This window comes from Diceros bicornis, chromosome 13 (genome assembly GCF_020826845.1).
Source record: "Diceros bicornis minor isolate mBicDic1 chromosome 13, mDicBic1.mat.cur, whole genome shotgun sequence".
Classification (NCBI taxonomy): Eukaryota; Metazoa; Chordata; class Mammalia; order Perissodactyla; family Rhinocerotidae; genus Diceros; species Diceros bicornis.
In genome coordinates this window covers 41337484-41480304 of record NC_080752.1, presented here as the reverse complement: position 1 = coordinate 41480304, position 142821 = coordinate 41337484, and the positions used below count along the sequence as shown (strand labels likewise).

Genomic DNA, 142821 nt, shown 5'->3' with positions numbered 1-142821 from the left:
AAGTGTGATTTGGCAGATGGAGGCACCAGTTCCTGAGATGAGAGGCGCAGATTGCGGGGTAAATGAACAACGATGTGTTCATTTTGGGCTTGGGGTTGAGGTGCCTGCGAGATGCTCAGGGGAAGCAGAGCGTATCGGTTATCTATTGCTGCATAACAAACCACCCCCAAACTTAGTGGATTAAAATCACAACCATTTAATTTGCTCATGATCATGATTCTGTGGCTCAGCAATTTGGGCTGGGCTCAGAGCTGTGGTTCTTCTGTTGGTTTCACCTAGGGTCACCTAGGGTCATGCATTTCCAGCCTGGAGGTTTGACTGGGACAGGATGGCCACAGATGGCCTCATTCGCGTGTTTGGCAGTCGGTGCTGACTGGCAGCTAGCCCATGTGGCTCCAGCAGACTAGCCCAGACTTCTTCCCATGGCGGCAGAAGAGTTACTGCAGTAAGAGAGGGCAAACCCCACTGCACAGGTGCTTTTCAAGCCTCTGCTTCTATCGTGTTTACTAATGTCCCATTGGCCAACCAGATCACAAGGACCACCCCAAGTGGGAGGTGTCTCTACTGGAAGGGATGATCCATCTGGGGCCATTCCTGTAACAATCTATCTCACAGAGCCTACTCTAGGGCTGCCACATTGGGGGACCATCCTGCTCCCACACTGTGGCTACCATCCAGTTCCCTCCATACTCTTTAGAAACAGGGAGGAGAGCTACTAAAACACAAGAGGGGCTTTGCCAGTGACATGTAAATACCTGCAAATCCCGGTACCTTCCATCTTAGCCTTGGCTGCCCCTTTGATTGGGAAAATTCTTTTTCTCTTCCCAGGCTGCTGCGGGGGTGAGTGTGGGGTGGGACTAGAAGCTGTGGGGAGGGGAAGGCAGCATGGGGCTCCATGGATGGTCCCAGCCTGGGGCTACAGAGGTCTTCCCAGTCAGCAGTGGGGAGCATGGTGTGGAGATCAAGCCCAGAGCCTGGGGGACAAAAGCTGGGACTGGCTTCAGAGCTGTTGGTGCCGAAGTGTCTGCAGGCCAGAGGGAGGGGTAATGGTGGGTGGGGACACAGAGCTAGAATCGGAGCTAGGCTGGAGGAAGGGGGGAACAGTCCTGCCCAAAGTCGCACAGCTAATAAATGGCAGGCATGGGAGTACAGTTCCTGACACTTACTGTGCACCCAGTGCTCAGTGATCTGCATGAGCCATTGAGCTTACTACTCACAGCACTCACTGTGCTCAGCAATCCTCTGAGCAGGTGTCGTTGTTTCATACCCATTTTACAGGTTAGGAAGCTGGGACACACAGGTAGAGCCAGGCTCTGAACCCTGACTCCCTGACTCAGAGGCCCACACTCTTCACCTTTATACTGTCTATGCTGTAAGGAGAGGCAGGATGGCATAGTGGTTAAAGCCAGTTGGTCAGGATTCAGATCTCCCACCACTATTTGCTAGCTGTGTGACCTAGGCTAGTTATAGCACCTCTCTGTGCCTCCCTTTCCTCATTTGTAAAATGGGGATAATGAATAGTACCTACTGCATGAGGTTGTTGTAGGTTTAGGCTGTAAGGCACCTAGAACCGTGCCTGGTGTGTGGAGGGCACTGTATGTGTGCCAGCTGCTACAATAAGGGTAATTATTGCCCCATCTCCCACTGCTGGACTCCCAGGTTAGACTTTCTTTCTCCAAGTCCTGGGGCTTTCGTAAACTTCTCCTGAAGGCCTGCCTTAGACGGTGAAGTTCTCTTCTGGGGCCCAGTCATTGGGGCCCCAGTAGCACATCCACTCCTTATCACCCCTGAACACATTAGAGTCCATTCGCTTATCAGACCAGAAGCTGAGGTGGGTGCAGCGCAGGCTCTGAGAGGTGGAGGCTGACACCAGTGGGAATGCCCCAAGCTGGGACCCAGCCCTGAAGTGGGGGTCCAGATAGTGAGACGGGGAGGAGCGAGTGTGGGCCCAGAGCCCTGGGAGCCTGGGAGAGAAAGTGGGAGAATGCAGGGGTGAGAGAAGAGGGGCCTGAGATCAAATGTTGTTACTGATCAGTTTGGGGTGATTGAGCTCTGTCAACAGCTCCCAGAAACTGCAACTCTAAGTTCATCCCGCTGGCTGAAGCCCAACTCCTCCCTCAGGGACCGTGTGAGGCCTTGGGGAAGAAGGCCCTGAGCCCCTATACCTGGCAGCTGGGACAGCAGCTGTGCCTGACAAAGCTCCCCACCCAAGATCCTCTGATTTTGTAATCTTTAGGGCCCCACCTGTGCCCTAATCCTGGTGACCCTCCTCTCCCCACTCACTGATCTCCTCCTTGGAATATGCCAGAGCAGTGAGGTCCTTAGAGAGTATCAAGTCCAACTCCCATGTGTTACAGATAGGGAAACTGAGGCCTAAAGAGGGCAAGGGACTTGCCTAAGGTCCCTTACTGAGATGAGAGCAAATGAGAGCAAGAGGCAGCTTAGGCTGGTAGAAGGGCACCGTACCAGGAGTTCAGAGCTTGGCTCTGCTGCTGGCATGCTGTGTGGCCTTGAGGAAGTCACAGGCTCTCTCTGGTCCCCTTCTATAAAATGGGAGGAAAATGGAAGGGTCTCCCTACTCGTGGAATCTTCAAAAAGTCCCTATGCATATAACGTTGCTGCAAAATGGCAGAGGTGGGTTTTTTTTTTTTTTAACAGCAGTGTTTAATAAAAGACTGAATTTGAATATTTGAAGTGGAGTGTGCAGTCTCAATTGGCCAGAGGCCTCATCACTCCCCAAAATGCATTGCAGCCTTCATACACATAGTTTCCTGCTTGGCTCCTAAAGAAATCTGAGCAATCCCAAGAGGAACCCCCTATACAAAATATGCCCCCATTCCTAAGAGGACGCAAGCAGGAGACTGAGGCATTGCCTGCACCTCCCCCTCCTCCGTGTCAGAGGAGAAGTTACAAGAAGTTGAATCTTCCCGACTGCCCACTTCTCACCCACTCCTCAAGACCCCAGATCCCATGGGAGGTCCTCGGGGGTCTCCTACATCCCAGTTTTGTCAGGTTGATCTGAAACATCAACACCCATCCGAGCCCTGTATGCAAGACCCTAGGCGTGCGTATTTTTCGATGAAAATGAATTTAAATGTAACTTGAAAGGGCTTTCTGAGACTTCGGAGAGTTCTGGAAATGAGAGCCTCCTCACTGTTATCAGAGCCAGGGCTGGAGACCAGTGGAGACCAGGTGAGTTCTTACTGCTGTGATGGTGATGAGGTTGGGGGGCGGGGGCACGTGAAGAACCACTACTCACTGAGCATCCTCCACATGCCAGGCACTATGCACTTGAACGAAACGTTGCTCCTTCAGATCCCCCAGCTGCCTCTGAGGAGGGTATAACTGCTCTTGTGTAGCTGATGAGGAAAGTAAGCAGACTACAAGGCCATGCAGCTGTGTGGTTAAAACATATAAATGGCCATTTTTATTGGTCAAAAAAATCAAATATTGGCAATTTAATATGGTTTAACCTAATAGGGAATGACAGAGCTAGAATCAAACAGAACTTTCTGAACTCGAAGCCCATGCTTTTTTCCTTTAAAAAAATTGTTTACTGTCTCATGCTGGTTGTAGCAAATTTAAACACTGAAAATGATTAAAAAAAAAAGTAAAATTCTCCCAAACTTGGAGATATTATCCATGGGAAAAAATTTCTTCAAGATCTCTCGCCAGGCATCTAGACACACGTGAAAATAGTTGATGTTTATTGATAAAATAGTCTTTACTATTCTGAGCGATTGTGCGCATTATACCATTTGATCCTGGCAACCTGAGGAAGGAGGTATGCTTATTTTTCCCATTGAACAGATGGGAAAACTGAGAGGGCAGATAGTGTGGTCATTAAAAGCACAGGCTCCAGAGCAGACAGTCGAGGTTTAAATCCCGGCTCTACCAGCTAGGGGATGTTCCCTAACTCCTCCGTGCCTTGGTTTTCATATCTGTAAAATGGTGATGATAACAGCACCCACCTCGAAGGGTGGTTGTGGGGACTAAACAGGACAGTCTATGTACAGTGATTAAAACAGTGTTGGCACAAAGTTAACGCTTAACAAATGTAGGCTGTTACTAAAGCTCAGAGACATTAAATACCTAGAAGCCACATAGGTGGAAAGTGCCAGAGCCCTGATTTGAACCCAGGCTTGTCTAGTTCCAGAGCCCAAGCTGCTAACCATCTTTCAAACCTGGTCAAAGCGTCCCCCCTTTGCCTTTTGCTGGACCTCTCCCTACCATTAGGTAAGTCTCTTACGCTCCCGTGTCACAGCAGATCCTGCATAGGGTCTGAGGCTGGGAAAGGTGAGCGTCACCCAGATGGCCCTAGTGCTTTCTGCTGGCCCACCAGGTCCCTCTCGGCAGGTGGCAAAGGGAGAGAGCTGTTTTCTGCGAAGATAATTTGGTTCTTGCCAAGAGAAACTCTGGACCTGTTTCCGCCCCCTCTTTTCTGGGTGACCTGGGCCAAGTCACTGGCTCCTGTGGCCTTATTTTGTCTTGTGCATGATCAGGAGGTTGAACCTGATCCTTAAGAGCAGCAGTAATTAGCTTTACTGAGTATCAACCACATACCAAGGACTGGTCCTGAGGCTCTACGCTTGTTCATATCATTATGTTTAATACAATAGTTGCTACATTTACTGAGTGCTCACTATGGGCCAGGCCCTGCCTTCGTGCTTAACCAGGATTAGCACATCCAACCTCAACCCTGTGTGGTACATATCTGTTATCCTCATTACTCAGATGAGAAAACTGAAGTAACTTGACCAAGCACTCTTAAATGACCTTTTTTTTTTAAGATTTTATTTATTTATTTTTTTCCCCTAAAGCCCCAGTAGATAGTTGTATGTCATAGCTGCACATCCTTCTAGTTGCTGCATGTGGGACGCGGCCTCAGCATGGCTGGAGAAGTGGTGCGTCAGTGCGCGCCCGGGATCCGAACCCAGGCCGCCAGCAGCGGAGCGCGCGCACTTAACCGCTAAGCCACGGGGCGGCCCTTAAATGGCCTTTAATGTCCCTTCCAGCTGCCGTTCTGTAAAACTCTAATGTCACACCTCCTCCACCTTGTCTGCCTCTCTTCCTCCTTCTCAACATCTCCTCCCTGAACAGCCCTCCAGGATGTTACTGTCATGGCGGTCCTTGGCTTGGGCTTCCTCATCTCGTCTTTGCGGAGACACGGCTGGAGCAGTGTGGCCTTCAACCTCTTCACGCTGGCCTTCGGGGTACAGTGGGCTGTCCTGGTGGACGGCTTCCTAAACCCAGCCTCCTTGAACGAAATAGTCATCGAACCATCCAGGTAACTGGATGGCCGCTGGATTGCTTTTGGGTCCTTGAGGGCCTGGCGCCCTAGAAGACGGGTTCTAGAAGAGCTGGGGTGTCCCCTTCTTTTTCTAGCATCAATACCATGCAATAGGTAGGACTTATTTATACCAACAAATTATTCATTGTTTATGTAAAATTCAAATTTAACTAGGCATCCTCTATTTTATCTGACAACCCTACTCTGTGGCATCGCAAGGGGCCCAGATCTACAGCCGTCCTGGAGTCCTTTCTTTCTTTATTATTGATTATGATTTTGTAAAGTTACACAGTAAATATAGGTTTGAGGAAAAGTTAATAGGGATTAGACAAAAAGAAATAGATATGTCACACTCAGAGAGTGAGGCTCTTGAAAAGAAAGAAGTACTCTCAGTCCTCAAATGCTGGTGGACAAGAACTAGCCATGCCTTTAGTTTCTTTAAATTAACTTTGATCTATTTAGCTACATGTATAAGAAATTCCAAGAACTAGCATAATTAACCAGTGTTGCTAGGAGTCAGGATAATGGTTACCTGGGGAAGGCGGTGGTTATTGATTGGGAAGGGGCACAAAAAAACCTTATGGGGTGCAGTAAATGTTCTCGATGTTATCCCAGGTGATGGTTACACAAGGGTAGATATATCTGAATCCACTGAGCTGTACACACCCCAAAAAAAGGCATTAGCACTCGATAGGAGAAACTAGGTAAAATTTTTCCTTAAAAATTGTTTTTAGGTTTTATCCAGCTCTAACTCTATGTCCTGCCCAGATGATGGTAAATCCCATCTTAGGCATCTTGGTGACCCTGTCACCTCTCAAGGCCGTTCCACCCTCCCCCCTGAGACCCTGCAAAACCTCAGATGCTGCTACTGAACATCTGTCCGTGAGCCAGGCTCTGTGCCGGGTGCTTCACAAACATTATTTGTTTAACCCTCCCAGGTAGGGGTCCCACGTATAAAGGCAAGGAAATAGACGCCCGAAGAGCATAACACACTTGCCTAGGATCACACAGCTAAGTGGTGGAAATGGCTTCAGTTTTGACGATCTGTTACCCTTCCTGTACACTCCAGACTGGTCATGACATGAAACACCGTCAAGCCGGCTCTCCACCGGCCCTAAAAAAAAACTCTCCACATTTTTTCTTTTTCTCCCCAAAGCCCCGGTACATAGTTGTATATCCTAGTTGTAGATCCTTCTAGTTCTTCTGTGTGGGACACTGCCTCAGCATGGCTTGATGAGCGGTATGTAGATCCCCGCCCAGGATCCGAACCAAGGAACCCTGGGCCACCAAAGCAGAACGAGCATGAACTTAACCACTATGCAACCAGGCCAGCCCCACATTTTTTCTTTTGAAACACGTTAGAGCTAATCCCCATGGGGATTCGATAACCAGGAACCATCTGGGAAGTGACAAAGGGCGCTCTGGGGAAACTCTGACAGCGGTGGTCCTGGTCTGGCGTGACCTTGGCTTCAGGTCACACAAGCCTTCAGCCTCCTGCACGTTAGTCCCCAGGCATCTCTGGCTGCTCCCTTCTTCTGACGGCCCGCCCACAGGGACCAGTTTGTTCTTGACTCAATCCGGGAAAACAAGAAGAGGCCATTTGCAGCCTGAGTGAACTCCCCTGCCCCACCCGACCCCTGGACCCTCCCAGCTGTGACCGCCATTGGAATTGGCTTCACAGATTTGAACAATGGGCTCCTTCCTGACCTTTCCTGCCCAGGCGGGGCTGTGGGCGGTGCCCAGGCCGCCTCCCAGACAGGGCACTCTCCCCCTCCGCCGCACCCACACAGTGCAGCCTGACTTGGCACTGAATTGGTTCTGCCTTGAGTCACCGATGACCAGTTTCTTCAGGGCAGGGGCCTGTATTATTCGGTTCGGCTTTGTCCGCCTTTGTTTTCCTCCCACAGCAAGGACTTAGTAAATGGTTATTGGAACAAAAATGAAAATAAAAGGACCCCTAAAATGTGTGATTTTTTTTTTTTCTTTGTGAGGAGATCAGCCCTGTGCTAACATCTGCCAATCCTCCTCTTTTTTTGCTGAGGGAGACTGGCCCTGGGCTAACATCCGTGCCCATCTTCCTCCACTTTATATGGGAGGCCGCCACAGCATGGCTTGACAAGCAGTGCGTCGGTGCGCGCCCGGGATCCAAACTGGCGAACCCCGGGCTGCCGCAGCGGAGTGCGTGCACTTAACCGCTTGCGCCACCGGGCTGGCCCCCTGTGATATTTTTAATGCTGTATTTGGAGAGGTCTAGGAGGGCCTGTCACAGCAATAACCAACCGCCTTATTGGGCTTGACATATATTAGCTGACTTTGCCCTCACAACAGCTCCATAGACCTTACCTTCACCTTCTGGATGAGGACACTGAGGCACAGGGTAGTTAAGTAATTTGCCCAACGCCACACAGCCAGGAAGTGGCTGAGTCAGGATTCCAGCCTAGGCAGCCTGGATGGAGACTGCACTTCTAACCACTGTACTTCACTGTCTCAACACCTCCCCAGCCCCAACTGGCCCCTGAGATCTGAAATCCCACCACTGGCTCACATCCTCTTGAATTAGGCCTTTGCCAATTAAATGAGCACTCACGCAAAAGACATAACATGGCCAGCCGCAGTGAGACATTGAGTGACCCCTTATTCTAAACAGTTCCTGGTCCCTGTGAGACTCCTGCCCCCGGCCCTGGGCCCTCCTCTGGCCTGCCCTCTGAAGTCCTTGAGCCTTAAGCAGGACACTACATCAGCAGCAAACACTGGGGAGGCTGTGTCCCGACTTCAGAGCACAGGCTTTGGATCCAGGCCACCTGGGTTTGAACCTCTCGTTTGTCATTAACTAGCTGTGTGGCCATTGCCAAAAGAGTCACCTCCACTGGTCTCAGGGTCCTCTTCTGTAAAATGGAGGTACCGAATGGTACCCAAGCACCATTTACAGAAGGTTACTTGGAAGATTAAAATTTAAATGAAGTGATGTAGTTGCAAGCCTGTTATACATAATGCTCAATAAATTATTATTATTATTATTGTAGTGGTGGTGGTGGTGGTGATGATCATCATCAACTCCTAGAGGGAGGAGGGGGTCTCAGAGCAAGGTGCCCAGAGGAGGGTTGGTTGGTTTAACCAATTGTCCTGCTCAGTGCCACCTCCCCCAGGAAGCCCACCCTGATGATATGAGTGATGTCACTACGTGTGAAGTCACAGGTGGTCTTAATCAACAGGCTTGTGATGCCAGCCCTGCCCCTCCAGCTGAATCATAAGTGCCTTGAAATAAAAAATTGCTTTCTCTTTCTGAATCCCCACAATGAGCTTGCTCATTTGTCAAGGGAAGGAAGGGATCAGTAACAGTGCTAATAACGCCGGCTTCTGCTCCTGAGTTAGTTTTTTGTGCCACTCATGGTGCTAGATGCAAGAATATTCCTTCTCATCCCTGATAGCACAGTCATGAGATAAATATTATTATCATCTTATTTAACAGATGGAGAAACGGGCTCCGTGAGCTTAAATAGCTGCTCAAGTGGAAAAGCTGGGACGGGAAGCCAGGCTTGTCCTACTTCCAAACCCAGTCTCTTCACTACCACGGAGAAGGAGAGATGAGGGTAGAGGGTGACTGAATGGCGGGCGGGCCGGCAGGTCAAGAGCGCCCTCTACCGAGCATCTGTGAGTGATGACGGCAGAAGAGAAGAAGTCGTGGGCAGAATCACAGTTGTCAGATGCAGGAAAGGGGCCCTGAGGAAACAGTCAGCCTCTGTAACTCACCGTGACATTCCTGTGAGAACCCAGAGCATCCTCAGCATGGATGAGTGTGTGCAGATCATTCTCTCAGAAGGTAGATGTCACTCTTATGGGGGAAACGGACGCAGGAGACCCCAGGCTGGGCAGCATCCATCCCCACGTGGGCAGAAATCTTGTCTTCTTGTTCTCCTACTGTGCCTCCAGTTTCTTGAACGGTGCCAGGCAGAGTATAGGCCCTCAACAAGTGTTTGTTGAATGAGTAAATAAATGAATGAATAAATGGGAGGCATCCTTCCATCTTAATCATCCCTGTCTCACCCTCTCTCCCCAGTATTCAGCTGGCCACCGTGAGTGCCATCTCTGTGCTGATCTCCGTGGGCACCGTCCTGGGGAAGGTCAACCTGGTGCAGCTGGTGTTGATGGCGCTGTTGGAAGTGACAGCCTTTGTCATCTTGAGGGTATTCGGCAAGAAGTGGTTGGACGTGAGTCATGGTGCCGTGAGGAGGGACCTTGGGGAAGAGCGGCGAGAAGGCTGAAGGAGAGGGCACCGCCTCCATTTGACGAGGCTTCTAGGATTTTAAAAAATAAAGACAGGCCCAAATGGGGTGACAAAAGTGTAGTCTATGCTAAATGTTTAAACATAGCAGACAAATGCCTTTCATTTCCAAAATATGGTACTGTAGGATCATGCTATTCACAAGATAATTATGGGATGTATAAAAAGAGAATTAACTCCCAGGGCCCCACCTGCAGTGGTCCAACAAGCTTCATGGCCAGCATCTTCTTTCAAACCAGTCAGCGTGTGTCAGTAACTGTACATGTGATCTCACTGGGGGAAACTGTCAAAAGTCTAAGGCTGAGGCCAGCTGTGAAGGTAAGGCCGGTCCAGATGGCTCTCCCAGCTCCTCTGCCATAGTCCTGACCCTGAGGTCAGGCATGGTCAAGTAAGATGAGAGCTGATCACAGATGAGAAAGCTGATGCCCAGAGATGGGAAGTGATTGCCCAAGATCACACAATGAGATAGCTGCAGAGCACAGGTGAGAACCCAGAACCCAGCATGGTTTAGGAGAAAGAACACTGGACTTGGAGTCAAAGATCAGGTTTGGACCCCAGCTCTGCCATAAATCCCCCACATGACTCTGGGATAAACAGCTTCAGTTTCTTCAACTTTAATATGAAGATAACGTAACTACCGCATAGGGTTTGGGGAGAAATTGAATTAATTAAATTAGATGATGCATTCTTTTTTTAATAAAAGCATGGGGCCTCTTTGCTATGCCTCAATATCCCAGAATAAAGACTTTGGATTTTACTCTGAGAAATACAGCGAACACTGGGGAGTTTTGAGCAAAGGAGAGAGATGGTCTGACTTATGTTCTTTTTTTTTTTTTTTTGCTGAGGAAGATTCACCCTGAGCTAACATCTGTTGCAATCTTCCTCTTTTTTTTTTTTTTTTGCTTGAGGAAGATTAGCCATGAGCTAATATCTGTTGCCAATCTTCCTCTATTTTGTGTGTAGGTCGCCGCCACAGCATGGCTGACAAGCGGTGTATGTCAGCGCCTGGGATCCCAACCTGTGAACCTGTGCCTCTGAAGTGGAGCATGCTGAACTTAACCACTATGCCACAGGGCCGGCCCCTGACTTATGTTTTAAGAGAACCACTCTGGCTTCTGGGTTCAGAAAAGACCAAAGAGGGCAAAAGAGGAGCAGGTGCAGACCAGAGAGGAAGCTATTGCCGTTACCCAGGCTTGCATAGGATGATGGCCATGAAGGTGGGGGGAAGGCTGGATTCTGGCTGCACTTTGAAGGCAGAACTGACAGGATTTGGCGATGGGCGGCACGTGGAGTGTGAGAAAAAAAAAGGGTCAAAAACGACTCCAAGGTTTTAATCCGGAGCAACTGGGTAGATGATGGTGCCATTTACTGAGATGAGGAGTATTGGGGTGGTGTAGATCTGGGAGGGAAAATCCAGTTCAGTTCTGAATGTGCTGGGGTTAAGGTGAGGGCTAGAGATGTGCATTGGGCATCCCAGGGGAGACATTGAATGGAAATGTACAAGACTGGAGCTTAGAAGAAAGGTTGAGGCTAGGGATATGAATTTTAGCATTAAGATATAGGTGGTGGTTAAAGCCAAGGAGATCATCAGCCAAGGAGGTGAGTGTAAATAGAGATGAGAAGAAGACTGAGGATTGAGCCTTTAGAGCACTGACCACTGGATTTGACAAGTGGACCTTGATAAGTCTGGCTTTGGAGAAGGTTAGGGGCAAAAGCCTGAGTTGATTGTTTTAAGATGTGGGAGGTGAGGAAGTAGAGGCAGTGTGCAGAGGCAACCCTTCCAGGGAGTTTTGCTACAAAGGGGATCAGAGAAATGGAGTAGAAGCTGGAGGGTCGAATGGGATCAAGGGAGATTTTGTTTATTTGCGTGTTTATTTCCAAGATAGATGATATTTATATGCCAGTTAGAATAATCCAGTAGAGAGAGAGAGAAAACTGATGAGGCACAAGACAGCTGAACTGTGGGAGTCAAGTCTTTGAGTTGGAAAGAGGGAGTGGGACTCTGGGCACCAGTGGGGGGAAGCTTTAGAGAGGTGCGTGGACAGCTCATCTTAATGATGGGAGAGAAGGCTGGGACTGTGGGAAGGCTGGTAGATTTGGTGCTAGGTTCCACAGGTCCAGTCTCCTGCAGGGAGAAAATTCTCTACTTATTGCTTGTATTTTCTCAGAGAAACAAGAGGCAAAGTCATCAGCTGAGTGTGAGGGGAGCAGGGAGCGATGGGGTTGAGGAGAGGGAAGGTGTGATATGGACCTCTCTGAGAGTGGAAGACTGAGAGGACCAGAGAGAGGCAGGAGGACTGCAGGGCAGAACCAGGACCCCCTTGGGGTCGTGGTCAGATGGAAAATGCACACGTGACCGGGGCTGTGTGCAGTTCTCCAGGCCCTTCACTGCTCCAGGGCAGGTGTGGAAGAATCAGAGAGCTGGACTTGACCAGCCTGGGGTTCTGCCCAGAGAGACCCATGGAGACCAAGAGAGGCCAGAGATGGGGCTATTTGCAAGGGAGGGAATATAATGGTAGGTCATGGAATCTAAACTGGTTAAGGAAGGAGTGAGAACATGACAGGGACAATGAACAGCAAAAACGGGAAGCCTAGTGGTTAAGAGCACTCTGCACTGATTCTGCAGCCAGTCCGCCTGGGTTCAAATCTCAGTTCAACCCACACTCGCTGAGTAAGTTCAGACAACTTAGTTAACCTCTCTGTGCCTCAGTTTTCCTATCTGTAGAATGGGAATAATAAGAACACCTATTTCTTAGGGCTGTTGAGAGGATTCAACAAGTTAACATATATAAAGTGTTTAGAACAGTGCCGGGCGCAGGGTAAGTGCTCTGGCAGTTCTTTTTTTTTTTTTGTGAGGGAGATCAGCCCTGAGCTAACATCCATGCTAATCCTCCTCTTTTTTTGCTGAGGAAGACCGGCTCTGAGCTAACATCTATTGCCAATCCTCCTCCTTTTTTTCCCCAAAGCCCCAGTAGATAGTTGTATGTCATAGCTGCACATCCTTCTAGTTGCTGTATGTGGGACGTGGCCTCAGCATGGCCGGAGAAGGGGTGCGTCGGTGCGCACCCAGGATCCGAACCTGGGCCGCCAGTAGCGGAGCGCGCGCACTTAACCGCTAAGCCAGGGGGCCGGCCCCAGGCAGTTCTAACTGTTATTTTCATCATTGTTATTATCAGGATCAACTGATTGGAATTGTTGGCATGAGGACACCTAAGGAGGTGAGCAGGACAGATAGGAGGTGGTGATTGTTGTAAGGTGGGAGGCTTGAAATTGAGATTTTGGAGGTTGCACAGTTACTGATAATGACAAGGTCTAAGGTTTGACAGTGGATGCGGGTGGTGGAAATGTAACATAGGAAAAGATATTAGAAGAGAGGGTGAAGGAACAGAGAGAGGAAGTTGTTGGACTAAGATGATGACTTGGAGGAGTGATAGAGAGAAAGATTGTAAGGTAGGAGCTGAAATCCTCAGTGACTAAGAGGCAGGCAGATTACCGCAGCAAGGAGGGGAGAGTCTACTGGCATGTTCTTCAAGGGAGCTGCAGATATTTGGGGAGGAAAAAGGAACAATGGTCTGGAAGGTAATACTGTGAGTTCTTATTATTTATTAATTTTTGGTTTTCTTCATCTGTATATATGACTTTATTTTAACCCCTAAATACTTCAGTGTATATTTCCTATAAACAAGGGCATTCTCTTACATAACCATGTTCAGTTAACAAAATTGGGAAATTAACATTGATACAATATTATTATCTTATTCACATTTCACTAGTTGTCCCAATAATAACCTGTCATAGAAAAAGAAAAAAATCTTTCTGGTCCAGGATCATACCTTGCATTTAGTTCTCATGTCTCTTTAAACTCCTTCAATCTGGAACAGTTTCTTGGTCTTTCTTTATCTTTCACGAACTCGACATATTTTGAAGTTACAAGCCAGTTATTTTGTAGCATGTCAGTTTGTCTACTGTTTCCTCATCATTAGATGGAGGGTATGCATTTTTGGCAGGAAGTGATGGTGTGTCCTCGTCAGTACATCATATGAAGAGACACACGCTGTCAATTTGTCCCATTACTGAGAATGTTGCATTTCATCACTTGGTTAAGATGGTGTCTGCCAAGATCTCCACTGTAAAGTTACTATTTTCCCCTTTGTAGTTAATAAACATCTTGTGGGGAGATAATATCTGGTAAATATCCTGTCTCTTATCAAACTTTCACTCACTGGTTTGAGCATCCATTGAATTTTTTTTTGCCTGAATCAATTCAGGCAAAATTCAGTAAGCACCATGATGATTGCCAATATTGGTTTTCTGCATTCTTCTGTGAGAAAGAGCTTTCCATTCTCCTCCCTTCATTCTGTCACATATTTATTTATTTATATCACTAGGGGCTCATGGATTCCCGTAGGCACACTTTCATTTTCTGCCTTTTCTCTCTGCTTACTGTAAGGATTAATTACAACTCCTTGGTTCCAAGGAAGAAAATTCCACTGGAACTTTCTTAGGCAGAATGAGAGGAATTTAGTATAAGGACCACCAAGGGCAGGAAATGCAGCCAGACTCAGGAAGAGACGGGAACTGGATATGAGAAGCCTTTTAAGATCCTATGTAGTTCATTCTCTCCATCTTTGGTTCTGTTCCTCTCCATACATCTAATTTCTCTGCACACTAGCTTTCGCTTTAATGGAAAAGATATCCTCTCCCCACCCCCACCCCCCAATTTGTCCCTGCATTTCAATGCCCCACATCCTGCAAAAAACTGCACTCCTCTCTCAGCTAGTCTCAATTCTATAGTCCAGGAAGAGCAAATCTGATTGGTCTGCTGAGTCATATATCTGCTCTGGTCCAATCAGCTGCAGCCGCCAAGGAAGATGGTGCACACAGTAATAAGCATGGCTGTCAGGAAAAGAGATACATTCCCAGAGATGGAACACTCACTGGGGGCAGCGCATTATAAACCTTTTCCTGCTTTGTTACGGTCTTCATAATGATTGTCTTAAAAGGCTGCACTAATTCAACGCCATCTCTTGTCTGCAGCTTCAATTTGCTAGTTTAGCTGCTCCAGGGGAGGGCTTACAGAGCCGTTTTCAGTGGAGGCAACTCAAGCACTGAGTATTCCAAGCCAACGATCCCCAAATGTGGTTCTTGGATTCCTGGGGGACCTCAAAAGAGATTTAAAATGCAAGCCCTCTTTTCAGTTCTTCAAGGAAATTCCACAGACTTTCATTTATCTATACGACTGAGGGTTCTGTACCGTTCATTCATTTCACAAATATTTCTTCCGTGCCTATTATGTCCTGCACTCTTCCAGGCAGTGGAAAAATATAACTGTCATGGTACTTCCATTCGAGAGGGAAAGACTGCCAATAAACAATAAAATAGGCAAAGATAGAGCATGTTACCGATAAAGACATACTAAGGAGAAAAAATAAAATGGGGAAAGGAGACACAAAGAGTTAGGGAGGGGGAGAAAATGTTAGATAGAGTGGCCAGGGAAGGCTTCACTGAGTAAATAATTTTTGAGAAAAGACATAAAGGCAGCAAGTGTGCAAGCCATGTGTGTATCTGAGCACAGCAGCAGATCAAGGGCAGGCGGTGGGAGTGGTCTGCCTCTTCCGGGAAGGGTATTTTATCACTGACACTGTTTAGAACTGTTGGCACATGGTGATAATAAAAAGCAGACAGACTTTTAGTTGCTTTTATTATTGTTTTAAATTCTCTACAGGCAATGGACCCCCTTATTGCCTGCACCCAAGTAGACCACTCCCTCTACCCTGCATTCCAGGCAGTGGAACAGCCAGTGGGAAGTGGGACTGATGAGGGAGCATCAAACCCCCAAAACCTGGGGGGTTGAGGAAGAGCAAGGACGGTGTGTTAGGCGGAGGTCTGGGGGACAGCAGATCACACAGGGTCCTATAAGTCATAGCAAGAAGGCTGACTTTGACATTAAATGAGACAGGAGCCACTGGATGATTCTGAGCAGAGATGTGCCAAGAGCTGACTTGGATTTTAACAGGGTCCCTCTGGCCACTGCGTGGAGAATAGTCAGTAGAGGACAAGGTTGGAAATGCGGAGACCAGTTAGAAGGTTATTGCAATAATTTGAGGTACCTGTGATGGTGACCTAAACCGAGGTGAGGTCAGTGAGGTGTGGTGGTAAAAATTCTGCCAATTCTGGATATTTTTTGAAGGCACAGTTGACAGGACTTACCAGTAGTCCACTAAGTCAGTTATTAAGGATTTCTAAATTTGGTATTCATAAAGCAAGATTAGGATCGGCTTTAGCTCAAGCAGTTACTTCACGGTCTCAGAAATTGCTTCCATAAAGCAAAATTATATATCCAGAATTTAGTTCTGGGGGGCTGGCCCCATGGTGTAGTGCTTAAGTTCGTGCGTTCCGCTTTGGCGGCCCGGGGTTCTCTGCTTCGGATCCTGGGCTCGGACCTACTCACTGCTCATCAAGCCATGCTGAGGTGGCGTCCCACATAGAAGAGCTACAACTCTACAACTATGATATACAACTATGTACTGGGGCTTTGGGTAGAAAAAAGAAAAAGAGGAAGATTGGCAACAGATGTTAGCTCGGGGCCAATCGTCCTCAAAAAAAAAAAAAAAGACTTTAGCTCAGTATTATAAGAAGTCTGGCTACTTCATGTTGCAAAGTTTATATTACTCATCACTCCGTGAAATTCCACCCAAAAGTAGGGCGTGTGTCCATGTGGCCTTTGCCCCACCTAAGTGGAACTTGGCCAAAGGCATTTAAGAACCACTGATAAGGCCACCCAGCAACGTCCCTGGAGTAAACACATGGGGCTCCTCTGAAAGGGGAACTGCTGGGCTGGATAAGCCCCGAACACCAGTCTCCTGACTTTAAGTCACACTTCCTACGTGAAGCTCAGAACTTTCTCCATGGGGTTTGCCCGTGGGCAGAGGATGCTGACATTCACTGTGCCTGTGCGATTTTGTTGCAGATGGACAACCACCTAAGCCTGATGTATGTCCATGTGTTTGCAGCCTATTTTGGGCTGATAGTGGACTGGTGCCTCTCAAAGCCTCTGCTCGAGGAAGCAAAGGAGAAAGATCAGACAGCAACGAGCACCAGTTTGTTTGCCATGCTGGGTAAGGACAAGATGGGGTGGGTGGTCTGTGGAAAAATCTCGCTCCTTTAGCAACCTGCTCTGGGTGTCTGAAGCCCCTCCATAATGACTCATTTCCTCAGGGAGTGTTGGATGAATTCACACCTCTGAATGAAGCATTGCCCTCTAGAGGAGCTCTCTGAATTAATATCCAAAATAGAGGAGAGACTCGTTACACTGGAGTTTAGATAAGTTTACCCAATCCTTTTGTTCTCAAGTTAAGGGGGGGGCACTGGACAAGTGAAGAAAGTAGGGCCCAGGAGTGGAGGAAGGAACAGGATGGGAAGAGAAGTGTAATAAAGTTGTATTTTGCAAAACTGCAGTGAAAACGATGAACTCAGACTATTGGGAGAGCATAGAGGAAATTGGGCGCTGAGCTCAACAGCAGGTGACTGAATATCAGGCCATGTGCTAAATGAAAGCAGCATGATAATTTTTTAAAATAAGTATTTGGCCATCACAGGCTGGGGTCAGGAGGCCTGGGGTGTGGTGATTTCAACTCTCTGGGCCTTAGTTTCCCTGCATGTAAAGTCAGCTGGGCCCTACCAACTTGAGAATTCAGAGAGGAGACATGACTGGCCCAAAGTCACATAACTAGGAAGTGACAAAACTGGGACTTGCCAGCTCCGGGATGCTCCTGTCTGAAGGCCCCAGAGCCTCAGGCTCTGGAGCAGGAGTGCCCGTTCCCGCCATCAACCCTCTCTGGCCCCCAGGTACCCTCTTCTTGTGGATGTTCTGGCCAAGTTTCAACTCTGCTCTGCTGGACTTGACAAACGAAAGGAAGAATGCCATGTTCAACACTCACTATGCTCTTGCGGTCAGCACAGTGACAGCCATCTCGGTGTCGGCCTTATCTAACCCCCGAGGGAAGATCAACATGGTGAGGAAAGGTCTGCCCCTTGGGCAGCACTTGGGTCTTCTAGGCTGGACACACATATTCATGCCCTGTCCCACCCGGCACCAGCCCATGGGTTGGGAAAGAGCATGTGGGGTGATGGAGCCCTGCAGCCCTCCTGCAGTGTCATGGAGCATAAGAGCACTGGGTTCTCACAATGGGCACTGGAACATAGGAGGCTGAAATGATCAAAGGCTCTCTGCGGGGAGTGCTTTAGTCCATTGGCATTGACATCACATAGACCCAAGTTTGCACCTCATTTCTGCTGGTTATGAAAGCCAGCTCCCACGAGCAAGAGTCAGCAGAGAAACTAGAATAGAATTAGGCAGCCTCTCCCCTTCCCCCAAGAGATCTCAAGAATGGAATGATCAGAAGTAAAGAAGTATGTTACCCTAGCCATGTGACCTTGGTCAAGCCACTTCAACTTTTGAGCCTCAACTGCCTCCTATGTAAAGTGCTCCGTGTGGAGTAAATGCCAGGCAGACATTAGCTGCTGTTGTCAGTGTAGCTGGGGGACCATGTGTGAGTTCCGGGGGGAGAGATGGTGAGAGGGTAGAGCTAAAGACGAAATAAGTCCCCGTGATGAACAGGGTGTGGGCTCAGCCAGCCAGAGGTGGTGGGAAAAGTCTAGACAGACAGCGAGGCCTGGAGTGGAGAGAATGTGGCCATGGATGACAGGTTAAAGGCACTAAGGGGAGGTGGGTGTCCCCACAGGTGAGTTCCATGGTGACAAGGAGTCTGGGATCAGACAAGGTGGGACAGCCAGGGAGGCAGCTGTGGTCATCAGGTCAGGGAAGCCCAGAAGCTGGTCCCAGGGCCCAGAGCTCCAAGACCTGGTTAGAGTTGAGCGGGGCAGGGGATAGTAGCCTAAGACCAAGGAAGGCTCAGTTCTAGAGGAAAGAAGGACAGCATAGACACGACCTAGCAACAAGGGCCGGTCATACAGGGCGGCCTAGGGCCCAAGTAGCCAATAATAATAAAAATAATAAAAACAACAATAATGGCTTCTATTTATTGGGCATTTACTCATATTCTGTACCAGGCACTGGGCTAAGGCTTTTACATGTGTTAATTCACTTAATTCTTACAATAACTTGTATTAAGTAGGTATAATCAAAACCCCATTCTTCTGGTAGAGAAGTCGGAGCACTGAGTGGTTACGTGCCCAAGGACGCATCACTTATCATTGTGAAGGTGGCTAGGATGCCGAGTAACTGCACTTTCAAGCTGATTCCCTAAATGCCTCCCAATCAGGGTGACTGGTCCCTGAGCCTGGGAAGCAGGGTGAGATAAGACCAGTGATAAAGGCCACGTAGTCTCAACGGTGGGGGGGACGGCTTCCGGATCAGTGAAGCAGGAAGGACATTGCAGCATTGCCTTGCTCCAGTTGGCTGAGTAACTTTGGGCAAGATGCTGTCCTCTCTGTGCCTCCCCTCATTTACCCACAAGTTATTTCTTTGCAGACTCATATCCACAATGCAGTGCTGGCAGGAGGTGTGGCTGTGGGTGCCTCGTGTCACCTGATCTCTTCTCCTTGGATCTCCATGGTGCTGGGCCTTGTAGCTGGGCTAATCTCCATCGGGGGAGCCAAATGCCTGCCGGTAAGGAGCTGGGCAACGAATACGCTCTGCTTTGCCTCAGACCAGCAGGACCCTGGGACTGCAGTGGGCCATGGTGTGGTGCCATGGGCTGCATTAGGCAGGTGTTGGCACTTTCTCAGGTTGGCTTCAAAGCTTGGGTGAGAGACCCGCCCATGTGGGATGGTTCATTTGTTAGGATCTGGAGAGCTAGTAACAGAACCCATTCAAGCTTGCTCAGGTGTAAGGGGGAATTTAGTGTAAGGCTACTGGGATGTCAGAGAACCCAAGGACAGGGAGGCTGCTGGGAACCCAGAGATGGCTAGCGTCAGGGATGGGAGCATTGTGGGAGCCCAAGACGTCCCCGCTCTTCTTCTTCCTTTGCTTTTCCCGAATATCTGCTTTATTCTCACTCTGTAGACTTCCTTCCTCTTTTCCTGCTCCTACTCCTCACGGTGGAATGCAGTCTCTCTTCAAGAAAGCAGCCAGCTAGAATCTCTTGGCCTCAATTCCAAGTTCTCTGGAGAAGGTGCTCATTAGTCTAACTTGGATAATGTGCCCATCTTCGGCTGGGGTGGGAGGTGGGGCATGTCCATACGTGGCTGCTGCCCATGAACCGTGTGAATGGGGTGGGAAGGGCAGCATCCAGAAGAAGGATGCTGCACTGAGAATCCAGGTCATGTCCAATTCTAATCATTTAGTTATTCTTCTAAGTGGATGGATTTTTCTTCCTTCAACATTCAACAGGTACCAATAATACCATAATACCACATTATAGCCAATTTGTTATAACACACTTCTAAGAGAAATATTTAGGAACAACAAATCCTCGCGGGTTTGAGGGCTTGATGGAGGAAAAAGGAATAGACTTTTGGATGGCTCAAGAGGCTGAATTTGGGTGAACAGTGGAATTCAGAGAGGCAGCTTCAACCCAAAATAAGGAAGAACTTACCAACAGTTTGATTTGACCAAAGATGGGGCAGTCTACTTTTCATCTTTGGAATGGGAACCAATGTCTTTTATTTCCTCTGGCTCAGAGGCCCTATGATGAAAGGTGGAAGGGGCACAGCAAAAAATGCATAACAAGTTATCATCAGGCTCAGTGTCCATTACTTTCTCTGTGCCTCAATTTCTTTGATTCTATCACTGGGGGAATGATTCAAAGATGATTCATTCATTCATTCAGCACATATGTTTTGACACTTATCCTGCTTCCCAAGCTATAGTGTAGCGAGAGAAATGGACAAATTAACACATCTCGGTGTGATAACAGCTACAGAAGCCCATCTAAGCTAGCCTGAGATGGGTCAGGAAATGCTTCCCGAAGCAGAGGATGTCTCAGCCAAGTGTTGACAGATAACGAACATTAGCCAGGCAAAGAGATGGGCAATGTATTCCAGGCAGAAGGAACAGTGTGTTCAACTGTGAGAAAAAGCATATGGCCCAGCAGGGAAGTAGAAACATTTCTGTGGCTGAAGCAAAGGATTCACTTGGGAGTGAGGTAGGACCAAAACCTTGAGAGATGGGAGATGCTCAGCTATATCTCTTGGGCTGGTTGAGGAGTCTGGGTTTTTATTCTGAAGACAATGGGGATTCTAAGGAGGGAACTAACCTGATTGAATATGCATTTGTATCCACATCTGTTGGCTCAAGGCCAGCTGGGAGGCTAAGAGGTGAGGTAGCAGCAGCGCTGAATGGGAGTCTGGAGATGTGGCCAGATTCTTTTCTTCTGACTTTTCTTCTAATCAGCCATGTTGTCTTTGAGATGGCATGAGTTGAGTTTGGGCTAGACCAGTGGGTCTCAATCACCCCCCCCGAGACATTTGACAATATCTGGAGATATTTTTTATTGACACAAGGTGGGGGGGTGCCGCTGGCACCTAGAGGGTACAGGCCAAGGATGCTGCTACGCATCCTACAATGCTGAGGACGGCCCCCCTCACAACACAGAATTATCTAGCCCAAAAGGGGCCAGACTTTTGCTATTCAAAGTTTGGTCCATGGACCAGCAGCATTGGCATCACCTGGGACTTTGTTAGAAATGCAGAGTCTCAGGCCCCAGACCCCCCCCCCCCCCCCACTCCGACTCTGCATTTTAACAAGCTCCCCAGGTGACGTGAGTGCACACTCAGGTCTGAGAAGCTCTTCTTTAGGTGAGCCTAATGCCCATCCCCCTTTAGCAGACCTGGATGCCAAGGACCTGTGAAAAGCGTGGGTAGGGACTATCAGTCTCATGTGTAGATCTACTTATCATGACGCGTTTGTCCCCAGGTGTGTTTAAACCGCAAGGTGGTGATCCACGACAGCTGCGGCGTGCACTACACCTTCGGCTTACCGGGTCTGCTCGGAGGGATCGCCTACATCGTGCAGATGGTGCTACATGCCAGCTGGGCCGGGGATCCCATGTGGGTCACTTGACTTACCCTCTGAACACCCCCATCCAATTCAGGAAGAAATGTGCCTGGAGCCCTGAGCCGGGGTGCATGCTTTCAGGCACAGGGATTCAGCAGGCCTCAGGGAATATTTGTTGGCCGACTTATTCAGAAGTTCTGCCCAGCCCCTACCTTGTGTGGAGTCATCACCTCTCCAGGCCACTTCTTTTCAAAAAGGGAAGCTTAGGGGCAGGGCAGAAGCAGACAGTCCTGAGGTCCCCCAAATGTAGACAGAGCGGGTCAATCAGGCCCACGCCGGATGAATCCGTTTTTCAATCCCTGATGGTTTAGGTCATGGTGAAGAGGGTGCCGTGGAGCCAGACTGGTCTTCACCTCTTACCAGCTGGGCACGCTGCCTAACCTCTCTGAGCCTCGGTCGCCTGATTGTAAATGAAGATAATGATAGTAGCTCCCCTCATAGGGCTGTTGGAAGCTACTTGAGGCCGGGCGCTGTATGATACGTTCAGGTAGGAAAATGCTAAGCACAGTCCATCCCTGAGGCCCAGAGAGGTAAGGGGCTTGGCCAAGGTCTCACTGTGAGGTGGGAGCATGAGCCTCTGGACCAGAGACAGATCCTGTGCCCTCCAGACAATGGACAGCAGTGATTGGTTTGACACACTAGAACCCTGGGTGTCACCTCCTGGAGGTTGTGCTAGTATCTTCCGGGTGTGGCTCACAGAAAATGAAGGCAACTTGGGCACGATACAGGGATAGATTTTTCTGGATGAACTAATATAGTGATAATAATATTACTGATGATAATCACTACTGTTTATTGACTGCTTTCTAAGTGTTAGGCATTATGCTAAAATCATTACATGCAACATCTCATTTAATCCTCACAACCACGCTGTGGGGTATTATTATCATACTCTAAGAAATGATACTTAGGGGGAGTTATCTGCCCAAGGTCGCTTGGCTGGAATCTGGCTGTAAGGGTGGTGAGCACCTGAAGTCGGTGATGAGGAGCTCGTCGTGTTTGGAGGCATCTCAGAGAATCATGGAGGGCTGGATCCCTTATAGCTCTGACCACAGAGAAGACCATAGCCCCAAATGATAGCAATCATATATGGGCAGGTGAGACATCCCTCCTCGAGCTGCTTGGAGTGAGGAGGATCCCACTTGGGGGTGGGGAGGGGATGGTCTGTGTGAAGCAAAGCATCTCAGTCATGGGCTCCAGTGCCGTGCCTACCACTGCTTTAATAGCTGTGCGACTCTTAGCAACTCCTTTCCTCTCTCTGGGCCTCTGAGTCCCCCTCCAAAAATGAGGGTTGTTCTAGCAGGGTCCCAAACCCAGATGCCTGTAGGGGCCAGGCAGGTAAGGTAAAAAATGGGACTAGAGAGGGGAGGCTGAGAAACGGTGGGCAGTTGCTCTCCAGCGCCAGGTAACTGTTACTGTGCAGGGACCCAGGCTGTGTCACCAGATCTAACGACTTTTCAAGAGAAGCCAGGAATCCAGAGTTATGCATGCACTTTCCCAAGCACTGGCAAAAGATTCAAAATTGTTAGTGTGGGCCAAATTCTGCTCATGGGCTGCCAACCTGTTACTTCTGGACCAGTGACAATTCTAGCTCACCAGTTCTGTGATTCTGTGGCTTTCCTAGAACAGTGATCCTCAACAGCACCAGCATCACCTGGGAACTCGTTAGAAATGCAAATCCTACCCCATGCCAGGCCTGCTCAATTAGAAATCTGGGGGTGGGGCCCAGTGGTCTGTGTTTTAACAAGCTCTCTAGGTGATTCTCATGCAAACTTGAGTTTGAGAACTACTGGCCTAGGGAAAAAAAAAAAAAAAATCAGGCCACCAATGGTGTACTGCTAAAGACTTAACCACTGGCTCTCCAGGAAAACAAAGCCCTGACTTAGAGCATTTGCTGATTTCTATGGTGCAAATACTCCCACCCTGGCCAATTTCAAGCATCAAGTTGACATCTCTGACCATGGAGTTGGGAAGAGATGAGAACAACTGGTCAGTGAGGCTGTGTGAGCTGGCTCCGGCATACCTCTGCAAGTAAACGCTCATCAGGATGACAGCTGAGGACCAAGCAAAAGCCCTCTCTCCTCTGCAGGAACCTGGCAAAGGGACAGGCAGAGTAATAGCGATGATCTCTCTTGGGGAGTCCTTTGGTCTGCTGGAAGTAAAGGGACAGGCTTCAGGGACAGACCACATTTACCAGTTGTATGACCTTAGGCCTGGTCTTCAAACTCTCTTTAAGTCTCAGTTTTCTATCTGTAAACAGGATAATAACGTCTACGTCTCAAGGCTGCTGTGAAGATTCAGTAACACATAGTAATTAAAGGGCTCAGGACAGTGCTTGGCATGGAGTAAATACCCAACACATGGCCCCTTTCTTTATGATGATGCTTGATGCTGCTGCTTCCATAGGAGGGGCATCGTATATAGTGGAAAGACGGAGAAAGGACTGAGCTGGCAGTCAGAATACTTCATGTGGAGCGTGAATCGGCTACTTTATTAGCTTGGTGTCACTGGGCAAGTCAGGTGACTTTTCATTCAGTCTGCAAACGGTATTTGCCAATTTCCTATTCAGGTGAGCGAATGTGAATGAGTCAGATGCTGTGCTCAGAGGTGGGTGGAGCGTTTCTCACAAATTGTGGCATTTTAAGTGGTGTGAAGACACACTTAAAGAACACTGAATCATGCAGTGCAGATGCTCTTTTACAATTCTCATTCAATCCTTTGACTGTATCAGGGAGAAAGTCTCCATTTGGTGCTGAATGTCTCTGCAGCCTTCTGACACTGGCTGACCTCTGGTGTGGACGACAGCAGAGGAAGCCTCAGGCTGGGAGACTTGCCCAGGCTGCCACGTCTGGGGGAGATTTTAGCAATGTTTTGTTTTCTTTGTATCTCTTTTTACAGTTACCTCCCATTTCTCTTCTATTTGCACTGGTGACACAAAGTTTCCTTTTAAATTCATTTATTTAAATATAAAAACGTCTATTTAAAGAAAAATATTTTCTTAAAAAATAGTATCCCTGGAATGCCAATATGGCCAAATTTGTGAAGATGACCCTCAAATGCTGAAATTTGGGAAAGATCTGGCCGGCCTTTGTGGGTAGACAGATCTGCCTGGTTTGAATCCCCAGAGCCACCCATTCCAAGTGGCGTGACATTGGAACGCTTGGTCCACCTTCCTAACCTGGGCCTCCCCATTTGTGAAATAGGAGCCCTAACAGCTTGCTCACGGGGCTGCTGTGGGGATCATGTGAAATCAGATGGTAAAGCATCAGCCGAGGGCCTGGCACGGGGGACCCACCCTGTGTGGAAGTGTTACTCTGGCAATTTCTGCTTCATCCATGTCTGCTTTCGGATGGCATCAGGATAGAGTGAACTGTGGGCTGGCAGTCAGCGGATTTGGGTTTAGCTTCTATTCTGCTACTTAATATTACTTTTTAAAAAAATTTTTTTGTAGTATAATCTACATCCAGAAAACTGCAAATATCATAAGGGTACCACTTGAAGAATTTTCTGACACGCCCATGTGACCAGCACCCAGAACTCCTTCATGTCCCAGCCCGAGGCAATCACTCGTCTGACTTCTGACAGATCGACCAGTTTTGCCTGCTTTTGTCCTTTATATACATGGACTCATACGGGAAGTCTGTGTTCTTGTGTGCCTGGCTTTTTTTACTCAACATTGTAGTTCACCTGTGTTGTTGAGTATCTCTGTAGATTGTTCATTTCCATCAGGGTATAGTGTTGAATTGTGCTTGGGTTTAATTTATAAAGGTGACTGAGTGACACCATGGAGAGGTCAATGTCATTGAAAGGAAAGTTTAATGTTACTCACAGTTCCCCTGGAAATGAGAGACACAGCACACCACGCAGGGCCACATGAAACCTTAGCACATGCAGGGACGAGGCAGCAGGAGCGAGGAACTGAGACTATGCTTTAGGACTATCGTGGTGGGGTGTAATGAGGTGGGGACGTCCTCTACTGGGCAGAAAGTGAAAATCCATATTTTAGAGTTTGTGGTCAGGGGGGTTGTAAGATGAGTTTTGTGCTCTCATGAAAGCTGACTTGCAAGAGAGAGAGGTAAACAACTTTGGCCATTAGTTTGGCCCTGTGATAAAAGAGTGCCAAGCAGACAAACACAAAATCTAAGAAAACAGTTAAACAAGTGTTCCATTGTGTGGCTACAGCACAATTTATTCATCTGTTATTGATGAGCATTTGGGTACTTTCCAGTTTGGAGCTATTACGAACATTCTAGTATTGCTGCTATAAACATTCTAGCACTTTTTTTTTTTGAACATACGAATGCACTTCTGTTGAGTATATATCTAGAAGTGGAATTGTTGGATCATACAGTATTCATACGATCTGCTTTAGTGACACTACCAGTTTCCATGGTGGTTTGCGCCAATCTAATCACCAGAAGTACATGAGAATTCTCTTTACCCGCTATAGTGGCTAACACTCCATATTTTCCTTCTTTTTGATTTTATCCATTTAGGCATCAAGCTTATTGTTTAATTTTAATTTCCCTGGTGACTAATTAAGTGGAGTACTTTTCATATGCTTTTTGGACATTTAAATATCTCCTCTTGTGAAATGTCTGTTCATGTTCTTTTGCCCACTTATCTATTGGGCTGTTCTGCCTTTTTCTTATTGATTTGTAGGAATTCTTTATATATTCTGGATATAGGTCCTTTGTCAGATATATGTATTGTGAATATCTTCTCCCATTTTATGGGTCATCTTTCACTTTTTTTTTTTTTTTTCGATTAGCCCTGAGCTAACATCTCTTGCCAATCCTTCTCTTTTTTGCTGAGGGAGATTGGCCCTGGGCTAACATCCATGTCCATCTTCCTCTGCTTTACATGGGCTGCTGCCACAGCATGGCTTGACAAGCGGTGCGCAGGTCCGCACATGGGATCTGAACCCCTGAACCCCGGACCGCCAAAGCGGGGCATGTGAACTTAACCACTATGCCACCTGCCCAGCCCCATCTTTCACTTTCTTGATGGTGTCTTTTGATGAACAGGAGTTCTTAATTTTTTTTTTCTTGGTGAGGAAGATTAGCCCTGAGCTAACATCCGTGCCCATCTTCCCCCATTTTGTATATGGGACACCGCCACAGCGCGGCTTAATGAGCAGTGCATAGGTCTGCGCCTGGGATCCGAACCCATGAACCCCAGGCCACCGAAGCAGAGCATGCAAACTTAACTACTATGCCACCATGCCAGCCCCAGAAGTCCTTAATTTTAATATAGTCCAGTTTATCATTGTTCTCTTTATGTTTAGGTCTTCTGTGTCCTGATTAACAAATCTTTGCCTACTGCAAGGTCATGTAGATGTCCTCCCAGGACCCCCTAATAATTTAAAGTGAAGTCCTGGGGTTGCCTTGAAGGAGAGAGGACAGAGAAGTATGTTCAAGGGGGGGTGGGCAGGAGAGATGAGTCTGATAGCCAAGCTATACCCCACCTTGCCCTGATAGAAATAAAGCCTTCATCTTTAACTGCCTAACGAGGAAACTCGGGGCTCTGAGAGAGCACTACCTTGCCCACGTAGCTAGTGACAGAACTGGGACTTGAACTTGGGTTCTCTGATTCCTGGTCTAGTTCATTATCCACAGGATCTGAGGATTAAAGTAAGCCAAAGAGGGTCTTGGAATCCCCCCTTACCCCCTACATGTCTGCATGGCTTTGTGGGAACATGACAGGCGAATGTACTGCCTGGGGAGAAGACGCTTGTTCTCCTGATGACCCTTCCTGACAGTGTCACTACTGATGCAAACAGTCCTTTTTGATGCTAGTGACCTCTGTAGCCTGATGCCTGAATGTGACCATCTCTGCTTTGTCATTTCTAGGATCGGCTACCAGGCGCTCATTGACATCGGGGCACTGAGCTGGGTCATGGCTGTCGGTATGGTATCTGGTCTCCTAACAGGTCAGTGTGAGAGCACCCTTCTTCTGCCATTGCCCAGGGCGCAGGGCCTGGGGCCAGAGTGCACCTGCCCCATGGCTGGGTGTACATGTGCCCATATGAACTGACCCCCTCAGCTCCAGCCAAATGAAGCAAAGGGCTTGGACCTTGATTGAAAAACAAACACAGGGGCCGGCCTGGTGGTGCAGCGGTTAAGTGCATATGCTCTGCTTTGGTGGCCTGAGGGTTCGCAGGTTCGGATTCCGGGCATGCACTGACGCACCGCTTGTCAAGCCATGCTGTGGCGGCGTCCCATATAAAGTAGAAGAAGATGGGCACAGATGTGAGCCCAGGGCCAATCTTCCTCAGCAAGAAGAGGAGCATTGGCATCGGATGTTAGCTCGGGGCTAATCTTCCTCACATACACACAAAAAAAACCCAAACACAGAATCACATCATTTCGGAACTGGCAAGGCCCTCAGAGGTCACCTGCTGCAGATGTGGACTCTGAGAGCCAGGGAAAGGAAGAGGCTTTCCTAAGGTTATAAGTAGGGATGAATGATGACATTGCGGCCTCTTGAGCCCAGGGCTGGTGATTTCACTCAGTTTTGTACAGAAGGCCAAGGAAAACCTTATACCAAAAATTTTACCTTTTATTCCCTGAGGACATCCATAATATTATTTTGTTCAGCAAATACTTATTCAGTATCTACTATGAACCAAGCATGGGTCTCAGGCACTTAGGGACGCAGTGGTGAACAAATGAATTCCCTGACTTTGCGGAGCTGATATTCCAGTTGGGGAGGGGCATTTGAGAATAAACAAACAAATAAATGTTAACTATGTCAAAAGGCAATAAGTGCTATGAAGAGAAATAAATCAGGGAGGGGAAGATAGAGTAGTTGTGAGGGTGGGGTGCTCTTTTAGAAGGGTGGGAAGGGAAGGCCTATCTGATAAACTGAACTTTAAGCAGAAATCTGAATGGAGAGAAGGAGGGAGACAAATCATGTGTTTATTTTGGAGAAGAGCATTCCAAGAAAAGGGACAGCAAGTGCAAAGGCCCTGAGGCAGGAGCATGCTTTGCAATGTTTGGGGAACAGCAAGGGGGTCAGTGTAGCTGATGTGGATAGAGTGAGGGGGAAAGCGATAGGGGTTGAGGACAGAGTGGTAGCAAGAAGCAAGATCATTCTGAGAGATGGGAAGCCATTGGAGATCTTTAAACAGAGGAGTAAAGTAGGTTTTTGCTCCTGCAATATGACAGAACAGCAAAGAATCTTGGGAGGTTACTCATTTGCCAGTCTTACTTATGTGCTAGATGAATTACGCATTCTGTCCAGAACTGTTCATTTTTATTCTGCAAGCAAACAGCTTTTATTGGTTAGACACTCATTATTGTGTCCCTAAGCAGGGAGTGAATGACAAATAAGAGACAAAATGACATAAGCAGACACCAAAGAGTTGTGGGACCTTGGGCATATCGCTTTACTCTCTCTGGGCCATGGCTGGCTTTTCTGTAAAATGAAAGGATTACGGTAACAAATCATTTGGCTTCCTTTTAGCTCTAAAACATGGATGAAGGTACTTTTTGGAGTTACCTGGGTAGTTTTAGAGAGTAAGATTGACTAGAATTGCCTTAATGTACCAATTGGCCTCAGCTTTCGACAGAGTCTGAGTATTCATGAAATACAGATGGGAAAAATGCTCCCTCCCCAAGTTTACATTCTATCCATCCACGGTGGCAGTCCCACCCCAAGTGCGGTTGCCCGATTTAGCAAGTGAAAATATAAGGCGCCGATTTTTTGAATTGAAAATTTAATTGAGCACCCTGGATTTTATCTGGCAACCCTGCACTGGGCTCTCAATCATTTACCATCATCACTGGTCTTGACAAAGTGACACTGCCCTGCACTGCCTTGCACAGCACCTGGCAGGGCTTTTCTGGTGCTTCACTGGGGTCAAAAAAGAGAACAGAGGAAAAGACACTTATATTATTCCTTTAGGAGTTCAGACCAATGAGCTTTCCTCTTTCCACATTGCTTTGGACAAAGGGGAACTGGTGATTCAAAAGAACTTGCACAGTGGAAGGGGAAAGAGGCCCCCAAGCAGCCAAGATAGCACCCGTTGACCTCCCAAAGCTGAGCATTTTACTCATAAAGAGACCCCCTTAACTGGAGCCTGTCTATACTTATTTAAGAAACAATCCTATTAAGTATGATTATTGGGTTTCCTGGTTCAGGCAGATTAGAAATAGCAGAGTAGAGATGGAATAGGTTTCTAGAGGTAAGGCACAACAGTAGAAGTTTGAAGTGAAAGCAGAGAGCCTAACAGAAAAATAGAAATTCTTAAAACCAGACTCTAGAACACGAAAAGCTTGGGCTGCCGAGAAGAGGCCAGCAACCCTCAGCAGCTATATACCTTCTCTGCATCGTACAGCACATTTCATAAATGGTTGTTCCTAGCAACGGTTCTGATTAAGAAAAAAAAAAATCAAAATGCATTCAGTGTTGTCTCACAAGACAAGAAAATATAATATATTTTAGATGGATTTTCATCAGTGATGAGTAAGCCTCAGCTATCTGGAGGATTCACGTAGGCGATAGAGATCATTTCTGAGTAACGCTAGCTAAATGAGGTGTGCTGATCGCACCATACATGCCAATATCAGTTAAAGGCGTGCATTACAAAAGGAAAATGTGAATAAGTACACGTCTACTCTTGTTAATCTTACTATTTAATACATTGAGATCGATCATCCTTAAAAATACACTGATAAGTCTATCAGTGGTATTTCCCTGCTTCACGTGAAATGTTAAGCGCTCACTTACTGTCGCCTGGGAAATTCAGCAGACTTTGCGCGGCTGAGGGAATGCATAGGGCCAAGCTCTCTGGGCAGAGGCTGCACAGATGAAAAGAACAGGCACAAAAGCAAGTTATTATAAACTACTTTCCTAGCTACACAAGTGGAATCTTTAGCTGAGGTTGCCAGGAGTTTATTGGAGCCGGTGTCCAGGGATCCACAGGGGCGCCTAATTTGAGTCGCTCTCCATGGTAGCTCTTGTGTTTTACATGGATCAGCTTCTGAGTGGGAGCACTGTCTGGCAGGGCCCCTCTATTCCGTCTCGGGAAGTGTGTCAGATTTGTGGCTATCATATACCTCTCAGTGTAATCGAGATCTTTTGGAGATAACTGCTCTTGCCAATTCCTTTTAAAAGATGTCTGTAGAATTAATTAAGCTGGTGCAGGAAGGACAGTGCTTCAATTTGTCTGTCTCCTGGTTGTGGAAGGAAAAAGGATTTTTGTTGATATCATAGTTGACATAGGATATTTTGATTAATTTTGAGATAACAAATGCTGTGCTCCAAATATTTAACATTTAATTATGAATTTAAACAGGTTGTCTCTTAAAACTCAAAATATGGAAAGCACCTCATGAGGCTAAATATTTTGATGACCAAACTTTCTGGAAGGTAAGATTTTTAACCTATTAATTTCATAGATTTTGAGTGAATGAACTTAAAAAAATATCTGTGTATATATGTTAACTTGGTGTTTATGCGAGTAACATAAAACACAAAGGAAAATGAAGAACATTGGGGGAGGAGCAAATCCATGATGCACGTGTGCGTGTGTGTGTGCGCGTGTTGGTGGGGGTGGGAGGTGGCAAAGGTGACCATTTCTCTGATGCCTCAAAGTCATTGAGGGTCAGGGATGAGAAAACTGTCGCTGGCCACGCTTCTCCCCATCTGGAGTCATCAAAGTGGGCAAATAGTTTGATATGAAGGTGATAGAATCCTGTAAAGCAAGAGCCAGAAGGAACCACAGGGGCCAGCAAGTCCAATCCCCCATTTCACAGAAGCTCCCAGTGGAGCCACGACTCTCCAAGCTCTCACAGGATGTGAGTGGCAGAACTGAATCTAGAACATAGCTTTTGATAAATTATAGCTAGTGGACACAAGAAAACTTGTAGTATAGGAGTCTGGAGTCATTTAGCCAAGGGACCTAGAGCTCAAACAACTCAGCTGCTGCTGAGGGTCTCTGTTACACTGTAGCATTTGTTGTCATGACTGGGCTAGACACAAGGTCAGAGTTCATTCCCTGTCACCCCACTGCCCTCCTCCCTTTGACCTACACTCACAGTTCACAAAGCACTCGGATGTCTGTCACCTTAGGTATTCTTCCAGTTGACGCTGAGGTTGGCTGGGCAAGCAGGGATCAATATTGCCAAGTCATAAATGGGAAGCTGGGGCCAACAGAAGTCAGGCTAATGCCCAGCATCACATCTTTCTGAGTGGCAGAGACAAAACCAGGAACCAGGCCTTCTGAGTCCCAGGCCCATCCTTTCTCCACCCAGCATGCCAAGATACTGACCACTAAAGGGACAGAGAACCAGCCTTATTATGGGTGTTGGCATTTGTGTCTATAGGGGCACAACAGAGAGAACCAACAGAGAGAACCTGCCTTCTCTCCTTTTCCTCCTCCTTCATCTCCTTTTCTCTTTCCTCCTCTTCCTCAAACAGCTTTATGGAGGTAGAATTGACAAGGAACTGCACATATTTAAAGTATACAATTTGATACATACAAACATATTTATATGTCCATGAAACCATCACCACAATCAAGATAATGAACACATTCACCACCACTAAACAATTCCTCGTGCCTCCTTGAAACTCCTCCCTCCCTACGCCAACCCGTTCCACCCCCAGGCAACCACTGAACTGCTTTCTGTCCTACGGATTGGTTTACATTTTCTATAATTTTATATAAATGGAATCACACAGTACATGCTCTTTTTCTGGCTTCTTTTACTCAGAGTAATTATTCTGAGAGTCATCCATGTTGTTGCATGTAACCTGCCTGATCTTACACCAACTTCTCTCTACAGCCCTTGGCTCTTGGCCTCTCCCAACAGCCGGTCTCTCCCAGTTAGTCCCCTGAAGGTGTTCTTACCCCTTTAGCAGAAGCAGGGTAATCTAGTGACAGGCCTTAGAAAGCTGGTATAACCCATCCATTCATCCCACAAGTATTTATTAAGCAACTATTCTATACCACGCACTCCGCTAATTAACCAGGGACACCACAAACAGGACAAATATCCAGCTCAATTATTTGAGTTGCAATAAATATTTGCTGAATAAATGAAGGAATCTGAGGAACGCCACCTAGCACTAGCCCCTGCAGCAGCAGGAGAAATGGAACGAGTGTGTACCTGGAAGGAGAAGACCTGGATTCCAGTCACCAGCCTGCAAGGTATCATATAGGCACGTTCCTTGACCTCTCTCACTGGTAAAATGAGAATAGTAATCTTTGCGCCACCTCACTGGATTGTTTTGAAGATCAAGTGAGATAACAATGAGATAACTGCATTCTGTGAAACGCAAACCAACCCGTGAATGTGAAAGTTTATTACTTGGGGTTTAGCCAACCACGAAGGAATGTGTAAGCATAATAGTTGTCAGGTTTTGCAAGCCTACTGTTTCCGATTTTGTGCTAATTGCTTTTCAGTATTATCTGATTTTATCCTCACAACAACCCTGCACAAGAGTAAGTATCCCCGTCTTAAAGATGACGAGTAACTTGTCCAAAATGACAGAGCTAGTAAACAGAACAGGAGGAATTTGAATTGGGGTCTGTTTGGCTCCAAAGACACAGCACGTGTGTATGTATTCAGGCAGCTACTGGAGAACAGTTATTTCTCCCCCACTCTTCTGATTTAACTTTCTTACAGCTGAGTAGAACAGTTTATTCAGCAGTATAACACAGTTTGCATTTGAAAAGCCAAATATCCATTAAAGAGGCAAGAATTCAAACATCCAAAGCTGATAAATCTAGTGAGTTTTTTGTTTTTATTTTTTTGGTAATTCATCCAAAAAGAAATTTTAAACACTATTGAATGTCCTTATTGCATTTATAGAACCAGACTGCTGGGGGTTGGAAGGGACATTCCTTCACTGGCTGCTCAGACCATGCCTGGCACTTCCTGGGATAGGGCACTCACCACTCCCCAAGGGCACTCATCTCATCCTGGGATGGTTCTGCTAAGATGCACTCATTCATTAATTCTATTAAATGCATTACCTAATATGTTACAGAGCTCTTGTGTGAAGAGCTGGAGAGACACATCTAAATAAAATATAGTTCTAGTTCTCAAGGAGCTGCATATACCTATCCTCTATCTTCCTGTCGATTATAATGATCCTAAATCAGATACTGATTTACAGAAATTCAGCTTAACACAATTTTTCATGTCATGTGCCTTCACTAAGAGAATAAATTGTTTCCTTCAACTCTTTATTTGAATTTAGTAGGCCATGGATTTTATTTCATGCTCTCCAAAGCACAAGAACCCACTGATATCCACTTATTAAAATTAATTCCACAGTTAACCTTTCTGGAGAAAGGAACTTTTTTTGCAAGTCTACTGTGGACAGGCCCCTGTTCTGAGTATCATGTGGGGGTGCAAACAGAGAAACTAGGGTTTTAACCCCTCAGAAGGATGGGATCTTTATATGTGCACAGCTCTATCAATTAGATGCTACATGAGTAACCCTGGCCGTAGCTGCTGGAAGAACGGAAGGGGGATGTCATGATGCTGGGGAGGTCGGGAAAATGGAACTTGAAGTTGTGTTGGATTTGGCTAAGCGGCAGGATGTGAAAGGCATCCCAAGCAAGGGGAAGATTGTGAGCAAGAACAGGTGATGCTTGAAGCAACCTGGCTCAGCGGAGAGTGGGTAGGAGGAAGATCAAGGGTGGGCTAGAGCTGCCTGCAGCGTCCTCCAGGCAACGGGAAGCTCCCGCAGGTTGAAATGCGGAAATGATGCAATGAAATGAATGTCTGAGAGTTGAGTAGAGTGACAGGCTCAAGCATGTAGGATGGATTCTGAAATGAGTGCGATATGCCGAAGATCATCCATTGGCTTCTGAGCAAGTATTTGCAGTTTATTTTTAAAACGATTTTATTGCCAAGAAATATAAACACCACCATTTTGGCAGAAAAACACAACAAAATGTGTTAAGAGTTCCTCCTGCTGTTTTATGCAAAATCTCAAAACCTAGCCTTGTCACACTGGTATCACCCCTGCTTCTGATTTAAAATAAATGTTCTAGACACACAGTGAGGGTCCAACAAATGCTCGTTCAACTCAAATGAGGAGAGCTAGCTTTTAAAGCAAAAGGGGAAAACAGATTAGGAGGCTGCCAACTGACTCCTCCCTCTTGGAGAGGCCCAGGGAAAAGAGCATGTTCTAGGAGGAAGATCTGAATTCTAGTCTAGCTCACCCACTGGCAGGCTGGTGCCCTCAGGCAAGTCACTTTACTTCTCTGGGGCTTTTTCCTGACTTGTGAAATGACATCAAATCCCACATTCTGGATTCAGACAGATCTGGGTTCTGCCACCTCTAGCTCTGTGATCTCTCAGAGCTTCAGTATCCCCATCCCTGAAATAGAGATGAAAATAGCAATGTCTCACTAGGCTCTTGCAAGGACTTAAAGGAGATAATGTGTGTGAAATGTTAGCACATTGATCCATAGAAAACACCCCATAAATGTTAGCTACTCTGATTTCCAGTTGTAGAATTTTGTGATCTCAGCTACTCAACATGCAGTGATGTTGTATGGCAGGGTGTAACATGGTGCAACTCAGGATATATTCAGCTTGCAGAAGACCCAAAGACCTCAGAACAAACACTTGAAAGACTGTCATGTAGAAGAGGAAAAATATTTTTTCTATGCTTCTCCAAAGAATTTAACTAGGCCCAGTGGGCAATGCAGTATAAATTGCTAACAATGTGAATGGTCTGAAAAATGGAATGAGCTACTTCATACGGTAGTGAGTCCCGTCACTGGAGGCATTCAAACAAAAGCCAGACGACTGTTTATCAATGTTCAATGTAAAGAGCTATATGAAATTAGATCTAAGAGCTCTTCCAATTCAGATTTTATGAAAAAACCTCTAAGACCTTTGTGATGAGACATTTTGATGAATGTAAGTTTCAAAAGATCAAGCCAGAATCAATATGTATTCAAATTTTAAGAGTATAAGGGTTCCTCTGTAATTAAAAACGTTTGCTTTGCTTTTACAGTTTCATCATTTGGCTAGTGGATTTTAAGCAGAAGCATCCAAGGAAAACAAGGCCTGTGTGAAAACAAGACAACTTCCTTTCACTGTTACCCACCTTTTTGTGTGTGCAACAAACACTCGTTACAGCAAAGTCTCCTTATGTACAATGAGACAAGGTCAGAGGTAGATTTGATATTAAAAATAAAAGACCAAAAACTTATTTAAGTGGTAATTTCATAATAGTTTTAAATAAATGTTTGGTTTCATTAAAGATGACACTATCAATATTTTCTTGGGTGCAGACACATAATTAAGGTTTTGGTTCAATTTTATTGACAGTTCTTAGATTCTTTCTCATACTTAATAAAGTATGTCACCCCATTAACCCTTGTCTACATCAGCAGAGCAGACGATACAAAACAGGGAAAAATTAAGAACTCACTTATATTTAGTCCTGTAATGTAGACGTTATGTTTTTATTCCAGCAGGTTCACAAGGCAGTTCTCATTCCCCGAGCACATTCTGAATTTAATTGTGGAGAAAGATGTCATGGTCAATTGTGGAGATATATTGCCTTATGATTTAAAAACTAGTTCTATAACCTTGAGGAAATCATTCAAATTTCCATGGTCTGGGTCCCCTCATCTGTAAAAAGAGAAGATGGACTTCAACCTCTAAGAACTCCTCCAATTCTCACATCCTGTGGATCTAAAACTCACCTGAGGGATTTGCTGTGGGATGACAGCAACACAGTCATTTCCTCGAGTAGTGTCTTGATGACCAGGCAATATTCAACACATATACTGAGAGATAACCATGGCTGACATGGAAAAGAGTACCACAAATTTAAATCATCTAAGAGATACTCTGTGTTTAATGAAGGGCTAATTGTAGAAACTTTTATGAAAGAAAACATTTCAAGCTGTAGTTTTGAAGAATATGTATCCCACAGTTAGCTAGTTCATTTAAAAAAAAAAAACTCCCATTTTGCCAAGGTGGGGAGCCTGGGGGATAACAGAGTTCTAAAGAGGGACAGACTATGAGAATTCCCAGTAATTAATGCTTATAATTATAATTGACCTTGCTGGTCTATTTTGAGCTTAGTGGTTCAGTACAGAGATACAATGAAAACATGAAATCCAAGTTATTATCAAACCAACAACAAAAAAGTTTGTCACCTGAGTAAAGACTAGTGTCAAGTCCCTATCTTTTTCCTCTTTCCTTCAATGGTGGATGTGGAGTGACTGTCAGCGTCCCACTGGGACCATACGTCATGGCTGAGTTATCACCACCCTTTCCCTCCCTGAATCAGTGGCACTGAAGGGACACCTTTGAGGAGCCTGGCGGCTGGATCACAGAGCTTCTCTCTTCTGACATGTTCACTCACCCCTCGGGAGATCCTCAAGAGCTGCCTACATTGACATGTTTATAGAATTTCTGGCAAAACTATATAAGCAAACACAAAGTATAGTGAGAAAAAATTCTGACCACCGAATAGTTTTTAAAAACAAGGAAATGTTTATATTTCTTTTAACATTTGACACAGAAGAGGCCACATTTAAATAAACACATTAAATCTTCAGAGCACTTTAATTGCAGTTTTTGGACCTTGGATATGACAAATACTCATATAAGATGTATCCATAATTTCTTTTTATTTTTACAAATTATACCATGATAAACCTTAATAAAAATTACTCATGTGAAATATTTTTATTTAATATTTTATGTTAATCAAATGCATACCACAATAGATTTTTGTTGTTGCTGTTTAAATAGGGAGTTCTCATGATTTTAGTATTACACAAATTTAAGCTGAGACCACACTCAGAAATAAGTTTAGAAAATGGCATTACAAAAGATAGGGAGTGAGTAGTAAAAAAAAAAACCCATGCAGGGCTGCTGTGCAGTAGGAAATCAGATGTGTTCACTGCCATAAGTCTTCAGTGCGGCCAAACTTAAAAACCAGTCCTCTGTGAATAAAATAAGAAACATCACATGATGAGCTAAGTCTGGGGGAAAGGAAGAACATGGGAAATTTAGAATGGTGGGAAACCAGCAACAAAGAATAACTGATAAGTTGTATGAAAAACACCATGGGCTGTCTGTATAAGAGCAGAAACCGGTCATCCTAAGGTAGGAAATTCTTCCCCCGTGCTCAACTGTGCTGTTTACCACCTGCTTCCCCCACCCTTAACTTTTGAGCATTGAAGACACACATTCCTCTTAAAAAGTTAACCAGTGCTTAGTATGGAACTGTTATATGTCCAATTTTATCAAATTCATTCAACAAATCCTTTTTGAGCGTAAAGGTGCTAGGTGCTAGACGCCAGGGCTCTAAAGATAAGATATGGTCCCTGCCCTCAAGTTGCTCACATCCTTGATGACACGATGCAGTACGTATTAGTGGTATATATACCAAATGTTAAGGGAGCACAGAAACACATAAAATTTATTCTGCCTGGATGTGTTAGAAAAGGATTCACAGAGGTGGTAATATTAGATGACCACTGAAGGATAAGCAGGAGTTCAAATGGGAGGTTGGTAGGAACCAGAGCTAGTGGGATGAGGAAGGAAGATGTTTCAAGGAGGGAAACAGTGTATCAAAAGGCAAAGAGCAATAAAAGACCATGGGGCCTCAGGAAAAGGTGCTTGCAGAGATTAGCCTAGGGTTTAGGTGGGGAAGTGTCTATAGTTGTCCTTAAGGCTTAAGTTTAAGAGGGGCAAGAGGGCAATTATATGCATAAGAAGATGTATATGGGTATTGATATTGATATTTGAGGTGTAGCAGAACAGGGAAGAGTCCAATATGGCTAGATTACAGTTTAAGAGACAAGGAGGATAGGGAATGGAGGTGGCCAGGGTTTGGTAAGCCAATTGGCCAGGGTGGTAAATGGCCTACAGGGGCCCCAGGTGCCTTAAATGAGTCAAGAGGGCAGGTGCCAGCTGGTATGGTCTACTAAAGGGGGCAAGTGGGAACCAGTGCCAGGCAATGAATGAAATGGGGCTACGCAGAGATGCATCCCCTATTTAAAAGGAACAACTATTCAGAAGCTCCAGGCGACTATTGCAGTGTGGGGTACAGGCTTGTCAGATCTTTCAGTTTTTCAAGAAAAGCCCCAAATTCAGATTTTTATGTAAAATCTCTTGATTTTTCAATATCAGCTCAATAAAACAAAACAATACTGTATAGGCTAAATCAAACAGAACTGTGGGCAGAATTTGGCTGGATGGCCACTAGTGTTGAACTCTTCTGTAGACAGCTCCGAGTTCTGAAAAATTTTAAGATGGGAAATGAGAGGATTAGAGCTATGTTTTAGCAGGAAAACTGGATCCAAGGGAGGAGCCAGTTAGGGATGCAAACTGCTCAGGAAGGGATGACGACGACCACACATAAACAGTGGAAGTGGACACGGAGAGAACAGGTTTAAGACAATTCAAGAGGCAGATTCAACAGGGCTTGGATGTGGGGGGTAAGTGCGAGGGAAACTGAAGACAGTAGGCATTTCAATGGCATATGCTGCATTTCAATTTGTTTTGTCATCGGTTGTCCAATTACTGGTGTATACTCAGGGTTAAACCCGCAATCATAATGATCAATTTAAAGCAGGTTTCATAGGCTTTTATAAAGGCAAACACTTCAGTGTTTTCGGATGAAAACAAAAATGCAACCAGGAAGTTGGCTATACTCTTTCAGAAGTATATTAATTTCTCTTTAGAAAAGATTTCATAAACCTGCAAACGGTGATTTGATCTCTGCTCTTCCAGTGAATAGCAGATCTATTGCTGCAAAAGAGAAAATCCCAAATTGGTTATTAGGGGTCTCTGCTCTCCAGATAGCTTAAAAGAGAGTCGGTAACTTCGGAACTGGTCAACAGATGAAAACTGTCAACTGTAAAAAAAAAAAAAAACTGTAAAAAAAAAAAAAAAAGAGTTTCTTGGGCAACAGCCAGTCCCTCCTACACCATCACATGGTCACCTTTGGTACTGACATCTGTTTGTGATTTCTGAAATCATAATTTCTAAGATGTTGCTGAGAACTGTTCTGTTATAAATCAGAATGGCAGGTAATCTGTTACAACTATTCTGATAATGGTGTCTATTAGTTGAATTTAATTTCAATTTGCTTATAATATTTTCACACAACCTAATGAGTTTTTAGATTTAATAGGTATAATAGCAATAAATGAGAAATTAACCAAACTTGTTGCATAGAAAACTAATTTATTATAACTAATTTGACAAGTCAATGATTGGTTTCCAACGTTTTGTGAAATGTGGTAACCACTGCATGAAATTATATATTTCTTCCCTATTGGAAGAGAGAAAATTTTCCCACAAATCTTCCCCTCTCAATCCTCTGTTCCTCCCTGCTGTGACAGAGTAACTTCTTTGCCAAAAGCAGCACGTCAAGGCGGAACTTACTTGATCCTTTATCTCTGCCAGAGTAAATAATGATTAAAATCAAGAAGGCTGCTGTTTGCCCCTCCCTGTCTGGTTCTTAGTATATCCCCTGCTCCCACTTCATCCTGAAGCTTTTTGTACCCCTGCCTCTGACCCTGAAGTTGTGGGGCACTGAGTGCCCCCAACACCTCTACCCTGTGGAGATACTGGAGTAGTGAGCTCAGGGTGCCCGGTCCTTCTTTAAAGATGCTCAAGCCTCAGCACTGAGCTGGAAAGGAAAAGAAATCCTAAATATCAACACTGCCCCTCTCATAAACACATGCTACATTACCCAACAAAATAATAAACCCAAATTTTATTTCATAAGTTGGGGGGATGAGGTTTACTCATTTTGCATTTTTCAAGTACACTGTTACATTCTTTAAAAAAAGGCGGGGGGGAGGAACAGAACTAATACTAAACTCAGCAAAAGGAGAAAATGTCAATTGAATTCATCCCAAATTTCATCATCAGAGTAGCTAGAGCCTGAACTTTGGAGTCAGATAGCCCCAATTTTAGCCATGATCTCAAACAAGTTACCTGACTTCTCTGTGCCCACTTCCTCACATATCAAACGGGGATGATCATGGAGTCACTCCCAGAGTTGCTCTGGGGGTTAACTGAGAGATACGTGTAAAGCACCAAGAATGTGCCTCGTACACAATAATTGCTCAATAAACTTTGGTCATTATTATTTTCTGCATAAAAGTCAATGGATTAACTTTTTTTTTCCTTAACTCTTTGGGTTTTCTCCGCTAGTTTCAGGACACAAAGCATGACCCAAAGAGGTTGCGTATTTTGCCACATCTAAGTTCACATTTTTCTTATTTCCAAATTGATTTTATAATATTGCAAAAAATGCCTGATGGTGGAATGGAATAAGTGTGAATACCAACTGCTGACGATTACTGAAGGGCAACTACAGCATTTCATGAGTTGTTCAATTAGATATGGGGCATCCATTTTCTTTTTGGGGGTGGGTGGGAAGGGATAGAGAAGGAAAAGTCCTGGAATAGACTGTTCTAGAACATAAAGCAGTTTTTTTTTAACCTTTTTTAGATTGGGGACTTCTCTGCAAATCTGATGAAAGCCACAGACTCTTTTCCCAGAAATAAGCAGAAACACCCAATGTCTTACATATGGAAACGTCTGGTGGTTCCCCATCTTCAGAAGCCTACCCACGGAATAGAGATCAAGAATTTCTGATGCAGAGGATAAAGAGAAGTTTTGAAGGTTTTTTTTTTTTTTTTTTGTGGGGGGAGTGGGAGACTAGGAGTAAGGGAAAGGGCAGGCCCTAAGTGTCCAGGAAAGAATGAACACTAGAGAAGATTATTGATAAAAGTAATAAGGTTTTTAGGGGTTTTAGTAATCTTTCAATTTGTCATTGCATCAGAAGGATAAAAAATGTTAGGGCTTTTCCTCCACACCTCAAATTTCATGAACACATTCTAATGACACCAAGGATAGAAGGAACTATAAAATGCATCCAGAAACAAAATTTTAAGGAGAAATGGTTTTAAGCAGGCTTTCATTAAAAGCAACTGTTAGAGATTCAGATTTAAAATGAAGACTGTCAGTGTTACGTAACTAAATCTAAGCAAATCACAGTTCTTCATTAAAGGGGAGGTGATGGCAATTTTAAGAATCAATGTATGTTCCCAAGGTTGGCAGCAAACCAACCCATGTATTAAAAATAGCTTTCTCAGTCTCATTCTTCATATTTTATGACAATAACTTGGGGGAGGGGCATTGGACAGGGGTAAATTAAGAAACTAAATATAGTAAAGGACATAAAAGAAACTATTATAAAAAAAGAATTAAAAAAATAGAATGAAGAATGCAAAACAAACTTACCCAAAAAAGATGAAGGCATTTTGGAAAAATACAGCAATTCCAGGGTACACTATGGTTTTTTCTGTAAAAATAATTATAATATTTAGAGGTTTATGATCTCAAATATTTAGTTTCTGATATACTGGCAAGTATCAGTTTTCCTGCCTAACATAATTGGTTTTTCTGGTAACTATGGCTGGTTTAAATGACATACTACATATGACAGAGTCTAGCTTTGATTTAATAAAAGAGAGCTCCCTTCACTCATTTAACAAATATTTATCGAGTGCACACTATGCTCGGCACTATTTAATGTGCTGAGGATACGGCAGTAAATAAAACAGGCAAATGTTTTTGCCTTCATGGAGCTAGACAATACAGAGAATAAATAAGTAAGGAAAAAAAATGAAGCAGGAAAGGTATAGGAAATGCAGTGAATGATGATATTTATACAGGTGGCCAGGAAGACCTCATGAGAAGGTGACGGTGGCATAAGGACATGAAGAAGGAAGTGAGGGCAGGAGCCATGCAGAAGCAGCGGAACAGCAAGTGCAAAAGCCCTGGGGTGGGAGCATGCTGGTGCATTAGAGGAATGGTCACAGGGCAAAGAGAGAAAAGCAGGGGACGGATCAGAGAAGTACGAGGGCAGGCTGGGGGCAAAGATCCTACAGAGCCTTGCAGTCACAGCGAGGACTTTGATGTTTACTCTGGGTGGAAGAGAAGCCATGGGAGGGTTGTGAGCAGACGTGCCAGGAGCTGACATATTTTCATAGGATCCCTCCGGCTGCTGTGGTGAGAGCAGACAAAACGGGGCAAGGGGAGAAACAGAAACCCAGGAGGAGGCTATTTCAGGACATCAGGCAAGGACTGGACTGGACTGGACTGGACTGAACCAGGGTGGGAGCAGTGGAGCAGGTAAAAAGCAGTCAGATTCACGATATATTTTAATGGCAGAGTCAACAAGGTTTGCTGATGGCTTAGATACGGGGTATGAGAGAAAGAGAGGTGTTGTCTTTGACAGGCCTTAACCACCCAGGGTTTTTGGCCTAAACACCTGGAGGGACAGACTAACCATTAACTAAGATGGGCAAGACTGCCAGGGGAACATTTGGTCCCAATTCTACCCTGGATTGAAGCTGAAATTCTCATAAATTTCTACTATCGGAGCTGTCAGTGATTACTCACTGATTGACAAACTGAGGCACGATGAATAGATGAAGTATCAACTTTTCCTCTGAATAGTTTTAAATTAATCTGATTACCATTACAGCTGGTTTGTACAGCCCTTCATGACTAGAAGGCCACATTAAATATTCCACATTAAATAACTATCACCACTAGAATGGCTCATAAAGATCCTATATAAAGCCCAACTTTATAAATTACAGACCTGCTGCTAATAATGCTCAAAGCATAACCTGGCTCCAGAAGGCTTTAGGAAAATAACTTAAAATTCTGTGTAATGAAGACTTTCCTACAAAAAGGGGCTCTGCATTAATAGTTGTATCTGGGAAAGAAGAATTATCAGTAATTTTATTTTCTTCTTTGAGCTCTCTTATATTTTCAGTTTTCCATTATCAACATCTATTATGCAATTCTCATGAGAAAAAAGTAACTTTTTGTTTTTAAAATATGATGGTGACAAAGATTTTGTAGCAACAAGAGAAGTACTTATGAAATCATGTTAAATGCAAAAAGCTGGGTTCAAAATTGTATTTATATTATAACTACATAAAAAACACAAGAAAAGAGACCAAAGGAAATATACCAAAATATTTAAGAGCAGTAGATTATTATGTTTACTTTTTCTTTTCTTTTCTACATTTTCAGTAATATAGTTTTAACAATAAATTATATGAACAAAAGAAAAAAAATATTAAAAATGCCTCTCATTCCTGTCTGTAAGATTTAAGTGATTTTAATAAAAATTCAGAAAACCCATGATTTTAACCCAAGAATTACATTTTATTCAAAGAAGTAAAGTATTAAAATATGAACTAGATTAGATCTCTGCTGGTCCGGTTTTTGCAAATCATTAATATTGTATTTTTACTATGATAAGCACAGTCAATTTTATCTGGAACACTGAGTGGATTGCATATTTTTCTGGGGTCCCTCAAGGTGAAATTTCAGCCAGGGATCTAAGAGCAGGCCTTTTCCTGAGCTCACCTTAAACTGGCCTTTTATAGCAGAAGCACATTAAGTATTAACTTACTTTTCTATCTAAAAGGAGATATCGTATTATCAGGGAGGGTTAGCTCAATTAACTTCAATTCTAGGATGTTAGAGCTTTGCAAGGATATTATTCAGCAAATCAAAACTTGCCAAGTAGCGACACAACATATGTATTCTGCTTTTGAGGTTTTTAGAAGCCAAAGAGAAGCAAGGTATGGAGCTGTGTCCCATTCCTCTAGGCTCTAGATTAGAAGCAAAAATACAGAAGAAAGGAATGCTAAAAACATACCACACAAATGAAACGAAATACTGACAGGGAGATGGGAGTTCCCAGGCACAAATGTGCTGCTAGCAGTTAGCCGATCTATATGAAAAAAGCTTTATTCTAAAATAAGCAACTTTAACACAAAATTTCAGTATTCCATCGGAGTAAAACGTAAAGCGTGCTTTCTCTTACCTTTAGCAACATAACCTCCAAAGAGAATCCACATAGATGCAATCAGAGATCCAAAGGCCAACATGAAACCAATGAACAGCCAGACGCGAGCACCTTAAAAGAAGTAACATTTTACCAGAATTGTTTCTCATACGGCAACAGTACGTTCAACTGACTTTTCAAAAAGAAAACGAAAACCCAAACAGAAAAAACGTGCAGTTGCCATCAAAGTCTAAAATCTGAACACTGGAAGAAGCCGTACTGAGAATCATCAGAGCAGACGCGGGCCATTTCTTACTGGCTGGTCTATATATTCTAAGCATCTATTACTTTACCCAACTATGTACACTGAGAAAAACTTGACTCAACCTTCCTATAAAAATCTCACAAAATGTCTTTCACCATATTTAGAGGCTCATTCTGCATATATTTTCAGAAATTGTGCTCCAAAGTTTAAAACGCTCCAAGAGAACTTTCAAACGATGACATAGGTATACTTAACAGAAAATTCATATTCAGTGATATGTGAATCTAAACACCACCATACTTCACTCGCAGGGAAGTCAGGTAGCAAAGTAAGTTCAAATTTATTGTAGCTGGCACTTAGGAAAGTTGCATTAAAATTATGTTTACAGAGGAAGACAACCAACTTATAAATCACATTGATATATTTACGAAGATTTGCTATAAAATAAATGGAGTCATTAGACTGCCTAAAATGAATTCTGAGACGAGTTTACTTAATTAGCACAAATACATTTTAATCAAAACACTGCCTCATTCACAAAAGGGCAGCAAACAGAATGTTATAAATAAATTTCTGATTTCACACCCAAAACATAAAACAAAACTTCTGAAATAATAAGCTGTTACTCACAGATGTGATAGTAAAACAAATATAACTGGCTCTGGACCCCCAAAGCTGAGCTAGCTAACAAATTTTATTTAGAGATCTGATGGCCATATTCTAGTCCTAGCTCTAGCTATTATTGGCTTATTATTATCAACGCTGACTGTTAACATTCATTTAATCGTTCCGAGTTCACAAGGTGACAGTAGATCAGTGTTCCTGGATCTCTTCTACTTAAGATCATCTACGAAGAGAGAGAGTGAACCAGAGGAGAGTCTAAAAGCATAGACCAGAGCTGACTACTGCAGTTTCTCCTGTTTCACTAAAAAAAAAAAAAAAAAGTCACTTGAAATTTGCCTGTATCCAGGTTTATTTTTGTATGGGTGTAATATCATAAGTTTATCATTTAAACGGCTTAATAAATATCTGTACCCTCAAATCTTTGAGTAAACTGGACTCTCTAGGAAACTGTCACACGTGTCCTGTATTCTGCCTATCTCGGGTACATGGTCATGGAGTCCAGGGGACATGAGTTCCTCAGTTGAGAAGGAAGGGCCTAGGTGAACCTAAGCACTAAAATTCTATTACTCTATTCAGTTTTGCAAGATGAAAAGAGTTCTGATGCTGGTTGCACAGCAATGTGAATGTACTTAACACTACTGAACTGTACACTTAAAAATGGTTACAATGGTAAATTTTATGTTGCGCATTTTAAAACATACAAAAAACTATGATTCTAAGGTATTTCAAAATGCTAATTCAATCAAAGAAGGTTGGCAAAAAAGGGAAGAAAATAATTTATACGGTATAGCTTAAAGTACTATAAATTCTATTTTGCACATGTATTCCTTATTATATAACGTCCTTTACTGCATACTGTATACATTTATCTACATATTATTGTACAGGGTTACATACTCAAAGCTGCATATTCGTACCATATGGCAAACTTTGACCAAATGCGACTTTTACCTTATGCCTTGGAAACCTATAACCTCTGCTCAGATACACCCCCTCCTATCCCCTGATCTGAAGGAGATAGACAAGTGGCCCTTCCATGTATAATTCACATTTTAAGGGTATATAGTAAGATGTTGTTTGCACCTATTTACCTGTTTGACCCAGGCAACCTTCACTGTAGCTATCACCTCGGACTTGTCCATTCGATACTGCATTAATCCTGTGTGAATACAATAAAACCAAGAAATCAGGGTCTCTGACTCCAGGAGGAAACTATCCATGACATCACATTACCAGATACAATAAGCTGGAGTTCCTCAAATTTAATGTAAGCCTTCATGAGTCTTGAGTAACGGTTCACAGGTCCTTAGGCAAGTCCCTTCAACTAAAGACCCTCTACAGCAGTGGTTATAGTGCCCAGACCAGCAGAACCAGCATCACCTGGGTACTCTTTAGAAAGAAAATTCCCTTGCTCCACCCCAAGTTTATGAAGCAGAAACTCTGGGTATGGGGACCAGCAATCTGAGTTTTAACAAATCCCTCAGCTGATTCTGACGCTTGTTAAAATTTGAGAGTAAAATTCTCAAAATTATTCTTGCTAAGACTGGAATAATCTCTAGTTTGGTCGTATCTAGTTTTCCACTTGTACATACCAGACATACTCAGCACGAAGAGATTCAAGTGGTAAAATCTCCTTTTTTCAATCCCTGATACATGTTCCAAACATAAGGAGTCTTTCACTGACTTTCAGAGGATACCACTCTAAGTTGAGATAGCCTTGCTTTCTTTAGAAGTACCCTTGGAAAATTTTAAATGTCATGGGAAAATGTTCACAATATATCCAGTTAAAAAGTTAGAAAACATGATATATATATTTGTGTGTGTATGTGTGTGTGTCTACCACTAGAATGTAAGCTTCATGAGGGCAGGGGCTGTGTCTGTCTGGTTTCCCATTTTTATTCTCAATGCCTAGCAGGTGATCAATACATGTGTTGAATAGATAAACCCTAATTTTTTCACAATAATCCTAAGTCTTAATTTATTCATTCAAATCTAAGTTTTAGAATGATCAAAATACTCATAATTATTTTCAGTAATCTCTATATTAACTAAATTATTTGGTATATAAAATAAGTATATTTTAAAACAAGTTTCATATTTAAAAAAAAATGCAGATGTTCTCAGGTTAGTGGTTCGTAGCTCTTGGTTCTCCTTGCTGAGCCATCTAAATAAATTTCATAGCCCGCTGTCAGACAGCCATGACCCTGCCTTGTCAGCCTTTACTATCAGGCACATTCTGACATGAACAGTCATGATTTGTTCTCTGGTATTACCAGTTTTTCATATAATCTCATACCTACAGAAAACTTGGAAATATAGTTCAAATAGCCCCATAACTCCAGAAACTTGTAAGTATTTCTTAAAAACAAGACAGTTCTACAGAACCACAATACAGCCAGCAAAATCAGGAAATTAACAATGATCCATTACCACTATCCAATCATCAGATCTTATTCAAGTTCCCTAGTTGTCCCAATAATGCTCTTAGGAGCAAAAGGATCCTGTCCAGAATCAGGAGGTACATTTTGTTCTCATGTCTCCTTAGTCTTCTCAGTCTGGAACAGTTCCTCCATGTTCTCTGGCTTGTAAGACCTTGACACTTCACTCCAGCCATACTGGTCTCCTTGCCATAAAGCCTTTGTACTTGCTGTTCTGTCTATCTGGAATGATCCTCTCGTATATCCCCATGATCAGTTCCTTCATTTCTTCAAGTCTTTACTCAAAAATCACCTTCTTAGTGAGGCCTTCCTTGACTCTATTTAAAATTTCTACATGCTTGTTGACATCTCATATCTCCCTCCTCTGCTTTTTTTCTCTAGCACTTATCCTTATCTTACATACTATATATTTAATTTATTTCTCTTTAGTTACAATCTACCTCATTCATTAAAGTATAAATTCCACAAAGGCATGGATTTTTCCTGCTGTTATTCACTACTGCATTTCCTGTATCTAGAGCAGAGCCTGGGAATATAGCAGCTTAATGAATATTTGTTGGATGAATGAATAAACAAACCCTTAGACAAAGTACATGGTTTCTGACCTAAAAGGAAAGTTATAGACATTGGTAGTATAGAAATAAAAGGACAGCTGAGAAAAGCTAGGAGACAGAAATGGGAGAGGAGAGGTAGAAGAAGAATAGAAAAGAGGACTGTTGCTTTTCTTTATAATTTGACTTTACTTTACAATTTCTTTACGATTTGACTTTAACCCACATCCAATATGTTAATTTGGTAACATTTCAAAACTTTAACTCTACTCAAATGTACGTAAAAGATTTTTATTTTGTGACAATCTATGTAAGTCGAGTCACTAACAACACTTACATCAGGAAGGCTATGGTTGCTATGACACCGCAGGCGTGGTATGAGTGGTTGAAGTCTTCCATCGTAGGATAAATGACAGCCGCATCTATGATGATCCACCACCCTGTAAAAAACTAAAACAAACCAAAAAGGGGGATACCACGGAGAAATTACAGTAATTTCATATCTTACCGGCTAAAAAGAAAGGTATCTAAGTGAAGAAATCCCTTCAAATGAATTTCAAAATTTTCTTAAATGTTCCAGCAGTTTCTTGCATATAATTTGCACATGGCTTAATATCTGATTGAATATTAGATATCCATAAGCCCAACAGCAATTAATATTTATTAACATGAACTTTTCTAAGTCTACTTCAGTCGTTATTTTATATTGTCATAATAAAGTCTGTAATCTAATTTTGTGAGCTAGAAATAAATTATAGTATCTCATGGCAGGGGAAAGGAAAAAAGTGATTCAGATTCCAAAGGACAGAAGGAGTGCCCTGTTGCTGATATATTATAAGCCTCCAGAAAGAGCTATTATTGAAAATGAAAAAAAATCATTCGAAATAATATGGGGAATAATTACTGTGGATAGAATTTTAGCTTTTCTCTTGGTGGTGTGAAGTCAGTAATGGTTCTGCAGTTCTGCTTTTCCTTTTGATGAATTACAGCGCAGTCTGCAGATGGTTTCAGGTACTATGCTAAATTCAGTTTCAACACCAAACTATAATCTATCTTAATTGAATCTGGTGTGGATATTATCAAGGATAAATATATAATGAAAAAACATTAAAACTGCACAGGCGCCAGCCCGGTGGCATAGTGGTTAAGTTCGAGCACTCTGCTTCGGCGGCCTGGTATTCACGGGTTCAGATCCTGGGCTCAGACCTACACGCTGCTTGTCAAGCCAGGCTGTGGCAGCGTCCCACATACAAAATATAGGAAGACTGGCACCGCTGTTAGCTCAGGGACAATCTTCCTCAAGCAAAAAGAGGAAGACTGGCAACAGATGTCAGCTCAGGGCCAATCTTCCTTACCAACACAAAAACAAAAACAAAACAAAATTGCACAAATATTTTTTATCACCTGAGCAGGAACTTACAATAAAACGTTATTAACCAAATTCTGATAAGTAGTTTAGGTTTTGAAAGTAACCCCCTTCTCTACCCTGCACTCCCAGCTCTGACCCAGTTAGCTCCAGGAACTGCCATCTTCTGGCAATTAGTTAAAAATAACTATTTTAGGCTAATCAAATTCTTTTTATCAGGTTATAGACAGATCCATACTCTATTAATGACATTTTTACTGGCTAGCACAAGTACTTTCACTTTTTTTTTTCACCTTCAGCTCAAAGTATTCAAGATATTTTCTTTACAGACTAAAATTTAAAGCTTTTTTTTTTGATGTTTGTAAGAGCAAGATTTCTAGTTTTATATTTTGCCATTACTTTGGAATAATTATTTTTCATAGGTTATAAGCGTCAGAGACTAAGCAAAGAGGAGATATTTAAACGCAAATTTTTTTTTGTTTACTTAAAACACAACTCTTTAGAGCATGAGACTACATAAGAGCATAAAACACAAATATCAGATGCCTTGAGGGATTTGCAATGTAGGTAAGAATTTTACAATCTAAATTTCTTCTAAGCAATATATTTGAATGAGTTCCTTCCTTCCTTCCTTTCTTTCTCCCTCTCTCCCTTCCTTCCTTTCTTTCTTCCTTTTTAAATGAGATTGAGAAGAAAGTTAACTCTGGTTTATGGAGAAATGCAATCATATCTCTTGACTGGTTTTGACCTGATTGTTTCTTAACCACTTCCTGGTAACTTAATCTGCTCGTTAAGAGGAGGCATAATCCATATAATGAATAAATGTATAAAATATACTGTCTTATTATACCATTTTTACCATGCAGTTAAAGAAAAACAATCAATGGACTCATCAAATTTCAAAACATAATAGGAACTCTTGAAATGACTCAACTCCCTCATAAACAATATCAACATTTATTAAAATAAATCCAGTGCTCAAAGATAAAATAAAAATAAATAGTACGTATTTCAAAACATCATGCAGAATTCAAAACACATAAAAAGAAACAGACCAAAACAATGAAGGCCCAAATTATCAATGACACTTACTAGAACACCAGCAGTAATGGAAGCAATAGTATTTCGCTTTTCTCCCCAATCAACGCATTCTGAGCATCTCAAGCCTTCTAGAAATCCAGACATTTTTTTCAGGTCACTTAAAAAAACAAACAAAACCAACTAAATAAAGTACTCCCATTTACTTGCTGCAAATCTGATTTATGTTGCTAGAAAATAATAGTTCAAGAATAATTTAATAAAAGTGAAGTTACAAATACTTTATTTTGACTACACATACTTCAGAATATTTGATTTAGCTTTTTTTTTTAAATTTTATTTATTTATTTATTTTTCCCCCAAAGCCCCAGTAGATAGTTGTATGTCGTAGTTGCACATCCTCCTAGTTGCTGTATGTGGGACACGGCCTCAGCATGGCCGGAGAAGCGGTGCATCAGTGCGCGCCCAGGATCCGAACCGGGCTGCCAGTAGCGGAGCGCGCGCACTTAACCGCTAAGCCACGGGGCGACCCTGATTCAGCTTTTGATGAACTTCCACACTACAACTTTGGAAAACAAAATTTGGATTCATTTAGTACTTTTTTAACTTAAAAAAGGGCTTTGGTACATTTAAGTAATAGGAACCAAGGTGGGTATCCAAATACCGAAAAAGTTTTATAATGATTATTAATTTTAATTTCAAACCAAGTTATTATATGATTTAGATATTTACAACCCAAGAGCACTAACATAGCGGAGAGACAAATGATAAACTTTGGCTCTGAGTTAAAGCGTGGACTCACACGAAAAATATTTCTCTTAGGAATTTACACAGTTTATCATAGAACCTGTTTCCTCCAACTCAGATTAAGAAATTAAACACTGCACTGCAGGTCTTCTACCCACATCACTTCCTTTCACTTCATTATTTTTTCCTTCTCCAAGCTTGCCTCTTGGTGTCATTCCTATGTGAAGTACATCCATTTCATTCTAATATCTCTATCTCTGATTCTAACAGATGTTTTCCAGCCAAAAAAACCCACAAAATTGAAGTTAATATGAATTGAGACCAAAAAAATCCACTAAACTACTATAGCCGACCTAAATTGTCTTAAGAAATTACATAAAACATTCCTCCGAGGGGGCCGGCCCGGTGGCGCAAGCGGTTAAGTGCGCGCGCTCCGCTGCGGCGGCCCGGGGTTTGCTGGTTCGGATCCCGGGCGCGCACTGAAGTACTGCTTGGTAAGCCATGCTGTGGCGGCGTCCCATGTAAAGTGGAGGAAGATGGGCACCGATGTTAGCCCAGGGCCGTCTTCCTCAGCAAAAAAAGAGGAGGATTGGCGGATGTTAGCTCAGGGCTGATCTCCTCACAAAAAAAAAAAAAAAAAAAAACATTCCTCCGAGCTGGGCTGTACAGACCTAGCCTGAGACACATCCATATTATCTCTACTTCGGAACATGAAAAGCCTGAATTACGTATAACTTGTTAATAATCAAGAAAACACCCAAACTCCTACAGCGAATCTGAGCCCGTCCATTAAGCTACTCTGTAGTCAGCAATCACGGTTGTCCAAAAAACGTGATATCCTAAAAAAGAGCAATGAATCCTATTGTAAACTCCCTTTAAAAAATTAAATATTAAAAACTGTGATTATAACCAGTGCTAATATGCCTTTAGGACAAGTTCAATCTGGAAAATTCACTCCTTCTTCCTTCCCTGGGACGAACAGCAATCCAAAAAGTGTTATTTTCGGTTCATCCCAAGGGCCCCGCCCCGAACCATTTTTCTCTGGGTTGTTAGCTGCACACTCAGGCTCAAACTCCGCCCTCCAGACTCGGATTTTAGGTGCAGAGTGGACTGGGACTTGGAGAGCCAGTAACACTTCCTCTCGGGGGCTCGGTTTCTCCAGCTCTAAAGCAGGGGGACAAGGCGATTTTCAAGGAACCGGTGACGTCCCGGGGAGGGCCGCGGCCCGGGAGCCTGGCGGAGTCCGGTCGCGGTCGTCCTCTCCCGCCGGACACAGGTCAGGAGGAAGTGACCAGGCAGGGTCAGCCCGAGCCTGCAGCGTCCCAGAGGAGGCAACGACTCAGTCAGCACCCGCCGGGCACACGGTCCCGGGCCCGAGCCCTATCCGGCCGGCGGCGGACCCTCCCCTTCCCCACTCCCGCCGGGCACTTACGACCAGCCCCGCCCGTGCAGTCAGTCAGTCCGGAGCCCCGAGTCCAGTCTCACCCGGCCGCCTCACTCTCTCACTCGCAGCCAAGAAAACAAAACAGCCACAGGCCGCCGGATACCCGGATGGAACAGCTCCGAACCCGGGCTCGGTCGCGCATGCGGAGACAGGGGCGTAGGGCGGGGCGCGGGGAGGGAGGAGAAAGGGCGGAGGAAGGGCCAGAGGAGCCACGCCCACCGCGCCAACGTCTCTGCGCATGCCCCGGGCTCCAGCTGCAGGGGCTTTCCGCTGCGCTCAGTTTGCATCTGGACGTCGGGAGTGGTAGTTGGGTACACGTTTCTAGCGTAGATGGGAGAAGTGGCTCTTTGTCCCAAGCTTTCGAGAGGAAGGCGTCTGTTGGGCCTTTGTATCTCTCTTGAGTGAGGTGGTAAGTTTTCTAGAGCTGGGGTCGGTCTTGCAGTTATCTCAGGCGTGGGTGGCAGGAAGAGTGCCGGGTCCCGCGTGGTGCAAAAAGTGGGTCCGGTTTTGGGACCCCCCAGCACTAGTTGGGGTTTTTAAGTCTTGTTTATTTTCTCAGCGCCGGGCCCCGCCCTCGCCGTAGCTCCGCCTCCGGGAGGGGCGGGGGCACTACCGGGAGGCGGGACCTCCCGGTTCGGCGTGCGCGGTCCTGTGCGGCGCTAATCCTGGCGCTGTGACCCGCCTCTGGACTTCTCCTTTTTTCCTATTTGCTTTAAGGCACAGTTTCTCAGCCTAGGCACTACTGATATTTTGGGCCGGATAATTTTGTATATGAGGGGCTGGCCTGTGCACTGTAGAGTGCTTATCTGCATCACCGGCCTCTACCCACTAGATGCCAGTGTCCTTCTCCCAGTTGTGACAACCAGAAATGTCTCCAGACTGCCAAATATCCCCTCCCGGGGAGAATCGTCGGGGTTAGAACCGCCGTTTAGGAAATAATCTAGGCTTTTGGGAAGTGACCCTTTTCAAAAGCCAGAAACAACGATGTCTTAGCTACGTGAACGACTTGTGGCCAGGCTCGCCCCTTCTTCCAGAGGCTCTCGGTCCCCTTCCAGCGTCTCGAGTCGGTCGTCATCCAGGAATCGGGCCGGGCCCGGGAGAAGGAGCAGGTCAAGGTCTCATTCCAGAAAGCGCCACCTGAGAAAGTCCAGGCGCCACTCGCGGTCTTCCTCGCGGAGCCGGTGTTGTTCCCGCAGCAGTCCGGCTCTCGGGGAAGGTCGTATTGCATACCAGAAGGGCCTACGCGGTCTTGCCGGGGCGACGGTACTACGGCTTTGACCCTATGGTGTACCCGAAAGAACACAGTAGTTGGAGGGAGAGATCCAGGAAGAGGTCGTGGAGCAGAACTCCGTTTCACTTAAGTGAAAAAGGTGGGTGGGTCATTTGTCGTTAAGAGAAGCGCATAGGTTCACCTTTTTTAGATGTAAGGCGACACTATATGAGTAAGCTAAGGAACCAAGGTTGTTGTGTCATTTAATTTCTTTGATTTCCTTTGATGCATGAAATCTGTGAAGCTTTGGGTTTTGGGGGGGGACATTAGCTGATTAGTAGACAAACAGTACAATGCAATCCATAGCCTATTTTTAAAGGGACATGATACTCCTCAGGATTAAAGATTAACTTTGACTGTTAAATGGCTCAAGGTGGAGGAATCTAGTGTAGGCAGTTGTTTTTTTTTTTAATTTATTTTATTTTTTTCCCCCAAAGCCCCAGTAGATAGTTGTATGTCATAGCTGCACATCCTTCCAGTTGCTGCACATGGGACGCCGCCTCAGCATGGCTGGACAAGCGGCATGCCGGTGCGCGCCCGGGATCCGAACCCAGGCCGCCAGCAGCAGAGCGAGCGCTCCCAACCGCCAAGCCATGGGCCGGCCCTAATGTTGGCAGTTCTTAATGGAATTTCTTAATGTCTAGCAATGACAACATTAAGTTTACCAGCTCTAAGCAGCATTTTTGTTTGAGCAGCATTTAACAAATATTGCCTTCAGTTCTTAATAAGTTAACTAATGACTGTGGAAAGAACAGTGTTAACTTTCCTTTCTCTTTGCAGTTTCTGTCTCCACCCTTTTTTACATTTACTGGCATTAACATTATTGTCAAGTATTTTATAAACATAAGTGAGCATCTTTATATTGCTTTTATAATAAATTGCATACTTAATTTGTCATTCTTAGCCTTTTTGGGATACGCTGTAGAATTAACGAGTGTTTGTCTCTGTCCTTTGTAGATAAAATGGAGCTATTAGAAATAGCAAAAGCCAGCGCAGCCAAATCATTAGGAATAGCCAACCTTGACTTGCCAGTTAGTCTCAAAACTGTTCCTGTAGCTAAAGAAAGAAACTGTGAAACAGCTGTACCAAATACTGCAAAGTTTGAGGTAAGTATTCTACATTTATCCAAACAAAACCTTCAGAAAAACTACTGCCAGAAAGATCTTGTTAACCATTTTTATTTGATTTACCTTAGACTAAACTTCTCAGAAAGTCTAGCTAAATATAATTTGCTATGTCAAAATAGCAAATCTGAAAATACTAGATAGGCTCTCACTCATGAAAATGGGAGAGTAATGAGCTTTATTTTTGGTGACCAACTATACCAGATTGGGACTGTCCCTGAAAGTCCCACGTTCCAAGAAACCCTTCCGGTGAAGAAAGTCCTGGTTGTCAGCAATGAGTGCCAAAGATGGGGGGAGAGGGAAGATACAAAACCCATATTATTGCCCCCCAAAAAGAGGCTGAAGACAACACCATTTTTAGTGCTAAATGAATACAGCAATTGTCTGCCTTCAGTTGGCGATTGATACTGGCAACCATGATTGATTTGTGGTTCACAATAATGTATCCATTGTAGCGTTCTCTCAGAGCAACTCCAGTTCTAATCGTGACTGTTAACAGTCTAGTTAACTGTTGTGCTTTGTATGGAGATAGTGCTAGTTTAATTTTTAACTTTGTGAATATTGTGACCATGTTTTCTAAGAGTTTGGATAATGAAAATGCAAGTGAGTACAATACCAACACCAGCATGACCCAGACAATACCGAAAAAGAAGACTAAACGGCTGTGTTATTTTAACGTCAGATGGAAGGACATATACAGCTGGATTAGGGAGGTAAATAATCCCAACAGAGCATACTGCACAATATGCAGGAAAGAATTTGGGGTTGGGCACGGTGGAGAAGGGGATGTAAAAGCCCATATGGAGACTGAATCCCACAAGTCTGGGATGAGACAAGCGAGTACTTTGGAATCAATTCAAAGTGTTTTTGTCTCCCAAAAAGACACCAATGCTCAATGGAAAATAGCAGCCGCTGAATTAGCTTGGGCATACCACACGAATGAACACGCATTATCATATCGCTCCCTTGACTGCTCTATGAAACTGAGTAAAGTTACATTTCCTGATTCAGAGGTTGCAACTAAAATGTCCTGTGGGCGAACAAAAGGGGAAATTTTGATCACAGACGTGTTGGCCCCTTACAGTGTAGAGCTGATTCTGTCAGATCTTAGCAGCAATCATGCTTTCTATGGTATATCAAGCGATGTGTTGAATCATGGCAATAAAAAAGTGTTCCCCCTAGCTCTTAGGTACTTTGATTTGAAAAATGGAGTTTCAAATCGTCTTCTTGATTTCTATGAAGATTTTAATGAAACCTCAGAAAACATAAAACAAAAGATCATGGATATGCTGTCCAAATACAAACTAGACTTTGCTCACCTATCTGCATATTCAGCAGACAGTGCAGATGTAAATTTCAGCAAATTCCATTCAGTCTATAAACTTCTTACCAAAGAAAATGAAAAGATCTTACCTGCTGAATGTCCTGCACACCTTGTACACAAGACTGCTAAGAAGGGGTGTGATTTGCTTTCCTGTGACATCGAGGCTTTCATAATGAAGATTTTTGGTTACTTTTCAATTTCCTCAAAACATACAGAAGTACTTAATGAGATTTTTGACTTTGTAGAAATGGAAGGAGATACACTTCTTAGACATATGCCTACAAGATGGCTGTCATTGTTGCCAGCCATAGAAAAGATGTTAAAATGTTGGCCTACCATAAAATCCTATTTTCAAAGTGTGGGAAAAGAAGAATGTCCTTCTCTAATTTGGAAATACATTGAGGATGAGAATGGAGAAAAAGCTTACAGTACAACAGAAATTTATATGCTGTTTCTCCAAAACTGCTTGATGGTCTTTGAAGAAGCCATAAGGAGCCTAGAAAAGGATAAACTGTCTGCACCTGAGTTATTTGATATTATGTGTAAGTTGCGACAAAAACTCATACAGCGAAAAAATGACTCATTTTTTGGAAAGAAGACTGCTTTAGAACTGAAAAAAACGTCACCAGAAAAGGGTAATCAAATTAAACAAGACTTTCTCAATTTCTTTACTAGAACTATAACTTTTTTGGAATCCAATTTCGATTTCACAAATTCAAATTACCTCTGTGCTTTAAAACCATTTTCCCTGAGAAAGAGAGGTTTAACTTACAATGACATCCAATGTGCTTCAGAATGTTTAAAAATGATGGACATTTTAGACATGGATAACCTCTATGATGAATTTATAGATGCAAAGGACTTGATAGACAAACAGCTAGTCTACCCAAATAAGCCTGTAGATAAAAAATGGATGGACATTTTTGGAGAGCTGGAAGCAAATTCCTACAAGTATAAAAACTTGCTTTTGCTCATAAGTAAAATCCTAAGTATTCCGTGCTCAAATGTTTTTGTTGAGAGGATATTTAGATTGATGTCATCACATTGGACTGACACCAGGAATCAGTGTAATGTAGGCTTGATAAGAGCACAACTGCAAGTCAAAGAGAATTTTCCATTCGACTGTATTCAGTTTTACCACTACATAAAAGAAAAGAAGGATGTCCTGAAGGCTGCGGGCAGTTCAGAGAAGTACTATTGGAAAAGGAAACAGAAAGAGTAAAAATATCCTGTTTCATGAGTTGGAAAGAAACATGCCACGGTTATTTTTTAATATATATAACAATGCCTCTTTAGTTAATCCTATTGTATTTATGTTTTCCTTTTAAAAAGTCTTATATTTCTGCATCTTAATACAGAATAATATAGCCTACAAAATTTTAATATTTAGTAGTTTACAAAAGTTAATTAACTGCTGGATCAGAGAAATGCATAAAAATATTGTTATATATTTCTCATACATTATTTGTTTAATTAATCCTATTATTACTAATTATCACTGTTAACTAGTCCTATTTTGTTTAAATAATAGCATTTATGTAACTGAAAGATAAATAATACAGCATATATATTTTGGAGTAAACACTTGTGTTCCATATTTTTATGTTAAATAAATAATACTTATGTATAATTATTATCTATTACATTATGGTGTGTGTGTGTGTGTGTGTGTTTTGGTTTGTTTTAATTTTGTCCCAGATTGGCTCTCCCTACAATCAGTCCTTTTATCCTTCTTAACTATGGAATTTTGGTCCCTGTTTTAAGAGGATTCTCCCCAACCCTCCCCAATACCAATTATCCTTGGCTAAAGAGAACCACCAAGTAATTACTTTTGGCCAAGGGGATAAGGAAGGGCCTTGTAGGCCGAATTTGGTCTGTTAAAATAAAATGGAGACTAGGCTTAAAAATCCCCCAAGCAGACAAAACTGGTTAAGCCATGTAAGCAAAACTTAATCTAGTTTATTTCATGAATGTAAGTGAAACTTAATGTAGATTATTTCTTGTAAATGCCTCTGATAATCATAAATGAAACTTAAATTGTCTTCTTATAGTGGTATAAGATAATCACTTTTAACCAATCCCCTGCCACCTGGAAACCCCCATTGTAACAACCAGTCATTGTAAAGGTTAAACAACTTCCTCAGTCTCTTGTTATAAGCCATCCTGTAGTGACATGCCTTTGTGATTCTTGCCATTTTCAGTCTGAAGTCTCCCAGTTTGCAAGCTGTTCTGTTGTATGCACAATAAACTCTTAACATTTTAATTTGACCTGATTTTATTTTTGGCAGTTTCTGGTGTCAGAAGTGGGATCTGGGGCCGGCCCCGTGGCTTAGTGGTTAAGTGCGCGCACTCCGCTGCTGGCGGCCCGGGTTCGGATCCCGGGCGCGCATCAACACACCGCTTCTCCGGCCATGCTGAGGCTGTGTCCCACATGCAGCAACTAGAAGGATGTGCAACTGTGACATACAACTATCTACTGGGGCTTTGGGGGAAAAAATAAATAAATAAAAATCTTTAAGAAGTGGGATCTGAAGAAGACCCCTGATGAGCCCCGAGGCCAGTGAGTAACCAGGTGATGGTACCTACAGAGCCCATTGTGCTCACTGCTTTCTCACCGACCACGGAGTTCTAGCATACGTCTATCTTATGGATCTGAGCTCCACTCTCTTTGTGTTTTGAGCTCTTTGACTTTATTGTACATACCTGTGTTTTGTTCAAGCTTTGGTCACCCTTATGTCTGTAACTCATGATTCCCTGGATTTCTAGACAGCAGTAAAATTCCTGGGCTCCCTATAGATATAGTCATTTTAGGGAATCTAAAGGCAAAGATTAGTTCCACCTGGTCTAAGACTCTTTCCCCACCTCCCTCAAAAATTCCTGCTTCCTGTATGTATACCCACTTAAGAAACAGGATCTTGTCCCTTTTTGGAAAAATGGGTGCACTCTACATAGGATAACTGGAATTACAGTGGCCGCTTTGAGGAACCTTTAACTTAGATAAGATAGTCCACTTTAGGGGTACCTCTGAAAAGAGATGATCTCGAACCTTCAAAAACAATGAAATGCATTCTTTGATTGGTGTGGAGGCCTCCAAAAGACAAAATAACTCCAAGATAGCCTCTCTAAAGAAATCATTACAATGAACCAATGAAAAACTTAAGGCTAAAGCTCTGACTGACATGAATGACTCAAGTGACCTCCAACTCATCCCTCTGCTCCTCTTTATCCTCCTTTACCTGATTCTTGTGAACCACTAACCTCTTTGATCTTTTACCCTTTTCCCCCAAATTTCCTGAATATCAGATGTCCTTTAAGATAAGACCTTCTAATGAACCAGGGATACTAGCCTCAGCAGAATTTAAACCCTGGTCTGGAGCCATGCTTTGAGCCATTGAAAATGATTTTTCAGACCTTGAGAAGGACCAAATTAAATTTATAGAAGAATTTAAAATTCTTGGCACCTATGGTCTTGGACTCCCTGATTTTTATCAGTCTGTTAACATAATAGTGAGTCCAGGAGATGCTCCCAAATGGCTTCAAGAAACATTGGGAAGTCCCTACTTAAGATTTTGAGGACCCCACCAAACATGCCTCTAGAAATAGAATAAAAAGAGCAAGAAGATAAGTCAACTGCTTCCTGAGGTAGTTCCCAAAGTTTTTCCCATGAGAATTGATTGGGCCATAATCTAATCCTTTAAACAAAAAATGATGAACCAGTGGCAGATTTCTGAATGCGTTTAGAAGTAGTATTTAGACAACACTTTGGTCTCAAAAACCCTGGGACTAGTTTTGCCTTCTGAGCACATTTTGTTAATGGGCTTCACCCAGAACTCAACGATTTGTTAAAGAAACATAAATTAGAACGGGAAGTCACTCCTCTCCCAGAGCTTCAACATCTTGCTGAACATTTTGAAAGAACAATAGAACAGAAAAAAGGCTATCGAGCAAATAAACTTATGGCCCTACAATTGCAAGAATTACAGGGACCTTGACCCAACTTTGAGAGATCCACTCCTACTCTAAGTTTTGCCCCTATTAGTAAAGAAACTTATCAATACTGTAATCAAAAGGGACATTGGAAAAAGAACCGCCTACTTTTAAATAGAGGGCCAATTAAACAATCCACTTGCCTTATAAGAGAGAGCCCTCAACTCCCAGATTTTTGTGGTAACTGTCAACAATGACAGGGCTCTGAGAAATTGCCCAGTGGGCTGCGTCCAACAATTCCTTTAAATCAACAAGGAAAATTAAACTAAACTTAAATGGAGAAATTTCTACCATGTTCATAGATACTGGAGCAGCTCTATTTACTTTAAACCCACCATGATACATGCAGAACTTCCTTGGAGTAATAAAAATATCTTAGCAGTGGGAGTTTCCAATCAAGTTCAAAGAGTTACTTTATTAGAACCCGTAACTGTTACCCTTGGCTGTTTCTCTGAAAGTCATACCTTTCTATTATGTGATACTGCCCCTGTGAATTTTCCTAGGTAGAGAGACCTTATTTCTAAATTAGGAGGCCGAATAAATAACCTTACAAGAAATAACCTTAGAATTTCCAGACTCATCAGACGCTGAAGCATTTTGTGTTCTCCAAGCCCAGACTGATTGTCCTGAGGAGACTATTAAATTCCATAAAAGTATAGATGCTATAGATCTCTCTGAAATCCTCATACTCTGTGGGCCTCTTCTTCCACAGATGTGAAAAAAATCAAAAGTGCCAAACCCATTAAAATTCAGATTGATCCTTCTAAACTGCTTCCTAAGTTGCCTCAGTACTCCTTAAAGCCTGAAGCCATACAAGGGCTCACCCCTATAACAGAAAATTTAGTAAGTCAGAGGCTTATTATTCCCTGTACCAGTTTTTGCAATACTCCTATCTTGCTTGTAAAGAAACCCCATAGACGGGGATGGAGAGTTGTACAAGACCTTAGAGCCACAAATAAGATTGATACTGAAGTTTCCGGTGGTACCAAACCTAAATACTTTGTTGGCAAATATGCCAGCAGAATCCAAATAGTTTACGGTTGTGGTAAACCATTCTCTACTTTATTTAGCATCCTAGTAGACAAAGTAAGTCAATATTTATTTGCTTTTACTTGCAAAAATCAACAGTATAATTGAACTGTAATGCATCAGGGATTTTACTGAGGTTCCTTATACTTTTCACAAGTTTAACAGCAGGATTTAAACACTCTGCTGCGATTTCTCAGAAATTCTACCTTGATTCAGTATGTAGATGATTTGGTTCTTTGTTCCTCATCTAAAGAGAACTCAGGAATCGATTCAACATATCTGTTACAACAACTGGCTTATAAAGGCCATAAGGCCTCTCAAGATAAGCTTCAGTTCTCACGAGAGATGGCTCATTATCTAGGTCATGACTAATCTGCAAAAGGAATCTTTTTGTCTTCAGAAAGAATAAATACCATTCAAAATTATGCTAGACCTGTGAGGATTCCTTGGCCTTGTGAGATATTGTAGATCTTGGTCTCATATTTTTCATTATTGGCTTCCCTGCTCTATGAGATAACTAAAAATAGTGCCAAGAACCTCTTCTTTAGGAAATAAAACATGAGGAAACCTTTGCTGAACTCAAATGGGCTTTACAAAATCCTCTTACATTAGAGGTCCTCAGCTATACTAAACTTTTCACATTGTTCATCCATGAACAGAACAATTGGGCTTTAGGAGTCCTCAAAAACGTGGAGGAAAAAATAGATCTATAGCCTGTTACAGCCTGCAATTGGACCCAGTAGCCAGGGCATATCCAAATTGTTTAAAAGCGGTAGCCCAGCCACTAAAATTGTAGAATCTTCCTCGGAACTCATTCAGGGAAATTATTTATTCCTACAGGTTCCTCATGCTGTAGAAAGTTTACTAAATACTGAGCATTCACAGCATTTCTCAGTCAATAGGCTAACATCTTATGAGATTCTGCTTCTGTCTCCTTCAAACTTATACATTCTTTGCTGTAACTCTTTAAACTCTGCTACCCTCCTACCTTTACCCAGCAAAGCAGAGACTCATAACTGTGTTGAATTGGTTTCTTATAATTTGAATCCTAGATTAGTTTTACAGGAAACCCCATTAGCCAATCTGAATTAATACTCTATGTTGATGGCTCCTATGCCAAAAATTCTGCAGGAAAATATCAGGCTCGATGTGCTATAACTACTCAACATGAATTATTAGAAAAAGAAGTTCTTCCCCAATTTAATTCAGCCCAACCTGTAGAAACATTTGCATCAAGCCTGTGAATTAGCCAAAGGTAAAACTGTAAATAAGTATACCAATAATAAGTATGCTTTTGGAATAGTCCATGATTTTGGTATACTATAGAAACAGAGGGAATTCCTAACATCAGATGGCATGCCTATAGAAAATGGACCTCAGATTGCTGATGTCTCTGCACTATTACTGCCTTCACCAGTTACTCATAAAAGTTGGAGCTCATACAAATCAGACCATGAACATTATGGAAATGCTATGGCCAACTTGTATACTAAGGCTGCAACTTAAGAGATTCCTAAATGTACCAAAGCTCTGTAACTTGAATGAACTCCATAAAGTTGATCCAAATCAGATCACTTATGACAGCTTGTTTAACAGACAAAGTTATCTGATACTAAAAAACAAAAGTGACACCAAGAAAGATGCAATTTATTATAAAAAGAAGACTTTGAGAAGACTGCATGGCCACCTGCTGCTTCCTGAATCTCTCAGGAATCTGAATCTCCCACTTTTATGAGCACTCCATATGACTATTCACCATGGGACTGACAAAATGATTCATATTATGAAAAAAAAGTACTGGTGGGATAACCGTTCTAAGAAAGTGCAAAACATCTATAATCAGTGTTTAACCTGCCAATCATATAACCCGGGTAAATCCATTAAAGCGGCTCCAGGAACTGCTCCCCTACCATCTGGACCAGTTGAACATTTGCAGTTGGATTTTATTCATTTGCCTCCTTCTGTGGGCTATCAATATGTACTTAACAATAGTATGTCCGTTTTTTAGATGGGTAGAAGCTTTTCCATGTTGGAAAGCTAATGCCACCACTGTGGTGGCAAAGAAGTTATTAGAAAATGTTTTTCCACTTTGGAGAATCCCAAACTTAAAGTGATAGAGGGATTCACTTTACTGGGAAAATTATAAAACAACTAAAAAGGTTATTCAAACATTATGGCACTACCACTGTCCTGTCATCCTCAATCTTCAGGAAAAGTTGAGTGCACCAATGGCATTCTAAAATTAAAATTGGCAAAATTAACTGAGACCACAGGATTACCTTGGCCTAAAGTGTTACCTTTAGCTCTTATGACAATAAGATCAACACCTTTTGGAAAACATAATCTGAGACCTTATGAACATGATCATCATGGGGTGACACAGGCCCTTAATTATAGAACCCCATGCTCATCTAGCTCCTGTGAACTCTGACATGACCCAATACTGTAAGGCTCTAATGCAATATTCAAAAGCTTATTTCCAAAAAGTCAAAGAGGCCTTCAGAGACCCTCCACCTGATGAGGACTTTGTCCCACACATTGGGCCCCAGTGACGGTATTCTAGAAAAGACATCATCCAAAAACTGCACTTGAACCTTGATAGGAAGGGCCCCATCAGCTTCTTTTAACCTCTCAGATAGCAGTCAAATTAGAGAGTGTTGAAACTTGGGTCCATGTCTTTCAACTAAAAAGAGCTCCTTCAGACTCTTGGACCTATCAACCCACGGCTGTCTTAAAATTAAGGATATCCAGAGAAAAATTTTCCCCAGAAGCAGACAACCACACAACGCAGACAGCTTTCTCAAGTCAATGGAACAAGATCACCAGTGCCAAAATTAACATGTTTTATTATTAGTAATTATATTAAGCTTTACTAATGTTGAATGTAAACACCCTTTAATAGACACTGTACAAAAAAATAGCATCCATGACTAATCAAGTAGAATTTTGGATATGTACCCATATTGATGAAGAACTTGACATATTTTTATATTTATGTCCTGCTAAAAAAACAGTTTGGTATCAACTCTGTGGGATATGGACTCATCCCCAAAACCTAACTTATCAGTCCTCCCCAATTATATTTCCTATTCATCCTGAAATAAAATAAAAATTTCCACTTTGTATTTTTATTTATTTATTTATTTACTTATTTATTTATTTGCAGGGGAAGATTCTCCCTAAGCTAACATCTGTTGCCAGTCTTCCTCCTTTTTCTTCCTTTCCCCCCCTCCAAAGCCCCAGTACATAGTTGTGTATAATTGTAAATTCTTCCAGTTCCTCTGTGTGAGCCACCGCCACAGCATGGCTACCGACAGACGAGTGTGGTGTGGTTTCGCACCTGGGAACAGAACCCAGGCCACCGAAGTGGAGCGTGCCAAACTTAACCACTAGGCCATCAGGGCTGGCTTACCACTTTGTATTTTTAGTAATCAAACTGATGGTCCCTCTTTGGGAATTTTCGCTCCTTAATTGTGTAATGAAACTGTTTGGATTAGACTTACTCAACAAAGCCCTACAAGGTCCTCCTCTTCCTACGCTCATTACCAATACTGTGACCCCAATAAAATTTCCCCAACCAGTTCCCCAATCCCTAATCCCATGGCAAATTCTTCTACCTAAATTCAGTAATTGGAAGCGCTGCTTGCTCGTGGTTGTTGAAGAAACCCAGGATAACCAATCCACAAATTGCCCAAACCAAGAACATCAAAATTGAACTCTGTCCCTAAGAGGAACAGGACTCTATTTCCAATGCAACACCACCTTATATCAGGAACATCCCCCAAACTGGAATGGTCATGTGGATTAGGACTATTAACTCCCAATATTCAGATACAGAAAACTGTCTCTACAAACGCAACCACCAATCTTGGTTCATTTATTCATAAGATAAAAGCTCATAAGAGAAGTCCATGGGGGCCGGCCTGGTGGCATAGCAGTTAAGTGCACGCACTCTGCTGCGGCGGCCCGGAGGTCATAGGTTCGGATCCCGGGCGCGCACCAATGCACTGCTTGTCAAGCCATGCTGTGGCAGCATCCATATAAAGTGGAGGAAGATGGGCACTGATGTTAGCCCTGGGCCAGTCTTCCTTGGCAAAAAGAGGAGGATTGGCATCAGATGTTAGCTCAGGGCTGATCTTCCTCACAGAAAAAAAAAAAGAGAGAGAGAAGTCCATGAAGCACCAATCCTCTCACTACACACAATACTGGATTCCATTCATTTGTCTGCATTAATTCCTCGTATTGGCATCTGTAAATTAGAAAAAGCTATTATATGTATATCTCTAAAACCTTAGAAAAAAGCTTCAGTGACACAGCCAATTCTCTCCGAGCCTTACAAAGCAAGGTTTCCAGCTTTGCTTCAGTAGTCTTAGAAAATAGATGAGTCTTAGACACCCTTACTGCCCAACAAGGAGGTGCATATGTTGTAACTGGTGAAAAATGCTGTTTCATAGGCAATGGAAATCCCCTATAAGTCTGTTTGCACAGGAGAAGGAAATCATCTGAGCTGACCTTAAGATTACTTTGGCATCAGTTATTAGGATACATTGAAGTAGGATTTGACTAACGATAGGAAGACTCCTTAAGGTACTTTTGTAAAGGTGCAGGCAAGAGATGTTAAGGAAGCCATGGGTCCTGACAGAGAGAATGGATGACATTGCACCGAACATTATGGGGAGCAACAGGTTTGGTGAGGAGTGTAGATGTTGGAAGTTAGCTTTGCACAAGTGGAATTCTTCAAACAGCTAAAGCCCCATGTCTAGATCTTGGAGAAAGGATAAAGATATGGGGCCTTTTGTACAGAAACCCTTCAAGTAGATGTGAGAATAAAGAAAAAGAGGGTTCAAGACAACCTCAGGAATTGCTTACATTTTAGGAAGTGGAAGGAGGAAGAATGAAAGAAAATAAAGTGTGATTACAGTTAGGAGAACTAGACGAGTTCAGTGCCACAATAGCCAAGGAAAGGAGAGCTTCACAAAGGAGGCACTAAGATAAGAAGGATGAAAACTGAGAAAAAACTTTTGGTAATTAGGAGGAGATCACCTTTAAGAGGATGGTTCTATTAGAAGATTAATGAAAGAGATTTAAAGTTGTCTTACAGACCTTTTCACACACCATTGATTCCCTGATCTTAGTTTTCCTATATATTTAAACTGAAGACCTGTGGCATCACGTGCTCTCCCTGCCTGGGAAGTTATAAACAGTTCTAGTCCGGGCTCCCGTGAATCGCTGTGTGGCCTAATATTTGAAATATAACCTCAGAGAGGGCAGAGGCTTGGAAGAAGACACTCAATTTCCTTCTAGCTTCAGATGCCAGGGTACAGAGGTAAAAAAAAAAATTCCATGTATGTATGGAGCTCATATCTTATGGGAGAAAGAAAAGACATAAACAGAAGAAATAACGACCAGAGGGAGATATAATAAAACTTAGGTAGACAATTAGAGAATGAGGGCAACTCAAGCTACTAAGATGCGGGGCATGAACTTCCCCTCATAATAAACACAATGCAAGAGAGAATAAAAATAATATTCTTGTCTCCAGTGAACAAAGGAAGTCATAAAAGCTTTGGCTTCAGAGCTAGACACACCTGGGTTTAATGCCTGGCTCGGGCACCAGTAGGTCTATAACACTGAACAAGTGATTTAACCTTTAAGCTGCGGTTTTCTCAGGTTTGTAGCAGTCCCTCTCGCACAGAGCTGTGATGAGGATTACACGGTTATGGAAGAGGTATTAGCATAGTTCCTGGTACCTAGAAAATGCTCGATGGATATTTGTTGAATGAATGAAGGTGTGCTAGTAATCTTAGGACCTAAAGCAGGATACAATCACATGAGGAAGAGTTTTCTGGAGGAGGTAAGACCTTGGAATATATGTAAAGTACAAGAGGAGGGGGGTTCCAGGGACCCTAATGGAGGAACAATAAAGCAGGGTGGTTAAGAAATGGGCTTTGGAGGCAGTCAAATATGGGTTCACATATCAGTTCTGCCACTTAGTAGTGTGACTTGAGCAAGTCACCTAATTCTAAACATTGTGAACAGAAAAAAATTGAAGCAAAAATGGCAAACTTCTTTTTTTATTGTAGTAAAATATACATAAAATAAAATTTATCATTTTAACCATTTTTAAGTGTATAGTTCTATGGCATTAAGTATATTCACATTGTGCAACCATCACTACTCACTATCTCCATGGGTACATGGATGTGAGTTACATTGTTGGCTTTTTTTTTCTTTTTCTTTTTAATTTGGATTTACAGAAAAAATGGACAGGTAGTACAGAAAGTTTCCATATTACCCTCCTCCCCACACAGTTTCCCTATTATTAACATTTTGCATTAGTCTGGTACAATTAATGAACTAATATTGATACATTATTAACTGAAGTCCATAGTTTATACAGATTTCCTTAGTTTTTACCTAATGTCTTTTTTCTGTTGCAGGATCCCATCCAGAATACCACATTACATTTAGCTGTCATGTCACCTCAGTCTCCTCTTGACTGTGACAGTTTCTCAGACTTTCCTTTTTTTTTTTTTTTTTTTTGTGAGGAAGACCAGCCCTGAGCTAACATCTGATGCCAATCCTCCTTTTTTGCTGAGGAAGACTGGCCCTGGGCTAACATCCATGCCCATCTTCCTCTACTTTATGTGGGACGCCACCACAGCGTGGCTTAACAAGCGGTGTGTCGGTGCATGCCCGGGAAAATCCCAACCGGCCAACCCTGGGTGGCTGCAGCAGAGTGCACGCACTTAACTGCTTGCGCCACCGGGCTGGCCCCTAGACTTTCCTTGTTTTTGATGGGCAGATTTAAGGACTACTGATGAGGAATACTGTAGGTGTTGGTTATTTTTTGTATGTAATGTGTCATGATTAAAAATTACTAATTAAATATGATAATACCTATTGGGCCATCCTTAAAACACACATGCGCACATGTGCGCGCACACACACACACACGTTACCTCCATGCTGTCACTTTAGTGCAAGCCAGCATCATTTCTCACTCTAATCACTGCAGTTGTCTCCCTGCTACATCTGGGGACTCCACTTCCCCATCTTTTCTCCACACAGCAGCCAGAGAGGCTTTAAAATATAAATCAGATTCTATTACTTCTGTTCTCCAAATGCTTCAATGGCTTCTCATCTTGTAGAATGAAATCCTACAAGATCCTTCATGCTCTAGCTCCTGGCCACCTGATCAGGATCATCACGCATCACTCTCCCCCGGCCCACTCTTCTCTGTCATACCGACTTCCTTGCAGACCCTGAAACACACCGTACTCCTGCCCTAGAGCCTTTGCACTTGTCCTCTCTACCTGGAACATTCGTCCTCCACACATGCACATGCCTCGCTCCTTCACTCCTTTCAAGTCTCTGCTCAGATGTTACCTCTGAAGAGATGCCTTCCCTCACACCCTGTCTTGCCTAGCAGCCTCCCCTACAGGTTGTCATCTTTTTCTTCAGCTTTTTTCTACTCCAAAATATTTATCACTACCTGACATTACATTCTATATCTATACATTCTGTATCTATTTATTTGTTTATTTTTAGGTAAGGTGGGTCACAGTCCGGGACTCCTGATCTCCTAGGTATCTTTTAATGTAGCAGTTTTCCAAATTTCTAAAGGTCTGGTCAGACTACGAGTTACTTAAGAACAGGGCTATGGTTCATTCATGGATATATCCCCAGAATCTGGGACAATTCCTGGAATACACTGAGCACTCAACAGATATATCTGTATTATAATTAACTGGAATGGAATTGGCAGTGTGGGAAATAAGGAATCACATTTTCTCAAAGTGGAGTCTTTGAGATGGCAGCATATCTGAAAGGAAAGGAATGCTGACAAAGTGTATGTACAAGGACAGTAATCACAAATTAAAATCATCTTTATATAATGTCTGTTAATAACTACTGTTAGGGACTGAATTGTGGTCCCCCCATTCATATGTTGAAGCCCTAACCCCCAGTGTGACTATATTTGGAGATAGGGCCTTTAAGGAAGTCGTTAAGGTTAAATGAGGTCATAAAGGTGGGTCCCTAATCCAATAGAACTGGTGTCCTTTTAAGAAGAGGAAGAGACACCAGGAGCCCACAGGCACAGAAAAAAGGCCATGTGAGGGCACAGTGAGAAGCTGACCATCTGTCAGCCAGGAACAGAGGCCTCCCCAGAAACCAGCCCCACCAGCACCTTGATCTTGAATTTCCAGTCTCCAGAACTGTGAAAAGATAAATGTCTGTTGTTTAAGCTACCTGTTCTGATTTCAGTCACTATGAGTGGTATCACCTTAGAATGTGAAGGACAATGAGGAAAACACACACACAATTTTGGGAGTGGTTTCAGATTTGTTCTATTTTATGTACCATATGAGAAAAAAAATTGTAAAATAAAATTGCATTTCAATTTTAAATAATCAATAGATAGGTTCTCTTTCATTCAAATAATGCTCATAATTTAAAAGTCCTGGAAAAATAAATTCACAATCAAACTTTATATGTACAACTACATTTACATAAGTGAAACCTTGGTAATTTGAAAAGTTTGTTCATTTTTTATTTTTAAGGATTATGGAAACAAAAAGAACCTTGGTCTGTCAGAATTTTCAGTGAAAATAATACTTTAGCCAAAACAAGATTCCGCACAGTAACAGCCTACATACAGCCATATTCAGTGACTAAATTGTGTTTATGCTTTTCTTAAGCAATGGAGTTCATTTTGACCATTTATTTATTAAGAATTGTGCAAGAAAACTGCCTATTCATTTTCCATACTCTGTTTGGCAATCAGACTGTGACATACAGAGCAATAGAAAGGAAAAATATAATTCTGGGATGCATTTGCAATCGATGCACAGAGCTGTGGCATCAGCTTTCAGAAGATCATTTAAACACTGCCACACTCTGTCCGTCTGTGTGTCCTGCAGTCGAGTGACTGCAGTTCTGCCCTTGATCTCAATGGAAGTCTGAATCACAAGCGCTGCCAGGTTCACAAAATTATTAATTCTTCAAAGCACTAAATGGTCTTCAAAAGAAGACGTATAAAAATCTTAAGACTCTAATAGTATATTCTAATTAAGATTCCACGAAGCACATGATTGTAGTTGTGACAAAGCAGCCTTTATGAGCACACTGTTTACTGTTAAAAAAAAGTAGAGGTCCTACCAGAAAGATTTTATATATAATGTATTAAGCTTATTAATGTGTTTTAACTTTTTATTTTACAAATTTCATAACATTCTCTATCAGTTAATTTTATGTGATGCTACATAGGACCAAGTTCTCTAAAAGAATTGGTTCAAATAAAAGTATATCTGTCGCTTCTAAAAACAGTGTAACATCTAGATGCCTGTGATGTACTTCAAGGTAGGAATCATGTTTAATTTAGTTTTGTTTTTCCTGTAACTGGTAAAAGAGGAGATAGTGAGAAAACACTTGTTGAATGAATAAATGAACAGATAAGCATAGTTCAGAATTTTGAAAGAAACTTCTAGAAAATACCAGATCCTTAAAGTAGCTACCATTTACTTCTAGTTTCTCCCTTTTCTGAAAACAATATGTAGATGGACAGATTCAAAACTAGTTGTCAGTTTTACATCCTTCTTTCTTTATTCAGCAACATCATCCTCATGAGGAATAAAGGCACTAAAATAAAATCCTTGTTTATTCTAATTACCTTGATCACAAAAACTGAACTAGGATGTGCTATTCTTTGCTCTTATCTGAAGTCCTTAATTTTAATGAAATCTAGCAAAAAGCATTTCCCATTAACATATAAGTAGCAAATTGAAAACTCTTCTGTGCATGCAACATAAACTCAGTATTAACTCACTTTATTTATTCATTCATTCAAATACTGAAAACCTCTAATATGGTAAGAGAAGATTAGATGCTGGAGAAAAATAATACTGACTGGTCTAATTTTAAACACATGATCACTAAGTTCAAGTGGCTCTGAGTGATGCCTAGCTGTCCTACTATATCTAGCCAATTTCATCCTAAATGACTATACTGGACCTTCTTCTTTCAGACCTTCAGTATCTCCTCAGTCTCACCTGCTTATTTCACTGGGGAAAAAAAATCACAAGAGGACTTCCACAAGTGCTCACCACCAAGCCATCATCCGACCTCCACTTGTACTCATGCTCTGCATCCCCACCTGTCTTAGTCCATTCAGGCTGTTATAACAAAGTACCACAGACTGGGTGGCTTATTACAACAGAAATTTATTTCTCACGGTTCTGAAGGCTGAAGTCCAAGATCAGAGTGCCAGTATGGTTGGATTCTGGTCAACGCCTTCCTATGGGTTGCAGACCACTGACTTCGTGCTGTGTCCTTACATGGTGGAAGGGGTGAGGGATCTCTCTGGGGTCTCTTTTATAAGAGCACTAATCCCAGTCATGAGGGCTCCACCCTCATGACCTAATCACCTCCCAAAGGCCTCACCTCCTAATTCAGTCATCTTGTGGGCTAGATTGCAACTTGTGAATTTGGGGGGACACAAACATTCAGACCATAGTACCACTGTTATACTGGGTAAATGGTGTGTGCTCCCATGTAAGGCCAATTCCTCCACTTGTTCACTGGACCTATCCTCTCTCCTCCTCAACAACATGGCTCCCACAACTGTCCAATCTCTCTCCTACATCATCCATTTTCCCCTTTCTACTATATTATTTCCATCAGTATACAAACATGCTATAATTTATCCCATCTTAAAACAAAAAACAAAAGACAAACAAAAGCTTGATCCAACCACCTTCTCTAACCACTGGCCCAATTCTTTGCTTCTCTTCACAGCAAAAGTCCTCTAAATTCGTACCCACTATGATGACTATAATTAAAAAAAAAATAGGGGGAAGATAAAGTGTTGGTAAGGATGTAAAGAAATTGGAACCCTCATACATTGGGAATGTAAAATGCTGCAGCCCCTGTGAAAAAATTTGACAATTCCACAAAAAGTTAAACATGGCATTATCAAAAGACCCAGCAATTCCACTCCTAGGTATGTACCCAAGAGAATTGAAGACATATGTTCACACAAAAACTTGCATGTGGATGTTCATAGCAGCATTATTTATAATAGCCAAAAAGTAGAAACAACTCAAATGTCCATCAACAGATGAATGGATAAACAAAATGTGGTGTATACACACAATGGAATATTATTCAGCCATAAAAAAGAATGAAGTATGGATACATGCTACAACATGGATGAACCTTGATAATGTGCTAAGTAAAAGAAGCCAGACACAAAAAACCATATGTTGTATGATTCCTTTTATAGGAAATGTCCATAATAGGCAAATCCATAGAGACAGAAAGTAGATTAGTGGCTGCAGGGGACTGGGGAGTGAGGGGAATGAGGCAAGATTGCCATTGGGTAGGGGGCTTTCTTTTTTGGGTGATGAAAAAGTTCTGGAATTAGTGGTGATGGTTGCACAACCTTGTGAATATACTAAAAACCACTGGATTATATACCTTAACAGGATGAATGTTTTGCTATGTATATTATATCTCAATTTAAAAACTCTAATTTGCTTAAACCTACTATCTTGAGATCCTTTTTTCCCATTTTTTTCTTGAGCCTACTCCAATCTGGTTTTCATTCCTAGTACCCCCTAGAAACTATTGTCAATGTCACCTATGCTCTGTTGTTTCATGTGATTTTAATCAAAATCTTTTCAGCAGAATGTCAAGGAAAAATAGAGTTTAAAATTCCTTTAGTAAATGAATTTGTCCTCATGACAGAGGTTTCTGGAAGTTGTAGAAAGGAAGCTAAAGGTGTTCATTATAGGCAGCATTTTATAATTGTATTCTGTAGTGCATAAAAAGGTGTGAGATTGTGCATTGTTGTAGTATAGCTGACAGTTTTAGGTGTCTGTTTAAGAAGAGTATATGTTAAGGTTGAAAGCCTTTTGAACCCTATTCCCCAAATCCTGCAAGTGTTTTCTTCCTTCCAATCCAATTAAATAAAGCCATTTACCATCTCAGTATATCCTGTCAGCTTTTGAAGGGTAGATTCAGTATTTCTGACAAACTAGGACCCTGCTGCTTGATAAGCAGATGTTCAGATTCATGGCTCACCATAATCTGCCCCAACTCTACATCTCCAGCTTTATCTTCCAAAATTCCCCACCACAAACTCTTTCCTGTAGCCAAGCTGGCTTATTTTCTATCCCCAAATTATAAAATAGGCTATTTTTCTATTTCCAAGATTTTGCTAAGACCTTTGTTCCTCTCTAAACTATTCCCTTCCTCTCCCTCTGCCTGTCCTACAAGACTTATTTGAGATTCTGTTTCATTTGTTTATTCAGTAAACACCAGCTGAGTGCCTCCCATATGCAATGCACTGTCTGCAATGTTGGGGTACAATAAAACAAGGCTGTCCTTATGTAATTTATATTCTAGCAGGAAAATAACACATGACAAAATGGATTAAAACTTTAATTATTACAATTGTGATAAATGCTAAAAATATGAGGCACAGGAAAATAGGATAACCTATAACGGGGGAAATGAACTGGTCTGGAGGATCAGAAAGGCTTTCTCTCATACACTGTTGCTACAACCTTTTTGGAAAGCAATATGGTAATATATGAAGTCACACAGATCCTTTAACCCAGCAATTCCACTTTTGAGACTTTATCATATAACAATAAAAGCACCAGTACTTAAAGTAGCGTGTGACTTTTGCTCCTAGCAAATTGTGAGCGTTATAAGGTATAATATTCCACCGAATTAGGCTGCCCAAGAGGCCAAATCTCCACGCCAGCCTAGTGGATTGAGGAAAGCAATCTAAGGTAATCCAATGTGCCATAAAGTATAATTCAAGTGGGTGGACTCATCATGAGATGCATGGAACATTCCAGAGAAATCAGATTTAGTTCCAATTGCATCATATAAAGGATCTAGCACATGAGAGCTTGCTATAAGATCCTGATGGAAGTCTCTCAGTAAAAACTTATCCATTAACGGAGTTTGATAAAAATGGTTGTTGAACATGGGGGCAACAGCCAGAGCTGGCTACTCTGAGCACATCTCTCTTATTGGCCAGATGGTTGATATGTATTGTCCTTTGCTTACGGAAGGCAAATTGCTGTATAATATCCTGTTCCATTGGTAAAACATCACAGCTTCACTGCATTGTACCTTGAAGTAAAGATCACTTGTCAGGTTGACGATAGAACAGTTCATCTTTACACAGAGGTCAGACAAGTGTGGAGTCTCCTGAGACAGTACCTGGGATCATTGGTTGTTGAGCCAGGGTTGCAAAAGTCGAGTATGGTCAAGTAAAGGCTGTGAAAGGACTTGAGGGAGCAGGACAGAGAGTAGACTGCATGACATATAGCCTTTGAAAAGGAAGTCTCATAGTACGAATAGTGTAGCCCTGTGCAGTAGCTCTTTTTCTATTCTGGACCGTTGACATTCCCCAGTTATTCTGTTGCCTGTGACTTTGCCTTTACTGAAGTCGAATTCCTAGTGCAGGTCGTGTAACATAATCCATGTAGAGTTAATTATGGTTCTTCTAATGTTCAGGTGGGTATGGCTGAGACAACTTGTCTGACTGAGTAGCAGCACCCTAGTGAGCAGATGTGTGCACTGAAGAGTTATATTGCTGTGCAGAGCAGAGCACTCCTCAAATGAGCAATATAGGTGCCAACAGGCATATACACAAATGTCATATTCTTAGGTAAAGGCACCCATCAATCCTTATATTGTAATGACACCACCGGTAATTGCACTTTGTAGGTTATTGGGAATGATAATGTCAGGTACACAGCTGGATCTGTGTGCTGTTCGCTTGCTTTTCCTGGCTTCTGAGTAGACACCTCAGAGGCTAAATGACATGGTACAGGAAAATTCCTAACACCTCTCTCTATGGTGGCTGCAATGGGGACAGATTTGTCAGCTTCCATGGTGTTGTTGCAGATATCCTTGAAGATGTGATAAGTCTTCATGGCAGGAAATAGATATGTTCAGCTTGATATATTGAGGGGTGCCTCCTGAATAACGTTGCAAGCCTGCTATTTCCATGCCAGAGCTACTGACCCAGGAAACAGTCATCAGGAGGAGCAGTACGAATAACAGCCTTGTTATGATGAGGCTCAGTCATCGCAGGCAGTGGAGGGGTGAGCCCACATTGGGTAATGATTGAACCATTGGCAGGAGTTTACTGATCTTGGTGTTAATTGCCTTGAATGCTGCACTGGTGATTGTAGCTAATGATTCTACAGCAGCTCTAACAACAGAGATGTCTGGTTTTAACTCATCTCTGATCTAAGATCAATGTATTTGTCTTAGGTGTCAGATTCACGCAGAGCTCCTTTTTCCTCTTTGTAGCTCTCACTCTTCAGATGAGCTCCATGGTTGGAAGCTCCTCTAATCCTCTGAGTCTGAGAGAGCTAAGCTTACCCCTTGAGCTATCACCTCAGGTATCTTGGAGGTAACTCCTGGAGTAGTGCTGCTCCAGGTTGTATCCTGGACATGGCTCTATTGACCTTGAAGCCATGGATTAGGAGCCTGCAGAAGAGCTCTGGAACTGCTCTGACATTTTCAGAACCCAACACTGGTTCCAAGGCATAGTTTTTAGTGGTGGAGAAACTGGACACCATATGAATATCCGTGAATAAGCAATAAGGGATAAAAGATTAATTTCTGATACTTCTAGACTATGGAAAATTATACAGCTGATAAATAGAAATAAATTAGATTGATATGATTTATCTTAAAGGATACTGATTATAAAAGCAAGTATCAAATCAGTTTGTTTAGAATGAGCCCATATTCATCAAAAATTCCATATGCTTGTGTATTTGAAAGAGTTTGGAAGAATACTTGCTAAAATATTAACATTGGTTACCTCTAAATTGTGGGGAAGAAAAATGGGGACCTCTTTTAGAGGATTCCATACCTCTAGGGAATGGATTATTAGCTTGTACTTTATATATCTTTGGATTTACTCACTTGTTACAAAATTAGTTGTCATTAAAATTAATGAAAAAAATTAATTTTGGTAGGGGAAAGGATTATTAAATTTTTCTTAACTTACCCAATAGCATCTAATACAGTAAACATTCTATAAATATTTGTGGAAGGAGAGACAGGAGGGGAGGAGGAACAGGTTTAAATATGTTTGGTAGAGATAAAAAGATACCCATTAAACCATTAATGGCATGATGAAGCATGGCAGAACCTCTAAATGAATAGTGGGAGGGAGGAAAAAAGAGATCCTTGATCAGACTGGCAAAATAAAATGGGAAAAAGTGAAAAAAGCAAAGTAAAAGAAATAATAGACATCAATGGAAGAGATAAGATCAACCCTGCAGTTACTCCAATAAATGTAAATGAGTTGAATTTACCTATCAAAGGAAAAAATTTTTCATATTGGGTGTAAAAACTCAGCTAGGTGTTATTTACCTAACTCAGCTAGGTGTTGTGCATCTGTTGAAACACATAAAACAAAGTAAACATATAACAAAAAGGATCCTATTCACAATCCACAAATACCATTAAAATATTTCAGAATACACCCAGCAAGACAAGTGCAAGATGTGTATGAAAAAAGCTATAAAATTTTATTGAATGTATTAGTTTCCTATTGCTTCAGTAACAACCACAAACTTAGTGGCTTAAATCAACCTAAATTTATTATTTTACAGTTCTGTAGGTCAGAAGTCTCACTGAGCTAAAGTCAAGGTGTCAGGAGGGCTGTGTTCCTTCTGGAGGCCTAGGGGAGAATCCTTAACACCTTGCTCATTCATGTGTTGGCAGAATTCAGTTCTGTGAGGTTGTAGGACTGAGATCTTTGCTTTCTTGGTGACTGTCAGCTGGGAGCCACCCTTGGCTCCTAGAAACCTCTCTTGGGTCCTTGCAGAGAACCCCCAACATTTCAGAAGCAGCAGCAGGACATAGGATCCTTCTCATGCTTTGAATCTCTCCTGTGATTAGATTAGGCCTGCCCTGTATAATTCAGGATAATCTCATCTCAAGGTCCTTAATTCTAATCACATCTGCAAAATTCTTTTTGTCTTATAAGGTAACATATTCATAGGTTCTGGGAATTAGGGGTGCACATCTTTGGGGGGGCATTAATCTGCCTACCACAGTGAAGGAAATAAAAAAAAACAAATGGAGAAAAGTGTCATTGGGGCCGGCCCGGTGGCTTAGCGGTTAAGTGCACGCGCTCCGCTGCTGGCGGCCCGGGTTCGGATCCCGGGCGTGCACCGACGCACCGCTTTTCCGGCCATGCTGAGGCCGCGTCCCACATACAGCAACTAGAAGGATGTGCAGCTATGACATACAACTATCTGCTGGGGCTTTGGGGGGAAAAAAAAAAAAAAGAAAAGTGTCACATTCTCAAATGGGAAGACATACTATTGTAAACACTTCATTTCTGCCTAAATTAGCCTACAAATTCTGTACATGATGCTTTAATGATAACTGAAATTGGATGTCGAATCAGGTGAGTGGATAGATGCTCAGAGAAGACTGCATTGTTTAGAAAAATAAACACATTTCTTGTAGACTTTAACACAGGTAGACTGCACGTATTCTAGAGACAAATACACCAGTGTTCTGCATAAGGGCAAAGTAATGTTTCCCATTATGTTTCCAATATTCTTACTGTTAACATCCACCATTTTTCTAGTCACCTTATGTTAGGCACACATTTGACTGACACCATGAACTATCTACAGAGGCTCCTACTACCTTTTCCTTATTCATATCCAAGAGATCAAGACTGCATCATCTTATATGCATAGTTTCACATTATTTCCCCTAACACATCATTTTTACACTTGTCAAATCTGAAATTCATTTTATTTTTCTGTCCATTCACACAGCTTCATGAAAACTTTCAGCAAAAGTTGCTGGCAGATGGGCACTGTGTCTTCTCTGTTTACTTGTGAACTTACTTAGAAAAACGTTTCTAAAGAAACATTTCTTCACTTAAGAACTATTTCCATCATGATGCTTCCTCAGAGACGTGGATGATACCATGGAAAGTGCCAGGCAGGACAGATCACATGGGTGGGTGCAGATTCTGTCATAAGGTTTTTATTCCCTCCACTTCTGTGCATACTTGAGGATGTCGGGTGAAAATGAATAAGAGAAAAGTGAGCTTGTATCCCCCCTCCAAAAAAAATAACTTTTGTAAAAATGCCACTCGACTTGCAAAGAGGCTCATATAATGACTAACTCTCCTTACAGATGTGGTTAGTTCATTCAATGAACAGTTATTTCAAGGCAATTGTCATGCTTTATTAACAATAGGTTGGTTTGGAATGTATCCTATTTATAAATGCCTGGAAACAAAACAGTCGCCGTTGTTCAATCCCCAACACCAAGCACACTGTCCTCTGAAGACACATCTCAGACGTCATTCTGACCCCCTAGATTAAATTTAAGGTCAACCATGGGTGTCTTTGCATGCTCTGTCTCCTCCTTTCTTACCTTTACTAGCCAGAACATGGGAGTGAAGAACCTTTCCTAAGTTAATATTGCATTTACAGAGATCCGGTGACGTCCCGGGGAGGGCCGAGGCCCGGCAGCCTGGCGGAGTCCAGATGCGGTCGCCCTCACTCGCTGGACACAAGTCAGGACAAAGTGGTCAGGGAGAGTCCAGGGAGGCACAGCCCGAGTCTGCAGCTTCCCAGAGAGTGGAGGCAACGATTCCACCGGCATCTACAGGACCGCCTCACTCCCCTAGCTCCAGCTGAGAAACCACAACAGCCACAGGACGCGGGACTACCGCATGGAGCAGCCCCGCCCCCCGGGGCTCGGTCGCGCATGCGCATCCCGGAGGCCTTTGCGCAGGGCGGGGTGGGTCTCGGAGAGAGAGGAGGAAGGGCGGCGGTTGGGCGAGAGGAGAGCCACGCCCACCGCGCCAACGTCTCTGCGCATGCTCCGGCCGCCAGATTCTGGTACTTTCGACGCGTCTGTGGACGGTCCGCTCTGTTCGTGTCGGGACGGTGGGGGTGTTGCGAGTTGGCTGTTCGAGAGCAGCTGCGAAAGCCCCTCTTCGTCCTCAGCGTCGAGGGGAAGGCGTTCGTTGGTCCTTTCTCTCCGTCTTAAGTGAGGCGTCGCCGGCGCGTGGTAAGTTTTCTGGTGACGGGCTCGGTCGCCGGTACCTCAGGCGCGGGAAGGGAGCCCGCTGACTGGCTTCGGGCCTTCACTTCGTTTCCTCCGGTTCGTTTGCAGGAACGGAGCTTCCGGGGAGGGATCCTCCGGGAGAAGGCAGCGATGTCCCGCTACGTGAACGACCTGTGGCCGGGCTCGCCCTCGGCCGCGCGCTCGGGCCGGTCCAGCCGGCTGTCCTCGGCGTCCGGCAGCCGCTCGTCCTCCGGAAGCTCTGGGGCCCGGGCCCGCGTCTCGAGTCGGTCGGCGTCCGGGAGTCGGAGCCCGCCGCGGAGGGCGGGCCGCGCCGGGGCCCGGGCCAGGAGGCGCCGCCAGCGGAAGTACAGGCGCTACTCGCGCTCCTACTCGCGCAGCCGCTCGCGGTCGCGCGGCCGCCGGCGCCGGGACGGGCGCCCCGGGTCTCCCTGGCGGCGCCGCTCCCGCAGCAGGTCGCGCTCCCGGGGCCGGCGGTGGCACCGCGGGGCCTGTGCGGCCGCGCGGCGGCGGCGCCCCTGCGGCTCCGGGCGCACGCCCACCCCGGAGGGGCGCGGGTGTTGGAGGGCCCGCTCCAGGACGAGGTCGCGGAGCCGGACCCCCTTCCGCCTGAGTGAGGAAGGTGAGGCCTTGGCGGTGGGCGGCGCGGTCGGCGCTGGGCGGCCCGGGGCCGCGGGGTGGAGCCCGGCTGCCGGCCTACTCCAGGCGCCGGCCGTGCTGTGGCGGCGACCCGCGTGGGGAGTAGCGGGGGATCGGCGCGGCTGTTAGCCCAGGGCTGACCGTCCTCAGGGAAAGGACAGCGCGCGCTGACTTCTCCCTTCGCGCTGTTTTCGCGTGGCGGCGGTCTGGGAGGCGAGGCGGCCGGAGTTGCTGTGTAGCTTCAGTATTTTTATTTGCCTTGGTTCCTGGAATCTTAGTTGTGTTGGGAGGAAAGAGGGGAGGACGTTAGCAGCTTAACAGTTAAAACTGCACTGCTGTCGGCGTCCACTTTTAAAATGGACGTTCTTTCCCGTGGGATTGAAAGTCAGCGGAGGAATCCCTTCTTTGGGAGGCTGGCAGTTGTTAGTGGAGCCTTCTCAATGTTAGTGACTTAGTTGTTGACCCACGCGAAGCTGTGGCTCCGTTAACTATTGAACGGGAAGGATAGTAGCAAAACGCTTCTGTTTTTAGTTTAGTAATATTGTGTTACCGAGCAGAATTGGATTTCGTCCAGGCATTTTAGAACAAATGACTTGTGGTATTCTGGATAGGCTCATAGAACAGAAAAAAGGATATTAGGTCAAAAAAAATCTTAAGGAATTTTGGAAATGAGTTTAGTAATGTGTGGATATTGGTTCATTAGGTGTGCGAGTTGTACCATATTAAAAGACCCGTTACAAAAAAAACTAGACGTTTAGAATACATATTTGAATAAAAAGCAAAAACAATATGGAATTCATGCTTTTGGTAAGGAAAACTGAAAACTAGTTGTTGCGATTGTTTAGGGGTTCTTACTTTTCTCAGCGAAAAATGAGGTACAGGGGGCCTGCCCCGTGTTGTTAGTGGTTAAGTGTGTGCTCTGCTTCCGGCCTGGGTTCACAGGTTCGGATCCCAGTCGTGGACCTACGCCACTTGTCAAGCCATGCTGTGGTGCTGACCCACAAAGGGGAGGAAGATGGGCACAGGTGTTAGCTCAGGGCTAATCTTTCTCAAGCCAAAAAAGAGGAAGGTTGGCAATAGATGTTAGCTCAGGGCCAGTCTTCCTCACCAAAAAAAATAAGGTAGAGAACTTTGTTTCCATGGATAAAGGTATATTCTACACATGAAAATAAAAACATTTAAACATCCTTCTGATGCTGTTCTAGATAAAACACAATTATGTTGTGCTTCTGAATCCTTTTGGAGAAATACTGCAGGATTAATGAATGTCTTGTGGTTCTTTTGTAGATCGAATGGAGCTGTTAGAAATAGCAAAAGCCAATGCAGCAAAAGCTTTAGGAACAACCAACTTTGATTTGCCAGCTAGTCTCAGAACTGCTCTTGTATCAAAAGAAACAAACCGTGGACCAGCTGTACCAAATAATTCTTCAAAGTTTGAGGTAAGTATTCTACATTTATTCGAAACAAAATCTTCAGAAAGCTTTTGCCAGAAAGATCTGATTAGCCATTTTTATTTGATTTACACTAGACTACTTCTTGGAAAGGCTAGCTAAATATAATTTGTTAAAATAGCAGAACTGACAGTACTAGACAGAGTCTCCCCCATGGGAATGGGAGATAATGAACTTTATTTACAGCTGACACAGTACTAATTACATTCATAATTGTAGCTGGTGCTTTGGTGATTTCTATGTAGTTACCAGATTTTTCTAACTAGTCTTCGCAGAGTATTTATCTGTAGTTTTCATTTGCAGCATTATGTTCCCACATATTATGTACTCAACATACAGTATAGTTTATTTGCTTTATTTCTGTTTTATAGAAATCATGAATGTGGTCTCCAGACATTGATGAAGAAAATCTGTTGGTAATTGATACATGGGCAAAAGCATCAGAGGTTTAACTAATTTGAAGTTTATGTTCACACACTGAAAGCTTAGTTTTTTGTTGGTAGATCCATGTGCATGCTAGAATTTGGGACAGGTACTATTTGGATAAGATACTAAAGATAATTTTTTAAACAAAAGTACACTTTGTAATGGTGGGGCATCTGTGATATAGATGTCCCTTTCATAATATATGCAATATATTCCAGATGTTTTGAGAGATTACAGAAGAAGAGGCCTGCTTCACTTGCAGATAAGTTTATTATAATTCTCCAGAAATGTGCAGGATGTGCATTGGCAAATTGCGCTGTGCTTTTAAGTTATGTGAAATCCAAAGCATAGAATTCATAGTATTAAAGGCTTAAGTAGTTAGGAATTGAGAGAATCAGTTAACACAGGAAAGATGTGTTATCTAGGTGAACCTATCATTCAGACCCAGATGTGGGTTTGCTTAAGTATTAGTAGTAGACAAATAAGATCTTAGTTGAGTTGCTTTTTCATTAAGACAATTAGGTACCCAACTGACAAATGCCTTAGTTCTTTGAAACTAGGTATTTTCTGGTATGACTTTACTTTCAGAGTTACTTGAATTTGCATCAGGGGAATACAGTACTGCTTTATGGGGAAGAGTGTCTTAAGCCTAATATTGAATCTATTTTGTTACGGGGAAAACTCAACAGAGTACTATGCTGTTTAGGCCTTTAACTGTATGGTTAGATTCAAGTTGATTTGTGTCTCTATAACTAAATTTGTAGTTGGGCTGCTTTTTATACACAACTGTAAACCAAGGGTATGGTTTTTTAAAAATATGTTTTTTCTTGTCTAGCTGCCGGAAAAGCTAACAGAAGATGGAACTAAAAAGCCCAATGAAAAGTCTTCCCAGCAAAAAAGCATAGTTTTTAGCTCTAATGTAAGTATATCTAAGCATTAACTACTCAACAATTGGACCTAGAACATATTTCCATTATGTGGGGCTTTCATTTTTGTTGGAATGCTCATTGTTTTTGTCTCGGTGGTGGTAATTTGGGAGCTACTAAGTAAGCCAGTTGATAAATAGACTTAATCTTTTATATTTTTTTGTGCTAGTTCTACAAGTGACTGATATAATGGGCATTTTCTGTATCTTACAGCCACATTCTCAGTTTCAATATTTTCCCTTCTTTTAAATATTCCCCTTATACTTTAATTGTTGAAATATTTGAAAAGCGAATTTCAGAATACTCTGTAGTCAGAATCTTTTAAAATCAGCCGAGGGCTTAAAAAACAAAATCTCAAAACTATTTTAACACCTCGCTATTGTAATATGCCCTGCATATGTCTGATTTCTGCAATAGTTTCTTGGCTTTACAGTTCGGTTGAATGAAGTTATAAATAAGGTCTGCACTTTGCATTTGGTTGATGTCTTTTAAGTTTCAATCTTAAATGGAATTATTTAATGTATTATGTAAAAAGCACATATTTGAAGTATATACAGTATGTATGTTTGGGAAGCTAACTTTGTGAATTTGTTCTCTTACAGAATTCTGTAGCAAAGCCAATGCTTCAGAAATCAGCTAAAGCTACTGCTCAAGAGACCTCCTCAGGATCCCCAAAAATAAATCTGAAGAAAAGTCCATATGGACTGTGGATACCTGTCTGAAAAAGAAAACTAAAAAGCTGAGGTTGCCTGAAATGCACTTTATTGCATGTTTGTGTTTCTAGCATTATTGTCTCCCTCTGAGCCATTTAGTGGTAACTGGTGAAGTTACAGCGACACAAAAAGATGTAAATACTTAATATTTAAATGTTAACATTTCTTTACAGATATGAGATAGCACAAATGAATGAGAGGTTACGTACAGGTGGGAGTCTTTTATATATATATATATATATATGTATACACTTGTGAATGTTTTGTATAGTATCCGTTGGTTTATAGAGGTGAAATTTATAAGACAAACACAGTAATTGAACTGTGTTTGTGTTGTATATATTTGTTAATAAATTTCTTGTTTTTATTATTTTAGTGTCATTTTATTATGATATATTACATAATAGGTCTTTATGAAGAAGAATAAGGAGGTGTCTCTTGTTTAAAACCTTGCTCATCTCAAATCCAGATCCATGGACTGACAGCATAGGGCTCACTGACCTTACCTGGGAGGTTGTGAGAAAAGAAATGCTGTATCCTAAGTTCCCACCCTAGGGCTGAATTAGTCTGAATCTTAACAATATTGCCAGTTGACGTGGATACTCATTAAAATTTGAGAAGTTTGGCCTAAAATTTATGGAATACCGGCTGTTATCCTGGAGGAGTTAAACTATGAGCTTCAGGGCAGGAAACTCAGCCAGAGAGGTTGAATGGGAAATGCCTCATTGAACTATACAATTCGTGAGGTTTAGTTGCATTTCTTCATTATGCTTTAAAAAGTATTCTAAATATTGAGCTCATCAATTTCAGATTCTTTAATGCTGCTGTAGCTGGAAAGGACCTTAACTAAGCACATAGAATTTTTTCTTTTAATTTTTTTTTTTTTTGCTGAGAAAGATTCACCCTGAGCTAACATCTGCCCCCAATCTTCCTCTCTTTGTCTGTAAGCTGCTGCCACAGCATGGCCACTGACAGACAAGGGGTGTAGATCTGAGCCCAGGAACTGAACCTGGGCCGCCAAATCAGAATGTGCCCAACTTAACCACTAGGCCACTGGGGCTGGCCTAGCACATAGAATTTCAAAAATGAGTATTATACTTAACTGTGAACTCAATAGATCCTGGATAGCTGGTCTAAATAGGCTGACTATAGACTTCTGTAGTTTTTGCCCATTAATACATATTAGTGGACACCAGAATCATAGAAAGAGTTAAGCCATTTTTAGCTTATCTCTGCAAGTATTATTTGACATACTGGATCAGATGTTTGAATGTAAGGTACCAGCTTAATTAATTTATTGTGCCCATGTGCTAGCCCTTAGCAATAAAACGTGTCTTGTTAAAACCTGGGCAAAGAATAAAAATCCTAGTGGATTAAAAACATGTTTTTTTAAGTATGGGTCTGTTTTTCTTTTGTACTGTCTTCCTGTTTTGCCACCATCTTGAGCTGCCTCTTAAATTTAGAAAGGAATGAAATAGATTTCCAATAGGCAGGGATAGCAAATTAGAATGGAATGGGCAGAATACTAGAGGCAAAACAACAAATAAGTCAGGAAAAGACAAATACCCAGAGATTAGATGAATAGATAAGCTGGCTGAAGTCCTAAATTAATTAAGTAGAAGTTGCCTTTTTAAAAAGGTGGTGAAGGTCCTAGTGAAACTTAATAAATTGCTGTTAACTAAAGCTGTGCTGTCCCATATTTTACCTGCACTTTCCTATAATACATAGCCATTAGCCACATGTCGTTACTTAAAATTCAGTTCCTCAGTTGTACTAGCCACTTCTCAAGTGTTCAGTAGCACCATGTGACTAGTGGCTATCTTATTGGAACGTGTAGATAATAGAATATTTCTTTCAGAACATTGTGTTGGATAGAACTGCTTGAAAAAATTTTGACCCCATGAGAAATTGAAATGTACAATGACTTGGATATGTACATTCGTGGCGGTATAGTTCTTGTTAAGTATCATGTATATAGCCTTGGCTACATTTTCATCCCTCAAGCCAACAGCACTTGGTTTGAACAGGGGGAATTGCCTGGAAGAAAGGGTTGTGCTTTGGGTAAACATGTCTATTTCACATTTAGGTTAACAACAAGTTATTGGGAGGGTAACGTGCTTCTAAAGGAGTAAGAAAGTTTACATGGTTAGGTTCGTTTTTATTGTAAGGAGACCTGAGAATATTGGTAGACTGGCTTGGTTACAGCAAAGTCCAAGAAAACATCAGGATTGGCTTTAAGATTTTAATTGAAAATGTGGTTAACCCGAACACCCTATTAGTATCGTTAGTTGGTATACTCCTTAGCAAAGTTGCAGAACTCAAGGATTTCCTTGTGAAGGAGACTTTTGAAATGAATTAATGATGTAATACTAGAATCTGTTTTTTTTTTGTTTTTTTTTTTGTGAGGAGATCAGCCCTGTGCTAACATCCGCCAATCCTCCTCTTTTTTTTTTTTTGCTGAGGAAGACGGCCCTGGGCTAACATCTGTGCCCATCTTCCTCCACTTTATATGGGACGCCGCCACAGCATGGCTTGCCAAGCAGTGCGTCGGTGCGCGCCCGGGATCCGAACCGGCGAACCCCGGGCTGCCGCAGCGGAGCACGCGCGCACTTAACCATACCACTTGCGCCACCGGGCCGGCCCCAGATTACTACTTTTTTGATAAGATTGGGCAGCATAGGTGTGTGTCTCAAATTACTTCAAAAAATAAGTCAAATTACTACTTCTATTTCCATTCCCCAGAGGCAATCATTGTAAATAGTATGATGTACATCTTGGATTTTTTTTTCTATGCCTGTACAAACCTCTTTCTATAGCTATATTATGAGCATCTTTTCCTGTTAGTATAAATCTGCTTCATTCTATAATTGTATGAATGTACCATAATGTTAAAATTTCCCTATTCACAGAACATTGGATATCTGTATCAATAGCATTTATATTACCATCTTTGTCAGCCCATCATTGACTGAATCAGAGCTTCCTACTGGTGTACCCAACTTATTTATCCCAGTCCTCATCATGTGTTGATTCACATAACATGGCACAAGTAGATATCTCCTTCACTTTTTATGGGATACTCCTGATTTCAGGTTTTCTATCCTGCATTTCCCATAATTATACTCAAACCACATGTTCTAATTTTTTAGTTACAGTTGAAATAAGGTTAAAATGCCAATTAGGCTTTTTTTTTTTTTTTTTGTGAGGAAGATAGCCCTGAGCTAACATCCATGCTAATCCTCCTCTGTTTGCTGAGGAAGACCGGCTCTGAGCTAACATCTATTGCCAATCCTCCCCCCTTTCCCCCCCCCCCCAAGCCCCAGTAGATAGTTGTATGTCATAGTTGTACATCCTTCTAGTTGCTGTATGTGGGACACGGCCTCAGCATGGCCGGAGAAGTAGTGCCTCGGTGTGCGCCCAGGATCCGAACCCGGGCCGCCATTAGTGGAGCGCACGCACTTAACCGCTAAGCCACCGGGCCAGCCCTAGGCTTTTTTTTAAATACCAAATGGCAGTATTATGTTTTAATAATGCTTTGACCAAATGTTTTAACTTATTTTCTTCCAGGGGATGTTTGCTTTTTGGAAGATGGGATATTTACAAAATGCCGTTAGAGAATCAGTCTCCTGCCCTGTTTGCCCCATTAACACACCTGGACCATGGAGTAGAGCATGAGATGATGGGCAAGCACCTGTTAACTGTGACCCATTCTGGGGAGGAGAGGCTAGGGTGAATTTCCAGTAGCCACTGTCACCTTCCTCTCACTACCTACCATACATAGCTTACAAGAAATATTAGTACCAGTTTAGCACCCCACCTCTGAAGCTCCCAAGTTCAACTCTAGGTCAAGTCAAATGCATGACAGATTTTAGGATGATGACGACTCCCATGTTTGTAGCTAAGAATTTTAAGCCCAGCAGGGAACACACATTAAGCACACACTTGGTGTTTAACAAAAGACAGATTTTTCTAAAACAAGTGAATAATAAATATATAAGCATGAAAATACATAGACATAGAACAATTCTTTACAAATTATAAAAGGAAAGATATAGACAGTCCTGGTTTATTGGTACAATTTGGCAGTCAAAACAGTTCCTGAATGTTAGACAGCAGTTCCTCTTTCCAAGTTTTGTTTAATTTCAGCTGTATATTTCCCATAGAATCTTTCTGCCTTCTTGTTGAATTTGGCATTCCTTTCATTAATGTAGTCAATGTCTGCATCATCATTATAAGGACGTCTCCGGCTATATTTGTCTCGTTTTTCAATTCTGTAATGGAAACAAACAGAGAGAATTAAAAGCTGCTTTATTTTTTGATCTTAACAGTTAAGACTGAAAGCACTATCTTTAGAAAAGCATTCAAGACTGAAAGCAGTATCTTTAGAAAAGCATTCTACAAAGAAATAGTTTCAATGAGCTTCCTTGAATTTAATTTTGTAAGTTAACAGTACCATCAGATGATATTTGGGACAGAACCCAGGTTCACGTTGAAATATAAGGGCAGTGATACATTACACTACTTGGAGAGAATTTTTATATTACTCTATTGATTCTGTGTAATAATGACCCCATTCAGAACACAAATATAAAGGTGGTGAATGGGACCATTCTTCAAACTAATAATTCAAGTGTTCCTTAATTTTTATCCAGGTGCTATACTTCAAGACTATAAAGGTAATTTTGTCATTAAGTGTGAAATTAGTACTAAATCTTTAGGTTGCATTTGGGGTACTTACTGCTTTTCCAAGTCTATGACCATCCTATCAATTTCCTCTGTGGAAGGCACATGTGTTCCATGAAGAAGACTATTTGATGTTGGGTAGAACTCCTCTCCACTGAGAAAAAGCAAGGTAATGAGTAACACTATAAAGATCCTATACTTTCAGAACTGGACAATTAGTGGTCAACAATAGCAACCTTTGGGATCATATTTGATTTCAAAGAAACAGAATTCAGACTTGAAAAAGGGTATTTAAGAAATCATCTGCTCTAGTGCCCAAATGAGTTGGCTGAGGACCAGAGGTCAATGGACTTATCCAACAAAGTTCATACAGTGGGAGAGGTGGAATGAGAACACACTGTTCTGCACAATTTATAGCTCTCTCCACTTGACTACACTGTTGTTATTAAAACAGAGTTTACCTTAAGCACACTATCTGCCTTACATAATTAGAGAAAGAAAGAGTGCAGCCTAGTGGTGCTTACTGCACATCATGAAAGTAGGTATCCTCCACAAGTAAGGGACACACTTACAGCAATGGTAGTAATCATGATGATGATAATAGCTGACACACATACAGTGCTTACTGTGTGCCAAGCATTAAGTGCATTGTATGAATTCATTTAACCTTTACAATAACCCTTTGAGGTAAGCACCATTATTATTCCCTGTTTACAGATGAGGAAACTGAGAAAGAAAAATTGTGCGACACAGCTAGTAAGTGGTGGAGCCAGGACCCAAGGCCAGGAAGCCAAGTTCCAGAATCAGGACTCTTAAATTCAAGTCCTTCCAGTAACATACAAAGAGTACACTATTAAATCACTTATAGACTTAACTGTTTTTCTCTCTGTCTTTCATATGTTTCCATGTCAGGTTTGATCTGCTTGGTCAACCGATGATATTGACGTAACTGGGCAGCAGCATAATCTAAAAAAAATGAGAGCCACAGACTATTTTGATGTTGGGGCATTATTAAACTTGTTATTAAATGGGCCATTAACAGGACCATTCAATAAAGTAAAAGCCAGTTTTACCTGAAAATCCCAGATCGGGGTTTTTCCTCCTCTTTTTCCTCTCCCACCTTTCTGCATCTTCTGCGCTGATCTCAAGCAACTTCACTTTCTCATAGTCTTCTCCTCTTGCTGCACATTCCTAAAAAGGGAAAAAACATTAGCTCTATTACCTTATATAATTTCTTGATTCCTAGGGCCGGCCCCAGCCTTAGCGGTTAAGTGTGCGTGCTCTGCTACTGGCAGCCCGGGTTTGGATCGTCGGTGTACACCGACGCACCGCTTCTCAGGCCATGCTGAGGCCGCGTCCCACATACAGCAACTAGAAGGATGTGCAACTATGACATACAACTACCTACTGGAGCTTTGGGGGAAAAAAAGGAGGAGGGTTGGCAATAGATGTTAGCTCAGAGGTGGTCTTCCTCAGCAAAAAGAGGAGGATTGGCATGGATGTCAGCTCAGGGCTGATCTTCCTCACAAAAAAAAAAAAATTCCTTGATTCTTTTTAAATCAAGAGAGGCCTGGGCCAGCCCGGTGGCTTAGCGGTTGGGTGCGCGTGCTCTGCCACTGGTGGCCTGGGTTCGGATCCCGGGCGCGCACCGATGAATTGCTTCTCCAGCCACGCTGAGGCTGCGTCCCACATACAGCAACTAGAAGGATGAGCAACTATGACATACAACTATCTACTGGGGCTTTGGGGAGGCAAAAAAGGAGGAGGATTGGCAATAGATGTTAGCTCAGAGGCAGTCTTCCTCAGCAAAAAGAGGAGGATTGGCATGGATGTTAGCTCAGGGCTGATCTCCCTCACAAAAAAAAAAAAAGAAAGGCCTAACGACTGCCACTAAGACTGAATTGACAGCCAGCCCTCATGGCCTAGCAGTTCCAGTTTGGTGGGCTCCACTCAGGTGAGCCAGGTTTGGTTCCCAGGCACAGAACCACACCGCTTGTCTGTCAGTAGCCATGCTGTGGCAGTGGCTCACACAGAAAAACTAGGACTTAGAACTAGAATGTACAACTATGTACTGGGGCTTTGGGGAGGAAAAAAAGAAGGGGAAGATTGGCAACAGATGTTAGCTCAGGGCGAATCTTTCCCAGCAAAAAAAAAGACTAAGTTGACTAACTTACAAAGAAAACTGGAATTTGCTAATGTCTGTAAGAAGTATTACATCTATAACATTGACACCAAAAACAGCTGTGGTAGACACATGAGTTGGCCATCAATATCCTTTCTCTCCTCCTTTCTGGGCTCATGGCTGCTCATCTCCCAACCTCCCTTGCAGTTGGATCAGGTCAAGTGACTTAAATTTTCAACAAAACAGGTGCTGAAGGGGCCGGCCCCGTGGCTTAGCGGTTGGGTGCGCGCACTCTGTTACTGGCAGCCCGGGTTCGGATCCCGGGTGCGCACCAACGCATCGCTTCTCTGGCCATGCTGAGGCTGCGTCCCACATACAGCAACTAGAAAGATGTGCAACTATGACATACAACTATCTACTGGGGCTTTGGAGGGGAAAAAAAGGAGGAGGAGGATTGGCAATAGATGTTAGCTCAGAGCCGGTCTTCCTCAGGAAAAAAGGAGGATTAGCATGGATGTTAGCTCAGGGCTGATCTTCTTCACAAAAAAAAAAAAAAAAAGTGCTGAAGGCTGCTTCCAAAGTCAGACCTTGAAACCATGGCTGTGCTGCCTCTACACTATACCCTTTCTTGCTGGCTGGAACTTGCAGCCACTTAGCTTTGCCCATCCAGACAGCCAACAACGTGCTGGGGAATGGCAGAGCAACAACGGAATGGACACTTGTATGGAACAGAGCTGCCCCTCTGACTTAGGCTGCTCAGCTGGGAACTGATAACATGAGTGACTAATAAGCTTTATCATTTATTGTTGGAGCTTCTGTTACTGTAGCTTAGCCCTTCTACCCTAATATCCACTGCTTATGTGGCTCTAACTATGTGCCAGGCACTGTGCTAAGTGTTTTACATATTTTATTCTCACAACTCTCTGAGCTACAGAGGAGAACAGAGCCAGAATGCTTAACTACCATGCTATATACCACCTCAACAAAACAGTTTTTGAATCCACAGCTTATGAGGATGGCAGAATTGCACTTACTTTTTTCTTTTTTTCTTCCTGCAATTCCCATTCCAAACGAGCTTTCTTAGCTTCCCAGTTTGCAGGTAATTTAAGTCTTTTATCTTCCTCCACAACTTCCTGGTGATTTAATTTTCGAGCTTCATTCTACCACCAGGACACACAAAGTTTGTCAGCATAAATATGGAAATAAATCCAAATAGATGTTACCTGTCTTCTTGTATGATAAGTCATCCAAAGCAGACTAGATTTGGATTTATTTCCATCAGGAGACACGTAATCTCTGATTTTTTCCCTTTTTGTGATGTTCACAGCCATTAATTACTAGCTAGATAGAGTGATTCATTAAAGATTGCAAAAAGGTGATGTTCTAATTATATCATTGCTTCTTCACATATCCTCTGGCCTCCTATTCTTTATACAATATTTCAAGTGAATTAAGTATGTGTGTTCAACTAGTTTTTAGATCTGAGTTTTTCTGGGCCAACAGAGATAACTACCCTCCCCAAACATACTCTTGTCTCCAGCTGCACCCAGCTGCCTACTGGCCTCCTACCCTGATAAGGACTCCTCCTCTGCAGTTGTACCTACTGCTTGGACACCTCCTCCCCCAACTCCTTTATATGTCTGATAATAGCCTACTCATCTTTCAAGCAGCTTAGTTGTCACCTCCATCTTTAGTTGTCAGTCTTTTTTTCTCTGCTCCTCTGAGGCACTTTGTTCGTCTCTAAAGAGCATTACCATTGTGGGAGTAATTATTGGTTATGGACCTGCCTCCATAACCAGCAGAAGAATTACCGTTTTGACTACTATATCCGCACTATCTAGTTGGCTATCGCACACTAGATGCGGGGGTGGGGTGGGGGTGGGGACGGAGGGAGACGACACTGTTTGGGGATGAATGAGTGATCGGCCTACTCGCTGTGTGAGGACAGACTAATTCCTTTCCATCTCTGATCCGCAGTATCCCTCTCTATAAAAACAAAGGTTTGATAAAGTCACTTGAACTGAAAGGAGAATGTGAGAAGTTGCTTAAAAAAATACTAATGTCTGATTCCAGAAACTGATTAAATCAGACACCCTGGAAGTGTGCCTTAAAGCATGTATACTTTTTAAAAATTCTAAAGTGATTCGAATGTGCTGCCAGGGTTGAGAGCACTGGGACAGATCTTCCATCCAGCTCTGCGGGTCTGTCAGACGCGCTGCTGCGGCTTCCTTGTCTCTCCCCGAACGCGCACGGGCCTGGCCAGGGGACAGGTGTCAGCTGGCCTCCGGGGCTACTCACCCGTTTCAGGTGTAGCTCCCGGAATTTGCGCAGTCTCTGCTCGCGCTTCTGGGCGGCCAGCTCCTCGGGGGTCGCCAGGGGCTGCTCCTCCTCCGCGCTGTCCACCGGCCCCTGCGGCGAGGAGGGCCGGCTTGAGACGGGGTCGGCTCGGCTGCCCCCCGACTGCGCGGCCGATTCCCCGCTGGGCCGGGCCCTCCCCGCCGATCCTGACCCCACAGTCTGCGCCTCCCTCCCTCCCCATCGCCTCTACGTCTAGGCCACGCCTCTAGCCGCAAAGGTTCCCCTGTCCCCCCCCAACCCCTGCCACCCACCTTCTCAGCCTTATCCTCCGCCGCCATCACACGGCTGCGCTTCCCCCCCCCCCGAGATTTCCGGCGACAACAAACTTTACCGACTCTCGGCTCACTTCCGGCAGCCAGCAGCCACAGGTTTCGGGACAAAAACCCGCCCCTTTCTGCTGCCCCTCCCCCCGGCCGGAGAACCAATCCCCGCCCCCGCAGCTCTGGGCTGTATCCGATTGGGCCAGCCCTGTGCGCAGGCGCATTGAGTGGACACACCTGAGCGGCGCGCGTGAAACCGCAGGAAAGGCTGGGCCTTGCCAGTATCGGAGTCTGTGGTTCGGACGGTAAACGGAAGTAAGAGGAAATGGGATAAAAGGAAGAAACCGCCAAATGTGTGAGAAAGTAACCCAGAGTACAGGTTGTGCCATCCAGTGACCAACCTTGCAATTCAGATCTCTGATTACCCAATCCAAAGTAGGCCTCCAGTCACCATCAAGTCATCCCATTTTAATCTCTGCATAGCAGTTTTTTGGCCCTTTGCTCAGTACAACTTAAGCCCCAAGAGAACAGGGTCTATTTCTATCTTGGTCACAACTGATTCTTGCGCCCCGAACTGTACTGGTCCAGAGTATGAATTAATTTCATGCTGTTGAAGGAAGGAAAGAAGGAAAAAATTGACAGGGTATTTGAGATCTCTTCCTCAAGTGTCTCCATGATGCAGAAAGATTTCTTGGATTAACTTGAGGCTTTGACTTTCTTCTCAAAATGAAAATTCTGCATAGAACACCATTCTTCATATATCTATCCGGTCATTCAATAATGAACTGTATAACCATTCTCAGTTATTTAACTCGCCTTCGGTTCATCTATGAAAAAGAAATATTAAAGCAATACCCATGTCACAGGGTAGTTTAGAACAAGTTAGATAATATGTCTGAAGTATTTGTGACCAGTGCCTGGCTCATAGCAAATGATGAATAATTGTTGACTTTTACCAGTTAAGACTAGATGTGTCCCCTCCTGCCTGAGATGTCCTTAAATGTCTTTCTTCAGGGAAGCCCTAAGCCCACCTCCTGAAGGGTCAGTTTCCCCTGTTATAGCTCTTCATACTTTCTTCTTTGCGGTGCTTACGTAAATGTAATTAAATAAGTGTGGAATTGCTTGTTCAATGCAGTTAATTTAAATGAGACAAGTTTCTTAACCACTATTAAAATAGCAAATCTAGCAGAGTCATAGGCTTTTATTTTTTCTATATTATGGATGATTTGACAGAGCAATCTTACAAGTATTTATATTCTTTAGGAATACAAAAGTGTCTATTATCAAATTATTTCCAGGAAGATCACTTAACGGAATTACAGGTTTTGAAGAATAGTTTGTCTGAGTCCTACAAACTCAAACTAAGTAGTTAAGGAGAGTTTAATAAAGGGACTGTTTACAAAGTTGTAGACTGGGTTAAAAGAAACCAACAAAAGAGAGTGAAGCATTCCACAGCCAGCAACATTGGGGAGCTATTGCTACCCCTTCTCCTAAAGAGGCAAGGGGAGGGAGCAGCAAGGGGAAGAATAGAATAAGGTACAAGAGGGTCTTCAGACAGAAGCTGTGACTAGAGAAATGAAGTCAACCCATAATCCAGCCAGAGAATAAATATCCTGACCTCATTTCTTCTGAACCTTTGATCTTCTGTAGGTGCTACTCATTGGCAGGACCCAATGAGAAGAGAGCAATAGGCAAGAGAGCTTATCCATGCATTCCATACAGGCCAGCGCTCACGGGCACAGAACAGGGTGGAGGCTGGTGGAGAGTGGTTCTAAAAGAGCAAACAGAAAATATCTAGCACAATTCTTTTTATGGGACAGGGCAACAGTTAAAAAAAATTTTGAAGTCTTATTAAACCTCTTTGTTCAAGTTATATTTACATTGATTTATTAACAAAGAACAGAATAAGCCTTGTGGCCAATTGAATTTTCCAGGATGGTAGAAGATCTTCCATCCTATGTTCTATTCTTATAGTGTGACATTGATGCTCCTTCCATGGAGAGGTAGTGTCTATGTCCCTAATCCTTGAATCTGTGACTATGGAGGAAGTGACACCATGTGACTTCTGAGGCTAGGTCATAAAAGGTGAAACAGATTCCACTTGGTTCTCTTTGGATGCTTGTTCTTGGAACCTAGCCATCATGCTTTGAGGAAGCCTAGGCCAAATGCAGAGGCCATGTGTAGATATTCTGGCAGACAACTAACATCAACCACCAGACATTTGAGTGAGGAGCCTTTGAAATGATTCCAGCCCCAGCCCCTAATCTGACTGCAACCACATTCGATACCCAAAGCGAGAACCACCTAGCTGAGCCCAGTCAGTTCCCAGAACTGTGAGAGATAATAATAGTTGTTGTGTTAATGTATCAAGTTTTGGGGTGACTTGTCATGCTGTGATAGACAAATTATACAGTTCAAAAGAGTTGTGAAGAGTCACACAAATCTCCATATTGCACAGGAAAACAAGATAGACATTCCTGTGAATGTTCTTAATATGTTATCTTATAAAATCAGATTTGTTGAGCAATTTTTACCACACGGAATATTATCTCTCCTTTCTATTGTTAAAAACAAGACAACAGGCCCAAAATGGAGTTGCTTATGCTAAGCTTCAAGTCACCAAACCGAAACTTAATTACAGTTTCAGTTCTCCCAGAAACGGAATCTTAAACCAGTCAATCACCTGACCAGCACTAGTTAGGTAATCTGCCTGATGGACTCCTGCCATCCCCTACAGGAAAGTAACCTTGCAATGACCAACACACTTTTTTGTCGAGTATAACTTCCTTGTTCCCACTCCCTTCTGCCTATAAAAATCTTTCATTTTGTACAGCTCCTCAGAGCTCCTTTCTATCTGCTAGACTGGATGCTGACTGATTCATCAATTGTTGAATAAAGCCAATAAGATTTTTAAAATTTACTCAGTTGAATTTTGTTTTTAACACTATGCTGATTCTCTTTTATCTCTTCCAGAGACTACTTTAGTTAATTATGAAGATTTGTATTTTTTTAAAGCTAGGCTTGGTAATTTTATTAATTTGTGTTATAAGCAAATTGGCAATATAGAGCTCAATTTTACTTGCAGGAATATAGAAAAGAATGAATCGGATTCAAAAAACAAACAAAAAAACAAAAAAGAAACAAACTCATAGATACAAAGAACACACTGGTGGTCTCCAGAGGGGAGGGAGGTAGGAGGATGGTTGAAATAGGTGAGAGGATTAAGTACAAACTTCCAGTTATAAATAAATAAGTCACGGGATGTAATGTACAGTGTAGGGAATATAGTCAATAATATTGTAATAACTGTATGGTGACAGATGCCTACTAGTCTTATCATGGTGATCACTTTGTAATGTATATAAATGTTGAATCACTATGTTGTACGCTTGGAACTTAATATAATGTCTGTCAACTATACTTCAATTAACAAGAAAAAAATGAATAGGATTCTTAAAACACTAAAATAAGAAGCATATGAGCACTTCTCTTCTCCAATGTCCCTCTGTCTTCCTAGGCAAGTCTAAGATCTCTGAGGCAAGTGTCCCCTGACTACTTCTGTGTGCCACCTGGACTCATCATAGGGTCTGGCACCTGGTAGCTGTTCAACAAACATTAAAAAAACTGGAAAAAAATTCTGTCCGTGCTGCCTCAGAATATCTGTAAGCCCAGCAAACAGAGCCCCCCAAACCTATTTAAATCCCCTTTCCCCTTCCATTTCTTCCCTTCCAGCTTCACCCTGGGGACTGTCAATTACACCAAACATATGATGTCACTTCCTCATGACATATTTCAAAATCTTCCTGAGTATAGGAGAACTTAACAGGTTCTGATGTCTCTGTGACAGTTTTGAGACTTTTGCTGTAATAAACATCCCATATACTAGTGTATACATACTAGTGCTTTTATTTCTGTAGGATAGATTCTCAAAAGTGAGTCTACTGAGTTAAAGGGCTCATATAATTTTAATAGATGTTGTTGATTAACTTTTCTGAAAGGTTGTAGCAATTCTCATTCCTACCAACAATGCTTGGAAGTGCAGGTTTCTGGAACTGATGCCTAACCAAGTGGGCTTGCCTCCTGGTGAGTTAAAGAAGACTGGACACCAGTGGAAGTTGTCTTACAAAGTAAAGTGTATTTGCAGCAAATAGGAGGCCCCAAGGAATCATTTCCAAAGTCATGGCATCCCTGAAAAAAGGGAAGCAGGAACTTTTATTTGGTTGGGGAATGAATATTCAAAAGGAAGAGGCCGGTATTTGCTTGCACAGGCTCAGCTGGAGAACGTGCTTCCACATAACGAGGCCTAAGCTCCTCCTGGAGAGATCTTTGCATTAAAAATAAGGCAAAGGTCAGGGGCATAGCTCTTCTGGTGAGGCTTGGTCAATTTCAGGATGGGTGGTGGTTACATCTCCCTTGAGTGCCTCCCTTGGTCAGTTTCAGGATGGCTGGTGGTTACAATCTCTGTAACACACAAAAGGAAAAGAAACAACTTGGAAAAACAGTTAATTGCTTCCAAACCCACCTTTGAGTTTCTCAAGGCACCTAATCAGTGACAGAATCTTCTCCATTATTTGATTTTATTGGTATTTTTATTTTTTACCAATCTGAGAGGCATAAAACCACATATAGTTGTTTTAATTTTCATTGTCTGACTATTGATGATATTCCCTATTCTGTGAGATAGGAATCTAATTTTCTTCTGTCCATATTTCAGCCAATTATGCAAGCACCATTTATTCTATTCTATTCTATAAAGCATCACTGTCCCACTGAATCTATATGTGAATTTTCTGTTCTGTTCCATTGATTTGTGTGTCATTTCCTGTGCAAGTGTTCATTACTGAAGTCTCTTAATTCCTGGTAAGATAAATCCCTTCTCCGTATTTTTTATTCAAAAATACTCTTGGCTGTTCTCAGTGTTTCTATACAAACTTTTAAAATTAATTTTTAATTTTGCGGGCTGGCCCTGTGGCTTAGCAGTTAAGTGCACGTGCTCCGCTACTGGCGACTCAGGTTCGGATCCCGGGCGCACACCGACGCACCGCTTCTCCGGCCATGCTGAGGCCGCGTCCCATATACAGCAACAGGAAGGATGTGCAACTATGACATACAACTATCTACTGGGGCTTTGGGGGAAAAAAGGAGGAGGATTGGCAATAGATGTTAGCTCAGAGCCGGTCTTCCTCAGCAAAAAGAGGAGGATTAGTGTAGATGTTAGCTCAGGGCTGAGCTTCCTCACCAAAAAAAAAAATAAATAAATAATAATTTTGGAATTGGAAATATATTCATATGGTCCAAATATTACATATATAATATTATCACTTATATTGGCTTCTTGACTATTCCTCCTCAGATCTTTGTGCAAAATAAAAATATATTCTTAGGGTTACCTAACCCTACCCACAACCCCCCAAATGTAGCATACTATATAGGCAGTTCTGCACCTTGCATTTTATATTTAGTATATTTTGGAAATCTTTCCAAATTAGTAAACAGAGAGCTGCCCCATTCCTTTTCACAGCTTCATAATGTTCCACTGAATGGAACCATAATTTATTTCACCAGTTTTCTATCCACAGACGTTTGAGTTTCCAATTTTTTGCTTTTACAAAAAAACCAAAAAACAGAAATGAACAACCTTGTACAGAAGTCATTTCATACCTGTGCAATTGTAGGATAAATTTCCAGAAGTGTGATAGCTGGGTCAAAGAGGAAATGCCTTTGTAATTTTTATAGCTATTGCCAAAATGCCCTCCCTAAAGGTTTTACGAATTTTCAGTCCTACCAGCAATATATGAATTCATGTTTCTTCACAGTCTCACCAATGCAGTGTGGTGTTGTGACCACAAACCAGGCAAGGAAAAGGTTAATGAAAATCTGATCCATAACTAAACATAGCCTGCCAAATGTTTTCCAGACAAGGAGAAAACTAAATGTGCTGTTTTTCAGAGGTTGATGTCCTCATGTTTGCAGATGTTGCCATCCTACAGTGAAACTTACCACAGTTGCAGCAGGACCCCTGCAAATTGCTTCCTGCTCTAAGTGTCCAAAAGTTACCTTGGACCTGTTATGTAATGGCATGTTGCATTGAGCTCTTATGTAATGGCATTGAACTCATTATGTAATGGCCTGCACATGCGTCCTGTTTAGGCCTAGTTGTTACACAGTTGTAACATATCCTCAGCACTCCGGAGTATAAAGTCTCCAACTGCACTAAGCGGGCGGGGAGGTGCGGTGTGTGTGAGAGAGAGGCAGGTGGGGGGGTGGGGGGGGCACTGCTTGGGAGCTATCCCCACGTGTTCTACGTTGCCTGTGCAAGCAATAAACCCTTTTTCTTCACCCACTCCAGCCTTGGTTGTGCTTTTTGGCTCTGTACTCACCAAAAGACTGACCTACTGAGTTCGGTTCCATTGTCAAACTGTTAGATTTTACCATGTTATTTTCCAGTTCCAAAAAACAAAAACAATAACCCACTGAATTCTGAGGGGAATAACATTACATTAATACTCCTTTGAGATACTTTTGTGATACTACGTTTTTATAGTAAGTTAACCATAAAATACTTCATTATTTATTCAAATTTTACTTTTTTGTACTTCAAATTATTTCGTATTTTACGTTACTGTTTAAATTTTATACCTAGATATCTTTTCATTCGTTTTCCATTTCCACATCTAATTGGTTTGTTAGTGCAGAAAAAATATTATTTTCATATATTCCTGTTGTATCCAGCACCTCACTGAATTATATTAATAACTTCAGCACTGTTACTAGTTCTGGGGCAGTTTCCCTGCTGGGCACGGAAGAATGTACAAGATGAGACAGGCCCTGCTCTCCTGTAGTTTATAAGGTTGATGGAGGAAAAGGAAAACGAACAGATGATAAAAATATCTTACACTATTGAAGAGAATTAAAATTGTGCCATATGACAGTTCTAAAGGGCCTAAGTGAGACAAGGTAAGCCACAGGAGACCTGTCCCGGAGGAAGTGACACTGAGGGTAAGCGCTGAAGGGAAAGCACCTTCCCTTCAAAGGAGCGGCACGCGGTGCAGGCGACCGTCTGCTAGGCTTCCCGTTCGCCCATTCCTTCCCAGCCTCCCGCATCCGAGAGCGTCCCCGCCCTTCGCGCCCCGCCTTGCCTCTGCGGCCTTTTGCGGCTGCGCAAGACCTCGCCCAATCGAAAACATCTCACTGCTGCAAGGGGCAGGGATTGGCCCTAAATTCCGGAGGCTGCCAGGAAGGGGCGGGGCTTGTAGAAGTTATTAACGTGTATCGGCGGGGCGATCCAAAAGCCGACGGAAGTGCTCTGTGTTGTTGCCGGAAGTGAGAGGAGGAAGGGTGTGATGGCGGCTGCGACTCTAGCCGAGAAGGTAAGTGCCGCCGGCTCTAGCCAGGGGTTATTGTGGGAGAGGGCTCCGGGGGGGTGGCAGGAGGTGGAGGAGAAGCTTGGGTGCCGGGTCAGGGGGGCGCCGACACTGTGGGGTCGGGATCGGCGAGGAGGGCCCGGCCCGGCGGGACCGGCGGGGAATCGGCCGCGCAGTCGTGGGGCAGCCGAGCCGGCCCCGTCTCAAGCCGGCCCTCCTCGCCGCAGGGGCCGGTGGTCAGCGCGGAGGAGGAGCAGCCCTTCACGACCGCCGAGGAGCTGGCCGCCCAGAAGCGCGAGCAGAGACTGCGCAAATTCCGGGAGCTGCACCTGAAGCGGGTGAGTAGCCCCGGAGGCCAGCTGACACCTGTCTCCTGGCCAGGCCCGTGCGCGTTCGGGGAGAGACAAGGCAGCCGCAGCAGCGCGCCTGATTCGCAGAGCTGGATGGAAGATCTGTCTCGGTGTTCTCAACCCTGGCAGCACACTGGAATCATTTTTGAAAATACACGTGCTCTCTCCAGTCCTTCTCCCACCCAAATCTGATTTAATTTATCTGGGCTTATTTGAGAATCTCTATTACTAACAGTCTCTTCGCTGTATGATTCTAATAAACTTCAGTTTACCTAGGATAATATGTAGAGCTAGAGACTGGAAGAAACTTGCCCAGTGTTAATAAGAGAGCTGGTTGTCTCTTCATTCAAAAATAATCAGCGAATCTTAGGAAGTCTGTATTGTCAGTGGTTCAGCTAGTTGGTGGGGAATCAGATGATTTTGATAAGGCTTCTGCTTCTAAGTCGGGGAGACAACTTTATAGCCAGAAATGACATTGTGGTAAGCCTCATGCTAGAATTAGGAACAAAGTGCCCTGAGAGTGCAGAGGAAGAGAGATTAATACAGTTTGGGAGTCTCCAGGCAGTGCCTCATATAAGAGATGATACCTAAGCTACTTTTTGAAAGATGAGTAAGATGGTATCAGACAAATAAAGAAGTTGGAGGAAGAAATATCCAAGCAGAGGAAACAAGTGCAAAGGAAGAGAATTCACATTAGGAATAAGAGTTCAGCTATGGACTGGCGGCATTTGGAGCTGAGAAAGGAAAAAGCAGGTCTTGACTATTTCCACTTGAAGTGGCCTGATTGGCAGCTTGGCTGTGGTTTTAGAAAACCCCATCACTCTGACTATTGGAGTGAGACAAAAACAAGCCTGTTACAAACCACAGAAATGACCACATATCTCCTTCTTCTGCTAACATCAGTGACTGCTATTATCAAATACAGCATTAGTCTCACTCCATTAATTCTGCTTCCTATATAAAAACTTGTTAATCTTGCCTGTTGTATAAAAACTAAAGATACCCGGGCCAGCCCGTGGCTTAGCGGTTAAGTGCGTGTGCTCTGCTACTGGCGGCCTGGGTTCGGATCCCGGGCGCGCACTGACGCACCGCTTCTCTGGCCATGCTGAGGCGGCGTCCCACATACAGCAACTAGAAGGATGTGCAGCTATGACATACAACTGTCTACTGGGGCTTTGGGGGGAAAAATAAAGGAAGAAAAAAAATTTTAGAAAAAACTAAAGATACCCAATTGTAGAATGCCCTGGGTTTCTGACAGTGCCTAATCCAGAGCACAGCTGTACTTCCCTTGAACCTTCCCCCCAGTCACCGGGCACAAACGCAAATCCTGTAACTAGCCCCTTGTAAAACCCTCTCACTGAAATGCCTGCAGTTCTCCATGGTTTGCTGTCTCCTTCAGCAACAAACACAACTTTGACTACAGTTGTATTCTTGGTGTCTTCAACTGGAGGGCATTGCCAGAGCCCAGAGTATATGAGAGCTGGTGGTTGAGAGGAGCCTCTCTTTTTGCCCAGAAAGAGTTAGTCTAATAAGGAATTAAACACACTTAAATATTTATTTGAAGGGACTGTGTAAAGAACATGTGGTTAGAAATTAGGAGACATGGCTTCCTGGACAAACTGCCACCAGCTTGTGACCTAAGAAACATCTAACTTAAGTTGTCCTTAAGATGATATACTAATTTTGTTTTGTGCGGTTAAATTTATCTTTCATAAGACTTCATAGAGTAATTCAAATGGAAGATGTCTTTCATTTGCCATAATGTAAAACTGTTAAAATATTTTAAGAGGAGGAGGGACTTGGAAAAGGTTAGAGATATTAAGATAGGTTTTAAAGTCCCCAGCCCCAAATTGAGACTTTTTCCTTGAATTAATCAGGATTAAAAGAGAATTGAAAGTAGAATATCTTTTTCATTATGTGATATGATGATATTTCATATTATCTGAAGTCTACTTAAGTGCCACTGTAGTATGCCTTCCCCACTTTGCGAAACCGTGTCTGATCCAACCTAAGGGATCTGCTCAAAGGGACCACACAGCTAAACAGCCAAAGCTGACATTAACCCCCAGGCCTCTGAAACAGCAAACCAGTGCAGCCCAACACATTTCTTGACTGTCTACAGGTGTAGACCTAATTAGTCTGTTCCCTTGCCTAAACTCCTTTGATGGCTCTATTACTTTTAGGATACAATGTGATCCCCTTGTTAATGTGTCTTAACCTGATGCTCCTCAGGGAAGGCAAGCTTTGTTTAGGTTTATTTTCATGTTTCAGCTGACAAACTTTTTGTGGTTTTAGAATGAAGCTCGTAAATTAAATCACCAGGAAGTTGTTGAAGAAGATAAAAGACTTAAGTTACCTGCAAATTGGGAAGCCAAAAAAGCTCGTTTGGAATGGGAACTACAGGAAGAAGAAAAGAAAAAGGTTAGGAACTACTCTACTGTCTTCATATGTGGTTTATTCAATCGTGTCTGTTGTATTGAGACGGTAGAAAGTGGTGGTTTTGTATGCTGGCTCTGGAGCCAGACTGCCAGAGTTCAAATCCTGGCTCTGCTTTTCATCAGCTGCGACACTTCTGGTGAGTTATTTAACCTCTCTGTGCCTTAAGTTTTCTCATCTGTAAAACAAGGACTATAATAATAATTGAGTTAATTATGAATTAAATGAGTCAATGCATGTAAAACATTTAAAAGGGGGTCTGACACCTTGTAAATGTTGAATAAGTATTATTTTTTAAATTGATGCACTCTCTTTGTATATGTCATAGCAGATTCCCAAATTTCCTTCAAAAATTAATCATTTTTAAAGTATTGCTTGAGATCTTTATTCAATCTTGATTTAAAATAGATCGAATAATTGCTTATATCATAATTGCGGGTATTAGCTTTTTTTCTTTCTTTTTAGGAATGTGCAGCAAGAGGAGAGGACTATGAAAAAGTGAAGTTGCTAGAGATTAGCGCAGAAGATGCAGAAAGATGGGAGAGGAAAAAGAAGAGGAAAAACCCTGATCTGGGATTTTCAGGTAAAACTGGCTTTTACTTTATTGAGTGGGCCTGTTAGATAAGCATTGCCTTCAGTGTTTCTGGTTTTAAGAAAGGATATGTCCCTTCATGGAATATCCTCTAAGAGACTTAAACCCAAGAAAAAGACAAATATGTCTCATAGGGCAGAGGTAAAGAAGGCTATACTTTAGTCAGCTGATTCTTTTATTCTTTGTGGTAAAATTAATCAGAGCCTGTATTATCAGCATTTTCAGGATAGAGGCTATGCTCAGATTAGTGTCTTGTGCATATATTACTAATAATTTTGATTTTTCTCTGAATAGTAATGACCAAACAAGGAAATATATCATCTCTGATTCTCATTTTATTTTTAGATTATGCTGCTGCCCAGTTACGCCAATATCATCGGCTTACCAAACAGATCAAACCTGACATGGAAACGTATGAGAGACTGAGAGAAAAGCAGTAAGTTGACAGCATTAGTGCAAGTCCTTTTCATCCTGAAGTGATATGGATATATTTGTGTGTGTGTATATACAGATACACGTGTACTTAAATACAAGCACACTTTAATGCTTAGGTGAGGGCTGTCAATAGCTGTGTAAGAATGGTTTTTGGTCCTGACAACAGTGTTGCTCACTCCACAGCAGTTAAGCTGACCACCTGGTTATGTTTCTAGCTGGGCATTCTAAGACTGGGTGTTGAATGTTTAACACCCAGGTTATCATAGTTACTCAGATATTTTGGAGGCAGAATGCTTTAGTGCTGGGATGGGTGAACCTTTTCTGTAAAGGACCAGAGAGTAAATATTTTAGGGTTTGTGGGCTATACGGTCTCTGTCACAACTACTCAACTCTGCTGTTGTGATGTGAAAGCAGCCAGAGGCTACATAAACAAATGGGTGTGGCTATGTTGCAATAGAACTGTTCGCAAACAAAGATGCAGGCTGCCTCACCCTGCTTTAGTGGAAAGAGAACCTGAACCTGGAAGCAAGTCCTTTAACCTCTGGCCCTTAGCTCTTTCATCTGTAGAATGAAGGTGTTGAAATGGGTGATTTCTTAGGTCCCTTCCAATTTCGTATTTTCCTTTTTAAAAAAAGTTAAGGTGAGAGATCACGGTAAATATACATACATATTTTCTCTCTCATCGTGACTGGTAGTTTACTTTGAAATTTGAAAACGTGGAGGACTTGTAGCGTTACTGTATGTCCATTTTGCTGTCTTTTCAGTGGAGAAGAGTTTTTCCCAACATCCAACAGTCTTCTTCATGGAACACATGTGCCTTCCACAGAGGAAATTGATAGGATGGTGACAGATCTGGAAAAACAGTACGTATTCAGTACAACAACCTGAAATTTTAATGTTTAACAACAAAATGGATTAGTGTGCTTAGAATGAATTGAAAAGACAGATATTATTCTTGTCAATTTCTGACTTAGCATCTCTAGTTGATTTTGGGGACAGACAGCAAGTATGGGTTGAGTCTATATTTGAAACGGAGGTGCAAAATATCGATGAAATTGAATTGTTATAATTGAAGCAGGGAAAAGTCTAAAGAAAATTATTCTTCTTTAAAAGCCTTTACTTGAGCAACCATTCCACTGTTTGATTTGAAGAAATACAAATGTTCTAGTAAATGTACCTTTGTTATATGTGTCTTTCTTAATACTGACAGGGGTGAATATTAGGCAGAGCAGAATGAATTTATATTTTAAGAGTTAATACATGTAAGTATTAAGAATAGTGTCTAGTATATACTATGCCCTCCATATTAACTGTGGTTATTATTAATATAATTATTATTGTAATAGTCATTTTCTTTTAAGTAATACTTCATGTGTCCAGTTCGTAACAATGTATCATTGCTCTTTTAGGAGCATTCTGAGGATGAGTTTGTATTTACTGAATTTCATGGTTCATACCCGGGGTTGTGCTGTTAATTAGCAGTTTCAACTTGATCTTGATGAAAACTGGGCTGCCCCCCTCCCTCTTCAAAGTGTGCTAAGTGTACCAATTCTGTTGTTAACTATTTGGCCATGTTTTATTAAGATCAGAAAAGAGAGCAGTTTTGAATTTTGTAAATTATTTTCTTGTTTCCCCAGAATTGAGAAACGAGACAAATATAGCCGGAGACGTCCCTATAATGATGATGCAGATATTGACTACATTAATGAAAGGAATGCCAAATTCAACAAGAAAGCAGAAAGATTCTATGGGAAATATACAGCTGAAATTAAACAGAATTTGGAAAGAGGAACAGCCGTCTAATCCCTTTAGGAAATGTCTTAGAAGCTTGAGAATGGAGTGAAAATTTCTGCTAGCAAATTGAAGTTCTCTTCAGAGTTATACCAGTAAACCAGAACTGTCTATGCTTGCCCAATCAGCATTTAAAAATAAATATTTTTTCTTAAATGTATACTTCCATGTATATTTCCACATTTTTGTGCTTGGATATAAGATATATTTCTTGTACTGTACTTGTTTTGTAAAAACCTACTTTGTATAAATTCTAATTATATTATTTTTCTATGTATTTTAAATGCGTATGACTTTAATCTTTGAAGCATTTTGGGTTTAGGATTGCTGGCAGCGTATGTAAATGCAGTCATTGTCGCTTTGAATATTGTTATGAATCGGACAACATCTAGAGCAGGGGTTGTAGACTCTGAAGCTAAGGACAGTGATGAGGAAGGTGGCAGTGGCTACGGGAGGGCCGGTGCAGGCTGTACGCACGGCTGCTCATGACCAAGTTCAGGAAGTAGCAGAACTGTCCTCCCATGAATATTGACCGAGGAAAGTTCCCTTTTTATTTTTTATGTTTATTTTTTATTTTTTTTTTTTTTTGTGAGAAAGATTGGGCCTGTGCTAACATCTGTGCCCATCTTTCTCTATTTTGTATATGGGATGCTGCCACAGCGTGGCTCGATGAGCCACCGGTGTATAGGTCTGTGCCCAGGATCCGAACCTGTGAACCCTGGGCCGCTGAAGTGGGAGCACGCGAACTTAACTGCTATGCCACCGGGCTGGCCCCAACAGTTCTCTTTTTAAAAAGAAAATATCCTGTGGAATAGAATCCCAACTAAACACTTCATTTTCAAAACAAATATTTGTATATATACATGTGTATATACACAAACATACACATACATGTTTCCATTCCACAAACATTAAAATTTTTTTTTTATTATGGGAAATTCCGAACACATTCAAAAGAAGGCAGAATAATACAATGAATCCAGTATACCCAATACCCATCTTCAATAATCGATTCGTGGCCAATTTTGTTTCATTGTTATTTCTATCTCCTTTCTCCTCCACGACTTCCATGTTATTTGAAGCAATTATTAAATGCATAATTTCATCTCTAAATATTTCAGTATGTATCTGATGGATAATGACTTAAAAGACCATAATACTATGATCACAACAGTAGTTTTATTTTAATAAAAGTCCAGAGAGAAAGATTGGTATGATTTTTTTTGCTTGTTGATTAAAATGGTAAATAATTAGGACATTCCAAATTAAGAGAAATTTGAAACTCAGAAAATTTCACAAATATTTCAGCTTCAGTATTTAAAGACAATTTAACATTTAATAACACTGGTGATTGGTTATTCCCTTTTTGAATTTATTTGGCACTTTCTGTTATTTTGTTTCTTCTAGCATTTTTTTTTTAAAGTTTTATTTATTTATTTAGTGTGTGTGTGAGGAAGATCAGCCCTGAGCTAACATCCATGCCAATCTTCCTCTTTTTGCTGAGGAAGACTGGCCCTGGGCTAACATCCATGCCCATCTTCCTCCACTTTATATGGGACGCCGCCACAGCATGGCCTGACGAGCGGTGTGTCGGTGCGCGCCTGGGATCTGAACTCGGGCCGCCAGCAGCAGAGCGCGCGCACTTAACTGCTATGCCACAGGGCTGGCCCCTCTTCTAGCATCTCTGTGTGCAGTTAATCAGGTCTGATCGCAGGGCCTTGATGCTCCTTGGAACATAAGTTGAATATGTTTCTGTTGCCACTTTGACTACCTTAGTTCAAGTCTTTGATCCTGAAAGTTGCATCTGGCAATGTATTTAAAAGAAGGATTCACTATGAGCCAGCTAGGTTTATTCTAAGAATGCAAGAGTAGCTTGTAGACCTGTTAGTTGCCTCTCTAATATCAATTCTCCTTTCTTCATTACCAACCAGAACCCTGATTTTTTTGTGAGTTTGTGGTAAAATTTCCAGCTGAAGATTTCCTTCCCCAGACTGACTTTCTGTTACAGGTAGTCAAATTTTAGAGTTTTTGCTAATAAGACACAATCTAATTTATTTTGAGAAATCTTATGCTTTCTTGATAAGGGAGTTGTCACTCCCTGCTTTCCCCTTCCTTCTTCCTGCTTGGATCACATACATGAGGCCTGGCATTGTAGCAGCCATCTTGTGCCATGAAGTAACAAGCATGAGGACAAAAGTCAATGTATGGAGGAGAGTGGAGCAGATCTTGGGTCCCTGTTGGCGTTGCTGAGCAGCTGCACCAGCCCTAGATGCCTACCTCTCATCTTCCTGTTACTTGCCGCTGAATAAATTTATGACCAATGCATGGTTCAATTTCAGGACATCTGTCAACAAATGTTACATATACAAAAGTTAATAGTTTTTCTCCACTCTAGAAATAAGTGTCTAGAAATGGAGATGGGAGGAAATAGCAGTTACAATAGCAATAAAAATTAGAAGATATTTAGACACAAATTTAATGAGAAGGCACAGGACCTACATGAGGAAAATTATAAAATCTAATTGAGAGAGTCAACAGGAGACTACTATTTCCAACCAAGACAGAGTGACAGAGAACAGATTTACCTTGCCACTTGAAACAACCAAAAAGAAAAGCGTAGCACAGATGAATCAACAGTTTTCAAGATACTAGAAATCAAGCAAGGAAGGCCAGTGGTCCCCAAGAGAGAGCAAACAAACAAGGGTAGCCCCAGGACCCCCCCCAGCTTACCACCTTCAGAGAACTTCCAGGCTGTGGCGGAGCAGTGAGAACCCGGGTGGAGCCCAGTGGCTCCCTCAGTTAAAAAGTTAGAGCTGCAAGTCTGGGGAGACCACAGTGGCAGGAGCTCACAGTACAGAGTGCCGGAGAGGAGGGAGCTGCACACAGAGAGAACTCTGGAAGTCTGCAGAGCATCTCCTAAAGTACAAGACAGAGTGCTGATCAGCACATGTGTGTGAGGAAATGACTTGAGCTGAGGAAAGAACCACCTAGAAGGATCAGAGGGAGGAGTACCTGGCACTCATGCACGGCCAGGAATAGTATTTTTCCACCAGCCAGAATGGAAAACTTCATAATACTTGGGGCAGGATACTGAGACGGTTTTGCCTTGGTAGTGGAGAATAATTCACTCTAAAACAATGCTTGGGTCTTGCCTAATCAATTTTAAAAGTAAGACCTGAAAGAATCAAACTGTGTCCAAGTAATTTAACAGCAGGCCAAAACATAGATCAAGAATAATTATGAAAATCACAGAAACATCCAGTACCCAACAACATCAAATTCACAACATCTAGCATCTAATCAGAGAAACTGGAAAATGGGACTCATAATGTGAAGAAAAATCAATTAATGTAAACTAACGAAGAACTGACACAGACGTTTGAATTAAGAGACAAAGAAGTCAAAACAGTTATTATAACTGTACTCCACATAATCAAAAAGTTAAGAGACATGAAGATATAAAAAAGACCCACAGAGAACTTCTCGACATGAAAACGGCATGTCTGAGATGAAAAATACACTGGATGGATTTAACTGCAGATTAGACATCACAGAAGAAGAGATTAGTGACCTTGAAGACATAGCAACAGAAATCATCTAAAATTCAACACAGAGAGTAAAAAGGATTAAAAAATACAAACAGGGCATTGGTGAGTTGCCCAACCCTGTGTGTGTAATTTGGAGTTTTAAGAAGGTGGGAAGGCAGACACTGCTGCCCACAGAAGGCTCTGGATCTGAAGTCTGTTCTCTCTTTGTTCAAATGTGAGCAAATATGAGAGGTGTTATGAAAGACATGTTAGCACCAAGCTGAGGCTTTCTCCTTGACACAGTCATGAGGGCGAGAAAGAATTGAAAAGGGCCTACCTGTCTCAGGTGCACCCACCTATGGGACACATCTCGCCCTTTGGGAAATGCTGTGCCAGCAGGATGGAGTTGTTTTATTTCTGTCTTTCCTAACCCATCCACGGGACTGATGAAATTGAGCACCTGAAAAACAAAGCAAGGCCTATTTGAGGGGTTGTAGAGGACAGCGACGGAAATGGAAGTTGGGGGTATTCTCTCTCACTAGGTGGGTGTGGTGGGGCACAGAGGCCATGTTACAACCTTCCTTGGACCCGAATGTGGCTGCTGCTGAGTCCCCATTAGCCATTGCTTATTCAAAGGGAGCAGGGGTGGTGGCCCTGTTCATCTCTTCCCTGCAGCACTCCTGGCTGGATTACGCTCCCCTCTCTCCCTGCCTCCGCACTGGCCCTTTTTCTCCCAAACCGTGATGTCTTATTGGAGACGCCTTCCTCATTGTCTCATTTATTTCAAAGGCCTTCTTAGAGATGTGGGGGCTTAATTATTACTTGACTCACCTGTGTTCTGTCACTTGGGGGGCCCAGTTGAATAGTTTTTGGCCAGGTGGTGGAGCTTACCATAACAGAAAGATCTCTAAGAGCTATAATTAATTGTAGCATAGCATAGTGTTCCAAACTGGCTCTGGAGTGAGTTTGCCCCCATTGGAACCCTGTAAGGCTTTAGTAAAATGGGGGCAATAATAGCACTAATCTCACAGGATTGTTGTTGGTATTAAGTGGATAATCCATGCAAAGCACTTAGCTTGGTGGGCTAGGGCAGAGTAAATGCCCACGCACGTTGGCAGTTCCTGTGATCACCATCACATTCTCCAATAGGACTCTCTCTTACTCTCGCCTCTCTCCGGGTAACAGGCACTGGGTAATAGCCATTAAAAGCATGGACTCAGGTGCCAAATGGCCTGGATTCAAATGTCGGTTCTTCCATTTGCCAGGCAAAGATCTAAGCCACCTGTTTCAGGCCACTAGGGCTGCCATAACAGAATACCACAGACTGGCTGGCTTAAGCAACAGAAATTTATTTTTTCAAAGTTCTGGAGGCTGGAAATCCAAGATCAAGGTGCCAGCAGGGTTGGTTTCCGGTGAGAACTCTCTCCTTGGCCTGCAGATGGCGCCTTCTTGCTGTGTCCTCACGTGGCCTTTTCTCCGTGTTCGTGCACTCGTGGTGTCTCTTCTCTTCTCATAAGGACACCAGTTCTACAGGATTAGGGTCCCAATTATGACCTCATTTAACCTCAATGACTTCCTTGAAGGCTCTGCCTTCAAATACAGTCACATTGGGGCTTAGGGCTTCAACATACGAATTTGAGGGGTCGGGGGGGTCACAATTCAGTCCATAACATCACCCACCCACTTTGTGCTTCAGTTTCTCCAGCTCTAAAAATTGTTAATAATACCGACCTCAGAGGGTTGTTGGGAGGAGTAAATGAGTATAATGTGCTTAGACCAGTGCCTGGTTCATAGCGGGTACCACGTGAGTTAAAATAGTAATAACAAAACGAATATGTTGATCATCCTCACGGACATTTCCGACACTTGGTCTGCTCTCTTTCCTTACCTCCAAATCGAGATGACGCCAAACGGAATGTTCAGAAATCTCCGAGGGAGGTAGGATTTCCATGTGACTTGCTCCCTGTCCCTAAAAGCCTTCGCTTTTTTTTAGGACCAGCGGAGCCCTCCTCTTTCTGCCAGTCTGAAGCTTTGAAGAAACAGGAACCCCAGGAGCTTTTAAACCCCCCTTCCCCAGACCTCTCTTCCCCTCCAGCACTCGGCCGGGAGCCGCCACTGAGTGATGCTCTGTGCGCGCTGGCCTCGCTCCTCTGGGGTCTCTTCAGGAGCTCATTGCTTACGCAGGATTAACTTTGTGCTCTCCCTGGGCTGCTTCTCCAATCCAAGGAAGTTAGAGTCAAAATCCAGTTTCTGACAAATGACAACTACTTGCAGAATCCAGGGATCTGAGCACCAGAGGTCCCATCTGGCTTTTTGCTGCAATAGAACCAGCACTTATGGTCGAATCATTAAAAAAAAGACAACCTCTTTTCTATAAAAATGTTCACATTTTGGATGAATAGTTTAGCTTTGGATTCAGTCTTGTCCCTGTGGATGAGACTGTTGGAGTTTTGTTTGGAAACCTGCAGGCTGTTGGGAGCTTACAGGCTGGAGGGACCACGAGAAACTGGGAGATACAGACAACATCTCATCTGGCTGAAACCCGTGTGTGTGCATGTGCGTTAGTGTGTGTGTGGTGGTGTGTGGTGTGTGCTGGGAGGGGGAGGTGTGTGTTTCTTTAGCTGGAAATGGTCCCGTGGGGAGAGATGCAGAAATACCCATCAATCTCAGAAATACACTCTAGAATGAATGGAATCTTCCGTACATATATCGTTTGTAACATGAATGTAAAGGTTAAATGTCAAACATCTAAAATATACCACAATTTTTACAAAATCCTGTCTTGGCATTTCTCATTCTTACTAATATAACAGAACCCCTCAAATAAGGACTAGTCTAGGCCTGTCTTGCTGCTTGGAGGCCGGTGTGCATAGGGACAGAGCCTGACGACAGAACGGGGTGGGGAAGGAAAGCAGGACAAGTCAACAGCGCCTCGAAGATCACGGTCGCTGTTTAGCGCCCTCTTGTGGTAGCTGCGGAGCATAGCTTCAAAATCAGTCGTTTTTTAACCCAAGAAGCAAAAGCATTCAGCTTTTTCCGTTATGACATTAATCCATAGTCATTGTAGCAAATTATTTCCTCCAGTTGGGGGGGGGAGCATGGAATTCGATTGGTTTATGAAATCCTTAAGTATGGGAACCACAGGACAAACTCAAACCTCTTTTTTAAAAACTAAGGTATAACTTACAGTCCACAATCCTGAGTGTACATACAGATGAATTTTTACCTATTTATAAACCTGTGCAACCACCAACCAGGTCAAGCTGTAGAGGGATCCCTTGCGACCTCTCCCAGTCAAACTATCGCCCAAAGGTAACCGTTATTCTGTCTTCCATCACTTCAGATTAGTTTGCCAGTTTTGAGTTTCCTATAAATGGAATCGTACAGTCTCTACTCTTTTGGGTCTGACTTCTTTCGCCCAACATCGTGTCTGGAGTGAGATTTGTCTGGGTTATGTGCAGGGCTAGCTTAAACTTTAAATCACTTTCCAACTTTGAGATCATCTAATTCTATACGGAGGGAGGCCACGAGGGAAGAATAAAATTCGAGAGAGATCCTTGATGTAGTTTTAGAGTTGATGGTTTCAGGCTCTTTAGGAGAATGAGGATTACTTTGAAAGGAGAAGACTTCAATGACCTGTCCCACCATGGCATGCTGCTTGTGGGGGCAGATAGATAACTGGTCTCTTTCATTGATGACTCTTCGGATTGAGAGGAGCTGTGCTCCTTAACTATAGTCCAGAAGCCTCAACTTCATCTGGACCTGATTTAGATGATAAGATCCTGGACTTTAAGCTGGTGCTGTAATGGGATGAGACCTGGTGGTTTTGCAGGAAGAGATGAGCGTAGCTTGCATGTGGGAGGGATGTAAATTTTTGTTGGCCAGAGGATGGGCTATGGCAGATTGTGGTTTCCAAAAATGGCCACACCAATATCTACCCCATTCCGCATGCTCTTCTACAATATGATGTTGATGGTTCTCCATCAAGAGATGGTGGATTAGTTTTCTAGGGCTGCTGTAACAAAGAACCACAAACTAAGTGGCTTAAGCAACAGACATGTATTACGTCTCACGGTTCTGGAGGCTGGATGTCTGAGATCAAGGGATTGGCAGGGTTGGTTCCTTCTGAGTGCTGCGAAGGAGAATCTGCTCCATGCCACTTCTCTAGCTTTGGGTGGTTTTCTGACAATCTTTGGCATTTCTTGACATGTAGAAGCATCATCCCAATCTCTGCCTTCATCGTCACATGGTGTTCTCCGGGTGTGCATATTTGTCTCCAAATTTCCCCGTTTTATAAGGATAACACTGATAGTGAATTAGGGCCCACCCTAATGACCTCATTTTAACTTGACTAGTTCTGTAAAGACCCTATTTCACAGTCTGAGGTATAAGGGTTAGGACTTCAACATATGAATTACGGGGGTACATGTTTTAGAGAAACGGAACCAATACGTATGCACAGACACACATATATACACGTGTATATGTAGTTTTATGTATATTGTATATATAATATATAGATAGATTTATTATGAGGAATTGGCTCACGTGATTTTGAAGGACGAGAAGTCCCATGATCTGCCATCTGCAAGCTGGAGACCCAGGAAAGCCAGTGGTGTAACTCAGTCCAGGTCTAAAGGCCTGAGAACCAGGGGAGCCAATGGTGTAAATCTGAGTCCAAGGGCAGGAGAAGACTCATGTTCCAGCTCAACAGGCAGGCAGGAAGAGAGTGAATCCTCCCTTCCTCCACTTTTTTTTTTTTTTGTGAGGAAGATTAGCCTTGAGCTAACATATGTTGCCAACCCTTCTCTTTTTGCTGAAGAAGATTGGCCCTGGGCTAACATTGGTGTCCATCTTCCTCCACTTTATATGGGACGCCGCCACAGCATGGCTTGACAAGCGGTGCGTCTGTCCGCACCCGGGATCCGAACCTGTGAACCCTGGGCCGCTAAAGCGGAGCGCATGAACTTAACCGCTATGCCACTGGGCCAGCTCTCCTTCCTCCATTTTTTGTTCTATTCAGGCCCTCAATGGGTTGCATGATTCCCATCCACACTGGTGAGCACAATCTACTTTACTGAGTCCACTGATTCAAATAGTAATCTTATCTAGAAATGCCCTCACAGACATACCCAGAAATAGTGTTTCATCTGGGCACCTTGTGGCCCAGCCAAGTTGACACATAAAATTAACCGTCACAGTGCATGATGCAATCCATACCAGGGAGGGTCTGTGTTTCGTCTCCTTGAACTTGGGTGGGCCTTTATAACTGTGATGGAAGTGATGCTGAGTAACTTCTGAGGCAGGGTCGTAGAGGAAATATGGCTTCCACCTGGCTCTCTCTCGGGATGCCTCGTCTTGGAATCCAGCCACCATGTTGTGAAGAACATGGATGGGTCATGTGAGGGTCTCGATCAACAGCTAGCATCAAGTGCCAGATATGTGAGTGAAATTTGATATTTCAGTCCTCAGCCTTCAAGTCTTTCCACTGAGAAACCAGATGTTGTGTAGCAGAGTCAAGCCATCCCCACTGTGTCTTACCCAAACTCCTGACCCACAGAAACTATGAGGGACAATTAATTGTGGTTGTTGTTTTAAGCCACTAAATTTTGGGGTGATTTGTTACACAGCATAGATAACTAATATATGCTACTTACCTCGTAGGGTTCTTGTGAAGTTTAAATGAACCGAGTATAATTCTTGGCACAGAGCAACTCAAGAGAACAAACTTATTAGTAGATAAATAAAAAAAGTGGGAAAAATTGTAATTGCAAAGTACACAGTAAACTAGTTTTAGTTACCGTATGAACTAGTTTTAGTTACAAAACAAAACTAGTTTTGTTCGGCTAGACTGATTTTGTTTTTTCCTGCCAGACATATTAAGTGATGGGACGTCAGTGGCTGAGAAAACAAAAAGTCTTTTCTTGAAAGTCTTTTCTTGCAAGTCTTTTCCTTTGTTGTGAATAAAGGTGTTCTAAATCAGTGGCACGTGAGTTAATTAGGTTTTAATAATACTTTGCTCATTATTAAGGAAAAAGAATTTTGTTTTCGTTATGGAGCCCCACAAAAGTTGTCAGCAAAATTAACCTATATGAATAAGATTAAATTTATGTCTATACATTGTTCTAAAGAAGAGATACAAATGGCCAATAAACACATGAAAAGATGCTCAAAACTATGTGCTCTCGGGGAAATACAAAGTAAAACTACGATGAGATACCACTTCATGTCCACCAGGATGCCTATAATCAGAGAGACAGATAATAAGTGCTAGTGAGGGTGTGGAGAAATTGGAACCCTCCATACGCTGCTGGTGGGAGTGTAAAATGACGTATCTGCTTTGGGGCACAGCCTGGCAGTTCCTCAAAAGGTTAAACATAGAGTTACCATATAACCCAGCAATTCCACTCCTGGGTATGTGCCCAAGAGAAACGAAGATATATTGCCACACAAAAACTTGAAGGCAAATGTTAATAGCAGCATTCTTCACCATAGCCAAAAAGTGGAAGTTATCCAAATGTCCATCAACTGACAAATGGATAAATAAAATATGCTATAGCCATACAATGGAATATTATTCGGCAATAAAAAGGAATGAAGCACTGACACATGCTACAACATGAGTAAACCTTGAAAACATTTTGATAAGTGACGGAAGTCAGACACAAGGGATCAGACACATTGTAAAATTCCATTTATATGAAATGTCCAGAATACGCAAATCCATGAAGACAGAAAGTAGATTAGTGATTGCCAGGGGCTGGGGTGGGGTGGGGGAGGGAGTGATGGGAAATGACTGTTAATGGGTACGAGGTTTCCTTTTGAGATGATGAAAACGTTCTAAAATTATATTGCGGTGATGGTTGCACAACCCTGTGAATGTGCTAAAAAACCACTGAACTGTGCCCTTTAAAAGGTGAATTTTGTGGTATGAGAATTTTATCTCAATAAAGTTATGTTTTTTGTTTGTAACACCTGTCATGTGAAGACTTCCATTGAATTTGGAAGGTCTGTTTGACATGTAGGCTACACAAAATTCACTTGGGTCGGGGCCGGCCTGGTGGCATAGTGGTTGAATTCACACACTCTGCTTTGGTGGCCTAGGGTTCGCAGATTCAGATCCCAGGCATGGACCCACCCACTGCTTATCAAGCCATGCTGTGGTGGGCCTCCTACATATAAAAGTAGAGGAAGATGGGCATGGATGTTAGCCCAGGGCCAATCTTCCTCAGCAAAAAGAGGAGGATTGACAACAGGTGTTAGTTCAGGGCTAATCTTCCTCACCAAAAAAAAAAAAAAAATTTCACTTGGGTGTGATTTCCCGGATGTCCTTTGAGAAGACAAAGCAGCCAAAACAGATTCCCAAGAGACACATGTGATTGCCCATCCAGAGAAATATCAACAACTCAATTAAATTATTCATTTAACAAGCTTTATTGAGCACCTATTATATACTAGGAAATGTTCTAGAAGCTTGACTACATCAACCAACAAAATTCAAGTGTTGATTTTAGTTACTTGGGAGACTCTGAACTGATTGCTCCAGGGTGAGTATCAGCAGGTATTGATCGATTGATATCAGCATGGATTTGTGACTTCCCTCCTGCTATTCTGGAGAGACCAGCCAACCTAAACAAAAAAGAGGGAGATGTGAAAATACAGAATCTGTAAAGGTTTTTGCCAAGCTTAAGAAAGTCAATAGCAGTCAGGAATGGCTTTGGCTGTGATAATAGAAATCTCAACTAATACTGGCTTGAACAGAGAGGAAATTGTTTTTCTCACAAAAATGTGGAGGTGGGCGATTGTTCAGTGGCTTGATAAGATCATCAAGAACCTGGGATCAGCCCTTCTTTCTGCTTGGGCATCCTCAGCATATCGGCCTTTCATCTCTGTGCTTGTCGCCCGTGGTCACCAGATGGTGCCCAGCACTAGGTATAACGTCGTCACACCAGTGCCCAAGGAGGAAAAGGGGGCAGGGTCAAAAAATGTTTCTCCTGTGGAGGTTCCACCTATTCTGGAAAGCTTTCCCAGTGCATCATTGACTAGAACATGACCATGAGCTGTATCAGTGCCTGATGCTGTGTAGTCAACAACCCGCAGGTCGGCTGAAGTGTTTTGGTTAAGGCTGAGTGCAGCTGGGCCTGGCTCTGGGCTTCAGTCCAGTTTGGGTCAGCTCCATGAATCTCATTCTGGGGCCCATGAGGACAAGCATGTTTCAAATCCCCGGTTGGATCACATGGTGAAACATCCCATTGGCCAGAGCAAGTTATAAGGCCAAGCCCAAAGTCAGGGGGCAGGGAAATCCTCTTAGTCCACTGTGAAGTTATGGTAAGCGTGGAGGCGTAATTCTACTACAGAGGAGTGAAGGCCACCTGTGCGTTTCCCCAGACCAGTCAACAGGGATGGATTGTCATGGATGGCTTAGCTCAAGCCCGACTCATGAAGTCTTAGGTGTGGCAGTTAAGAGCATGGTCTTTGGAGAAGGGCTTCCAAGATGAAATCTCAGCTTCTCCACCTACCAGCTTTTGACCTGGGACAATCAGTTTCACGTCTTTGATTCCTCATCTGCAAAATGAGGGTAATAAGAGTGCCTGCCTCGTAGGGTTCTTGTGAAGACTACATGTGCTTCTAAAAATGCCTCGCACACAGTAGGGCTCCATAGGTGTCAGCTCTGAGCCTCTGGGGCCAGAGGAGAGGAGGGTCTTGATGCTCCTCCTGTCCCCAGAAGCTGTAACATTTGAGTTTGGCCGCAAAGAAAAAAGGAGGAGCTGTGTCTGTCTCCGTGTGTTGCTCCGTGTGTCGGCAAGGGCTCCCATCTCGCTCTGCGCCTCTTTGCCATTCCTCCCAAACAGCTCACTGACTAATGGACCACAATTGCTTTTTCATTAGTAGCCACAGAATTCACATCCAGTAGCTCTTGACCACTGAGGTTTGCAGTTAATGGTGGCTTCGTACGCTGAAACACGAAGCTGAACCATTTATTCCAGCGTCGTGAGGCTGGAGTCAGCCACTTGAATAAAGAACGCCACTGCTGTACCTGCGCCCGGGCCAAGCAGGAGAGAAACAGACTGTTTCACCAGATGTTCCACGTGCTGGGGCTCCAGTGTGCTCAGGGGTTCCAACTGTGCTCATTCCAGAGAATTCTCAATCAAAGCACAACCCCAGGCAGACACATTTTCGCATTAGCATGCCCACAGCATGTGTGGAAAAAAAAAGGGGGATCTGTGTAGATCTAAGTCGGACTAATTAGCTGTCAGCTGCTTCGCATCTGGAGATCAAATATAAACTGTTGGCATCAAAAACCGTTCCGGTCTCTGTCATTTCCGTTCTCCTGGTACCACGCCATCCTTTGTAGCACAGCCCTAATATGTTTCTCCAAGCTGACAAAAACCCAGCAGCCTGCCAAGCATGGAATCCCAAGTCATCTGCTATTGACGACTGTAGCACCCCTTTATTTTGTGTCAGGTGGAGTGAGAGACCTCAGTCCTTTGCAGGGCTGGGTAGATGGGAGTGGGTAATTGCATTTTTAGTGTTGGGATGCAAATGTTTACACATTTGCCCATGACCAGGGTCCTTTACCATTGCTACTGTTCTGTGTGTGCAAAGATTACAAAGTCCAGGGTCTGAAACGGGCTCATTTTGGCCGATCTCCTGCCGAACTTCATCAGTTGCACCCGGTCGAAGGGGTTCATCCACAGCGGGTTGGAGGGCTGGGGTGTGGATTTTGCCTCTCAGGAGAGGTATGTGCATCTGGCGATGGGAGAGCGGCCAGACAACAGAGCCAGCAGCGGTTTTATTCTATTTAGATATTTAAAGTGTTTTTCCCCTGGTGGAAAATAATCTGTTTCTGGTTTAAGTTGATTTAAAATTGCTGCCATGTTATAAATAATGTGACACCTCATTTCTTTAAAGAAGCTTGGAATATGGTTATGGAATCGTAAGTATACACATGACAAATTGGCCTTATGAATTTGATTCTTCTCGGTGACAAAAGATGTGTAATTTTTAGTACACTTTAAAATCAAAGGAATAGTTGGCATAGGGTACTACTAAGAAGTATCCACTAGGTGGCAGTATACCTTTAGGTTTTTAACGTAGCCTGCTGGTTCTTGAATGATTGTCCCTGGACCCACAGCATCAGCATTGCCTGGGAATTTATTAGCAATGTGAGTCCTCTAGCTCCACCTCAGACCTACTGAATCAGAAACTCTGGGAGTGGGGCCCAGTAATCTGTGTCCTAGCAAGCCCTCTGGGTGATTCTGTTGCACTTTCAAGCTTGAGAGCTACAGATCTAGTCAAGCTTGAGATCTTTCAGCAATCTGAAAATGCCAGCATTACAGGTGACAGGGTGTGGTGGGATTTAGGTACAAGTGTTGTGACTGAGAGACCCTAAAAGGCACCCATGTCTCTAGTATCTTTGATACTGGACTTTTCCCAGTGTCTAAAATGTCCCCCAATGATCATGACTTAGGGTTAAAGTTATGAAGTGAGCCTCCTAATATGGTCCAATATATGAACCATTATAATCCGCTAACACCTAAGAACTGTTTAGATTCTTGGGCCAAAGCCGGCCCATCACCTGTGTTTGTAAATAAAGTTTTCTTGGAACACAGCCCCACTTACTGGCTATCGTCTATGGCTGCCTTCATGCTGTGAAGGCAGAGCTGAGTAGTGGTGACAGGGACTGTAAGGCCTGCAAAGCCTAAATTTACCATCTGGTCCTTTACAGAAAAAGGTTTGGGTTTAGATGAAGAGTTATCTTAGCAAAGCCTGGAGATATTGGGTCATCAGCCCCAGGACAGTTTAGGGACCCAATGTGGGAGACCTTGAGTAGTGATATGGCCAAGAGTGTGGGGGTGGGGAGGAGGGGAGATGAGGAGTATGGGGGAGACAAGAGGCCTGGGTGAGGCATGAAGGGGCATTGAGACAGTTCTGGACCACTAACTAAAATGCTAATGTCCACGAATCTAGATACCAACTGGCAAATCTACTAACTAGAATTGCCTTTACTCATCTGAAATTCACTTATCTGTGAATAACAATCATTTATTCATCTGTAATCAACTAAGACGATTCTTGTTAGGACTTTTCATCTACTTACTTTCAAAGGACGTAAGGTGAGTGTGCAGATTAAAAGTGCAGTGAAAAACAAGACGTTGCTGATAAAACAGAATGGACCACGTTTGAGAGACGGCTTTCCGTTTATTTCCATCCTTAGTACCACCTGTTGTGCTGGAATTTCTGGAGAAACATTTTCCATGTTTTTAAGCCTTTTGTCCTGGGCAATTTTCATACATTGCATCTATTGGATTTCCACGACAGCCCTGACAAATACACCTCAATCCTGCCGTCTATCCGAGGGAGGGAAGCTCAGAGAAGGCAGGTAACTCTTAGGTCAAACGGTTGGACCCTGGATTTGACCCCCCTGAACTAAGCCTGGCATTCGTCAGAGCTGGGTTCTCTACTCTGTGCTCCCTCCATCTTGAATGTCTTTCTAACTGTGCTAGTCTTGGTATTCTTTATAAACTGGCAGCTAGGGCTTGCAGTCTTATTTAAGTTGTTATATTATTATCCTTCCTAGTAGAACTCTAATTAATTAATCATATAGAAATGGTTCACTGTTTAGTCCATTAAGTTAAACGGAGGTCTTCAGCGGGATGAGCCAGAAGCCTTGCTGTGGCGTGGTGGTCCCAGGCCGTGCCTCTGTCTGAATAGCTGAGAGACACGCGGCGCAGGGATCAAAGATGAAAGGCCGATATTCGGCGCAGATGTACCCGCAACTTGCCATCACTGGGCAATGGGAAGAAAATGAGACAAAAACAAGCTCCATTGGCCGGGATAATTTGTTAGACCCTGTTCTGGGTCTCAACTTTCAGTGTCGGCCTGTGGAAGAACAAGTTACCCAGGCCCAAGAGAGGGCTCAGGATCCCCATCCTGAGACTGACTTTGGCAGCTGGGAAAAGGTCCCTTTGGCCAGCAGAGAGTTGGACAAAGGCACCTGGAAATGAATGTGCCCAGGAGCACACGGTTCTTTTACTCCTTGGCGTTTTGTTTGTTGTCTTGGGAATTGTTGATGGGCGTACAAATCAGAAATAATAAGAAAAGAGTGTGTGGGTGCTCTTGGAGAAATGCTTCCCCCGAAGGTCTCAACATCTACTGCTCTCGCTTTTTGCAGGAGGTGCTGAAGGCACAGTAGGGTCATGGCTGATATGGTATAAGGTACTGGTGATTGGACCGTTTCGTGGCCTAAAATCCTCCCCTTTCCTTCCCAATCCAGCCACTATTGGAAAACAAGGGTGGGTGATGTGTCCCTTAGGACCACATTACCCGGAAGGGAGGCAGGTTCAGAGGACATGCTCCCTAGGGATTATGTACCTGTTGAATTGACCTCCTGGAAGGCTCTGGAGAACTTGTCCCAACTAGGTGACCTCCCCCCTGTGTGGATGAGGGTGAACATGGGAGCTGATGGCCTTGAGTGACTGGGGCGTGGCAGTGGTTGTCTCCTAGATGGGCAGGTCCCTGAGGACAGAGTGAGGCACAGGAGAGCAGCAAACACAGATCCAGTTTTAACAGAGAATGGACTACAAGGGGGTAGGAAGATCATGAAACTTAAAAAAGATGGAGAGACTATAAGAATGGGCCTGAAGATCCATTCCACTTACACAGAGCAACTTCCCACATGGGAGCTCGTTTAATGCGCAGAGAGCCCTGTGGGTGGGCGGTGTGGTTAAGTGCTCAACCACCAAGCCACACACCTTCTCAGCTTGGCCTGTGTGTTAACGCTCCATCTTGCCCTCTCCCTGTGCTCCTGCCATCTGTCCAGGATCTGTCCTGTCAGAGCTTGGGGACCACATGGTATTGGCCTTCTGATGGCTGGGCCTCGCCTGGAGAACTCTGACCTGCTATGTCCCATGTGCGTGCTGCCCGTTGCACTGTTCTGGATGCCTCTAGAGCAGCAGAGAGTGAGCCAGGGTCCCAGGGGCTCGGACTGGAGCTGGGGCCCGCACATTCCTGCCGCCTGCCAGAGCTATCTCCAATGCCTGTCATGTTGTGAAGGTGAGGAATTGTGCATAACAGCTGTGGAAACCAGGCTGGGTCAGAAGAGCTTAGCTCGCAGATAGAAGAAAATTGCCTTGGAAAGAAACAAGCTGCAAATAACCCATAATGACCAGAGCTGGGCCCTGCCGGCTTCGTTCTGGGTTTGGTGAAATGTCTCTAGATATTTTTCCAAAGCCCTGGATTTGGCCAAACCGGAAATGTCCTTTGCCAAATGCTTTCTTTGTCTTAATTTTTAAAGTCAAGAGTATTTTGAAGGCAATCTCCTCTGCTGTTTCAGATTTACTTACTCTTGACACAGCACGAGGCTGTCTCGTGAGCGAGAGCTGTTTATAAGAGCAGATTTTAGGAATCAGAGGCCAGAGCAGGAAAGATTTGGTCCATCCCACAAGAATATCCTGCTACACAGCAAGAAATACATATTTCTCCATAATACATATTCCTCCAGAAATACATATTCTTACATATTCCTCCACACAGAAGGTTCTGGAAACCAGTGACTGAGGCTTGGGATCCCTGATGGAGTTGGGAGGTAATTCCTCAGTCACTCCTGGGTCACCTTAATGACACAAAGGCCACTTCTGGTACCCCAAAACCTCCTCACTTTGCTGTTCTCTTGGATTCTAGAAATGCTCCAGAACCCAAACCATGGATTCCCAGAGGCCTATCACGCAGTGAGCAGCTGGGCCTCGGTTTCACATTGATCAGAATCGCAGAGCTCCAGGTCTGCCAAGGACACAGAAATAGAATCCTGAAGCCTTTGGCTCCCGGCTTCCAGCCTGCCCCCAGGGACCCTGCCTCGCTCTCCACAGGGCTCTGAATCCACGGTGGACGAGCAGACAGCGCATCATTAGGCCATGCTGCTCACTGCAATGGCTCAGAGTTGAACTCGGGGTCAATACCACCAGGTTTGCTCCTTAATAGCAACGTTGGGCTCAAGACAACGGAGAGCAGCGTTTGCAAACACAAACAGCCTCTCCAACTCATGTTGGAAAAATCTACAACAATACCTTTTGAGTCAATTCCACTGGGACTCTGGTGACAAACCGCTCTGGCTGTGTCTGGCGGTTTACAGTGTCACCAGAGCCCTTTCACGGAATTATAGCCATTACTCCGTGCCATGGCTGTCTCCCCGCTTCTGCCTCTCTCAGCCTCTGTTTCTCTCTCTCGCAACATGGAAAGAGCTGGAGCTGCACGGGAATGCATGCTTGGACAGCCTCTGTCCTGAGTGCCCATGTGCTGCCGTGTCTTGGCAACAGTGGCACAGAAGTGTCCTGGCAGAGCCAAATAGACGAACGGGTAATTAAACCGAGTGTTTCTTTACTATGTTCATTTCCCTGGTTCCAAATTTATTACTTAATTAAAGGGACTTCATAGCCTGCCAAGAGATGCTGGATCTTTCTCTCCTTGTACCAATGGATAGTTCATATAATACTCCCATTTGCCCTTAATTCTCTCCGTCTCTGTCACACAGACACACACACCCACACACACACACAGGCTTAGGTCAAATAAGAGCACCAGCTTTTGATAATTTGAGATTACTCCCTGGTTAAGACCCCGATACTTAGGGAGGGGGGAATTGGAAGAGGTTGGTCAAAAGATACGAACTTCCAGTTATAAGATAAGTAAGTACTCGAGATGTAATGTACATGACGACTGTAGTTAACACTGCTGTGAGATATATAGGAAAGTTGTTAAGAGAGTAAATCCTAAGAGTTCTCATCGGAAGAAAAGTTTTTTTCTTTTTCCTTTTCTTCTTTCTTTCATTTTTGTTGTATCCATATGAGATGATGGATGATAGCTGAACCTACTGTGGTAATCATTTCACAATATATGTAAATCAAATCGTCATGCTGGACCCTCTTAAACCTATACGCTGATGTATATCAATTATTTCTCAATAAAACTGGAAAAAAACAGAAAAAAAAGACCCCAGGAGATTGAATCAGTCATCAAAAACCTCCCAATACACAAAAGTTCAGGACCAGACAGCTTCACTGGTGACTTCTACCAAACATTCAAAGAAGAATTAGTACCTATCCTTCTCAAAATCTTTCAAAAAAATTGAAGAGAAAGAAATGCTTCCAAACTCATTTTATGAGGCTAGCATTACCCTGATACCAAAACCAGACAAGGATACCACAAGAAAAGAAAATTATAGGCCAATATCCCCTATGAACATAGATGCAAAAATCCTCCACAAAATATTAGCAAACCGAATTCAACAATACATTAAATGGATCATACATCATGATCAAGTGGGATTTATTCCAGGAATGCCAGGATGGTTCAACATCCACAAATCAACGTGATACACTACATTAACAAAATGAAGGATAAAAATCATATGATCATCTCAATAGATGCAGAAAAAGCATTTGACAAAAGTCAACATCCATTATGATAAACACTCTCAACAAAGTGGGCATAGAGGGAACGTACCTCAGCATAATACAGGCCATATATGACAAGCCCCTAGCTAACATCATACTCAATGGTGAAAAGCTGAAAGCTTCTCCTCTAAGACCAGGAACATGACAAGGATGCCCACTCTTGCCACTTTTATTCAACATAGTGTTGAATGTCCTAGCGAAAGCAATTAGGCAAGAAAGAGAAATAAAACGCATTCAAACTGGAAAGGAAGAAGTAAAGCTGTCACTATTTGTGGATGACATGAGTTTATGTATATAAAACTCTAAGATTCCACCAAAAAACTGTTAGAACTAATAAACGAATTCAGTAAAGTTATAGGATACAAAATCAATACACAAAAATCTGTTGCCTTTCTATACACTAACAATAAGAGAAATTAAGAAAACAATCCCATTTACAATTGCATCAAAAGGAATAAAATACCTATGAATAAAGTTAACCAAGGAGGTGAAAGATCTGTTCTTGAAAACTATAGGACATTGATGAAAGAAAATGAAGAAGACACAAATAAATGAAAAGATATTCCATGTTCATGGATTGGAAGAATTAATATTGTTAAAATGTCTATACTACCCAAAGCAATCTACAGAGTCAATGCAATCTCTATCAAAAATTCCATGGGCATTTTTTTCAGAAATAGAACAAACAATTCTAAAATTTGTGTGGAACTACAAAAGACCTTGAATAGACAAAGCAATCTTTCATTTATTTATTTATTTTTGTGAGGAAGATCAGCCCTGAGCTAACAGCTGTCACCAATCCTCCTCTTTTTGCTGAGGAAGACTGGCCCTGGGCTAACATCGGTGCCCATCTTCCTCCATTTTATATGGGACATAGCCACAGCATGGTTTGACAAGCGGTACGATGGTGCGCGCCCGGGGTCTGAACCCCGGCCACCACAACGGAGCGCGTGCACTTATCCGCTATGCCACCGGGCCGGCCCCGACAAAGCAATCTTAAGAAAGAAGAACAAGCTAGAGGCATCACGCTCCCTGATTTCAAGCTATATTACAAAGCTATAATAATCAAAACAATATGGTATTGGCAAAGAAACAGACAATGGAATAGAATAGAGAGCCCAGAAATAAACCCATGCATATATAGTCATTTAATCTCTGACAAAGGAGGCAAGACTATACAATGGGTAAAGGACGATTTCTTCAATAAATGGTGTTGAGAAACTGGACAGCCACATGCAAAAGAATGAAACTAGACCACTATCTTACACCATACACAAAATTAACTCAAAATGGATTAAAGACTTGAATGTAAGACCTGAAGCCATAAAACTCCTAGAAGAAAACACAGGTGGTAAGCTCCTCAATATAGGTCTTGGCAATGATTTTTTGGATCTCACAGAAGCAAAGGCATACCAAAAGCAAAAATAAACAAGTGGGACTGCATCAAACTAAAAAGCTTCTGCACAGCAAAGGAAACCATCAACAAAATGAAAAGACAACCTACTGAATGGGAGAAAATATTTGCAAGTCGTATATCCAATAAGGGGTTAATATCCAAAATATATGAAGAACTCATACAACTCAATAGCAAAAAAACAATCTGATTGAAAAATGGGCAGAGGACCTGAATAGACATTTCTGAAGAAGATATATAGATGGCCAACAAGCACATGAAAAGATGCTCAACGTCACTAATTATTAGGAAAATGCAAATCAAAACCACAATAAGACATTATCTCATACCTGTTAGAATGGCTATCATCAAAAAGACAAGAAATGAGAAGTGTTGGCGAGGATGTGGAGAAAAGGGAATCCTCATGCACTTTTGGTGGGAATATAAATTGGTGCAGCCACTATGGAAAACAGTATGGAAGTTCCTAAAAAAATTAAAAATAGAACTACCATATGACCCAGCAATTCCACTTCTGGGTATTTATCCAAAAAAACAAAACCACTAATTCGAAAAGATATATGCACCCTCATGTTCATTGCAGCATTATTTACAATAGCCAAGATATGGAAACAACCCAAGGGCCCATCGATGGATGAATGGATTAGGAAGATGTGGCATATATACACAGTGGAATACTACTCAGCTATAAAAAAAGATGAAATCCTACCATTTGGGACAACATGGATGGACCTTGAGGGCATTATGCTAAATGAAGTAAGTTAGTCAGAGAAAGACAAATATTGTATGATTTCACTTATATGTGGAACCTAAACAACAAACAAATCAAATCAAAACAAACAAAAAAGCCAAGCTCAAAGATACAGAGAACAGACTGGTAGTTGCTGGAGGAGAAGGAGGCTGAGGGTGGGCGAAATGCATGAAGGGAATCAAAAGGTACAAACTTCCAGTTATCAAATAAATAAGTCATGGGGATGTAATGTACAACGTGATGAGTATAGTTAATAATACCGTATGACATATTTGAAAGTCGCTAAGAGAGTAAATCTTAGAAGTTCTCATTACAAGAAAAAATTTTTTTGTAACTATGTATGGTGATAGATGGTAACTAGATGTATTGTGTGATCATTTCACAATATACACAAATATTGAATCATTATGTTGTACACCTGAAATTAATATGTTATATGATAATTATACCTCAACAAAAAAAACCTCCAATATTTTTGCCCCAGCACAAGGCAACCGGCTTGAGGTTGGGGTCTAGGGAGAGAGTAGTTAAGGGGTGGCAGCTCAGACCCCGCTGTGGCTGGCAGGGCTGGTGGACACACGAAGGATCCTGACTTCCCCATGGTTGCCTCCAGATCCCCATTGCCCCACAGCCTGCTCTCTGCTGCTGCCTCAGCCGCCCCCCTCCCGGTCCCCTCCTTCCTTATGCTCTGCCCTATCCGAGATGAGCCTGTGTGCTTTGAGACACAGCAGACTATTGTTTCAAAGACAATAAAAATGATTGGGAAATGCAGAGTCAGTCACTCCCCTGTGCCCCCAAATTAGAATTCGATGTGTGTGTTTGGAGCTCCCTGGCCGTCTCACGGGCCATGGCAGAACAAACAAGAAGGAACAAGAGAGAAAAAAGAAAAGGGCTGGGCTCAGGCGCCCCAAAAAGAAGATGAAAAGAAGTGGCTCCTCCCTTAACCTCCTGTGACAGATTTAAAGCTTCAGTAGTGGCCCGCACGGGGTTCTCAAAAGCGACTGCCCATCATCGTGGCCATTAAGCACAGCGCAAATGACCCACGAGGGCCCTGGGCCTGTCATGCCGCCGTCACCAGCGTGGTTTATGGCTTCTGAGCACCGGGTCCCTGATGGGCAACCTGATCCCTTTCTTCCCTCGCCAGTGAATCTGGACTTTGGAGCTCGTAAATTCAGCGGGGTTCCCAGGGGCCGGCTGACATCTTGGAGGTGCTGGGTGAGGATTTACGGCTGAGATACTGGGAGCCACAGGTTACTGGTGGAGGCACTGGAGGACGCTGAGTCGTCCAAAGCATCAAAAGGTGCCCACCGGTGGCTCAGAAAGAGTGATGCTTTGTCAGTGAGAGTGAGAACACCTGTTCATTAATGAGCCCAGCCAGCGGCAGCTGACACGTTTTGAGGCGCCGGGCTTTCTAGGCACTGTCTGGTTTCCTGCCCTCAACACTCCGGTCAGGGGGCTGAGCCAGGATTCAATCTCAGCCTGACTCCCGGGCCTGCTCCTCCCCGCCAGACGGAGCAGGTCTACGCTGCTCACCACAGGTCCTGCCACCGCTGCTTCATCCCCTGGGCTGCCTCCGCTCACCCGCAGGCCAGCTGTGCCCATTTAGAACAACCTCTGACTGGTTATATCAACAGAGAGAAGGGGACTTGGGGGCTCCTGAGGGGCAGGTCATGGGGCAGGGGCATTCCTCTTCTCCATCCAGATTCCACCTGCTTATACAAACGTCCCCAAAGCCCCTGACTGGTCCCTGTCTCAGTCCTCTAAATCCCCATCCTTGCCGGTATTCATCTTCTGGAGCCAGGCTGCTGGGTTCAAATTCTTGCTCTGTCACTTACCAGCTGTGTGATCTCGGGCACGTTACTTGACCACTCTGCGCCTCAGTTTCTCATCTGTAAAATAGGGGTTTTCACAGATGAGGTATCTATAAGAGGTGTTGGGAGGATTATAGGAGATAATCCATGTATGTGCCTGGCCCATAGTAAGTGGTTGATAAATGTTAGCTTTCTATTAATATTATTATTATCATCAGGTTAACTCATTGAACATACACCTGCCGGGCCTGGAGTTAGACAACCTGCCTGGTGTCACACTTCGTGTGTGTGTCTGGCTCATTCCTGGAAGCCCATTGCAGACTGGCTCCCGCCTCTGTATCCCCCAGACAGGCCTCCCATGTGGGAGGAACCAGAGACAAGGTCTCGCCATACACTGCCCAGGGTGCGGCCCCACATCCTCCTGGGAGGTTTAGGCCAGATTCAGGGTGTGTTGATCCGGGTTTCTGAGGGCATTTGAGGCCACCTAGGAGATGTTTTTCCGGATCCTCCTTCAGGGTCATTTATGGTGGGAGAGGCCTGGTGATCTGCAAAGCTTCTCTCCGCCTGTCCTGGGCACTCTGGAGCCCTCCCGGTGTCAGGCCCCTAGGCGTGTCCCGCTCCCACCTCTGTGATCTCGCCATCCGGACCCTGTGTGCCTCTCCTCCGTCCCCCACCCGCTCCCCGGGCAGGAGGTGCCTGCATGGCCCGGAGATGTGCCAAGCTCTCCCGCTGGGGCGGGCGGGTCACGTTCGCTTCCTGCCCACCTCTCGCACACATTGTTTGTGTAGACAAAGGAGAATGGATTTTTGGTTTCAAGGTGTGATCCAGCCGGGCACATCCATCAGGCCCTGCTGTCGCCCTCTTTCTTTTTCTCCCCTTCTCATTTCCGCTTTGGGCTGTGGAGGGGAAATAACAACGGTGAAAGGGCCACTTGTCAAGATAAAAATCACACAGCTCGACATGCCGCTGCCCCAGCCACCGACAGCCCATGGATGTGCCGGGGGGCAGCGCCAAGGGTCGCCGCCCGGGGGGAGGGTGAGCTGTCCTGCCTGGCTCTAAATCCCAGCCCTGCCTCTTACTAGCTGTGCTACCTAATCACTCTGTGCCTCACTTTCCTCATCTGTCTAATGGGGATGGCCACAGTTCCTACCCCACAGGACTGTAAGGGAGGATTCAGTGAGTCCATTCACATATAGGGCCCAGAACAGAGCCTGGCCCAGAGTAACCTTTCCATATACGATAGCTATTCTATCAGGAATCAGGAAGCGGGCAGAGTTTTTGTGGGAAAGTCCAGTGTCCACCAGGAGTTTGAGGGGGAGCATTTGCCATCTCGGATGGATATTTCCAAACGCAGCTGTTCAGCAGAATCACCCAGAGAACTTCAAAAAATTCAGCCCGCAAATACTAAGTGTCTACTTTTTCCTTCATAAGCATGATGTTCAGAAGCTTGGGCTCAGGGTTGCCTTGACTGCATTCCTCTCTGGGCTCTACCACTTACAGGCTGATCCCTGGACAAGTAATCTGATCTCACTGAGACTCAGTTTCTCCATCTGCAAAATGGGCACTCTTGGAGCTGCTGCCAGGATGGAAGGGGATGATGTAGCTAAGTTCTGGGTGACTTTGTTCTTCACTGGGTTGTTCCGGGAGGTGCTGGGATGCAGCAGTGAGACCAACTCTGTCCCGGGGCTGAGTGAGAACGAGCTTCTCCTTCTACAGAACGAAGCCGTGTCGGTGGTGTTTCTCTGGAGGCCTAACCAGTCCCCAGCTGAAACCATCCCTTGGCTGCCGGCGTTGGTTCTGAGTCGTTGCTGCCTTAGACTTAAAGAAACGCAGGCCTTGGCGTTGCCCATCACAGCCGCATCTCTCACCGGGATGGAGGGCGCCCTCCCCTGCGTTGGCTCCAGAGCCTTGCAGACCTGGGGCGGCACGGCCGGGCTCGCTTAGCTCCCCTCCGTCCCCGCCAGGCCGGACGCCAGCCAACGATTACAAATACCACATCGGGCTCGGGGGCTGTGTGACCCAAGCAGGCCCCCAGCTGAGTGACAGGGGGCAGCTCCCTGATCTGGATTAGCCTGGGCCCCGAGGGCGGCCCGGTGCCTGGGGGCGCGCTGGGGACCCCGCGGTGGAGAGATTGCTCCCCGGGGCCAGCTGTGGGGTGCGGCATGTGAACGTGTGTGTGTGAGAGGGTGTGTGTGAAAGAGTATGAGAATGTGTGTGTATGATGAGAAAGTGTGTGTGAGTGTGTGCACACGAGGGTGTGTACGTGAGAAAGTGTGTGAGTGTGCATGTATGAGAGTGTGTATGCGTGGGAAAGTGTGTGTGTGCACATATGAGGGTGTGTGTGTGATAAAGTATGTGGGTGTGAGTGTGCACGTATGAGGGTGTGTATGTGTGGGAAAGTGTGTGCGTGCACATATGAGGGGGTATGTGTGTGAGAAAGTGTGTGGGTGTGTGTTAGCGTGCACGTATGAGGGTGTGAGAGGGGTTGGTAAGAGAGGGAGAGACAGGAATTCCGTTGGAGCCCTCCATCAGGGGAGACAAAAGGCCCCTCTCTGGATTTTGTCCACAATTCCCGCAGGGCCCCAGAGTTGCCCCCATGCCCCCCACGCTGGCCCTGCTGCCTGGGTTCTGGCAGCACTTCTCCCTTTGTCCCCTCCTCCCCGCTTCGCCCTGAGCAGGCGGCACAGAGGTTTCCACGCTGAGATCTTAGGACCCCTATCCTGTTCTCCTTCTGGGGTGAAGTGTTACCTCTGCTCCCACCTGCAGGGGCTCCTCCCGGCCAACCTGTCCCCTCGCCCTCAGAGCACGCCTGAGGAGCAAGTGCTCGTCTCTGGCGAGTGGGCGACGCCACCAGATCGTTTTTGCAAGTGGGTCAGGCGGAGGCTGAGGGTGTGGTTCTCTCTGGAATTCTTGGGGGAGCCACCCCGAAGTAGACACAGATGCGACTGGTGTCCTCCATGAGGTCCTCCCAGTGGGTGGCTCCGTGAGAGCAGAGGGGCCTCGCCCCAGGTGACTGGCAGGGAGAGTCCCTGCTGAAAGGGGACAGCCGCCAGGCTTTGGGCTTTCGTGGATTGGTAAAATCCACCTCTTGCCATCTTGGGACCACTTGGAGTGACAAACATTTTATTTTGCCAATTGAGGATATTAAAACTGTGGCCAAAAATAGACCACCACTATCATATCATAAAAGGAAGAACATTTTAAAAAAGGGAAGTGACGTAAGCTCAGATTAAAGAACAGTATTTTCCAAGAAAGAGCAGTTAGTAACTTTACTAGGACAGTTTTTGCCTTGGACCAGTGAGACTCCAAGAGGGCAGAAAGCAGGGGGGCCATCGTCTGGACCCAGGGGTTGCGAACCACTGGTGGGGTGAGTCCAGCACTCAGGAAACACCACCAGCCCTGCTCCTTCTCCCCTGGGTGGTGGGACTGTGCGTGTGGAGCAGTGAGTCCAGTTCTGGGGCTGAAGGAAGTAGGGGGAAACCAGAGTAGTGTGATACCTGAAAACACCTCAGGAGGAGGGCATGTTGGGCTTGAGGTTACTTTCCCTGCTTATGTCCTGGTGCCATGACTTACTAGCTGTGTGACTTTAGGAAGTTACTCAACCTCTCTGGGCCTCCATTTTTTCATTTGTGTAATGGTAGCGCCCATCTCGCATGGTTGTTGAAAGGATTAAATGAATTAACACACAGAGAGCCTCAGAATAGTTTCTGAGGTACAGAATTCAATCTGTGTTAAAAAAAAAAAAAAAAAGAAAGAAAGAAACAACAGGCCCAAAATGGAGTCAGCTGTGCTAAGCTCCATGTCAGCAAACCAAGACTTAATTGCAGTCTCAGCCTCTCCCAGGCAATCTGGAATTTCCTGGTCAGCAGTAGTGAGGTAATCTGCCTGATAGACCCCTTCTATCCCCCAAAGAAAGACGAGGGAATCTTTTCTTCTCTTGTCCCTGCCTCCTTCTGCCTGTAAAAGTCTCCCATTTTGTACAGCTCTTTGGAGTGCCTTTCTATCTGCTAGATGGGATGCTGCCCAATTTGTGAGTTGTTGAATAAAGCTAATTTGATCTTTAAATTTACTCAGTTGAATTCTGTTTTTTTAACATGTGTTAGTTATTATTATTAAGAGAGCTGCTTCCACTTTTCTGGAGGGATCTCATGTGCAGAAGGAATCGGACTTTCTCTGTGTGGCTTTGGAGGGCAGAAGAAGGCCCACAGGAACACCTGCTGTGAGCCAGGCCCTGTGCCAGACAATTTCAAACATGATCTTGCAGAGAGGCCAACAGTCCCATTTTATAGTTGAGGAAACTGAGGCTCCAAGGGTGAGCGTTTTCCTAAAGTCACATAGCTAGGATGGTGCAGAGCTAAGAGAGGGCCCGAGTTGCTCTGGCTCCAAAGCCCCTGGTGTCATCTTTTAACAGTTGGAGCAGACTTTAAGTTTCACGATAGTGGGGATCACCGCTGTCCTGTTCAGCCTGGTCAGCACCTAACACAGCGCTTGGCAGAGCGGCCACTCAGTAAATCTTGGGTGAATGAATGATGCACAGTAGTGAGTCCCCGATGGTGTAAGTCTTCAAGCCAAGAGCTACCAAAGACACCATACATGCATTAGGGACCCATTGGGCTCCCAGCAGTGGATTCTGTGGGTCTGTGGCTGGTCACTCGTGGAATGAAAGCATTTCTGAAGTATGTGTATGGCTGGAAGCCCCCTCACTTAATTCCCTGAGGCTTCCAGGGAGTAGCTGACTACCTCCTTGGGACCAAGGACCCCCGCCTTAGCACCACCTGCATTGCCACCTACATCTGTGTCTGACAGGTGTCTTCAGTCACCCTCTCCTGCCACCCAGCTCTGGTGACCACATCCAACCCCAGGACCTTGGGACACGTGGAAACTTTGGCTTCAGTCACACCCTCTAGCTTCTGCCCAGTGGTGTGCTGGAGCTGGCTAGCACCAGATCATGAGATCCAATAGTTAAATCCTCAGGAATTTTATTCAGCCATCATTAAAAATTAAATTACATAAACTTACAATTAAATTATATTAAAAACTAGGACAGTAAGTATTCAAAACTTACCATTTCCTAATTATTTTCCTACAGTTTGCTGTTATCTATGCTCTGGAGGTTATTTAGATCTATCATCTCTGTGTGGTGGAAACACTATATGATGGTGGCTGCTGCACACCTCTTGCCAAGTCTGTGCTCAATGACTTCACACTAGTAGCTCGACACTGGCTGTGGTGGGAGTATTGACACCACAGAAATTGGCAAACACTACAAATCAGGACTGCCCCACCCCAAGAGCCAGTTGTTAAATGCTTACCAGCACACCCCTGCTTCTGCCTGTACTAACTTCAGGAATTGATCAGCAGTGGGTGTGCGTTACTATGCTCCAGAGAAGTCATGAGACGAACAGCCTCGTGTGCTCAGGATCGGGAACTGCAGGGCTTTTCCCAAACAATGGATCCGTTTCTAACTTCCTGGGCACTATTTCACTGCGGTAAAATCATTGTTTTCCCTCTTTGTCTTCACGGCTAGAAAACTTAGAAACAAACTTGAGTTTCGCCTCTAGCGGGTAGCACGGCTTACGTTCTGCACACTAACTTCATTTCCAGCACTTTATTTTCCTACTAGTATTTCCTCTTTGCCTTGTCTCCCCTTCTCCTTTCTACATGTAAATTTTTTACAGCTTTATTGAGGTATAATTTGACCTATAATAAACCACACATATTTAAAGTGTACAATTTGATGAGTTTTAACATATGAATGTATCCGTTAACCATCACCACAATCAAGATACTGAATATATCCATCATTTCTAAAAGCTTCCTCATGCCCTTTGTTATCCATCCCTCCCATCCGCACACTACCACTGACTTGCTTTCTATCACTGTTGATGAGTTTGCATTTTCTAGACTTTTGTATAAATGGAATCTATGGTGTGTACTTTTTTTTTCTTTTTGAGTCTGGCTGCTTTCACTTAGTATAATGTTTGTGAGATTCATCAACTTTGCTCATATATCAGTAGTTTGTTTCTTTTTATTTCTGAGTAGTATTCCATTGTAAGGATATACCACAATTTGTTTATCCATTCACCTGTTGATGGACCTTTGAGTTGTTTCCAGTTTTTGGCTATTATAAATAAAGCTGCTTTAAATATTTGGGTACGAGTCTTTATGTTTTCATTTTCTTGGGTAAATACCTAGGAGTGGAGTGGCTGGGCTGCATGTTAGATGTATGTGTAACTTTTAAGAAACTGCCAATTTCAGTGTTTATTATGCTATATGACCTTGAACAAATGATTTAACCTCTCTGGATCTCAGCTTTGTTATAAAACTCAATGATGCAATTCCTGTCAATTTCCACCTTCTTAGAACTGTTTAGGACAAATAAGACAGTCTTTGTGAAAATGCTTAGGGCTCTCAGGAAGAAAAGTGACCTCGAGTGAGCCAGGATATTATTACTACCACCATCATCAAACCCACAGAACTCTTTGATTAGATTGCTCATCTCCCCTGTGGACTTATGTGCGATGCTGGGGTGGGGTGAGAGCACTCTGGATTTCCACCAGATCTGATGCCTCCCAACCCTTCCCCCAGCCTCTGAAGGGTGCTGATGCTGTCACAGATCTCAGACCTGTGAGTTGCCGGTGGACAAGGCCCTGGTCTAGGTGATGAGTTCCTCCTGTGATGTGTGAAATGTCCTAGCCAGGTTTCTACATACCTAGCCCCTCTACATATGCTATATAGCAATATAATCCATTGGTGACTCTGTCCCCAGACTCAAAAGCAACATTAGACTACCAAACGTCTCCCCTCCCCGCCAACTCCAGCATCCAAACAGCTTGCTTAGGTGGTGAACATTTTTTCAGAGGACTCAGGAGGATTCTGTGGCCTCTGGCTTTGCTCTGAAGCCTTGTAGTGCTGACATTTCTGTGTCGTGGGTGACGGTGGGGTTGTCCTCAGCAAGTCTGTATGGATGGAGGGGAGGGGTCAGGGGGACTTTCCTGTCTGGTGTGAGCAAATACATCTGACTCAGTCACGGTGTGGTTTAGGGAGAATGGGTGGGAGAGGGAGTAGAGCTGGGTGAGAATTCAGTGAGCAGGCTGGTTGAAGGTGTTAACTTGAAAAGCCTCAGAACAAGTTTATTTGAGAATAACCAAAAGAATTGCAATTCCGGACGTGCATGCTACAGCAAAACACAGGCAAATCAGGAAAACAAAGGAGAGGGCTTGCTTTTATAGAGAAAAAGGGAGAGTAGGGAGGGGCTGTTCTAAAGAAAGTCCATTGGGGGAAAGTAACAGTTCAGGGCAGCAAAGGCTTCTCATTGGCTGAGCTGCTGCATTTCTCATTGGCTGGGCTGTTGCCGGGTGGGGAGAGAAATCTTCCTTCAGCAGTAAAGTAGTCTTACTTCCTGTGAGATGTAACCTCTCTGTCTCTTCCTGCTGGGCATAGTTGAGGATGTGTGAGAGCTCCCGCTACATGCCTTCCCGACTCCCATTTAGTTGAGTTCTTTTATTAATTTCCACAAAGGAGAACCCATTGTATGGCTCCAGGCCCTCAGGATGGGTGCCCGGGCTACAGATTCCCCAACTCAGCCAAACCTCACAGCTGGCAGTCCCTGTGGGCTCCTGGCAAACACAAGCCAGGGGCCAGCGAACGCCTCCTCCTGCCCGTGAGGCCTGATAACAGATGCGTGCTCCCGAGGAGACGCAGACTCAGAAGGAAAATTGTTTTCGACGTGAGTCAGTTTGTCCAAGCTCCCTGCCTCTACAACTGCAGCTTTTCATTTATGTTCTGGTGACTGGGGCGGAGGTGGGAGGTGAGGGAGGACACTGGGGAGAGAGGAATAACAGGAAAAAAAGAAAGGAAAGGTGGAAAAGATTTGTGTCAGCAAACGAAAGAGCCAAGTTTTTCATGTGTTTCTGGGGAAATAAAGTAGAACTTGCAGCCCTTGTGCTTGACTGTAAGTCAAGGCGGCTGCTTCGCGTGGCTGTTGGCTCTGTGTTTGCTCTGGGGTGCTGGGATGTAGGGGTGGTACAGAGCCAGGCAGAGCACGTCCTTGCTCTGGGCTGTAGCTGTGAAAACAGTCCCAGGTACGGGGGCTGAGAGAAAACCCAAGCTGGTTAACGAAACTCAGGCGGGGGGCGATGGAGGGTTGGGGGCAAGGACTAACCCACGCGTGGTTCCCTGTTTGTTCCCTCTCACGTCAAGGCCAAACCCAAGTTCAAGTTCTTTGCTGGCGGCAGCAAACACTTGAGCCTTCCTTTTGCCAAGTGAAATGGGAAGAGGTTGGGGAGATTGTGGGGGACGGATGGAATGAAAGGGGGAGCAATTGCAGAGAGCGTTGGTAGGGCCAGGGGAAATTTTGCAAGCAAAATTGGATTTTTGCAGGGCTAATGAGTTTGGAAAATGTTTTGCAGAGCTGCTCCAGCTCCAAAGGCTTTCTGGGAGGTGCTGAGATGGGAACTAGGCAGCATCTTGCTTAGTTTTCCAGTGTGGGGAGTTATTTTGTAAAGGAGTACCGGATGGAACTGGCAGCCTCCTCGCACCTGGAGAACCTCCTCTTGCCTAATCAAAACCCTGCCCATCCCATCCCCCAACAATCTCAGGGATGTTTGGTGTCTCTGTCGGCACCTGCTTATTCATGTTTCCCTTTAGCTTTCTTAACTGGGTTGGAAGTGCTCTGGGAAGAGATCAAGCCCCCAACCTGCTGAACAGACTCAATAGAACTCATTTGTATCTGTACACACAGGCTGGGGTACAACTTCTGTGTGTGTGTGTACAAGGGGGAGGCGGTAACCTGTCTGCCACCAGGGGAGCCTTGGGACACCTTGGCTGATCACCAGGATGTCTCTCGGGACCTGTGAGACCTCTGGCAGAACTGGTGAAGGGATTGGCCTTCGGACCGCAGGTCAGGCCCTCAGAGTGGTGGGACCGAGATTTTCAAACAAAGAAGGAAACTGGCTGGTAGGAGCTCATGCTGGTACCAGATTTTCGAGGACCATTGGTAAGATAAGTTAGGAGCCTTCTTTTTGTCTGCCCTTTGGCCCAGCCGTTGCATGTCCATGATTTTATCTTAAGGAAACAATCACAGATGTTTGTAAAAGTTTAGTTACTTAATCTCTCCGAGCCTCAGTGTCTTCATCTGTAAAACGGGGATGCTCATCTCTCAGCCCCCCTCTGCAGAGGGCTGTCATGAGGATAACAGTACGTGGCACCCAGTTGACTATTAGTAAGACTAACGACAAGCTGGGTCCCAGGGAGGCCTGAGTGACTTGCTCCAGGGCACCGAGCAAAGCAGCCACATCGCTGGGACTGGGGCGGTCAGCCCGAGGTGCCCAGGCAGTAGGGGCTTGGGGTGGGGGGTGCATGGTGTTCTGAAGAGTGCTGGGTGTGGGGAGAGAGGCCAGGATGTCAGCCTTTCCTCAGTTTCTCCATTTGCCAAATGAAGACAATGGTCCACTCCCCCCTCCTCTGCCTGCTTAGGTGGGAAAGCAGATGCTTTCAGGTTTGGGGTCTCTCAGGTGGTGCTGGGTCCTTCCAGAAACAGTCAGTAGTAGCAGGAGCCCCTGCCCATCCTCACCATATCCCTCAGCTCAAATTCTCTGGGCACAGCATCAGGAGGCCTTGGGAAACACAAACACACACACTCACATATACTCACACACATTCACTCACACACTCACCCATACACATTCAAATAGACTCACACACTCACAATGCTCTCACACACTCACATTCACTCACTCACACACATATACATGCATTCACTCACATTCACACTTGCACACTCATACACACACACACACTCACTCACACACACATTCCCCCCTTCCTGGTCTCCATGAAACACATCTTTAAGAGTGTGGTTGGCCGATGGTGAGTGGTTCTGTTCCCGGGGTTGGCCTCTGTAAGTGAAGCTGACAGGTGAGGGAACGTCGCTCGCCTGTGTGGCTGAGAGGCCCAAAGAGGCTGATTGAGAGCAAAAGCTTTTTGTTTGCTGGTTAGTTCTGAAAAGCTGGCAGCACGTTTGCCAGGGCAGTAATTAGTACCTGGGTTATGGGAGAGAAAAGGCACAGCCGAGCCTCCACTCTTGGGCAGAGACGCAGAATCGGGCCCGGGCCGGAGCAGGAGGCCGTGGGGCAGGGCTGCGGGCTGGGCTGGCCTGGGGACGAGGCTGTGGCTCAGGCTGGGGGGGCCCTGTCCACACAAAGATCCCTCGTGGGGTGCCCTGGCCTGGAAGATGCCACCAATAGAGCTGCTTTTGTGTTGAGATAAATGGATCCGGGTCTCAGGAGGGTGAGCACCTCTGTGACAGGAGAGAGATGGAGAAGGGAAAGGCAGCTATGGGGAGGTGGGGACATGAGGACGGCGGGAGTGCACTGTGCAGCAGTGGGGTGACCCTGAGCGGCCTACTGGGCTTGGAGGCTGCATAACCGTAGCCAAGGCCACTTCACCTCACTGGGCCTCAGTTTCTTCCTTTGTAAAACGGGGAAAAAATACCTACCTCATGCAGTGCTGTGAGGGTTTAATGAAATAGCAAAGGCAAGACTTAGCAAGGTGCCTGAAGGGGCGAGTATGCTATGAATAAATCCTGTGTGGGCCCTGTGCCATGTGCTAAGCACCACCGCTAAGAACCCGAGTAGTTGCATTAAATTCTCACAATCTATAATTATTATCATCTGTGTTTTATACGTGAGGAAACTGAGGCACAGGTAACCTCCCCAGGGTTCTCTGAGGCCAAAGCAAGCCCTGCTGACTGCCGTGCTTAGTTACCAGGCTTCTCCGCCTCTCTTGTAAGTGGTGAGGGGTGAAAATGACTATTGTTTTTAGGAAGGTGAGAGATGGAGAATCAGTTGGAGTTGGCTCTTTGGCTTAAATAGTTGTCCATATATCTTCCTCATGTCACATTCTCATTAGATGGCATATTCTACTGCTTTCCGGAAATGGGGTGAGGGCCTGAGGTCCTGCTTCCTTTTGCCAGAGAGCTCGGCTTGCAGAGGGAAGGGTGGGCAGCCAACCATATTTTACACCAAGAGATTGTGGATTGATCTCATTAGTGCTTAAAAATTTATGATGTTCCCATCCAGACCTTTCCACGCATGGCACATTCCTTCAGTAGACGCTCCACTGTGGTTCATAAAAATGACTCATCCTTATGCCACAGGCCGGGAAAAAACAATCTTCCCTAGAACTTCCCAGGACCAGTAAGGCAGCTGCCCCAGTGGAATGCTGCGTTGGGTCCAGATCAGAACAACCCAGGATTCATGTCCCTGCAGATGACTCAGCTCCTAGGAACCAAGCTCCCTCCTTGTACCAAGTTTGTGTGGTGCTTTTGGGAGCCCCTGGCCCCTGGAGATGTTAGTGATATGTCATCACCTTCTTCCTGCACAATTACCAGAGGCCAGGACTGACCTAGTGAAGGGCTTCTTTTCTAAAATGACTTTTTTTGGGCCAGTGGGGCCCCCCCCAATCATTTGGTGTTATATTCTAAATATAATTTAGAAAATTATAGTTTCTAAATATTTATAAAATTTATTTCTAATGTCTCTAAATATTTCTAAAAGGTATAAATGCTCCTTCCAGGCTCAGTAAGGATATCCCAGGCCGAACAGGACCGATTCTCCTGTTGATGTTTAAGCGTCGTTTTGAATCCTGATTTGGATGGAACACTTGGAGAAGGCAACATGCACCCGGGTGGGTGTTATATCACACAGTGATTTCCCCTGGGAGTTGCTTTTATAGAACAAAACAATGGACGAGTAACCTTCTTCTCAGAAAAGCAGAGGGAAGGATTACCTTTCAGGCCACAGAACGTTGCTGCCTTTTGGCAAATCGCACCACTGAACCGAACGAAGAGCCACACTTTCCTCGGCTGTCTGACCACCATCAGTCTTTGGTTTCTCCCTGTTGGAGATTTTTGACTTCTCTGACTTTTCAGGAGTCACTATTATCTTGACATCACCAGCCCCACCAACCCCTTCCTCTTCCTTGTCAACCACAGCCACCTCACCTTCTTTAAGCTTTTGGAAGGGTGGGGGTACAGAGGGGAAGAAGTGGCACATCGTGCTCCCCAGGCAAGATTCACTGGACAACAACCTCTCAGCAGACACAAAGCCAGACCATAATTTCCCTCGTGTTCTGATCAAATTTTAGCTCTCAGCTGAATTTAGAGATCAAAAATACCATCTTGGGGCCGGCCCCGTGGCTTAGAGGTTAAGTGCGCGCGCTCCGCTACTGGCGGCCCGGGGTTCGGATCCCGGGCGCGCACCGACGCACCACTTCTCCGGCCGTGCTGAGGGCGTGTCCCACGTACAGCAACTAGAAGGATGTGCAACTATGACATACACCGGGGCTTTGGGGGCAAAAAAAAAAAAAAAAAGGAGGAGGACTGGCAATAGATGTTAGCTCAGAGCCAGTATTCCTCAGCAAAAAGAGGAGGATTAGCATGGATGTTAGCTCAGGGCTGATCTTCCTCAGGAAAAAAAAAAAATACCATCTTGCAGCTCTCGTGTGAGGACTGGAGGTGATGCTTGTAAAGCACTCCTGACACCTATTGGTGGTACTATCGTTACTATTATTTCCAGGCAAACTAGATACGCATAATAGCTTTTTTTCCTTTCAGTTTTATTGAGATATAATTGACCTACAGCATTGTATAAGTTTAAGGTGTACAGCATCACGACTTGACTTACATATATTGTGAAGTGATTACCACAATAAGTTTAGTTAACATCCATCATCTCATATAGATACTCATAATAGCATTTACGTGTGTTTATTAGTGGAATTAAATGTCCTATATAGTGCCTGCATGACAGACCAACTTATCTTGAAAGATCCAGGAGCTTTTTTAAAAAAGTTTTTATTTTGAGATATAGATTCACATGTAGTTGTAAGAAATAATACAGAAAGATCTCATATACCCCTCACCCAGTTTCCCCCAAGGGTAACATCTTGCATAACTATAGTGCAATATCACTACCAGGAAATTAACGTGGATACAACCTGTTGGAAACTGACATTCGTACAATTCATTGACCTTATTCAGATGTCACTAGTTTTACATGCGCTCATTTGTGTGCGTGTCTATTTAATTCAAATAGCATTTTATATTGTAAATAACGCCAAGATCTCATATTTTGGTTGAGCAGGAACTTTTTCATTTTCTAAAGAATGACTGGGTTGTGATGGTTTATTTGTCCATGTCCCCTACTATCCAGAGGTCTCCTTTTGGGAAAGCCGTTGTCTTCTGCATCTTTCTGTTCCCATTGCCCAGACAAGGCCTGCCTTAAATTGACAACAACACAACAAACACTTATTGAGCCCCTACTGTGTGCAAGGCTGTGTTCTGAGTGCCGTATCCTACAAAGCATGTCTATTATTATTATTCCCACCTTACAGATGGGGAAACAGAGGGTTCAGTGCTCCATAAACACTTACTGAGTGAATGACAGAGGCTGTGAGGGAGCTGCCAGCTTATCATACCCATGTGGGTTGTTGGGGGTGGCCCTTTTTCTCATGATGGGTTCCCAAGCTCCACAGTGTCAGAGAAGAAATGCTACTCATTAATTCCTTAAACACTTC

General features: G+C 43.6%; 6 protein-coding genes across 10 annotated transcripts in view; 4 read left to right on the top strand and 2 right to left on the bottom strand.

The window, feature by feature from the left end:
• The window catches only part of RHCE (Rh blood group CcEe antigens), a 39580-nt gene extending 3817 nt beyond the window's left edge, over positions 1–35763 (top strand). The window contains exons 2-8 of the mRNA XM_058552054.1: positions 5101–5287; positions 9348–9498; positions 16543–16690; positions 17421–17587; positions 19066–19203; positions 21451–21584; positions 35581–35763. Of these exons, the coding sequence (XP_058408037.1) occupies positions 5101–5287; positions 9348–9498; positions 16543–16690; positions 17421–17587; positions 19066–19203; positions 21451–21584; positions 35581–35641 (986 nt within the window). The 3' untranslated portion in view covers positions 35642–35763. The remainder of the gene's footprint in view (positions 1–5100; positions 5288–9347; positions 9499–16542; positions 16691–17420; positions 17588–19065; positions 19204–21450; positions 21585–35580) is intronic.
• Positions 35764–37053: 1290 nt separating this feature from the next.
• Positions 37054–53036, bottom strand: TMEM50A (transmembrane protein 50A). Of its 2 annotated transcripts, none has more exons than XM_058553266.1 (7): positions 52942–53036; positions 50764–50869; positions 48643–48755; positions 46408–46475; positions 44467–44559; positions 41856–41916; positions 37054–37531 (listed from the first exon to the last, which is right to left on the bottom strand). In XM_058553266.1, exons 2-7 carry the CDS (start codon positions 50854–50856, stop codon positions 37486–37488), a joined length of 474 nt encoding a protein of 157 aa, XP_058409249.1. In that variant the 5' UTR covers positions 50857–50869; positions 52942–53036; the 3' UTR covers positions 37054–37485. The 2 variants fall into 2 exon arrangements, with proteins under 2 accessions (XP_058409249.1, XP_058409248.1); XM_058553265.1 differs by having other exon boundaries at positions 52889–53020.
• A 94-nt stretch (positions 53037–53130) lies between these two features.
• LOC131412973 (uncharacterized) lies at positions 53131–58227 on the top strand. Of its 3 annotated transcripts, none has more exons than XM_058553264.1 (4): positions 53131–53309; positions 53956–54270; positions 55128–55276; positions 55876–58227. In XM_058553264.1, the coding sequence occupies exons 2-4, from the start codon at positions 54183–54185 to the stop codon at positions 57838–57840; spliced, it is 2202 nt and encodes a 733-aa protein (XP_058409247.1). In that variant the 5' UTR covers positions 53131–53309; positions 53956–54182; the 3' UTR covers positions 57841–58227. The 3 variants fall into 3 exon arrangements, with proteins under 3 accessions (XP_058409247.1, XP_058409246.1, XP_058409245.1); XM_058553263.1 differs by having other exon boundaries at positions 53917–54270; XM_058553262.1 differs by having other exon boundaries at positions 53733–54270.
• A 21324-nt stretch (positions 58228–79551) lies between these two features.
• LOC131412972 (arginine/serine-rich protein 1-like) lies at positions 79552–84270 on the top strand. The gene is made up of 5 exons (XM_058553261.1): positions 79552–79730; positions 79836–80367; positions 81672–81823; positions 83097–83180; positions 83790–84270. The coding sequence occupies exons 2-5, from the start codon at positions 79878–79880 to the stop codon at positions 83907–83909; spliced, it is 846 nt and encodes a 281-aa protein (XP_058409244.1). The 5' UTR covers positions 79552–79730; positions 79836–79877; the 3' UTR covers positions 83910–84270.
• Positions 84271–87842: 3572 nt separating this feature from the next.
• Positions 87843–93361, bottom strand: LOC131412971 (pre-mRNA-splicing factor SYF2-like). 2 transcript variants are annotated; one of them, XM_058553258.1, is made up of 7 exons: positions 93315–93361; positions 93004–93114; positions 91740–91865; positions 89657–89774; positions 89459–89549; positions 88639–88737; positions 87843–88171 (listed from the first exon to the last, which is right to left on the bottom strand). In XM_058553258.1, exons 1-7 carry the CDS (start codon positions 93339–93341, stop codon positions 88006–88008), a joined length of 738 nt encoding a protein of 245 aa, XP_058409241.1. In that variant the 5' UTR covers positions 93342–93361; the 3' UTR covers positions 87843–88005. The 2 variants fall into 2 exon arrangements, with proteins under 2 accessions (XP_058409241.1, XP_058409242.1); XM_058553259.1 differs by lacking the exon at positions 91740–91865.
• Positions 93362–100607: 7246 nt separating this feature from the next.
• SYF2 (SYF2 pre-mRNA splicing factor) lies at positions 100608–106451 on the top strand. Its single transcript, XM_058553257.1, has 7 exons — positions 100608–100693; positions 100915–101025; positions 103333–103458; positions 103939–104056; positions 104411–104501; positions 105265–105363; positions 106138–106451. The coding sequence occupies exons 1-7, from the start codon at positions 100667–100669 to the stop codon at positions 106301–106303; spliced, it is 738 nt and encodes a 245-aa protein (XP_058409240.1). The 5' UTR covers positions 100608–100666; the 3' UTR covers positions 106304–106451.
• The last annotated feature ends 36370 nt before the right edge of the window (positions 106452–142821 follow it).

Coding starts and splice junctions, on each gene's coding strand:
- TMEM50A (XM_058553266.1), bottom strand. CDS start 50,856: ATGTCTGGATTTCTAGAAGGCTTGAGATGCTCAGAATGCGTTGATTGG. Junction 46,476..48,642: donor GCAACCATAGCCTTCCTGAT/GTAAGTGTTGTT, acceptor GTATTCACACAG/GATTAATGCAGTATCGAATG. Junction 37,532..41,855: donor AATGCCTTCATCTTTTTTGG/GTAAGTTTGTTT, acceptor TTTTATTCACAG/AGGACTGGTTTTTAAGTTTG.
- LOC131412971 (XM_058553258.1), bottom strand. CDS start 93,341: ATGGCGGCGGAGGATAAGGCTGAGAAG. Junction 91,866..93,003: donor GGGAGCTACACCTGAAACGG/GTGAGTAGCCCC, acceptor TCCTGGTGGTAG/AATGAAGCTCGAAAATTAAA. Junction 88,738..89,458: donor GAAAGACAGAGAGAAAAACA/GTTAAGTCTATA, acceptor GCTTTTTCTCAG/TGGAGAGGAGTTCTACCCAA.
- LOC131412972 (XM_058553261.1), top strand. CDS start 79,878: ATGTCCCGCTACGTGAACGACCTGTGGCCGGGCTCGCCCTCGGCCGCG. Junction 80,368..81,671: donor CTTCCGCCTGAGTGAGGAAG/GTGAGGCCTTGG, acceptor GTTCTTTTGTAG/ATCGAATGGAGCTGTTAGAA. Junction 81,824..83,096: donor ATAATTCTTCAAAGTTTGAG/GTAAGTATTCTA, acceptor TTTCTTGTCTAG/CTGCCGGAAAAGCTAACAGA.
- LOC131412973 (XM_058553264.1), top strand. CDS start 54,183: ATGGTGTACCCGAAAGAACACAGTAGTTGGAGGGAGAGATCCAGGAAG. Junction 54,271..55,127: donor GTTTCACTTAAGTGAAAAAG/GTGGGTGGGTCA, acceptor TGTCCTTTGTAG/ATAAAATGGAGCTATTAGAA. Junction 55,277..55,875: donor CAAATACTGCAAAGTTTGAG/GTAAGTATTCTA, acceptor ATGTTTTCTAAG/AGTTTGGATAATGAAAATGC.
- SYF2 (XM_058553257.1), top strand. CDS start 100,667: ATGGCGGCTGCGACTCTAGCCGAGAAG. Junction 101,026..103,332: donor GGGAGCTGCACCTGAAGCGG/GTGAGTAGCCCC, acceptor TTGTGGTTTTAG/AATGAAGCTCGTAAATTAAA. Junction 103,459..103,938: donor AGGAAGAAGAAAAGAAAAAG/GTTAGGAACTAC, acceptor CTTTCTTTTTAG/GAATGTGCAGCAAGAGGAGA.